The following is a 121,021-nucleotide window of genomic DNA, read 5'->3' on the forward strand; positions in this document are numbered from 1 at the left end:
GAGCAATTACACAGAACCTAAAAAAATATAAAGCACAGTATTAATAACTAAGAATTGCACTAAATTACTTCATAAGTGAATTATCTTCCTTACATTACCTGCTGAGAGGAGCATCCCTGCCTTCTCTGCAGAGAGAAAGGATGGATGGATGGATGGATGGATGGATGGATGGATGGATGGATGGATGGATAAGAGAATGGCTTTCTGAACTTCAGCCCTCCAGCACTGCAGGTCTGTGTGCTGTGCAGAATTGCTGGTGAGTGCTGCTCACATGGTCAAGGGCTCACTTTGTTCAGTGGCCACTTGGGAAATGAAGTGCAGCAGCTGTTCATCTTTGCACAGAGATCCTGCACAGCAGCCAAGAGAGTGGATCTGGCTGCATGGCAGGAAGAACTGGGCAGATTGCTGTCACCTTTGCTGTCCCATATCCTCCTGCTGAGGCCAGGGCTTCTCCAGGAGCCACATGCCACTGGATGAAGGAGGATCTGGGATGACTTGGGAGGCAGCACCCTACAGCCAGCTCAGAGTGGCAGCAGCCCCAGGGTATGTAGAGGGCTGGAGTGTCCTCAGGTCCCATTGTTGCAGCATCCCTGGCCCCACAGAGTCCAGGGGGAGTGTGCAGCCCATGGCTGAGCAGGACATGGTGATACCAGGGAGTCACCAGCTGGCACTGCTGAGCCCTGGCATTCTCTCAGGTGGAGGATGTGACAGAGCTCATTCCCTTCCCAGGGTCGCATCTCCAAAAAAGAAAAGGAAAAACTATCCTGGCAGCTCTGCACGCTGGATTTGCTCAGGCAGGCAGAGCCCCAGGGGAGGCTAATGTGCCTGCAATGTTTGCAGAACCAAAGATGTTTTAACTCCAAAGACGTTTGCTCATCCCAGCTGAGCAAAACTCAGTGCTCATCAGACAAGGCTGCTGCAGGTCCTCAAGGAAGGGCCTGGTGCTGGGGAGCCAAGGGAAGGTGCGACCAGGCAGGAGGCAGCTGCTGGGATGCTGCAGAGAGTCAGCAACATTCATCAGCCTCTTGAGAGCATCATCTAGCACTGAGCTATTTCTAGGCCAGGGCTGTTAGAGGGAGGCATTACGGGACTGTCAGGTACAGCGTGTCTCTCAGCTGGAGCTGTGCTTCTTGTCTTGGGAACAGCCACACAGCATCCTCTGGGGGCTCGCTGGCTTTTGGCTTCACTCCACATCAAAGCCCAGCTCCCTGTGTGCATTTTAACGAGGTTCACACATTCCAGGTTTCTAGGCCAAGCGAGGGCTTTCATCCCATGCTGTACTCAGCAGCTCTGCGTGGAGGCAGCCTGTGGTTCAGTAAGGTGAGAGGCTGAAAGTGGTTCAATTTTGCAACAAGAGCTAAGAACAAAGCACAGATTGTACCATTTAAAACTGGGACAAAACAGAGATGGAAGATTTTAGTGGGATTTTTTTTGTTTGTTTTCTTCCTAGCACCCGGTACACTTCTGTGAGTTGAATTAAATGTAAAGTGTCAGAGGCCTTTGCCTCACACTGGAGCATTCCCATTTGCATCTGAATGACAAAGCCAGGATGAGGCAGCAACCCTGGGGAGGGAAGAAATCAGAAGAGGGGAAAGAGAGTTACCTCAGATTGGGCTTGTTCTCCTGACCTGTGCTATTTCTGGTGTCTGCTGCTGGTTCCTCTCAGCACTACCTATTTTTGTCTTCTGTTTTTTTGTCCCGCACCTAGCACATCCAGCTCATGTCTGGGCCTGGGGTACATAGGGATGACAGCAGGACAAGTAATTAATCCTAGCTGACTTCTCCTAGTGACTTTTCTTCTCTTTCCACCTTGGGTTGACTTGCAGAGCATCTCTTCACCTTGACAAAGACCATTTTTATGTTACAGGGCTCAAAGTCATCATCACTATAATCGTTCTTAAAACAACCCAGCAAAACGAGCTCATAAAAGCTCCTCTTGCTTAATGCATCAGTGGGCCTTTTAGCTCACTTCACCCTGGGAACAAGGCACCCTCAGGCAAGCCCTGAGGCTGAGCCGGGTCCTCTCTGAGCTGGCCCCCATACAGGAGAGGAGACCTCACCCATGCCCAGGTAGGGCACCTGAGTAGGAAACCAAACACAATCACCCAATGCCACATTCCTTATGGATACCACACAGTCCATAGCAGGTTCAGAATAATTTCCATACTCACAGTGTGGATTTTAAATCACCCCACAACCTCCTCCTGAAAACCTGCGGAGCTGAAGCCACTGCAGGTCAGGTTGTGCAATTTGTTGTTGCAAGACAAAGAAAACAAGTTCTTCTTTTTCACAATTACCAAACTACTTCATCGAGCAATTTCCTTGCCTCTGTGCTTTGGTTTCAGTTAACAGCATTCCTCAGGGAGGGAAGGTCTAACTGCCCCTCTGATCAGTAAGTGCCTCACTGATGGTTCTGCCATTAAAGACAATTGTGAAAAGTTGCTGAATTACTGTGACTTCTTCAGGCCAGCAGCGACTGTGCCTTGGTCTAGAGCTGAACCTGGTCAAGGCTCACAGGGATTGCAGGCAGGGGCTGCCTCTTCCCCAGGGACAAACCACATCTGCCTGTCCCAGCGTGGCTCTTGCCAGGGGCTTTGTCCCCGCAGGTGATAACCCTGGTCCCGATAAAACAGCTCCTGCTGGGGTCCCCGCAGCCCCAGCTGTGGGGGTTACTTGGTGAGGCTTGGCACCTGCCTGGGAGAGAGAATGTCACCTTGGCTTTGGGAAGAGGGCAGGGAGTGCTGTCCCCACAGCACACAGGTGTGACAGGGGAACCTCAGGCCCCCATATGAAGCAATTTACTGTGGCAGCAGCCCAGGACTGTAGTGTCCCTGTCACCCCATGCATGGCACAGCGGGAGCAGCAGGGCTCCCCACACCGCAGCAGGCACTGGTGCCAGCGGCACAGCTCGGCTGCACCCGGCCAGGGACACCAGTTTCCCTCCCATCACACCAAGGCAGGCACTGGCACCAGGGCTGTTCTGGCTGCCAGCGGCTCCCAGGGCTGTGCTGTGCCAGGGCCAGACAAGCCAGCCCATCACCAGCAGCTTTTAGGATTGACTTGGATGGGCTGTGGAGTCTGTGTCTCTCCTTCAGGGCTGCCCTGCTGGTGCTTTCCTGGGGAGGGGGAAGCACTAGGACCAGACATGGGGACTGAGGGCCAGGACCTCCCACATCAGCTCTTTTGCAGTGCAAGGGCAGCAGCCCCTGTTTCATGAGGGCAAGACTCTGGGTCTTGGCTCACTTCAGCTCAGCTGCCAGAACTGTGAAGCCCCCGTGGCCCCAAGAAACCCATGGGGGTGCCCAGGCTCCTGTCTAGCCACAGTTCCAACCCCTTCAAACTTCCTGCATTTGTTTCACTCAAGCTATCTGGGGGAAGTAGGGTGTTGTTATGTCTTCAGCTCAGCATCTATTTAGAGAAGGATAATACCATTGTGGGGGAGGACAATGAGAATATGAAATGCCTAAAATTCTCTGTCTCTCGCTATTTTGACTAATTATTTGTTTCCTCCAAATGGGGAGAAAAAATTTCCCTCCTTGGAAAATGACACTGAGATTTAATGGCCTGGCTGAGTGGGATAAAGCATGAACAAATCCCACCAAGATGAGCTCAGAGTGATCTCAGCTATGGCCCTAGTGCAGGAGCTGTGCTCTGCACAGGGCCAGAGCAAGGGAAGGTCAGGGCACAAAAGAGAAGGGATGGCCCACGCAGAAGATGACTGTCCTAGGAGACCTCAGGGCAGAGGACAGCCAACACCCCCTCCTGTCACTTTCCCAGGGCTATGTTTAGCTCCTGGTTTGCTTGGGGAACCCAGATGAGCACCTGGAACATCTTAATGTCATTGTCCCACCAGAGCTGGCTTTAGTAGACTTTTTTTTCCTTTGCAGGATATAACTAATTGGTCCTGACATCAGAGAGAGTTATGTTGGGTCCTGAAATAGCCTTCTGCAGAGCTTTACTTTCAGAGGTGCCATGGGGCAGCGTGAGTGCAAGTATACATGAAACTGCTTTCACAGGGAGTGCACCTGAGTTCAGGTCACGTCCCAAGTCCTGGAAGCCCAGACTGCGGAGCAGAAATAATGAAAATTGCTGGCTTGACTGATAAACCTCACCTCTAGCTTAGCCCAGAGGTGAAATAAGGACTCTCACTCTTACAATTGCTACACACCAGGCCCTTGCAATACCCTTTGCTTGTAGTGGTCCTTGCCCCTCTGCCTGTCTGGTGGCAGCCTGGAGGATCTGATTTCCTTGGTGTTTCTCTCTTTGGTAACAGCAGTGAGAGCTGTGAAGAGGCAGGGGTTCAGCTTACCTCAAAGCAGCAGTTACCAAAAGGTTTGAGAGAGAGCAGAACTTAGAGTAAGTGGCTACCAGCCCCAGCAGACCCTGGTGGACTTGAGGTCTCCTGCACAGCTGCACCATGCTGTATGCTCTGCTGGAAATTTGTTGAGCCAGCGCTGCAGCCAGAGGGTTTTAGCAACACAGTCATGCATGGGGAATAAGTGCTGTGCTGGTGTGGGGGTAACTGCTGTACTGGTGTGGGTATAACTCTGTACTGGTCTGGGATAACTGCTGTACTGGTGAGGGGATAACTGTACTGGTGTGGAGTGACTGCTGTACCAGTACATGTGGGATAGCTGCTGTATTAGTGCAGGGACTCCCCTCCTTGCCATGCAGAGCTTTTGCATTACAAAACACTCTCTAAAGCCTGGACATTGCTTAAGAAAGTAAAATTAGATCAGAGCAGCACTAAAGATAAGCGGCTCAGTTCCCAACCCACAACTTGCCGGAGCTCTGTGGCAGGACAGGAGCAGTGTCACCAAAGGATGACAAGGAGAGTGGCAGATTGCCCTGAGGGAGCATGAAGTCGTGCAGCTGCCCTGGTCCTGCTCTGATCAGAGCTGGATGTGTGGAGGTATTGGGGATGCCTGGGGGGACACTGGGACACGGGGTGGAGTTGTTGCTGCTGAGCCAAGAGCAGTGCTCTGTGCATTGTGTGCTACATCTCAAATGAAGGCAGATGCTGGGAGGGAGAAGGACTTCCCATGGCCCTGGGTGCTCCTCAGGTGTCTGCACAATGGAGACAGCACATGCTCAGCTCTCTGTGGCTGCATCCCTTTGTTCATTTGCCTCCTGGCCATGGTGCCTGTTGCTGCCGGGGCCCTGGCAAGACACCTTCTGGTCAGGCTCTCCTGGGACCCCCAGAGAAGGCAGTGGGCAGGGCACAGACCCCAGGACCTGCCTCTGCTGCTGAGAAGCATCCATTTCTTCCCAGGTGAGAAAAGGCAGGAGCAGGCTGCAGGGCAGACATGGTCTTGGCCACGTTCAGAAGTCATCACTAACACTCAGCTTTGATGAGCTGCTGTAAATGAACATTCCTGCCAGCAGCTGCCTAGGCCTGGCTCTCCACTTGCATTGGTCTTATCTCCTGGGCCACCACAAGCATGGATTGAGCTGCCTCTGGGGGTCATCAACCACAGATTAGGCAGAGAAAGTGTGGGTCTCCCTGCTCAGAAGGAGATATTTCCAGACTATTTTTCTCCACTTGCATCAGAAGAGATGATGTTTTTACACCAAAGTGGGCTAGTTTCAAACAGTCATATTGCTGCTTCTGAAGCTGAAGTTAAAATCCTGTGCCAGGCAGAGGGGAATGAGGCTTCCCAATGCCCAAAACAAGGTGCTGGGGAAATACCATATCCTTACCTGCTGTCTCTGCTGCCTGATCCAATGTCCCCGTGGACTTGTTTTAAGCAGCACAATGAGAAGTCACTGGTAGGAAATGCAGGCAGCTGCTTTCACACTTGACTCTATTGTTTCATAAGTATTAGCAGAGAGATTGAAAATGTAATTATGATAATTAAGTTAAATTGCAATTTTCCTACAGGAGCTACCAAATTATTTATATCAACTTTTCATCCTAAATCCCTTAACTGTTCCCTGCCCAGTGGAGGAGGAACCCTTACTGCTGCCTGCACTGTGTTCCAGTGCAAACAATGCTCAATGGCATTTGTGAAACAGCAGCAAGTGGCAATTCTTACTCAGCAGGAAATTGGGATGGGAAAAGAGATTGTGAGAAACAGTGGTGCTGAGGGCAGAGCACTTGGGGGACAAAGAGCCACAATAAGAGGAGAGAGCCAGAGAGAAGTGTGCAGGACTGGGAAAGGCAGTGCCCAGCTGCAGTTAGGGCTGGCTGGAAGGAGCAGAGCAATGCTGGGCAGATGGTCAGTGGGGCTGGATTCAGGCACTGCCTCTCCTGCCAATGGGGCTGAGGGTGTACCTCCCCCCGTGATTTCTGGAGCTGAAGTGAGCACAGACCCCAGTGTGGCAAGATTCAAGGGCCATGTCACAGCCAGGCCAGCCTGGTGTAGAGCCTGGCTCTGCACACAGAGCCAGCAGCAGCAGCTTTGGTGCTGCTGCTCTGCCACTCCTGCCAGGAACACTGTCAGCCCTAATCAGTGTCACAGTTCAGCTTGTTCATGCATCCGAGCAGACCTCGTGCAACTTCACCGTACCGCGGGAGGAGTGATGAATCCCATCCCAGAGCCTTTTCCTTGTGTCCCCCCTGCTTGCCTGGGCCAGGGCAGCATGTGACACCGAGCATGTCACCCTTCCTTGTGGGGTGGCAGCAGGACCAGCTGCAGGAGGCAGGCTGCCGAGCTGCCCTCCGTTGCGGAGCAGCAGAGTAAGGGAGGAGGCAAAGCTCTTTACTGTGATCAGTTCTCCAGGGTCCTTCCCACAGAGCAGAGAATATATGTTTGAGGACATATGCCCCTATTTTGGGGCATAGCAGCAGATGATGTAGACCATGATGTGCCACACTGGATCCAAGATATCTGGGCAGTGGCATGAAAGCTGAGATGCCTGCAGCTAGCAGACCCTGACCTTCATCAGTCCTGGGCTGTCCTGTCCCAGATCTTGTCCAGTTCCTACCATCAAAGGGGTTTGATTTAAGCCCACATATGGAGCTGTGCTCTGGCTTACCGAGTCTGAGCATGCAGAACATTTCCCAGCTTGGGAAAAAGCATTCTGCAGCCTTTCTTCCCCCTCCATCCCTCAGCAGCAGCATGGACCGCAGTGACCATGGTTGGATCTTGGAGGTGCTGAGCAGCTGCAGCCTGGAGCTCAGCTCCTTGCAGAGCCACCTTGTCAAGCCAAGAGCTGGATTGAGACCTTGTCCTTCATTATATAACTGTTTCTCTGAGTGTTTTCATAGAGCTCAGCCTCCCACCAGGCAGAGCCCCCACCGGCAAGGGGGAATGTCATGGTTTTCTGAATGCATGGCTTTGATTTCCTGCTGGGCTGTAGCAGCGGACAGTTCTGTTCCCCCCCAGTTCATGCACTTTTCCAGGCATTAACCAAGATTCAGGCCCCTATACAAGGCACCAGGCAGCAGGCTGGAGGTGTCACCTTATCTGGGGTGGGTGATGGAGATGTGGAGAGAAGCAGAACCTCAGAGGCCAGGTCAGCTCAGTTCCTCCGTGGGGTTCTTTGAGCCCCACAGATGAACTGACCTGGCCTGGCCTCTGGGACCCCACGCTGTCCCTGCACTGCCCTGGCTGCCTGCCCTCGCATTCCTGTCCTTGCACATCATCTCCTTCCAGCTGCTGAGGAAAACAGCCCCTGCTGCTACCAGGGGCTGGGGTGAGGAGGGGGAGACGCCTTCACAGCACATGAGCTCTGCAGGAGTGGGGCTGCTGCTGACCTTGGAAATGAAGGGTTTTTTTCTTCCCAGCTCCAGAAGAAGCAGGAGGTGGGTTATAGCTGGCTGGCACTGCACCCTCCTTGCAGCACACCAGTTTTTTGCATTATCAGCGGGACCCTGCCCACCCTCACCCAAGAAAAACAGGGGCTGTGCAGTGCTGTCACCCACAACCCCTTGGACAGTCTGACAGCAGGTTGTCTGCCCTGTGCCTTCCCTGCAGGCTGAAACTGGGGAGCTTTTCCCCACTGAATAATAGAGGGTTTGGTGTGATGGCCAATAATTAGGCAATGGGACGGCTGTGATGCCTTGGGAATGACTAACAGCAGTGGGACAGGTCAGCAGCTCTTCTCCGACACACTGCCAAGGAGGAAATCCTGACGCCTTCCTGCTTCTCTGAGAGTCACAGTGTGTGTGCTGAAGGTGACTTGGAACTGTCCCAGGGTTGTATTTGATAACTGAGTACTGCCTGTAGCCCCCAAAAAAGGAAGAGGTTTTTACCACTGACCTGGTGCCACTCAACAAGATTTCACATGCAGGAGTCCAAAGCAGCCCCTCAGCCAGCAGTTCCCACATCATCTCCCCTGTTCAGGCAAACTGGATGTGCCCCATGCAAGGCACATCTCCAAACTAAACTGCAAATAATTCTGGATCTACATCAGTAGTACAGTCTGGGCTAAAAGTCATTTTATGACTTGGTTCATTCCACTTGACCAATGGCTAATTTTTCTGGTTGCACATGATATTTTTTCCTGTTGTGGATGAGGAAGACCTAAAGATGGGAGAAGGGCATGCTAAGGGCAGAGATAAACAAGAAGTTGTACATGGGATCCTGCCAACACATTTGTATGGTCTCCCCTCAGCCTCATTTTTCAGGAGAAAATCTGTAGTACACCAGCAAATACGTAATCAATAAATAGTATTAGCAAAAAGGGCTCTTTTCCACTTAATTTATTCATATTCTGGAGGCATCATTGTTGCCTGAAATAATAATATGTTCTATTTAGCCATAACAGACTTGGGGAACCTCAGGCACTTGGTGAAGCACCTAAGCTGACTTGCCAAAGCGTTGATTCTGTGCATCAGGCTCAGAGCAGAATCATTGCCTTTCCTAGTGCTGTTATAGGTATTTTCTGGCCAATTTATCACATGCTGCCTGCTAGGTCAGAGATGTGTGAAGCTCAGTGTTCAACCTTGCTGTGCTGGAAACCACCGAGCCTGGGCAGGGCAGTGATTTGCACCAGGGGCAGATAGCAATGCATGCAATTCTGCAAGCACTTGTTCCCACATTTGACTTCTTCCCCCACAATTCAAACCGACTGTCAGAGCTATCAGGCTGCCTTTGCTCTCCCTTTGCCTGCCTGTCCCTAGGAAAGCAGTGGTGGGAAGGGGGTGCTGGCTGTTGGGGAGCAGTTGCAGAGTCTGCGCTGCTCTTGGCGCAGCCCTCCCGCCTCCGCTGCGTCAGGGGCTGATTCACCATCCCCAGCTGCAAGGCTGACTTAGTGCTGATGGATGGAGCCGATCGACAGGGAACGTGCCTCTGCTGACAGCCCGAGCAGGGGCACTGCCATGACTGGTGGGACACTGTCAGTGGGCAGCAGCCCTGGCACGGGGACTGGCATCAGCCCTGTCACCCAGCAGAGACTATAAAGCAATTTGTCCTCTATATATGGGTACAGGCCTTTCCCAAAGCCCTGCTACACCTCCCCACACCAGCCCATCTTTCAGCAGTAGGCTTTTCAGTTTAGCAAGCAGCTACTTGTTTAAAAGGAAAAAGCAGCAGCAGCTCAGCCTTTTACTCAAATCTACTAGAGAGAAGGTCTCGCTCTCTCCTCCTCTCCTTTTTCTAGGAAGATGTTCCTTCAAACTTGCTGTGTGAAAAATAAAATGACCTTTTTCTCCTCACATGCACTTGCTCTCATTTGCAGGCCCAGGCATGCTGCTATGGGGAGGGAGGGCAGCTAAGCACACATGAATAACCTCATACCAGCACTGCAGACATACATATGACATTTCTTTCTATGGTTCTAGTACCAAAATATCCCAGGCACAAAGGGATTTGGAGTCTACAACTAACGATCTGTGCAGGCCTCTAAGGAAACCGCACAGTAGCCCTGCTAATGGCTTCAAGGGGAAATGCTTCAGGCCCTGGCTGCTGCTACTGCTGCTCAGGGAATTGTGCTTTTAGCTCTGGCATGCGATAAAAACCTTTTCTCACTGTTGCAGACATGATGGCTCTTCTGGAGAGAGGAAAGGCATTGACTAAGCTCAGGCCATTAACCACCTTTAAGCACACACGGAGGATGTAAAGCAAACACCACCCTGTCATTCAGCACCCAGGGTTAGTTAACAAACCCCCCTGACTCCCCCTCTGCCCTCTCTGCTCCCCAGGTGCGTATTGCTTCCTGCCCCAAGCACTGCCTGCTCCCTCTGCCCCGGGAGAGAGCAGGCAGTGACAGAGAGCTCTGGGCACAGACCTGGGGCGCTCAGCTCAGCCCAGGGCACTTTTGGCAAACCCCATCTTGGGAAAGCACTTTGGGATAAGCTCTCCATGGTGTTTTGTGCCCCTTCCCTCCCTAGGAAAGGAGAAAGGAGCTTTGTCTGAGAAAAAGCAGCAAGACAGTATTTCTTTAGCAAGGTGTGTCTCTGCAGTGCCGGCCTGAGCACACACTGCTCAAATCTCACACCTGCTGCACCTCACTGCCCATCACAAGGCAAGAAGGTGCCTGGGCAAGAAGGTGCCCACTCTGAGAGGATTCCCCCTCTCCCCATTACCCCTTCCCATGAAAGCCACACCACAGCGCCTTCCTCCTCTGACTGACTCATACTGAGACAATGGTCTCGCTGGTGCGGTGGCAGATTTTGCAATAGATTTTAATGAGGTATTTACAAGTTCCGAGGCGAGCTCCTTACACAAGGAGTGTGGCCTGGCCCTGGCAGCTGCTTGGGCTTTTCATTGACATTCCTGCAACTCCAGCGATTGCAGCACAGGCACAGTGGAAAACATTTAGACATAAAAAATGCCGGATTAATTATCTCTTAATTGATACCTCCACTTGGGGACAAATGAAACCGGAACATCTCTCCTGCCCTGGGAGCCTGCCACTTACAAACAGATTTACAGCTAAAAATACCGTGGCAGTCCCGTGGCCAATCAACTTCACTGCTTACCCTGAGTGAGGTTAAAAATTGTTGCAGGCTTGCACGGTGAGCAGCGAGGGACCAGCGGCAGCACCTGGATGCAGAGGCATTAACACTGTGCAGTATCCCCGGTGCCCAGGCGAGGGGCACCGTGCCTCAGGGCAGTCTCAGGGCCCTGCAGTTGTGTTTTCCAGACTAGGATCCAGCCACAGCGCCCTGACGAGAGATTTCTCGTACTTTCCTGCCCATTGTTAGAGGATGCAGAGAGGAAACCTCATCCCTGTGTCTTTTTAGAGTCCTGAAGTGCCCAGTGTGTTTCCCTGTAGTGTAGCATTTCCAGCGAGCATGGGAATCATGCTTGATGCTTGTAACAGCTTTTTCGTGCAGTGCTCTTCCGCACCTACACTTCCCAAGGGATCTCTCCACCCCCAGCTCCTTACAGGAATACACACACAACCAAATTGCCACAGTGACCCCATTTAAGTTACCATCATCTTTATTTTCTTCACATATGTGCAAACAGAGGAGATCGCAATGGTGGTGTTCTTAAAAATAACAAAATGTATTTGCATACATTTCCCTATGTACAGGTGAACAGCCACAAGTAGTCTTCTTTTGCACAGCAAAAGATCTAGAGCATTGAGACCGGGGACAGGACCGGGGCCGAAAAAAAAAAGGGTCAACTTAAAAACAATAAAAAACCCCGAACTTCACAACAGTGCAAACCTCTTGGACACGACAGCACGATGGAGTGACTTTAATGGAGAAAACGGCGGGGGGGGGGGGCCTCTCGATATGAGATTTCTGACTGTAAACAAGGCGCAACACCTCCCTCCCGCCGCCCTCCCCGGGGAAAGCTATTCCAGGAATTTGGCAGATCTTCAAGGGCTGAGCCGGAGGTAAACAGCCCGCGGCCGCCTCCCCTCCTCGGGCCGCAGCGAGTTGGGGTCCGGCTCCGGCGACCACCGGCACCGGCACGGGAGGGGCGGCCGCTCCCCGGGATGCTGCGGGACGCGGGGGCACCGCGGGGAACCGGCGGGACCGCGAATTTCCCGAGGGGCCTTGGCGGGGCCGGAGGGGTCCGGTGCGCCCCGGTGGGGCCGTGCACGCCCGGAAGGGACCGTGCATTCCAGCAGAGGCCGGAAGGAACCCGGTGCGCCCCGGCGGGGCCGCGCATTCCCGGAGGGAACCCGGTGCGCCCCTGCGGCGCCGCTCAGCCCGGAAGGGACCGTGCACTCCCGGAGGGAAGCCGGTGCGCCCCGCTGGGGCCGTGCACTCCCGGCAGGGACCGGGAATTCCCAGAGGGGTCATAAGGAACTGGTGCACCCCGGCGGGGCCGTGCATTCCCGGAGGGAACCCGGTGCGCCCCGGCGGCACCGCGCACGCCCGTATGGGCTCGAGTGCTCAGCCGGTCTCGGGGTCGCCGGGGGGCGGCTGCTCGGCGTCGCTGCCGGGCGGGGCGGCCCCGTCCGTGCCGCCGCTCTCCAGGGAGGACTCGCTGCCCGTGCTTTCCCCAGAAAGCAGGCGGCGGACGCGCAGGTCGGCGCGCAGCGAGCGCAGATCGTTGCCCAGGCTGAGCTCGCCCAGGTCGCGGAGGAGCTGGCCCAGCTCTGGGCTCTCGCCGCGGCCGGTGCTGGGGCGCAGCAGCTCGCCCTCGGGCTCGCCCAGCGCTTCCAGGATGTCTTCGCAGTCGCAGTGCATGGCCCGCTCTTCCTGCTCCTCGCCCAGTAGGTCCTCCGTGATGGAGCCCAGCTTGGGCGCGCTGCGGCTCCGCTCTACCGGCGGCTTGTAGCAGCACTGCCCGTTGAGCAGCTTGCGCAGCGGCACCAGCGGGATGCTCTGCTCGCCCACCAGCTGCTGCTGCTGGTGCCGCGCGTCGTCCCGCTTCTTCAGCCGGCGGAATTCGGCCAGTGCCGTGGCCGAAGTCTGGTAGAGCAGCAGGGCCATGGCCTTCGCCTTCTCGGGCTTGGAGACCAGCACGGCGTGGCAGCGCAGCATCACCGCCTTGTGCTTCAGCTCGTGGCGGTAGATCCAGGCGAAGACACGGGGCAGGCGCGGGTCCGCCACGCAGTAGGTGACCCGGTGCAGCAGGTAGAGGTGGCCGGGCCGGCGCAGCCCCTTGTCCTCGGCGTGGGCCATGCGGATGCCCTGCGCGCTGATGGTCAGCTTCATCTTGGTGCCCTGCCGGCCCGCCTCGCTCTTGCTCCAAATCTTGCAGACGGCCAGGTCGGTGCAGCCCTCACCCTTGGACTGGATGGTGGTGGCGTTGCCCAGGTAGAGCACAGTATACGTGGGATCTTCGCTGGTAACGCGAAATTTCCGCCGCTTGGAGCGGAACATGCTGCCCACGCGGTGCAGGGCGCTCTCGGGGCAGGCGCGGGCCAGCGAGGTGAGGGCCGAGTAATGCACGCTCACCGCGTACCCCTTGGGCTTGCTCTGCCGCCGCGCCTCGCCCGCCGCCAGCTCCACCTTGCTCCGCTTCCAGGGCAGCATGGCCCCGCGGAGCCGCGGCTAGGCGCCGCGCCGACGGCTCCGGGCGCGGGGGGGCATGCCACGGCGGCGGCGGCTGGGCTGCCCGCCCGCCTCACATCCTTGCGGGCGCCGGGCCGCCGCGGCCGTAGATATAGGCGGGCGCCGCGCTCCGCGGGCGCGGAGAGGGGAGGCCCCGCGCACCGAGGGCGGAGCGCCCGCTGCCCGGGCCCGCCGAGCCGGCGGCGCGCTGCTCGCCGCCCGCCCGCCGCCGCCGCTCTGCGCCGCCCGCCGCGGCGCCCCGGCCCCGGCCCCAGCCCCGGCCCCGCCGCGCCGCGGGGCGGGCACGGGGCGGTGCCAGCCCGGCCGGACGGCCCCTATCCCCTCCCGCTCGCAGCGGAGCGCGGCCTCCAGCGGGGAGCGCTCGCCGGTGCTGCCGCGGGCGCGGAAGAGGGGGACCCCCGTGCGCCCCGTCCCGCCCCGGCTCGCTCGCCACGGAGGGTGGGTGGGTGCCACAGCGCTCTCCTGCAGCTTCGTCAGCACCGGCGGGGAGAATGGAGAGGGCACCGCAGGGCATCCGTCTGCCCCAAATCCCCTTAAACTGATAAAAATCCCAGGGCTACTGCTGGACCCCCACGCTCTGAGAGATCCCAGGGCCGGCAGAGCCCCAGCCTCAGCCGCCTGCACGGCCAGGGTGTGCCGTGGACAAATCCCGCTCTTGCAACACGATCTTTCCTTCGGTTTGGTTAGTCCAGCTCTGAGACCTGAAGCGCCTGCAGCAAACACTAGTTATTATGTATGAGTAATCCTTTGCTCTTTATTTGTATGCAGCAGCCGAGAAACAAGAAGCTGTCTTGTAATTTCTTGTTGGGGTTGCTGAGTACACTCACAGACAGAATGAGAAACTTGGTTTCTGTGTTGTTAGTAGAGCTTCTTGTGTCATGTGTCAGATCCTTGCCAAAAAAGAATAGAAATTCTAGCATTGCAGATAATGCCACTTCATCAGGGTTTGGATAAATACAAAAGGTGGGCAGTACGTACTCGTGCAGTAAAATATGTAAACACCTGCCTAAATAATTTCTAGAGCTTGGATCAATTAAACCAGTATGTAATTATCGTTGTTGTTGTTACTATTATTATTATTACTATTATTACATAATGCCATCTAGCAGATTATTTGGGAATTGCAAGTAACCACAAACCATTGCAAGTAACTGCAGCATCAAACTATTAAGCCCATTTGCTTGTATTTCCAAAATCTCCCTCACTGGAGGGCAGCGTGGTCAGCACCATCCCTTGAGACTGCTCAGCCACAGCTGGTCCCAGGGGACGCCTGGCTTCAGCCATGGTTTCCAGAGGCCAGTGGTAGGTGTGGGTCGGTAACATGCTGCAGTTCCTGTCTTCAGCAGCTCCAGCATAGTAGTTTGATAGTGTTAAGAAGGTTGCTGCTTGCCTTGAGAAGTGAATGTGTTATTGCTCCTATTTTCCAGTGAGAAAACTTCAGTTTGAGAGCTGCATGGGCTGGGTGTGCACCCATCAGTGCTGTTGAACTGCCAGGCCCCTCGACGTGAAGCCCAGCACCCACTGAGATGCACATCTGGGCTCAGCACTGTGCTGAACCAAACCCTCTGCCTCTTCAACAAAATCACACTGGGACCTCACAGGAGGGCAGGTGAGGAGCTGAGGTCTGCCCTGACTGCAGAGCCCAGCAGCAGCCCGCCCAGCTGGGGGATCTCTGCTCTGAGCCCTGATGCAGGCTGGGTGTCAGGCACCCACTGGGAGCCCTCATGGTGTTGTTGGTGTGGGGGGCAGGAGGGGCTGTGTGCTATGCTGCAGCCTGTGGCAAACAGCTCCTGCCAGCCTGCAAGACCATCCCAGGGAGAGAAAGACTGATTCAGCTGATTCCAATGCTACTCCAAGTAGCATTCAATGTATTTTTCTTTTGTCTTCTTTGTCTTGCAAGGTGAAAACAGAAGATGCTCCTGTGCGCATAAAATAAATCCGATGGCTTGAGGTAACATCTGATACCCATGCATGGTGTGGCACTCCCAAAGTGCCCAAATATCTGCCTCCTTCCTCAAGGTGTCCTGCAGAACCACAGCTCCTTGGACCAACATTGGACCAACACCTGCCCCATGCTCACCTGCCTGAGCAGTGCCTGTGAGCTGCAGGGCTGAGAGCAGCCCCGTCTTCTCCTCGGAGATGTGTGGGCATGGCAGTCTCTCCATACGAGGGAGTTGCTTTGCCAAAACCTGCCTGCCTCCAGCTGTGGGCAGGGAAACCTGTTCTGAGCCTTTGGCTGGTGGCTCAGCAGGCAGGTGTTTGCTCCAGGTGGGAGGGAGCAAGCAAGGAGACCCACATATCTTCCTGCAGTGCTGCCTCTGGAGGGAGATTAGAGTTAGGGGGGCTGGTGCTGGCACACATACACTTCTGGTAATGATGCCCACAGAGCTGTTTGCAGAGTCATGCTGGGCTCTGCCATCCTGATTGAAGTGATCTATGTTCAGGAATGTAGACTTCAAGTTTTCACAGCATGGCTTGTGCAGGTTGCTGAGCCCCATAGCTTTCCAGCAGCCCTTGGGCTTATTTGTCTGCAAACCCCAGTGGTAAGGTGAGGAGGAGATCTGACCCTTTTGCCCTCCTCACAGCCTCCCCAGATGCAAGGCAGCAGCATTGCCATTTCTATATTGCATTCTCAGGTTCTGGAGTTTTCCTTATCAGGATCTCAGAGACTCACTGGGGGTTCCAGATTGTGGCTGGGGAGCAGCAGCACCCCAGAATACCTGCTTCTGCACCACTTGAAGTGCAGCAGCAAGGAAGGTATCTTGTGGTCGCGTGCCAGCTCGAGAATGGAATCTCTCTTGGCTCAGTTCCTCGCCATGCTTGCTCACCAGTCTGTGTGCCAGACCATTGTAGCTTTCTTTGCTTCACTAATGGGCCCAGTTAATTCAGGACCATCTCTTTCCTGCTACGTGGCAACTGCTTCAGTTCTGGGCACAGATGACTGCCACATGCTTCAGCAGCTGAAGAGCACATTATAAATCATGGTGATCTGTGACACCAATTCCCACACAAAAAGCTCTGAGTTCTGTGCTGGGCTGAGGAGCTGTGCCACAGCCTTTGGGTGAAGTCTGGAAGCAGGGAGCAGCCCAGTTAAGTTTGGGGCACCTGCTCCAGGCTTGAGGCTGTTCCTGTGGTGTTGGATGTCTGTATTTCATTGCCAGGGGGAGAAGCTGAAGCACAGTAAGAGGGGAGCGTGCCCTGTGTGGCCAGGGCGTGCTGCCTGCTTCCCAGTGAGCACAAGGCTCCCACCTGGCCTGCAAGGCCGGCAGCACCCATGATGTGTAGGACTTGCATGCTGGGGGTTATCTGCATGGTGCTGTAGCCCCAGGGGAGTGCAGCAGCCTGCTCTCTATTTATGCAATATTCTAGCAGCTACCAAGCATCACCTGCCTTCGTGCATGCATGGAAATCCAGAGCAAGGCGTGAGAAAATCTGTGAGATACCATCTCTGCCCTGCGGCCCAGAGCCGGCAGCACAGTGAGTGCTGCACTTGGCCCTCGGCAGACCCCACTCCCTGCCACACTCCATCCCTCTGCCCTGGCCACTCCAGCCTGCACTGGAGCCCGTGGTTACACCCCACCACGAGCCCGTAGGTTCAGGGGTGTGCGGTGTCTCTGACGTGCAGACAGGCAGGCAGCTGTCCAATACCTCTGCTGGAGGGAGCTGCCAGGCTGCCCGTGCTGGCTGCCCTGAGCAGTGTAGAGGGATGGAAGGGTCTCTCTGATGGGAGAGAGTGAAACTCTGCAGGGAGCAGCCCCACTTCAGGGATGGCTTTTGTGCCCAGCAGCTTGAATTGGAGCTGATGTGGATCTCTGGTTGGGGAGAGTGGTGCGAAAAGGTGCTGGGGAAAGTTGATATGACAGGACCAAAATAATTCATGGGAATGTACTGATTTTGTCAGTGTATGAACACGTCAGGTTTTCTCCCCCTAGATAGCAATAGAACTTCTTGTGTTGCAGCAGCTGAAGTGACACAAAGTGAAACACTGCAAACCAGCATTTCAGTATCTTCCAAAACAAAGTATTTCAGAGTCTCTATAACTACGCTACATGTCAAAGTGTTGACTCTTTGTTCCAAACCAGGACAGAGGAAATGCTGAACTGTCAGGTTTTTCCATGTAGCGGAAAGATTGAGCAGCTCCTGAGCCTCACGGGCCATCAGTGTGGCAGGCAGGGTGCCCTGGCCCCCAGCCCCAGCAGCCATCAGCCAGGTCTGGCCAGCAGCAAGTGTGGATGGCTGCCTCTTGCCAAGAGCAGGGACAGCCTGAGACAAGTTGGCAGAGCAGGGGACAGCATGACCTGCTCAGGAAGAAGGGTCCTTACCACCCTTTAATGGAAACCACATGCCACCCGTGCTGTCCTCCTGCCTCTCTGAAGGGGAGCAGCACCCCATCCTGCAGTGGGTGTGCCCTGGCAGGGCTCGGGGCTGGGAGCACAGGTGATGCCAGGGCCGTGTGAATACTGGGGAAGGTCCACGCATAGGCAGGGCTGGATTCCCTTGGGGCACCGAGGGTGATGCCCGTGCTGCTCAGGGTGCCGAAGCCCGGGAGCACCCCTGGAGCAGGGGCTGTGGTGCTGCGGGCACAGCTCTGCCGCGGTTGTTTTTCAGTCACCGAGAGAGGCACACCCCGCTTCCTGCGGCCCCGGCGCTTCCTGCGCCCGCTGCTATGATTAGAAGAGCAGCCGGTGTCCAGTGGAGCAGAGCCCTCCCTTGGGTGTCACGGCACCCTCGGGGGCGCTTGCTGGGTGGGCTGGTGCTGGACATCCGTCCTCGTAGCGTGCTGCCAGTCAAGGGGCACAGAGGTGGTGCTGGGGCAGCATCCTCCGCTCACGCTCCATGCTGGGGGCTGCCACCACAGGGCCATGCTGAGGGGCAGCAGTGGGAAGCACGAGTGAGGCTTCCCGGGCAGTGCTGACACAATGGGAGCTGGAGAAATCCCATCAGTTTCCCATCCAGTGCCTTGTGCCTTCAAAGAGGCAGACAGTTCTCTCTAATTAACTTGCCCCCACCCTGCCAGGCAAGGAGGTGATTTTATCTTCATATGGCTGGTGGAAGAAACTGGTGTCTAAAAAAACTCACACGAGGGCCCCAGCGGGATTGGTGCCTTCTCAGGGCTCAGCTTTGGCCAGGCAGCTTTGGCCAGGCAGCTTCAGAGTTTCCTCAGCATGCTTCTCTTTCTAAAGAGGAGCAAGGCCTTCACAAAGTGATGAGCAAGCTCCCACTCTTCCTACAGTGCCAGTCCACTTCTGAGTACAGCTGGAAAGAAGGGGGTTCAAGCAGCTGCAGTTGTGCACAGAGCAAAATTGTCTTGGTTTTCTTTCAGGGCTGTTGTGGGGAGAGCTTCTTAATGGGTCTGCTTGTCAGGCTGAGGCTGGCAGTACCGCTGAATTGAGCATTGTGAATATGAATAATGAATAGCCATCACATGAATATTTTAGAGACACAGCCCTGAGATCTCCCAGTGCTGCCTTAAAGGAACATGGAGGAAAAATTGTCCAGAAAGAACGATGTTTCCTTTAGGCAAAAACTCACTGTTATCACTGGCTTTTGAAAAAGAGCTGCTGCTGCTAAATAATAATTCTCAGGATATGCATCAAAAACTGGAGCAGTGGTTTGGCTCCAAGGCAGAAGTTGTTGGGAGAGAAGCCCAAGTCAATTATTACAATGCTGGAAGGACAGCAGATTTTACTTTGCCTATGCAATGGTTTTGTGAGAATTCCCAAAGCTGTGACCACTTTCCAAAGACCCAGCAGTGCTGGGCACTCAGTGCTTTTCAAAGAAGTGGTGAGAAGTTTTGTGATGCACAGGGGTGCTTTCTCTCCCAGGACAACACCTCAGTCCAGCCCATCTCTGTCAAAGAGACGAGTTGTACAAACAAAGCCCAGCAGCAAAAATTGTGTTCATTTTGCATGCAATAGTAACTACTGCATCATATGGGAATGGGCTGTAAATCAACAGGTTTATCACACTTCACAGCAGCGTGCCCCTCTCCTTCAAGCTCTCCTTGCCTGCCTGTGCTCTTGGCACCCACACTCTGGTGCCAGGCTGCCTCTGTGCAGCTCTTGTGACAGCATCTGTTCCTCAGTTTCCCTTTCAACTATGTCTGATTAATCCATGCATAAATGTCTTCTAGGAGCAGCATGCTGTTGTGTTCAGATAAGACCAGCAGCAGCCTGTCTTGCTCAGGTAGGCACAGCAGAGCAATGGGAGAGGGATGAGAAACATGGCAATTAGAAATATGCAATTACTACTCCAGCTGTGGTAGTTTTGTCACTTGGATGACCCAGTCTGTATCTCCTTCAGCACTACTCTGCTCAAAGTGATCTTCGCAGTGCTGCTGGCATCATCAGACAGAAATAATTCCTTGGTGTTTATGAAATGCCCAGAGACATATCTGTTGCAACAATGAGGGCAATTTGGACATTGCTTAAGTAGGTCCCACAAAGGTGGTAGAAAATACCTGCAGTTAACTGTTCCCTGAAGCACTTCAGTCTAGAAATGGGGAAAGGTGGGGGGGTGGGGAGGGGGGAGGGGCAGAAGGACAACATGTGGGAAAAACATCCCAATCTAAATACAGAGATCTTTGTTCTTCAGGTTACCCTCGAACCTCCCTGCCCCAGGATGGGTTGCAGCTGGCAGAGCAAGCGTCCTTTTCCCACTGCACCAGCCCTTCTGCCCATCGTCAAGTTTCTGTTTCATGCAACTGAACACAGCTGTAAGTGTCCCATGGAGGTCCATTGAGCTCTGCACTCTGTACTGACAGTCTCCAGACCCCGGTGGTGCCGAGGCTGTTCTGCCAGGGCTGTGCCAATGGGATTATTAGAGCATTTTTCCTGTGGTTGGGCAGCCTGGAATGGCACTGCACGTGCCTCAGCTGTGGGGTTAGAAGTGCTGCCAGACCCGAGGCGTGGGGATCAGCCAGGCTGGCTGCCTGCTCTGGCTGGTGATTATGCATTGTAGAGGGAAGGTAACTTTTAACTGAAGTACAAAAGAAAGACAATAATGAGCACTTATATTACTGCTTCAGTGCCCACATAAAGACTTGAGACGGTTTTATTTAAGATTACTTGATTAGAAATTATTTTACTAAATGTCTGCCTGCTGTCTGCAGCCCACCAGCCTTCCATTGAAGCACCTCACCTAAATGAAAAGGTGACTGCTGAGTCCCCTTTCATCTCTCTTATTTGCCTTTAGGAAGCAAAGGAGGGGCCAGACCAGGCTGGTGGTGGCGGCAGAGCCTGGGATGAGCATGGCAAAGGATCAGACGTCCTTGGGAAATTTATGCCATGCAGTTACTGGCTTTTGAAAAGAAGAAGAAAAGAAAGCTGTGTCTTCCTAATGGGCGTTTATCATGGAGCAAAAGAAAAGAGACAAGAAAGAAAAAAGAAGAGAGAAAAGACTGTTCCCACCCAGGGGGTTGTGCATGCTGCCATGCTGTTGGTGGCCAGCTCCTGAAGTTAAGCTTTGTCTGCTTCTGTTTTTCAGGGATTAGACAAGTTATTCTCCAGTTACAACTGATACACATTACAGAGTTGTAGTGAAAACAATCTGGCCTTGACCCAACACCCATAAAGGACAAATCCTTCATAAATCAGTTCAGTGAGCAAGTACAGGTCAAGTTGTTTATTAATTTAACCTGCTCTCCCATCTTGACCCGGACCAGTCACAATGGCTGGTGCTGAAATCCATTCAGTGGTTCCCTGGCTGGTCATGCAATGTCCATCTGGCAAAGATGCCCAGACTCTGGCTAGAATCTGCCAGCAACCTCACAGTGTGCCTCCCACAGCTGCATCCAGGATCCCACTTTGCCACCATCATTCCTCGCATGCACTGTTTGCTGTACTGGGATGGTGGACACTAGGGAAGGGGAACCTGCACTGGCCTGGCTGTGTTACAGGGCACAACCTTGGCTACAGGAGCTGATGGCTTTCCCCGGAGGGAGACAAAAAGTCCTGCCCCCATGGCTTGCTGCCCAGCAGGGTTTTGTACAATGTGGTTTAATAGAATCTACACCAGGACAAACCAGCAAAAGAAAGTGGCCCCAGTGCTGCCGGCACTGCCACGGGCTGGGCTGGGGCTGGCAGCCCTTTGTGCCACCCCGCTGCCAGGGCCTCCAGCTGCAGCACCAACCTTGGGGTGGGAGTGAACCGTGCCCCCAGGCTCATTACTGGTGGGCTGGTGGCTGCTATGGGAGGAAAGGGGTTAGAGCTGAGCCTGAGGAGGGGAGACCCAGAGAGATGTGTGTCCATACTGAGCACCATAGGGTGGGATGGATGGATGGATGGATGGATGGATGGATGGATGGATGGATGGATGGATGGATGGATGGATGGATGGATGGATGGATGGTCACAGAACCAACTGGGTTAGAAAAGACCTCTGATACAGAGTCCAACACCGTATCAACTAGACCATGGCATTAAGTACCACATTCTTAAACAGCTCCAGGGATGGTGACTCCACCAACTCCCTGCGCAGTCCAGTCCAACGTCTAATCACCCTTTCAGTTAAGAAATTCTCCTTCATGTCCCACCTAAGCCTCGCCTTGTGCGGCTCCAGCTGTGTCCGAGCGTCATGGCTGGCGCGGGCCGGGGCCGGTGCGGTGGCGCCGCCTGGTGGCAGCCGCCGGGACAACGCGGGCCGGGCGCGGCGGAGGCGGCGGAAGGGGCCGGGCCGGGCCGGGCCGGGCTGGGGAAGGGGCCGGGCCGGGGAAGGGGCCGGGCCGGGGAAGGGGCCGGGCCGGGCTGCGGAAGGGGCCGGGCCGGGCCGGGGAAGGGGCGGTGCAACGCGGTGGCCGGGCCGCCCCTTCCGTCGGCGGCGCGGCGCGGCAGCACATGGGCAAGAAGCGGGGCTCGGGGCTCGGGCGCTGCCTGCAGCGGCAGCGCGGGCTGGAGCGGCGCGGCGCCTCCTCATGGGTGAGCCGGGGGCCGGGGCGCGGGGCAGAGGCCGGGCGGCCCGGGCTGACGCTGGTGTCCTGTCCTGTCCCCGCAGCTGCACGCCAGCGAGCTGGTCGCCGAGCGCGGCCCGGAGCTGCGGTCGGCGCCCGAGCAGAGCCCGCTGGAGGAGTTCCTGGCCACGGCCGAGCTGGCCGGCACCCGCTTCATGGCCGGTGAGCAGCTGGGCCGGGCCGGGGCGAGGAGCGGACCCCGGGGCGGGACCGGGATGAGTGGGTGCGAGTGGGGGCTGGCAGCGGGTCTGGCTGGCGGGAGCCGGGGCAGGTGGCCGGCCCCGAGCCAGGGCTGGGGTCAGCAGGGACACAGGCTGGGGTGGCAGCGCTGGGGACGGGCGGCTTTGGGTGACTGTCTCTCCTTTCAGAGCGCCTGAACGCCCAGATCGTGTCTGCCCAGAGCTGCACGGGCCTGCTCACAGCGCAGGAGGCCCAGCGCGTTCGGCAGCTGCACCAGGAGAATCAGGAGCTCCTGCGCATCCCACGGAGGTGAGTTCTGCAGGGCTGCCTGGGCGCCCCTTGGCTGTCTGGAGCTCTGTGGCTGCAGCCCTCCGGCTGGCAATGCTCTCCTTTTGGAGAAGCCACTCGCTAACCCACAGGAGCAGGCTGTGACCCACAGCACAGCTGCCTGTGTCCCATGTGAGTGCTGCCAGAGCCAGCCTCTCTGGCCTCATGGTGTGGGTTTCTTGCCCAAAGCTTGGCACTGCTGTAGCAGGTGCATCCAGGCTGCCTGGTGAGACTTTTCAGAGCTCTGTGAGTGGTGAACAGAGAGATTAATCCACATTTTAAGGACCCTGTAAAACTTAGCTCAAGAAAACAGCTCTGTGGTATATAGTCTACATGTCCTATGCTAATGGAGTTTGGAAAGATCAAGCAAAGAAGGTGTACTTAAAACAGCTGAAAATAGATGCATGCACATCGGAAACATTACTTTAGCATAGCTGAATGTATGGTGTTTATGTTCTTTATGTTTACTGAAGTAATGGAGCTGGACTGACTGCTGTTTCTGACCAACCCAAAATGTGCTTGTTATAGGCCACACTGGGATAGGACAACCAGTGCAGAGGACTTGAAGCAAGCGGAGAGAGAGAGCTTTCTCGAGTGGAGGCGACAGCTTGCCCAGTGAGTATGCAGCTTGTGGCTGGGTAAGTAGCTGGTGGCATTTAGTGACACGAGAAGCAGCAGGTTGTACTTATCCTGGTTGGACCAATAAAACTGATGTCTACTCGGTAGCTCTCTATACTTGTCCTGGAAGGTTGGACATTCCAGCCACAGTCCAGCATGCCTTTGTGGTCAGCTCTGCAAAGCTGTCTTGTGTGTGCATGTTCTTTAAAAATAATTCAGGATGGCATGTGATGTTCTTCATTTGCCTGTGAAGTAGAGGGTTACTGGATGTGTCTTTTAAGAGCAGTAGTGCTGCTGTGAATAGAAGGCAGTGCTGCCAGCCTGCTGCATCCAGCAGCTTGTGCTGGTCTGGTGCTGCATCTGCTGCCTTGGAGAATTGGGTGGTATCTGCTCACATTATGCAGACCCATCCTTACCCTGAGTAAAGTTGTTCAGGGGGTGGTAACACCAAGTTAAAGGTTGTATAGAGGTATTTGAGGTAATATCCCCAGATTTTGTTATTTTTTCCAAGTGGTACTCAATTAAGAAAAAAACTACTGGCACTTGGGATAACGTCTCTCATTTATTATCATGGCTCTCAAATTTCACAGGGAGACTCCTGATGAGTTCTTGTTCTTTCCATCTTTTACCACTTCTCCATTGACAAGATCCGAAGCCATTGTGTCACCACTAAACCAGTGCCACTGACAGCAGTGTACCTGAGCACTTAATCTGTTTGAAAAAAATTTAGAAATAGTACCTCTATATGAGTTTGGTTTGATTACTCTGCAAAACTAAGGCCTCCTGATCTAGGGAAGAATTGATAGTGAGCTTACAGCCTGCCATAGACTAAATGTGACATTGTTTTTTCTGTTTTGCCTTAGCCTCGAGGAAGAGAAAAAGTTAATTCTAACCCCATTTGAAAGAAACTTGGAATTTTGGCGTCAGCTTTGGAGAGTCATTGAAAGAAGGTAAAGTATTTTGCTATCCACTTTTTAAAAAGGGATGTTGAATGTATTTTTATGAATTGCAGCTTTTGAGACAAGCTTCAAGTGTCTCAGCACAGGAAAAATTATTAAGTTAGTAATGTTTTATTATCAGCACTGCAGTGGTTTTGTTTTTGTGGTGCCTGCTAGCTCTCAACACTGCGATGTGCAGTGGTTCACTGTGAGTCTCTTGGCCTTCCCCAGTAACTCTGTGCTGGAGGCTTCCTTTGAGAAAGTGCCTCTGAGGTCTCTTGCCAGGATTAACCCCTTCCTCTCCTTCCCAACCAAACTGCAGCAGCTAATATCCAGGAGCAGGAGGCAAGGAGTAAGTAATGTTGGGAAAAAAGGAACCCCTTGTCTCTTTGCCACACAGAGAGGTTGCAGCAGTGTGCAGAAGACAACGGGCTGTCATACCACAGGAATAGCTTTGTTTACTCTGCTGAGCAGTAATACAATAAGAGTGCTATCTGCTACATTAATCTAACAGGGGCATTTAATTTCACTAGTAATTAGGTTTAAGATCATCTCATCTAATTTTCCTAAAATTGAAAAATACTTCACCAGTGAGGTCATGGTGAGCTGGTCCTTTCACAGAAAGGGCTTTGTACTGAGTGCTGCTGGGCCTTTGGCTGGGAGAGTGCTGGTCAGGAGCATCCATTGTAGGGTATCATGATGTGCACTGTGAGTGTGCAGGATGTTTTGAGGTGACTGGAATGTGTCATTAATGCCTTTCTGCTGCTGTTAAAACTTTATTTCATGTAGAGGGAGGATGCTGTCTCAGAAGTGAATGGAAAAGTCACTCAGTTCTTTAACCTTTCCAGAAAATTTGAACTGTTATCAGCCTTTTCCATGTATTTGCTTCAAACTAGTTCCCAGCAGTGTGGTTCAGTAACTTCTCTGTATCCCATCCCAGTACGATGGTGTCATCTTTCCCTTGTATTGATGTTTGAATGTCTGTAACTGTGCAGTCCTCTTTGTACCCATGGGGCTTATTAAATTATTCCCTTGGGGGGATTATTGATTTTTTTTTTAACATACATAACGAACTGCTAGTGAAGCTTGAAATTCTTCCATTCGACCTGTGGTGTTCTGAAGTTGTCCTAACTTAACAGAAATCCCTGTCAAACAAATCAAATTAGCATGTGATAATACATGGCATTTAAATTATTTTTAAATTACTTGCCTGGAGAAGTTCTAGTGGAAGAGGCTGTGGTTAAATTTTCCCCTCCTTTTGACAAAAGAAGCACAAATGCTTTTGGGATCTGAAGCCATTGACTTTAGTTCCTGTGTGGAACTAATGAGTCCTGCTCGTGTATGTGGTGGCAACCTGGTCTCTGGGTTTGGAAAGTGTTTCCTAAAAGTGTGTTGCAAGGCCTTGCTTGCATGGGGGAGCAACATGTTTTACTGAAGTCCAATGTTACTTTTTCATTGTTTTATGCTTTTTGTGACAAAAAGAGCATAGAGGAACTTTTGAAAATACCCAGTATCAAAGACTTAGAATCTGTATGTGGGAGGCTTTGCACATCTTGTTTCATGCAAGGAGGACAACAATGTTCCAGAATATCTCGCTTTGTAGGAAAACTACCTTTTCTTTCTCTCCATAACCACTCTGCCACAGTTGAGAATGAAAATAGACAGAAACAAAGTTGTGTTATCACAGTTTTTAGTACTGTTCTAAAAGATGGAGTACCATTATGTGGTTCTTGCCTGCTGAGCATTTCTGAAGGGTAGATGGGTTGGCAAAACTGGCATGTTTTCTCCCCCTTGCTGTACAGTTGTGCAGGAGAATGAGCCAAGTGAGGAGGAAACACTGTATGGCAGTACTGGCTTGTAGCACAAGCATGGCTCTGTTGTGCAGGTGGGTTGCTGAGATGCTCTGTTCTTCAGTAAAGATATTTAGTGGGATAATATAGTTGAAGCTATTAAAATTCCAAGGAAAACCTAGAAGTCAATAATTGCTGTGTCTTACTGCTTTCTTTGAGGCAAGGTAAGGAGGAGTACTTTATTTGGCTTCCCTTTACTTTTGCAGTGATATTGTAGTCCAGATAGTAGATGCCAGAAACCCCCTCCTGTTTAGATGTCAAGACCTGGTAAGTAAACTACTTGCTTGAATGTTGTCTTCATTTTATATCTTAATGTTTATGTTGTATATTTTTTGCTCAATGCATTCAGCTGCCTTAAAGCTGTTTTGCTGTTGTGCCTGAGTGGATATCTTACTAATTGATGCAAGTATTCTGGTATGAAATTTATTTTTCTTTGTCTGTTGGTATTTCACACAGAATGTTGTGAGTTTAGAGGCTCTTCTTCAGAAGCTACATTGCAGATATTATTTTATTCCTCATTATCCATTAGAAGTGTCCTTACATGAAGGAATTGTTTTATGTAAAAGCATAGTGGAATAAAAGTGGGTGAGGATTACAAAGGATGAAGAATTACTGAAATGACAAATTTGTAATGATAGGCTATAGAACACTGCATTGGGGGACATGAAATTGCCTAAATAGTTATCTTAGGAGCTCCTGCTGCAGGGTGCTGATTAATATCTTGTCCCAGCTCTAAGTAGACAAGGTGTTTGCACGCATGGCCAGCAACAAGCTGTGTTGTGGTAGTTGTATCCTCCAGTCTGTTCTTGTAGCTGCTGCTTAACAGTACTTCCACTAACCTAGGGATGGTAAGCTTGGCTACACTTGTGTGGAGCTGCATGGAGTAATTTGTCTTGCTGCTCTTGTATTGTCTTGGGGTGGAAGGAGTTGAAACCAGAGTACAAACTGATCCTTGTCTTGTTTTCTTTAGGAAAGTTACGTTAAGGAAGTCAGCAATGACAAGGAGAACATGATCCTGATCAACAAAGCAGATTTGCTGAGTGAGGAGCAACGTGCTGCTTGGGCACAGTTCTTTGAGAATGAGGGTGTCAAGGTGGTGTTCTGGTCAGCTTTGGCAGAGTGTGAACGGCTGTGCGGAGAATCAAAGGTACTGCAGGTGACCAGTTCAAACCAGGTCTGTGCTGGCTGCAGCTGGTAATTGCTTTGCAGCTATTCTTGTGATATACCTGAGCACAAAAGCATTATTTTAAAGACCTGTGCAGCTGTAAAACAGCATTTGAAGGCTCAATTCAGAGGCAAAAGTGAGGAGAGTAAAATGGTGAACAAAGTGCAGAAGACAGAAACAGCCCTTGTAGACCTTCTTGCAAACTCTTAACTCATTGAAAGAATTGGAAACCTTTCTGAGATGGATGGGGTGAGGGATGGGGTTATCTGTACAGAGTTTTTTTTTCTTTCCTAGGGAGGGGAGGTGTTTCTTGGAGAATACAAAGTACCTGAAGGCCATTTACCCAGTGGAATAAAATGAGCTGGTGCTGCAAATTACATGTTATCAGTAAATACTGCTTCCTTTTGTATGGCCATTCAGCTATGGAATATCCCATATATCCTTCCAAAACTACCTACTCTGTTCATCGGGTTTACATTCCTTAAAATGTTTTTACGGACTGGTTTAAAAGTGAGACTGAAGGTGTTAGCGCTCTTCGCTTTTTTGGGAAGAGAGGTCAAAATAGTATTTTTGTGAAAATATCTTCATATTTGAATGTAAACTCTTTGCAGGGAAGAAATGTAGAGTTGACTGAAAACAAAAGCTTGAAATTATTTTAATGAAATATTTAGACGTGAAACAAAAGGGCTTTGTGTTCTGTACATTTTGAAAAAACAACGTTCATTCCTTTTACTCTGAGCACTTAATAATGTAAAATAACTAGTGTGGGTGTGCACTTTCATTATTGAGAGGAACTTCTTAATGACTTCACAGAGGAGCTGTGAACAGTCCCTCTTGGAATACTTTTGTCATTCTCTTGAAATGATAGTTTTTCCTACATCCTACTGAAGACCTCTAAAAAACCCCAGTTGATGTAAACAGAGTTGTCAGCTCTTGGGATCTGGCTGATGACAGCTCACTGAGCCAGCAGCAAGGCTTGGGGTTGCCTTTGCATTTCAGCTCTGAACTGCTGTTCCCACAGGAACTGGGCGCTGAGGGGGGAGCAGAGCACCTGGGCAGTTCTGAGGATGAAGGCTCCAGTAAGGAAGACGATAACACAGCACAAGGTAGTGCAGAAGGAGTGTCCACAGGCAGCACTTGGCAAAGTGCAAACCAGGTTCTGGTGAGTGATGATAACAGCAGTGATGAATATGAAGACTGTGAAGACGATGAAGAGGAGGACTGGCAAACCTGTTCTGAAGATGAAGCTGGTGACAACATAAATGCAGTTGGTCCGAGGAGGATGGAAAACAGGACTGATGGTGCTGCAGTGCAGCACAGAGTGCAGGAGCGGAACAGGAACATCAGGAACTTCAGCCATCTGGTACAGAGAAATGAGCTGCTGGAGATATTCAAAACTATGCACAATGGACCAAGGGTGAAGGATGGGGAAGTAAATGTTGGGCTGGTGAGTTGGACTTTGTGCTTAAATGGAACTTACTTAATGTAAATTCTAATTCCATGTGCCCTCTGTGAGAAAAATTCATCCTGCAGTCTCGCCACTGTGGATTTTGTGCAAAGATTAATACTGAAGTTCCTAGAGTTCAGTGTGCCCCTTTGCTTGCCCTAGTTTTTTTTTTTGTTTGTTTGTTTGTTTGTTTTTTTATACATTTTATTGAGGAACTTTTGTGTCAGAGCTTTGTCAGTCTTTTGGCATCACCCTGCCTAGTAACATTTCATTTCTTTGTCATCTAGGTGGGTTACCCTAATGTTGGCAAAAGTTCAACCATCAACACAATCCTTGGAAATAAAAAGGTGTCAGTGTCTGCTACACCAGGCCGTACAAAACACTTCCAGGTATTGCTAACAAATAACATCAGTCTTTTTTATAATTTCTTCTCCCTAGTGGAAGAGACCTTCATTATGACCTAGTTGCAACCACATGCACTTACTGAGAACGCTGCCAGCCTGAACTGTGGCCAGTTCAGTGTAGGTTGAGAGGGGTGGTCTGCATGTATGTAATTTTGGAACTTTAATTCTTGTTTCTAAACTTGTGCTTGATTTTGAGTCACTCATGACAGCTGCTGTGCAATGGAGCGTGTTTTCCATCTCCTGATTTTATTTAGTTACTTTGTCCCTTTTTTTCCTGATACCAGTCATGAAGAGAGAAGCTTTTTAAAGTGAGTGTTCCTCCAAGTAGCTCAAGGTCAAGGCTTCAAACTATCCTCATCAACATCATTGCTGTGAATAAATAGTTTTGCTGATAGTTTCATATTGATCAAGCTTTGATTTTGAGGTAGCAACTCCAGTGCTATAGTGTGGGACCATTGTGGGATTTGTACTTTTCAAACTCCTAGCTGTTTCAGAAGGTCCAATACACTTAAAGGCTTCTGGAGTGCTTTCTCCTCTCCCATCAGACTGGCAAGCTGAAGATCTTGCTGCCCCTATCTGGACACCTTATTTAGGAACTTCGAAAAATGGTGCTGTCTTCTACATCTGATCTCCTTAATTCATTGACTGGGATGAGCAGGGCAGGTGTCTCTGTTCGTAGTATTTCTGCTTATTGTTATTTGTATCCATGTTTCATCTATGCATTTGATTTTTGGATTTTTTGTTCCTTTTTTCTCTGTGGACACTGACTTGCCATAGTGAACTAATGGGTTATTTATCATGTAGACCCTGTACGTGGAGCCTGGCCTGTGCCTTTGTGATTGCCCTGGTCTGGTGATGCCATCTTTCGTCTCTACCAAGGCAGAAATGATTTGTTCTGGAATTCTGCCTATAGATCAAATGAGGGACCATGTTCCACCTGTCTCTCTAATATCCTTTGCATGGGGTTTGTGAGAGTGCATGCAAGGGTTGGATCTGGAGTATGCCAAGTAGCATGATGTTCCAGCCCTGCTAGCAGCACAGGTGCTCATGCTTTGAGGGAGGTGGGACATACTGGATAACACAGTCCTGCTGTGTTGGTCTTTTCCTGTCCCATTTCAACTGAGTTGTTGTCAGACTTGTGCTATTTTTCTGGTTTGCAACAAAATCCAAAAGTCATGCTTTTGTGTGTGCTCTTAGAGTGACAAGGGCAAGATTACTTGTGTAGCTGTAAATCACAAAGTGGTTTCCTTCACTAGCTTATGTTTGCCAGCATATCCCACGAAATATTTTGGAAGCAACCTATGGAATAAATATCATAAGGCCAAGGGAAGATGAGGACCCAGATCGAAAACCAACAGCTGAAGAGCTGCTAACAGCATATGGATGTGAGTGATGATCCTTATAAAACTTGTTACCTTTACTGTGTGCATGGTCCTGAACGTGGTCTTAGCATAACATAGTAAAATTAGGCCCATCTTGGGTTTGTTGTGCATTGGGCCTCTTTGATAGGACTTGCCCTCCTCAGGAACGGTCATTGTTAATGGCTCATCTCCTGTGTGGGTTGGAGTAGTGCTTTGCCAGACTCATCTGACAGAGGTAGTGGTAGTGTGGAAGATACTGGTGAAATGCCCTGCCAGTCTATCGTGTGGTGCTCTTATCCTTTGATACCTCCCACCATCTGTGTCTGAATTAGACTTTGAAGAATACCATGAATTCTCATTCTCTGCCTTTAGAACAAAAAGTTTTGTGCTAGTAGGGAGATGTCAGCTCTCACAATTTCTTTCATGTCAGGATGCCTCTGCAGTACCTTCGCAGTCACCAAAGTTCTTCCCTTTTTTTTCCCCTGCTTTCCCCAAGAGAAGCCTCTTTCTAAGGGAGTATTTTTGAGAAAGAACACAAATGGTGGTTAGGCAGCAGAGATGAGCATATTAACATTCTCTTGTACTTACAAAGAATATACTTTGGATTTCTCTTCCAGATATGAGAGGCTTTATGACAGCTCATGGACAGCCAGACCAGCCGAGATCGGCTCGATATGTGTTAAAAGATTATGTCAGTGTAAGTGCTTCCTTTGTCTGGGTTTTCTTCTCAGAGGTGAATTAGAGGTTGTACTGGAGTAAATAAAATCAACTCTATTTCTCTGGATAAAATCACCATGTATCAAAATATTATTGAAATTGGGCTGCTTTTCTGTTTTAAAAGAATAAATTGAATTTCTCAAGCTGCCTTATCTTAGAAAGGTGATTGCTTAAAAATATGGTAGCAGCTAAATAAATAATCATGTCTCCAAAATAGCTAGCAGATACTCAAGAAATGAGCCCATAATGTACAGCTGGACCAATATTTGGCACTAACGACTTTTGCTCTGAGTGTTGTAATACTGCATGCTTCTTTAGCACCTCTTGACAACTTATTGTTGATAATTTAATAGAATCCTCTGGTGCTCCTGAGAGTTTTGCTCTGTGTTGTTTGCAGCTGGGCATTGCAGCTGCAAATGCTGCTTTGATGTAGAGGTGGAACAGTACTTTAACCTAGGAGTCAAGCCAGTTGTTGCCTGGGAAAAGAAATAAATTGTACTGATAGTCTGCCAGTGTGAGCCCCTAAACTTATGGACCTTCTTAGGGCTGGAGTTGTTTTCTTTCCTCTCCGAGTTTCTTTTGTAATAACTGAGTCCCATTGCTTTCACAGGGGAAGCTGTTATATTGCCACCCACCTCCTGGTATTGACCCAAATGATTTTCAGCACCAACATCAAAGATGCCCTGACAGTACAACTGTGCAGGCCACTGGACAGGTGAAGCCTGAGAAAAATACCAAAGCAAAACAAATTGAAAATGTGGTGGACAAAACTTTTTTCCATCAGGTAAATTCTGGAAAAGATGTGTCCTAGGAATTTTTGCTGCAGCACTCATCTGTAGTTAGTGGGGGAAAGCTGGGTTGAGTTAACGGTGTTTAATGCTGTGGGATCTGTATGTAATTTCTACCCAAGAGCTCACTGTTCTTTTTACCATCTCCTAAATCACTGGAAATGTCCTAGGTGACAGAAAGATTGCTAATGAGGTGTGCACAGATGATTTTTCAGAAGTCAGCAGGGTGAACCTTGTCATTAGGAATCAGACATCAGTCTTGAGCAACCAGGAAGGTGACTGGGAAGAAAGACAAGGAGGAATGACTTGGCAACTGACCCAGAACATGGTTTTAAGCTAACAGGTCCTTCAAACTGGCATTCCTTTTCTGAGCTGATGTATTTAGAGGATGTGATAAGCTTTTTTAACACAATTGATTTAGTACTACCTCGAGGTTTTGACTCGGAACCTGAAATCAGATGAAAAGAATAAAAACTGATTTAAAATCCGGTCAAGAAATCTCACAATTAAGTGGAAAATGGGAATTTTTCTTAACCTGTATGATTCTTGTTAGATCCCACAGGCATCTGGGTCATAGATAGAATGTTCCATTCTGTGTGGTTAGCTGGATGTGAGCACCATTTGTTTAGCACAGCTAATTACGCATTTTAAAAACAAGAACTCAGGCTCTTTAAAAAAAAAAGTGAGCTATTTCAGAAAACTGTGACCTGAAAAGAATTTTTGGGATTACCAGACTGTTGCTCTGTCTGCCCAAAGCACTGGCACAAGCTGCAAGCCCCGTCAGTGCTGCCCACGCTCCAGACTTGAGCAACTTATTTTGGTCTGTGGCTTTCCTGGGCGCCAGATTTATTTGTGAAGACAATTTGTTGTGCACAGAGCAGAGGCTGTGAGGATCCATCCTGGTGCTGGAGCTGATGCTGGCTGGGACATGGTGTCACGTCAGTGGCAGACGCCGGGGACCCGGCACAGCTTGGCAGGACTGGAGCTGCTGGCAGGCTTTGGCTCCTGCTGCGACCTTCCTGCAGCTCTGGAGCAGGGGCTGAGTGGGCCCTGCTGCCTTTGAGCTTGCCTGTGTCTGGTTTTACTGACAAACTGCAGTGCCTGAGTATCTTCTCCTTGGTTGTGTCTCCTTTTCCAGGAGAACGTTCGTGCCCTGATGAAAGGGGTCCGGGCTGCCATGGGCTACCGGCCTGGCAGCGGCCTCGTGCCTGTGACTGCATCCAATCCTGCCAATGTGGTAGGAAAGCCCTGGAAAAAACATGGAAACAGGAACAGGAAGGAGAAAATCCGCAGGATCACAAAGCACCTGGAGGCTTAGCTGTGGCACCAGTATCTTGCCTTTTCAGGGCAGGGACTGCACTGTCTTACAGGCCTTAATTGAGGGGGAAAAAGCAGATAATAAGTGGGCATCACTAGTTCACCTGGGAGCTCTCTGCAGTGGATTGGCCTGGCAGGGGATGAGTGTGCTCTGGTGACTGGAATTCATCCCTTCTGAGAACAAAAGAGACCTGGCTGTTCGAGTTATCTGGAAGCCAGCCCAGACATTTGACTGCTGCTGAAACATCCTTTCAATTGGAGCAGATGGAGCTGTGCAGGAATGTTTTTTCCTTCCATAAAGGATGTATTTTATAGCTGTTGCAATCAAAGCAAGCCCTGTAAAACTGACTAAAATCTTTAAACAGTTGAATTTCAATGAGTGATGTTTGTTACATTTTGAGACACTATTGCTCTTTTTTTTTTTTTTTTTCTGGTCTTTAAGGCTTGTTTGTTGATTTGACAAAATACTTCAGTGTGTTGACAAATGAGGTAGAATGATCTTTATTGCCCTCTTTCTTCTCTGCTATTCTCAGTCCTATTTTGTAGAATCTGTAACCACTCCCTATTTCCCAGCTTGAGCAGAGCACAGCACACCATGCAAGGAAAATGTTGCTTTTTTATCCTTTACACTGAGCTGGTATCAGTTGTTTTTGTGTGACTTCCCACTGGTATTTTAAAACACTGGCTCCATATGACTGGCTAAAAATCTGGTGCTAATTTGTCCTTAAATATACCTGAGATTTTACTTCCTGTATGTGTGTCATGTTCTGTCTCATTCTATTAGCAGATTTTAATTGAGGACATGAGTATTTAGTGCCAAAAAGACTTTACTTACCTGTGTCAGATTAGTGAGATTTACTTCTCAGCTGCCCTACTGAGAAAACGTTTATGCACCTGGTCAGAGCTCTTCATTCCTTGTTCAGCACAGGGAGTAATGATAGGACTGGAAAAGCTCACAAAGACAAGTCATACTTTGTTTTTAGGTAGTGGAAGAAATAACACATGATGTCAGTCTCTTGATACTATAAAAAGGGATTGCTGTCTTGTAATTCTGTACTTTCCAGGCTTTCAATGTGGATGGAGAGATGAAAGCAATTGGTGGGCAAAGCCACAGCAAATGTGGGGTGTGCAACCAAGCCAGTTTTGGCTTTGTGATCCTTTGTGTGTGTCCTGTACAGCCAGTCTGCACTGTGTATGCAGAGGGTCCCCTGACAGCAGAGCTCTCATCTCAGCTCCTGCTTACCCTGGAGTGCCTGCTCTCGAGTTCCTAATTACCTCACTGGAGGGAAGATAGTTCCCTGCTGTCTGTAAAGTTAAAATATAATTACAGTGAGTTAATATGGTCAATGGTATTTTAAGTCAGTGTACCGTAGCAGAAAGTAAATTCTCAGGAGAGACTGGGTAATCTAGCTCTCCTGGAGAAGGTGATCTTTGCCTTTGTTTCCTGAAAAGGTTGTGGCATGACCAAATCACTCTGATCTGACTTCTCCACCCTCCTTGCAGGAAAGGTATCTGCTTTTGTCCCTTAAAATGCTTTAAGGACTTGATTGCTCAGAAGCATTCCTTTATTTTTGTCCTGTTTTGTGTGAAGCTACTACCTGTGAAACTGGAAAATGTTTTATTGAAGATGTAAAACATTTTCTTCTATTCTGTTTTTCTCCTTTTGAAGCATTTTGAATTGTTAGCCCATGTTGCGTGTACCCAAGTTCTCTTCTTTTGCATTGTCTGCCCTTTCCTGTTAGCTCCATGGGCCACCTTGCTGGACAGGCTTTGTCCTTCTGTAGACCCTTCCAAATCTACTGAGTGACAGAAATCCCCAGGGCCTGAGACTTGGGATGACTGCTTGTTGTTTGCAGAAACCTTTTGCCCTGAGACCTGCCGAGCAACTTGCAGTGTTTGCATGAGTGAATGGAGGATAATGTAAATATGACCAAGCAAGTACTGTGTGCCCAGGTGTTAAATGCAAACTGCTCTTTGCTGTGCTAAAGTACTCTTGCCTCAACAGGGGAAGGACTTAAAGACCTGTTAATATTTCATGCTGTTACTGAGCAGTGGGCAAAATAGGTAAGACGCAAATTAATGCTTTCCTGTGGTGGTTTGGTGTCTTGCTGAACCACATCCCTCACTGGGCAGTGCCAGCTGGGCCTTGCTGACAGCTCAGCACAGCACATGGCAGCAGCTGGCAGGCGTGAGGCCATGCAGGCGCTGCTCACTTGTTAGAGCCAGCACAAAGGACAATGTGCTCTGCCCTGGCCACCTGTGAATGAGCTTCTGCTGCTCCACTGCTGTCTGGAGAAGGCCAGTTTCCATTTTGGAGTGCTGTTTTCTTCAAGTGCCTTGTGTGTATAGAGGGAGTGTGCAGGCTGCAACTGGCTCCAGTCTCTTTGCAATTCACAGCACTTCCAGCACCCCTGTGCTGTTTCCCCTTTGCTTTGTAATGCAAGCAGCTTTGCTTTGTAATGCCAGCAGCTTGTTTTCCTGGCTGATGTTGTTACCTCCTGCACTAATACCTGCAGCAGAAATGCAGAATTGGTTTGGGAATATGTTTTGGAGCTGAACTAGCCTTTTATGGTAAGTTGTACTTGCACTGAGAACTAAAGTTCTCCCTGCAGGTCTCTGCTGCCTGGTCTGGAGAGTCTCACACCAGCCTGCAGTCTCTCCCACAGCTCATGGTGTCCCAGGAGATCATGGGTGGGTCTGTGCTGTGTGTGGCACTGGGTGTCACACCTGCACAGCAGTGTGGCTCTGACCAAGGCAGTGGTGGAATCACCAGCTCTGCCCTGGATGTCCAGAGAACTGGGGCTCTGCTTCACACACAGGACTTGTCATTGCATGTCTGAGCTGCCATCTAGGCCATCTAGCTACTACAAAAAAGTGTTTTGCAGTCTTTTTTTGAGAAAGAGCAACATTTTTTACTCTGTTCCTGAAACCTGCAGCATCATGGGTGTGCAGTTTGAGGGGTGGGGGATGCCAGGATGTAAATCCCTAAGCCACTCTGGTGTGGCTGCTGTGGCTCTTCTAACTGTAGTTGGTGGCAGATGATGGAGGAGCTTCAGTCCCCTCGGCTTGGCAGAGCCAGCACTACACAAACAAGTCCTCTGCCCATCACCCACTGCAGATGTGGGGCTGTCAGAGTCAGGTGTCTGATCTTTACCCAACGTCTCAGGTCAGGGATCAGCGGGATGATGGCTTTTTGCACCAGGGAGTCTGCAGCAAGGGACTGCCATGTGGGGTCTTGCTGGTTTTCTGCTGTCACCGCCTGGACCAAAACTCCTCCCTGGTGTCTCAGGAGGCTGAACTCCCGCTCTCCTGCCGTTAGGGGCCGGCCTTGCCCAGGCAGAGGAGCAGCCCTGTTGCCCCCAGCAGCAGTGCTGGGTCCTGTTCCAGTTCAGGATCCCAGCAGAGGTGTGGGTCCCCGGGGACTCCCACCCCACCGCACCCCTGCAGAGTGGCTCACGAGCTGCTCTTGTCAGCTGCCCTGGCAAGGAGGTGGCCAAGAGGACCACAATGGAAAGTGTGGCTCTGGCCATGGCAGGGCAAGCAGCTGAGTCCAGGGCCTTTAAAGATGTTTCTACAAAAGTTAAGCAACTCTTTTCTAACTGCCCTGGGACGCTTGTTTTAAAGTAAGAATCAATCTTTCTTTTTTCCTCTCTGGTCACAGCTCCTTCCCATCTGTGAGGAGCTTCATGCCATTGCCAGGCCCCTGCAGGATCCTTTACCCAATTTGTCTGTGATGAGTGGTATTGTGCTGTCCCCCTTCCCTGTGTGGTGGTTCTAATCCAGCTTTTTTACTGAGTTTTTTCTTTTTTTTTCTGCAGAAATAAAAAAAATATTGGGGAAAAATACCCTGGGGCAGCTGGGAGAGAGGCAGGCATCGGATCTCCAATATACCTCAGAAAATCTCTCCAAGCTAAATGCCTGAGGTGCCCAAGACATCTTGAGACACAAAGAGAGGTCATGGTGAGGACAAGAGGAAAAGAAACCACTACTGAGTCAGAGGAACTCTGCCCCAGTGTTCTTTCTTGCTGTGGTTGTGGGAAAAGGGTCTGTCCCATGGGTGGTGTCAGGGCAAGAGGACTGCATGTGCTGGGTGGAGCAGGCTTGAGTTTACCCTTCTGGAAATGTCACCAGCCCTTCGTCACTTGGGAGCTGAGGCAAAGAAACAGAAACATCGTCCATGAGGGAAGGTCCTGCAGTCCAGCCAGGCTTTTTCTGCCTGCCCAGAGCAAAGGGAAGCTGGAAGCATTTACAGAGCCCCTTTGTTTTGGTCAGCATTGATAGACCAGTGCAGGCTCATCTGGGATTTCACAGGGTTTTCAGCAAGAGTGTGTCTGCTTGGAGCTTCTCAGAACTGGATGTGCTCAGGGCAGTGCAGGGGGATGCTCAGGAACCGCTGCTGTGTGCTCTCAGGGAAAAGGGATTTTCTTACTCTTGACACCACATCTTGGCCACTCAGTGTGCTCCTGAGCCCTCTCCTCATTGGGCAGCAAGGGAAGTGCGTGAGAAAAATGGAAACCAGCACTATTCTGCTTTGCCATGGAGAAAGGGAAAACCAAAAATGTAATAGTTTCAAATGCAGCCAGTTCTCATTTCTGGAAGGAGGCAGTGCAGATCCTGTGCTGCCCTGGCACCCACCTGGGGCTCCCTGGCACCTGCCTGCTCCTTTCTCTTCACAGTTGGGGCTTGGAGGATGTGATGGTGCCGTGGAGCCAGCCCAGCCCTGCTGCTCAGCCTTACTCTGTGCTGTTCCCAGGCACCTTCAGACAAGCTGCAACCCTTCCAGGATCTCCAAGCACCTCAATCAAACAAGTAATAAGCAGCAGAAGGTGCTTCTTTGGGGCTCTCTGGAGGAAGGTGAGAAGCTCTGGGGTGCTACCACAGTCTGCCATGCCATGTTTTGCCTGAAGCACTGTCTGGTGGAGCAGGGACAGTTCTCAGGGTCCATATCTCACTCTACTGCTGAGATATGGCATAGGGGTCCCCTTTTGTCACCACTGACAGCTTCCTTCTCTGGAACTGGGGCTTTGGGAGAGGTGCAGCCTCACAGATGGATTCAAACCCACCAATCTCCTCTTGTGATTGTGCTGCTGTTTCCTCCTGCATTTAGGCTTACAAGCCATGCCCAGTGGAATTGAAGCCAGCTGATGCACTCAGCAAAGCAGGAGAAAGGGACAGTCTGTGGCTCACTGCTGGTGGCCACCTATTGTAAATGCAAGCCAACCTGGTGAGGAGAAATTATGATGTCTGACTCTAGTTCAGAGGGCTGAATGATTTCTTTATTATAACTATGCTATAATACATTAATATACCCTTTAAAGGAGATGCTAAAACTACATACCTACTTTTTCTAACTACCCTAACTCATAACTTGTGACCCTCCTCTCGAGAGTCCAGACACAGGTGGATTGGATTGTCCATCAGACTCAATCAATCCTCACCAGAATCAAATCAAGCACTCACCCCAGGTAAACATTTATCCAAACACATTCCACATGGGAAAACAAGGAGCAGAAATAGAAATTGTTTTCTCTTTCTTTCCTCTGTGAAAAAATCCTGAGAGAGGAGAATGTGCCTGCCACAGCCACCACATTTCCTGGTGATCCCTGCCTGCTAGCTTTAGCACCATGAAACATGGACCAGTGAGATGGAAACCCATCCAGCAGGTTGAATATGTTTTCAGTGTTGTGTGTGGGGGGCTGACCCATTGCTCATGCTCTGCCATGGAAGAAAGAAATGGAAAACTCTGGTGTTTCAGTGCCTTGGTAATTCTCATCAAGCTCTGCTGCCTGGCACTGCCATCCCTCTGAATGAACTGCAGAGCTGGCACCTGACTTGGGTAGTGGAAAATGCACAGCTCATGAATGGGGTGAGGATGGGGCCTGGGGCCACCAGACCCTGCCTGGTTTGCCTGCAGCAGCAAAAAGAGCGTTTGCAGAGCTCCTGCTGATAAGAAGGGCTCGCATTCATTTCCAGAGGCCTGAGCATTTTGGTGAGTGGCAAGGCTCAGAAATCCAGATGCCAGACAATGGAAAGGCTGGAAACATAAAGGAAAGGAAATTCTTCTGCTGTATTGCCTTTCCTATGGCGATAAGATAACCTCAAGTGAAACAAAAGTCTCTGCTGCAGACGCTGGGGTGGGCACCTCGGCTGCTTTCGAAAGCTCAGGAGGATGTCCGTGTGAGCCGGGATCTCCCAAGCCGCCGGCCTGGCTGTCACAGGGGTGTGCAGCAGGCACATGGCGTTCTCAGAGCTTCTCAGTGAGCCTTGGACCAACAGCCTTGGCCTCGTCTGCTCCTGCTCCATCCCATGGGACCATCTGTGTCCTTCATTTACACTCCTCCAAGAGAAATCATAGAATAGTTTGGGTTGAAAAGGACCTTCAACAACCCTCTAGTCCAACACTCCTGCAAGGAACAGGGACATCTTCAACTAGATCAGGTTGTTCAGAGCTCCATCTAACCCTGCATTGAATGTTTCTTGAGATGAGGCAACTCCCACCTCTCTGAGCAACCTGTTCCAGTGTTTCCCCTCACTGTAAAGAATTTCTACCTTATACCTAACCTAAATTAATCCTCCTTCACCTTAAATCCATTACCCCTTGTCATATCACAACAGGCCTTACTAAAATGTTTGTCCTCATCTTTCAAGTACTGCAAGGCAAGTCTAAGGTCTGCCCCAAGCCTTCTTCTCTCCAGGCTGAACAGCCACAACTTTTTCAATATTTCCTTATAGGAGAGGTGCTCAGACTCTGATAGTCTTTATGGCCTCCCATGACTCCCACTGGTCTATGTCCTTCTTATGCTGGGGACCCCATGTCTGGGTGCAGTACTGCAGGTGGGTCTCACCAGAGCAGAGGGGCAGAATCTCCTCCCTCATTTGTTACCATGCTGTTTTGCACGCAGCCCAGGACACGTTTGGCTTTCTGAGCTGCCAGTGCCCATTGTTGGCTCATATCCAGCCTCCCATCCACCAGCACCCCCAAGTCCCTGGCAGGGCTGCTCTCAATCTGTTCTGGGTTGAAATCAGGGCTTGCCTCAACTCAGGTGCAGGACCTTGAACTTGCCTTTGTTCAACCTCATGAAGCTCCCATGGACCCAATTCTTGGGCTTGTACAGCTCCCTCTGGATGGCATCACATCCTTCAAGGGTGTCAGTTGCATCACGTAGCTTGGTGTCTTGCTTTAAATATTATTTTAAACATTTTGGAAGAGCTGAGAAAAATGAGGCGACAACATTTGCTAGTGATATGTTGGAAGCATTGCTGAGTGGCTGAGGGATAGAGTGACATGTTCTATATGTTAGAGGTTATGTTTCAGAGTGGAGGGGTCAGGGACAGTGATGTCCATGTGGGCAGGACTGGGAGCAGGATTAGGTGCTGCCAGAGAAGAGGCTGGTCATGGGAGCAGTGCTGAATGGGAGCTGGTTGGGAAAGGGCTGGAAGATGATCTGATGTGTGTACAGCACCAAGCACCCCCCAGTGCCCTGAGCTAAACAGGCCACAAGAAGAGACACAAGGGGGACAGGTGGCATCTCAGTAAGGGAAGAGGTGAGCCCCTGCAGCACTGTCCTGTCCCAAAGACGAGATGTGATGGGGTGGGTGCCATTGGGACAGAAGAGTAAAGGAAAGAGGAGTGCCTCTGCTGTGTCTCAGAGTAAGGGGACAGGGAAGTCTAAAATGAAGTTGGCTAGAGCCAAATTCAGATTACAGCCTGCAGGCTCAGAGCAGGCCCAGTTTAACTGCGGAAATCATTGTAGGCTATTTTGGGCAGCAAGACTGGGATGAATGATGAGAGGAGTTCAGGGAGGCAGGCCAGGGCTGGCTCTTTGGCTCAGGAAGGCCCCAGGCTGTGGCACTGGGAGCGGCAGGGTGGGCTGCAGGTCACCCTGTGCTGACCTGCTCTGCACTGCCCTGGAGGCGTGTCCCGAGAGCTGCCTTGGTGTTCCGTCATGGACAGCTGCACTTCAGAAAGCAGAGGGATGGGTGCTGTGCCCAGCAAGCAGTGCCTGCTCCCTTCTCATGGGGCTCCTGGGGTGGGAGCCACGAAGGTGCACACTGGTGTTTGGTCAGGGTGAGGGAAGGGACATTTCAGGGATCCGGCAAAGGGAGGAGCCATGCAGGAGGGGCTGGAGCACATCACACGTTCCTGTGGTTTGCAATTCTCCATCAGCTGTGCTTGTCCTCTACCCTGAGGTGCAGCAAGTGGACATCCATGGCCTCAGCCCTTTCAGATCTTGTATTCAGTCCACCTGGAGTTTTCCCATTTGGTTTCACTCAGACAACCCAGCTCTAGACAGCAGAGAGCTGAGCTGTAGGCAGAGGGAGACATGCAGCATCTCTGCTAGGATGGCTGTGACACTTGCAACACCTGTCAATCTCTCCCTTCATCCAGCCCTGGGAAGAAGGAGCCAGCAGCAGAGCAACAAAGAGCACAAAGCTCCAAAACACCAGGTAGGTGTTGTACAGCTGTGCAACATGGTTTGCTGTAACTTCTGCCTGCTCCCAGTAGCTCTCACTGGCTGCTTCTGCTGGGGTATTTGGGGAGATAGCACTGGCACCAGCACTTCTGTTGGAGATCACCCCACCAGCAACCACAGTTGTGCTTAGGGGGATGAAGAGCTTCCCAGTGCATTGCACAAGCAGTGAGGTTGGCTGCAGGTATCCATGGTCCCAGTGCTGTTCCCCTCTCAGGTAAGCTCAGCGGGTCAGGCAGGGGTCCCCTGTGGAACATCATTGCAGGGTCATGCTGGCTGTCCCACTAGCCATCAGTCACCCTGTGCTCTTCTCCTGCCCTGTAGCTCACAGCTCTCTGCTCTGCCTGGAAATGTGGGTTGTGGACCCATTGAACAGGCTTTTGGTCCTCATGACCCTGCTGGGGAGGGTCCCCAGATGGCCTTGCAGCAGCAAGGAGCAGAGAGGTCACAGAATGCCCTGCTCTCCTCCCCTGCCTGGGTGGTTTGCAGGCAGAGATGGGTTCATGGGTGGATCTTGGGCTTCCTGGTGAGATGACATAAGCTCTCCAGGTGATGAGCCTCTGCCCTGGGACTGGGAACAATGTGTCTCCTGTCAAAACCTGTATATCATGGGCCAAGCTGTCCCTGGGGTCAGGCTGAGCATCCCAGGGCAGGAGAGCCACGCTGGATCCCCTGTGTGGTGACAGCACTAGGCTGAGTGCCTGTGAGGTGCCCTGCTGTGCTCCACTGTTGGACAGGATCTGAGCAGCCATTGTGCAAAGCAAAACAAACCCTTCCTATCTGTCCCAGGCTCAGCGCTCAGCTCTGCTTCCAGCTGTGAGGCTGCAGAGCCAGCACAGCCCTGCCAGAGACTGCTGATAACCATCTCCCCTTGCAAAAGAGTTCAAGTCCCTGCTCCAGTCAGGCGATGTCACCTTATCAGCACTTGAAGGCTGCTGATAAAGGGATCAATCTAACTTCAGCCCATGCCCACCTGCAAACACAATGTACTGGGTGCAGCCAAGGTGAGGGTGGCCAGGGCCCACTGCTCTCTTGCCTTCGGGAGGGTCATAGCTGCCCAGACTCCTCAGGGCACAGCCAGGGCTGGGAACAATAGTGGCCCCCGGCGACCACAGGGTGGGCGATTACCGAGAACCATGTGCTCACCCCGGCCGCTGCAGAGGCAATTTGTCAAAGTCCCGTTTCTCTTTCCCTGATAAGATAGGGCTTGAGGAATACAATAATGCTTTTCTGAGACACAATCGTGGCTCTTCTAGCCGGCACACACGCAGGGGAAGCTAATTTTGGCCGTGCTGGGCTGGCAAGGGCCGAGACGAGGCTTCTGTCTGCCGGGGCTGCAGTCCAAGGGACAGGGCAACTCTCTAAGCGCCGAGGACTAGGACAGCCCTGGGGACAGCAGGGTCACTGTCCCTGTGGGCTGGCACACCCCCGGCTCTCTGGGGCACTCCTGCAAGCTTCAATAGCTGCAGAGGGAGCTGTTGCTGGTGGCTTCATGATAGGGAGCTGATATGATGTGGCCCAGTGCTGCAGCTCTGCCAACACCTACTAAGCCCTGTCAGAGTCTGGGGCAGCCGTGGGCAGCAGGGCTTCCCTTGCAGGCACCCAGCACATGTAGCTGCGCCCTCACACCCTCTTCCCTCTGCCCCATGCTTTGAACATTATCCCACCCTAAAGGCAGCACCAGGATGCCAGGCTGGTGTTCATTCCCTGGCCAAGGGAAGCTGCCCACTCCCAGCTGTCTGCTCCATGGCAAGCTGGCCGAGCAGGGGGGAAAAGTGTTCTTGGCTGCCTGTGGCAAACCAGTCCCTCCACAGGCTGCTCCTGTGCCACCACAGTCTCAAGGGGAAAGGAGTAAAAGGCACCATTGACAAAAGCAGACCTTACACAATTCCCAGCCTCCCTGGGAACCAGACCCTTTCAATAACATATACAGTATTTGTAGGTGGTGGATCTGGCTTTCCTCGGGAGGATAATGAGAAGCACACCCATCTGGCAGAGCTGACGTTTCCATTTTGGCATGTTGCTTGGGATGCACTTTCTGCACAGTTTGAAATCTGAGCATAATCCTATCTTCATGAACCACATTCACTAGTCTGATAATGTGACCCCACAAAAGGTCAATGGAAAAGTTAATATAATTTATTGGCTGATTTAAAAAAATCTAATCATCTCTTTTTCCTTTTTCCTGACCCCCCACCCGCACCCAGTGCCCTGCTGACATTTTCCAGTCGTTCCCAAAACAATGGCCAGGGTGGGAATGCTCTGAGCGGGTGCAGCTTTAGAGGAGGCTTTTCCTGAGGTGCTGCAGATGCATCTGCCTGCTCAGCCCCCCATCTCCAAGAGGTGTGTCAGAGGTGATGTGCTCAGCCAAAGTCACCAGCCTGGCCAGGGACAGGGCTGGCACCAGGTCAGGTTTGGGTAGATCTTGTAGTTTCAGTGGTTGCTGGGTATCCTCTGCTCTGTGGGGTGACTGGAGTTCAGGTCCTTTGGACAGTGAGGAGACACCTCTGTTGTTGATCATCTCTTGCCAGTTTTATAGCCGTGGAGAGTAGGGAAGGAGGATTTAGCCAGATTCCTGGGAGGCAGGCAGTCTTGGATGAAGCCATCAAAGGCCCCAAGAACCCTTTTTAGGGACACAGTGCCCTGGGAAGTGCTCTGCTGCTTCTGGAGAAGGCTGCAAGAAGCTGCAGTGCACACGGGTGAGTTCCTTTGCACAGCTGCGTGAAAGGGGACGTGCACTCATCTTCCTTGCACTGTCCTCCCTTTGGGTTTCCCAGCCACCAAGAGCACCCACAGCATGCTCAGCCCGGTGTGTCTGCAGAGCCCCAAGCACTGTTTGGAGAAATTAAGCAGCCAGGTGTTTGTCAGGGCATGACCTGTTCTGGGGAAGCAGACGAGCTTGCTTCTTAGGGTGGAGCTGCAAATGTAGTAATTACAAGCTGTAGAAGTAATTAGACCTTTCTCACTCTAAAACCTCAGGGATAGAGGAGAAAGGACCCCAGAGGGCAAGGAATGGTGGAAAGGATCCAGCAGTTTCTCTTTCACCATTAGCTGCTACTTTGAAGTCGTGGCTTTGGAGCTGCCACACTACAAAAATCATCTTCTGGCAAGAGCAGGGGAAGGAGAAAGCCCAGAGCTGTCCATTACTGTCAGGCTGCAGCCCTGCACGGTCTGTCAGGGTGCTGCCACCGCTGCACATGCAAACCCTGGCTCCTGTCAGCAGCTGTCCTTCCTGGCTTCTTCACAGCACTGCCCCAGGCCTGGTGCTTGCCGAGGAAAGACTGGAGAGATGGAGGGAACCTGAGCAGTATGGCTTGGAAAGCAGAGGGCAAAGGAAACACAGGTAACTTCTAAAGTCAATAGTTTCAGAAAAGCAAAATGATGTTCTAATGTGGTCTCACCTTGTGCTTTGTAAGGCTGGTTTGTGCACAGGGCTGGCCATAGCCTGGGGGCTCCCTGGTTGTGCAACTGCCTGCTGCCCACCCTGCCTGGCACTGTGGGTGCTGCTGCCCACCAGCAAACCCAGCCTCCCTGATGTGGGGAAACTGGGCTTCCTACTGTGAATGCTCCCCTGCCTTGCTTCTCAGTGTCTTGAAGGTGAGCCAACCTTCTCCAGCCCTTGCCTAAGATGTTCTTTGTCCATCAGCACATTTGGCTCCTCCTCTGCTCCAGCTGGTGCCGGGCCATGTGGGCAGGTAACGCCAGTCCTGATGGCAGCAATGCCGCCAGTCTGCAGGGCAGATGGGGAGCCACCGGGGCATCAGAGGGCATTGCAGAAGCACAGTGTCTCAGGTCATAATAAACTCATGGACTTTGCCCATTTAGTTGAAATAACAGAGATGAAAAAGTTATTGAGGATGACTGATGGTGGGTCAAATGACCAGACAGCATAACCTCTTCATTCTCTGAGGCGCCATGCCAGGGAGAAGAGCTGCACACAGGCTTTGGTTTCTGTCCTCTCTGAAAGCAGAGCCTTTGGAGAGCACAAAGCAGAAGAAAGGCTTCCCAGCCCTCTGCTTTGTTGTGACAGCACCGACTGCCAGTCTACCAAGTGCTTTCCCAGGAGGTGCTGTGAGAACAAGGTTGCAGAAATCACTTCAGCAATAATTGCTTCATCTGCCCTGGACCATGCTAAAATTGTGTTGTTTCCAGGTACAAGAGTTGCTCCTTAACCTGGAAGGATGGGGGCATCTTGGTTTGGTGTCTCCTCAGTCTGGAGTTTAGAGCACTTCAGCTCCTTACTGCCATCAGAGATACTGGGACAATGGCCTGTGTGGACCTCCAGTCTGGCCCAGAACAGCTGCAAGACCTGCTGCTTCTCTGCAAATGATGTTGAAGGACAGAAGATGAAATCAAGGGTTTCATATAATATAAAATCAAGTCCAGTTTTTGTTTTTGTTTTGTTGTTGTTGTTGTTGGTTTTGGTTTTTTTGGGTTTTTTTTCTGTTTAGTAGAGTAACTTTGGTGGAATAAATATGTCTTAGAAATTGGGAACTCAAACAAATAGTTCAAAGACATTTTTCCAGTGCTACACATCTAAAGCTGCTCATCACAGCATAGCTTTGTTGGGTGAAGTGTAACAGGGATCCAGTGTCCTCTTTTCCTGCCAATGGTATAAGAGCAAGGCACCAATTCGCAGATCTTGAAGAATGTGACAGTGGTATTTCAGCAGCTCTAATGCTCTGCAGCCTGTGAAGGCTGCACAGTAACTGAAAGGAAATGTCTTTGGTTTTATTCACTTGGCTTTATTCCTAATTCACTCTTTGATGCCATCAGCCTGGGATAATAAGTTTTCAGAGATATGCTTGAAATTAAGGAAATGAGTCTGATTAAGTCCTTTAAACATACTTTGAGAGAGAAATGTACAACAATAGAGATATTAAAGGTCCTATTTTCAGGCAATTCTAATGTGAAATCAAAACATTGAACTGTTAGATGGCAAGATACATTAGCATTGTGTGTGCATTCTTCAGCTGGAGAGGGTATCACCTTCTTCAGCTAGGAGGGTTGCCAGAGAGCTTGAATCTGTCCTCTGTGCTGGGTGGGCAGTACTCAGCAGATTCATTTCACAGGAAAATATTTGCAGCTCAATAATAAAAACACAGACACCTTGCCCTTTGCCTGTTGTATTTTGCTGGGTAGAAGCAATGGTTTCTCAAGAATCTCATGTTCAAGGTATGTATGTGGGGGTCTTTTAGCTCTATTTAGCTAGTTGCTTTATTTTTCTTAGCAGTCCTGGGGTAATTTAGCTGTAAGTAGGTTACCTAGTATGGGGTTTGTGCTGTCCATTGGTCAGGGTGGAACTCCCCCCCATTTACTGGAATATTTCCCAGCAGCTACCTGCAGTGTTGCAGGTACCTACTGGGTCCCCTTGGCAACTTTTTCCTGTGGCTGGGACAACTGCTTCCAAACTCAACCCTCTGTTGTTACGATCACCAGTGCTGATGTGGTGCCCCAGGATTTCAGCCCAGTCTGCAGGTTGGATGGGACAAACCCTGTGCAAGCCATCAGGAAACTGGTGTCCTTGGTGGAGACAATCCCTCAGGGAGCTTTTGTGTGTGTGCTGCACAGCAGCTTTATGAAATACTGTGGTGGAGGTGTGAAAGCATGTAACGGCACTCAGATCCCACTTTTCCTTAAGTATGACGTGAGCTAGGCAAAGGCTGGCAGTCCTACTGACTGAAAGACTTCTGCCTTTTTTAAAAATAGAAGGGAGAGGGAAAGGGACAAGTACCAACAAAAAGGATGCACCAAGTAGCTACACAGTGATTCTATTACAGCTTTGTGGCAGCAGGGAACCAGAAGAGGAGAGTGGAAGGTAAATTCTGTGGAGGGAATAGTCTTCAAAGGACCTGAGAAGTAATGTGGAGACAGGAGTGACCTCCTTTACTGCTTCCCATGGCATGGGGTTAGCGAGAGGAATAGGAAAGCACAGTATTATTTTTTTCATCTACTATAAAAAGTGACTTTTTAAGATCTTATTCAAGTAAATGGAGCAATTAATTTTCCTTTGCCTCTGACTGCTGTTGAAGACATGCAACTTATTAGATAGGCTGTTGTTTTAATGGAAACAGCAGCTAACTAGCCAGGCTATTTTAAACCATGAAGAACTGGATGTCTGGGAAATGGGGGAAAAAGGATTGGGCGGCACAAGAGAAAAGAATCTTCATCTGTGACAATCTTGGGCACTTTGTACAATTTCCTCTTAAAGCGGTTTCACAAGCTCATCTGGCAGAGAAGTGATAAATTGTTCAACAACTCAGGCTTGCCAAAGTAGTTTAAGGAGCTTTCAAAGGAAACTTTTAAAGACTTGTGGCTTTCCCCTGCATGTGAATCATCTTGAAGAGTGAAACTATAATTGCTAACCTCCATTTAATGAGTTACCATATACTTACCTGTGTTCATGAGCTCTGGCACTCAGTTCAAGAGTCATGTTCCCATGCAGATCCCATGCCTGTGTCCAAGAGCCCAGAGGGATGCCACTGCTGTTGCCAACCTACTGAACTTGAAAATCTAAGCTGGCAGAGCCTGCAGGCAACTGAGGTCAGAGAAAACACAAAGGTAGTAAGAGGAATGTCATGTCCACATACACAGCCAAGGCATGGACCTGTGTCCTTTCTCAGTCCCTTTTCTTATGAGCCTCTTTTTGTTTGCCTAAGGATATATGGGGATTAGAGAACATGGGCTATGGGGATTTTATCCCCTATGTAACACACTTGCCAGGAAAATCAAACAAGCAGGGCCAGAGGTGTCCCACAGGAGGCCCCACAGCTGTCCTCAGGGCGGGCTTGTTGGTACAGGGCTAGCAGAGGTGTGCTTGCAGCATCTGGGACCAGATGTGGCCAGCTGGCTGCTGGTGCACGGCAGAGGTGGGTCCCATAAACTCCTCTGAGCTAAGGCACATATTTATACAGCCCTACAGAAAAGGCAGGGTGGAACACGCTAATATATACACATTAAAGAGACTGAATAAATAAACAGTAGGTTCTGATTTATTTTCTCTGCTACTTGGATATCTTAGTTTTGGCACAAGATAGATTTCATACACAAATCTGATCCCCAGATAGGTTTTTGTCCTGCCTGATTTAGAAAACATGTGCAAAGGAGAAAAACTTCACAAATGTTCTTAAAACATAATGATATTTATGCTGTTTATTGCCAAAACACATAAAATCCTTGGCCCCTTTCAGCTAGGTAATATACAACAGGTAACAATGCTGATCTCTGCCCTGGAGGATTTACAGTTACAGATGAGAGATAACAGTGGGTACAGTCAGACTGGGAAAGCACATAAAATGTGATTAGTCAGTCTGAGACTCACTAAATGCTGTACACTTAATAAGCATTGTTTAGCTTATTTGTGCCTCACCTGGGAGAGAGCGCAGGGTTGGTGGGGCAAAACCAGACATGGAAAACAGCAAACGCCCTCGACACTGGGGAAAAGGTGATGGGAGGGAGCAATTGAGAAATGTCACGTGTGAGAAATGTTCTGGTCACAGAAAGATGTAAAGGACTTTTAAGTTTTATTATTGTGACTTGTACCCAGTTAAGGTTTCAGGTGGAATATAGGTAACTACACAATCAAAATCATAATGGGAAGCCCGTTAAGAAAGGCTGCAGGCCTTACCACTCCTCCTGTCCTCAAGCCCCAAACTGCTTACCTCCTCCCACTGAGCAAAGTCTGGAGGAACTACACTGTCTGTGAATGGCCATAACATTTCCAGAAGCACTGACAATGCTGGATTGTATTCTCTGGCTCATTTCCTCCTGCTAACCAATCCCTCTAGGGTGAACAGAATGGAGAAAATTGTTGTTTTTCTTGTAATTTCTCTTGTAATTTATTTTATTTTTTCTACCAGGTTAAACACCTGATGTTTTAAAAGCACTGAATGCTGTGATTTCTAGGTGTACACCTAGAAATAACTTGTGATGCCCTGTGAGCCGTCCCTTCCCTAGGGAAGCTGCAGCCAGGAATGCTGCAGGAGAGCTGAGGTTGCCAGGCACTTCCAGCAGTACAAACCAGAGTGATGCCAAGAGAGCTGGAAAGCAGGGACTTTGCCAACCACAAAATTAATCTCTGAGTTAATAAAAGCCTGCATGGTTTGAGGTTTGTGAAGCAATAAATGAGTTCAAATTTGCCAGTGACTGAAGAAGAAAAGCAATTAGGTGTTAAGGGAAACCTTCTAATGGGTATAAAGATAATACATTAGAATATACAATGTGTTGAAAAACATGATGAGAAATTAATCTTTAATTGAAAATTACTAAAGGAATTTTGACGAAGAACGTAGAAATATATATATATCAAAGCAAACCTTTTAACTCCTTATACTAAAAGGGAATGATAGAGTAAGAGCTTCTGTTTAACAGCACTAATAATTTAATAATATTTTTCCTCTGAGTCATATGATAGGCTCTTTTTACCACTCAGTACTTCATCCAAAAAAAAAAACCAAAACCAACTACTTGGCTTCTCATCATAGTAGTTTCTAAGTCTGTATGACCTAGAAAGCTGTTTTTTACTAATGTGTTTTACCTCTGTTTTTCCAACACCCAGGCAGAAGGGTACCCATTTTAATCTCCCCACATTCCTATGACTCTTCTGGGGACACTGCTAGCAAGTTTGCAAGGCTAAAAGAGGTTATGTGAAAAAGTGAGCCTGAGGAAATACCTCAGTGTGATCCAAATGGAACCTGGGAGAGTCCTCAATCAGTGTGTTGTTAGGTGACTCAAATGTGCACAATTTCAGTGGCTTCAAATGAGGCTTTTCTGGTTTTAAAACAAAACATCTTGCTCAAAAGGGAAGAATAGGCAATAATAAAGACATATATAAATGGGAATTTTGCAGACTGATAGCAATGGGTAGTTTGGCAGTTTGTAAAAGGGGTAACTAGCTAGGGAAATTCAATGAAAATATATTGGCCAGTACCACTGATCACCAGTGGCATTTCCTTGAGGCACAAATTAAATCTTAGTAGTGATTTAGGTTGGATATTGGACAATAAAATTTACAATTAATTGAAAAAAAAACCCTGAAATTATTAATTAATTTTTCTGTTCTTTGTTTAAAAAATTGTCACGTTAGTGTCACTGTATTGGAGGTATTTCACATGGCCTTTCACACGTAACCAGAGTGAATGAAAACCACTGCTTTATACCCATCTTTAAAACTGTCACGCAAAAGTATTTTAAGAATTGCCTGAGAACATCACCAAACTCTTAGTACTGATTTTTTTTACAGTAAATACTGTACCACTGAATTTCCAGAGAATCAGGGGAAGTAACTGTTGAGTCATTACATAAAACCCAGTAACTGGTGTGGCCCGGGTAAGCAGGGACAGAAGCTTGGCCAGGCTGACACCAGCTTTGACAAGAGCGGTGAGGTGTGCAGTCAACAGAGAATCAAACGGTGACAGCAGAGTTAGCACATTAACAGAAAATAGATGGTTTTAGGGTTTTTTCGGGTAGAGGAAGGCGTCCATCTGATTTGAGTCAGAGCAGCTCAGTGTTATGTGTGGGTGGCAGTTTTCTCATTTTGTTTTCCTCTCATTCCCTTAAACAGTGGTCACATAAGTAAATCAACTCACCAGGCCAACAAAAAACTATGTCTTTTCTTTCTACCACTGTCAGAATTTCCTGCTGGATTCCCATGCTGGGCTGACTCACCCCAGAGCTGTGGGGTCACTGGAGCTGTCACAGGAAGCCCAGAGTGGTGCTGGGGTGATGTGCTGTTCTGCCAGATGGATGTAACCCCTGTTCAATCACTGCTGGGGTTACATGCAATGAGATGTAACAGTCAATGGCTGCCTTCATCTGCAATGGAGAACTACTGGAAAAAGTAGTATCTGAAAATAAATATAGATCCTATTGTGGCTTACAAATCCTCCAAATGGTTTGCAGTGCTCTTCAAAATTGAGCAGACAGTTGACAGAAGCAGGGATGGGTTATTAAAAGCAGGTGTAGACAGGACAATAGGAAACATCTCTTGTCACTTCTGTCAGGCTGAGAGGAAGAGCTGAGTGACCCACTGTGGGGCTGGGGTTGTGTCCAGCACCTGGGCTGGGGTCTTTGATGGAGCCCTCAGCAGAGCCCCAGGGCACTCGTGCCTTACAGGGATTGCCCTGAGGTGATCCCCAGCCTCTCTCACCTCTGCCTAACTTACCCAGTGGTCACACTGAGATGTGCAGGGCGGCTCATCTGGCGCCTCGCTTGCCTGGCAATGTTCACCAGGGCTGGGAGCCAAATCCCCCACAAAGCTCTTGGTCCAGTGTTGTTCCCCATCCTGTGACAATGAAGGACTGGAGGTAACACTGGACCTGACTCCACAGAGATGTCTGCTGTAGCTTTTAGGGGCTACACCCAGCCTCCAGTGCCTGCAGGACACCCCACGGCCAGCACACAAGGCCTGGGGACCCTGGCTCCCACCCTGAGGTGGGGTCCTGCAGCCCAACACCCACTGCCAGCCCTGTCCCAAGGGGACGCCTTGTCCTGCCCCGCAGAGCCCCGTGTAGCCATGTCCCCACACAGCCATGTACCCCATATCCATGTCCCCCACATCCATGTCCCGCCACAGACAATGCCCCATATCCACCTCCCGACATCCACGTCCTCCACAGCCATGTCCCCCACATCCATATCCCCACATCCACATCCCCATATCTATATCCCCATATCCATGTCCCCCCATCCATATCCCCACATCCATATCCCCACATCCATGTCCCCCATCCATGTCCCCACATCCGTGTTCCCCATCCATATCCCCACAGCCGTGGCCCTGCAGCCATGTCCCCCATCCATATCCCCACAGCCATGTCTCACAGCCATGTCCACTATCCATATCCCCTTATCCATGTCCCCCATCCATATCCCCACATCCATGTCCTCAGATCCATATCCCCACATCCATATCCCCCCATCCATATCCCCCCATCCATGTCCCCCATCCATGTCCCCCATCTGTATCCCCCCATCCATATCCCCCCATCCATGTTCCCCATCCATATCCCCATATCCATATCCCTCCATCCATGTCCCCCATCCATGTCTCACAGCCATGTCCACTATCCATATCCCCCCATCCATGTTCCCCATCCATATCCCTCCATCCATGTCCCCCATCCATGTCCCCATATCCATATCCCTCCATCCATGTCCACTATCCATATCCCCCCATCCATGTCCCCCCATCCATATCACCCATCCATATCCCCACAGCCATGTCTCACAGCCATGTCCACTATCCATATCCCTCCATCCATGTCCCCCATCCATATCCCCATATCCATATCCCTCCATCCATGTCCCCCATCCATGTCTCACAGCCATGTCCACTATCCATGTCCCCCCATCCATGTCCCCCAGCCATGTCCACTATCCATGTCCCCCCATCCATGTCCCCCATCCATGTCCCCCATCCATGTCCCCCATCCATATCCCCCCATCCATATCCCCATATCCATATCCCCCCATCCATGTCCCCCCCACCCCCCGTCTCCCCAGGTGCCGCCCCGCCCCTCCCCCGAGGCCCCGCCCCTCCGGCCCCGCCCCCGGCCCCGCGCGACCCCCGCTCTTCCGGCGCGGGGCGGGGCGGGCGCGTGCCGCGCCTCCGTCACTTCCGCGGCCGCCCCGCCCCGCCCCGCCCAGCGCGGCCGGCGCGTGCAGCCGGTTGGCGGCCGACCCGCTCGCGCCTCGCGAGGCAGCCGCGCGCGGCGGGCGGGGTGGGGGGGGAGCGCCGGTCCCGCGCCGGTCCCGCGCCCGCCCCGCCGGCGATGGGGCTGCGCTGAGGCCGCCGGTGAGTGGGGCCGCGGGCACGGCACGGCACGGCCCGGCAGGTGAGGGAGGGTCCGCGGGCCTCCAGCGGCGCCCGCGGTCTCCGCCGCGCCGGGCGCGGCACGGCCGCCCGCAGCGCCCTCCAGCCGTGCCGGCCGCTCCTCCGGCCGCGGCAGCCCCCGCGGGGCGGCCCGGCCCGGCGCGGGCGCTCTGGCGGGGCCGGTGCCGCGGAGCGGGTCCGGGGCCGGGCGCGCGGCCGGGAGCGCGGGCGTGCGGCGGCCGCCGGTGTCCGGACACGTGCGGCGCCGGCCCGCGGGCCCGGCCGCCCCCCGCCCGCCCAGGGCCACCCCGGGCTGGCGGGGCAGCTCGGGCGGCTCTCCCGTGCGGCTCCCTCCGTCCTCCGAGCCCGGCCCCAGTTCTGCCCGCGGTCCCGGTTACCGAACAGCGCGCGTTCCGCCGCCTGGGCACACGTCAGCGTGCTCTGCAGTGGCGGGGTCGGTGGGGAATGCTGGTGATCGTGTACCGAGGAGAAACTTTGGCAGTCCAGGCTGAGGACTCCGTGCGGCTCATCCCTTTTTCAGCACATGAGTCAGTGCGTTCTCCTGCTGACAAAGGCTGTGGAGCACTTTTCCAGCAGCTGAGCTGCTGAGCCGGGGATCTCGCTCTGCGAGCGCCTCTGACAGCCACTGCGTCATCCCTAAGAGGAGGCCCGCTATGCCTGTTCAGGGATAAACAGCTACTAGGTGAATTAAACACTGAGACCCTTGGCAGAATTGATACCGAAGGTGAAGATTAACTTGCGTATCTACAGTATTGGCTCTTAAAGCTTGCTGCTACCGTCAGTGCTCTGGCTTGCCTGCTGGGATTAGCGTATCCCTGCAGGTGCTGTAGTTGGAAGAGACTTTTGGAGTCTTCAGGAAGCTGAGGTAGCATAGCCTCCAGCAGTGGGAGATGGTTTACTCTAAACTGTTTTAACGTGAGTGCTGATAGTTGTCTGGCCACGCTGGCTGACTGCTTCCTTCTCTGAGCTTGCTGAGTTAAAATTCGTTAATGTGTTTTCTTTGCAGTATGCACTCACTGCAATTGTATGGTGTTTTCTTAGCAAGGGCAATCAAGATTATGTTTCATTTAGCCTATTCATTACGCTGACTTTTTTTTTTTGTTGTTCTTGTAGGTGACTCAGCTGTTGTATGTATGAGATTTGTCCACACACTGGCTCTTCAGACAGGTTAGCAATATTTTTCAGCCATCAGTCCATCATGTTTGAAAGAATTGCTACTTTTGCCTTTTCTTAAAATTTTGTACAATGTTGTCACATCCTTTAGAATATTGATTTTCTTGATCTTGTGAGAAACAGCTTTTTTGACATTATTTAAAATTTATGGTGTAGTGTGGTCCTCATAAACTTAATGTTCCTGTATCAGTGTCATGAGTGACAGCAGTTTATCTTTATTACACATATACTGAGGAAATGTTTGTCTTGGTGTTTGGCATGACACTGACGGCTATGTACTGCTGCTTTTGTTAGCTGCTTTTTACTTGTTGGCTCATTACAAGTACAGTTTCACAAAGTTTAAAGAAAATATGCTGTGTAAACTTTGAACTGTACAATTGACTTGGAAATTGATTAGTACTGATCTAACCCTTCTAAGAAGTGTATGATTAGCATGACTTAGTGGAACAAAAATGTCATCTATTGTTGGTGTAGTCACGTGTGGGAAAGAACTGTGGCTTCTGGCTACATTGAGTGTTCCAGTGTGAGCACCTAGGCCAGCTGTGAAAAACTGATGTGCTCTAAGGTTATCAGTTTTTAAAGTGCTTTAAAAATGAGTAAGAGAGATCTTTTTGTTAACTGGTTTTGGCTAAGGCTTACTGTCGGTGACACAAGGAGGTGTAAGCAGTGAAAGGGGTCTGAGCAGTTCTGCAGACTCCAGCAGAGCTGCTGGACAGCAGCTGCTGCCTTCCCAAATACCTCCCAGGAGCAGTGGGGCTGTTCCAAGCTCTGCTTGGTGTCTTCCTGTAGTGCTGTCTAGACTTTGAGCATGTTTTGCTCTCCCCACTTAAATTTTTTGTTTGTTGTTTTCTAGGATCAGGCATCTGTTCCTGTATTTATTTTTCATTTCTTCCTAGTCTGTGGAGGACACCTCATGGCATTGGTAGGCACTAATTCATCCCTAACCTGGAGAGAGGGGGGTGAAAGGTCCCAGCTGCCTGGTCAGGAAGCTCACAGTGCCTGCAAGGGAGCGTGGGGGCTGCCTAGCAGGAAGGGAAGTTGCATCATGATGCCTGAGTGATTGAGAAACTTTGTGATTCAGTCCTCTTCTGCTTCTGTGCCATGTGACAGGCATGGCGCATCAGACAAACTATTTTGCTAATAAATGATTTAAAAAGAAGGAAATTAATTTATGTGTTGACATGGAACCCTCAGATTATATTTTATCATTTGCCTTGAGGAGGTACTGTCCTACTGTTTTCTGTGTGGAGTATAAAACAGCTGCCAAGATGTTGATTTTCTGTGGGATGAAGATAAATTCCATTTATTCTGTGGAAGTGAAATACCTTTATATTGTTAAACCCAGGTGCAAGTTGAGTGTCCAGGTCATAGAGGAAATCAGTAGTAGAACTGGGAACTGACTGGAAGGGTCAGGTTTTCATCAAGCATTTTGATCATTGCATCCTTGTTCCTTTTTCTGGAAACCTTCACATAGTGTTTGCTTTATTTCTGTAAACAAATGAAATCTGCAGCAGGGGATTACTTTGACTTAGCTTGTCCAGGGTCTGTTGTAGAAATTATTACTTCTGTTGTGGTAAATGTCTCTATTGAGTGCTGTGCTCAAGCATCTTCAACTGCAGACCAGGGAGTATGGTTGTAACACCTTCCTTATTTATTGTCTGTGTGGTAGACAGATGATGGATACCAGCATCATAAAGTCACTCCAGGACAGAGCCTGATGGTAGCTGGCATGGAGAGAAGATGTGTAATTCTTTATTGCCTTGTGAAACAAAGTCCTTTAGTTATATCTTCTAAAACTCTTATCAATGTAATGTGAACATAGGTGGTTCTTCCATTTGTGTTCAGGCTCATCTTTTCAATGTGCAAGAATTGCCTTGGAGAACAGAGCTTGTATTTAAGTTCAGGTTTTTTTTGGGCAGGAATTATTGGTCTCCACAGCATGACATCTGCTATGGTCAAACCTGCTTTGGGTCTGGAGTCATGTTGTTATACAGATAAATAGTTTTTGTGGACTTGCAGTGGTGAAAAACCTCCCAGCATTCTGACTGGTGCTTGGATATGGTTATGATTAGCATGAGAAAGTGCATACAAGAGAAATCCTAGTTCAAAAATCCTAATTTCACAATTAAACATTGAAAAAAATGTTTTAAATAACAGTAATGCTAAAGTGTTGCCCTTTCACTCTTACACAATGAGCTAAAAATAGTTTTCATTCATAAAAAAGCTGCTTCCTTTGTTAAATAATCTGCATAGCAGAGAACAAAAGTTCATTTTATAGTAAACTGTGGCTGTATTATAGCTTCAAGTCTGACACCTTTATTCCTGATTGAAATAAGACTGTAAACTTTAATTTTTAGTAGCTGAAAAGCAGGCTTGAATAAAAAAGGATGGGTGATTTACAATTTCTGTTCAGGAGCTATGGATGTGATCTGCACAAAAAGCTGAAGTTCTCTGTTTTGCTGCCCCTTTTCTAAAATGTTTAATTTCTTCATGCAGTGTTGTGGGGGGTTGGGATTGGGAAGGGGTCTCCGTGGCTGTGGAATCTTGCTGATTCCTCTGAAGTGGTGCAGCGTCAATCAGTTTCATAATCCTATCAAACTTAGTAGAATTAGCTGCATTTGCATTCATTCTGTGTTTTCATTTTTTCATTGTGTGGTTTTCATTTGAACAAATTTAGCCCTTTTTTTTATGGTTCTGCTTTATTAGAATTGTGACATTACATTGTTCATCTTAAAACGGCCCTTTGGATGTGGTAGTAGAACTGGTAGCAAGTCCGTTACTTTTTAGTTGGATTGGGATTTTTTATGTGGTATTTAAGACTAAAAGATCATCCTTCAAAATCAAAATACACAACTCTTTTTTTTTGACCTTTAGCAAAGTTATATGACAGTGATATTTTCAGTTTAGAGGGTATATGCAGTAACAAAAATGGCAGCTCCTTCAGATTTTATTCTAGCTAGAAGATGTCAAAATGAAAGGTGATAAATGGCAATGGCTGAACATTGTAATGAGAAGGCTTTTGAGAAACAGTAGTAAGAGCAGCTTAACTGACTTGGGATGCAAGAAGAAAATCTATGTAGAATGTGAAATTGAGTCACATTGTGAATAACATGTGAGAAAGACTAGTAGAGGCAGATATCACCAAGGCTGCAGTGCAAATGGAATGGCAAGTAGCAAGAGACATAAAAGTCAGCTACCTGCAAAAGCAGTAGGAAGATTGGGAAATGTAGTAGGGAAGCAGTAGATTGGGAAGTAGTAGGAAGATTGGGAAGTGCCTCACTTGATTTGGTGGGGAGCGCATGTGTCTGCAGGAGATGCAGAACATTTGAAGGGCTCAGTGCCTGTTCTGCTTGTCTTTCACATAGCGTCATGCAGGTGCTTAATTTTAGGGATATTTTTGACAAGGTAGTATTTTACACTACAGTGTACTTCTGCTAGATGTTTCTGTGCCAGCTGCCCCTGATAAGTTTCACTGTACAATTCTCAAAACAGCTAAAAAATATTACCTAGAGCTACTCAGAAGTACTAGAAGATGACAAAGGATGAGTCTTCAGACAGCTACAAAGGAGAAGAGCCAAGAAAGACAAGTGACAGTCTGACAGTTCAGTTTGTCCCAGTTTTTTCTATCAGTTGAGATTAATAAGCAAACATTCTATTTTCAAGTACTTGGAAGATACAGAACCATGAACTGATTTGTGGGAAAAGTAATTGTGTCTGAAATCTTGATACCTTTTTACTGCAGAGCAGAAGGCTCAGTAGCTATAGCAGAAGCCATGGAGGTTTAGTCTCCTGAATTGATTGATTTAGAAAGGTTTTCCTCATTTTAATGGCCTCATAAGTAAATGGAGGTATGACCTGGGAGTAGATGATCCTATCTGGAGAGCTGTAATTAACAATTCGGTGTTAAAATGAGAAGTTGTGTTGAAGGATTCTGTCCTGGGTCCTGGCCTTTAATGAAAATATTAGTCAGCTGGCTGATTAAATTCTCAGGGACTGTTTTGGAGGACATGATGGGAGTTCAAAATAACCTGAAAAAATAGCTCAACATTCAGTAGGGTCAAATGCAGGTACTGCACTTAGGCAGGAAGTGCAGCTGTTGAAATGCAGGGTGAAGATTAACTGGTTAGCTACTAGAAAAAGGACCTGGGGGTGTACTGGATCACAAGTTGAACATGAGTCAGTGTCATGCTGTTTTGCAGAAAAGGCAAATATCTTACTGGGATGTTTAAACAGCAGTATTGTCTGAGAGATGTAAAGTTTAAATCCATTGGCTTTATTTGCTGTTGATGTACAGCCTGTGCAGACAGCATCTGTTTTGGGTGCCAAGATTCAAGAAGAATTTGGACCACTTGGAAGGAGTTCAGAGTAGAGAAATGAGAGTAATCAGAGTTCGAGGAAACAACTTCATAAATGTGGAAGAAAATCCAAGTTATTTTGGCAAGAGATGAGGAGTTTAGTGGGAATGTAAGAGATTTCAAGTATTTAAAAGATTTGTAAGAAGGAGATGCTATTTTCGGTGGCCATGATGGGCAGTTTGAAGTGGGATTAACTTTCATCACAGAAAACGCCTATTAAGTTTTTAACATTTCTCAGAGTTAACATAGAACTTTAAGAAGTCTTTACTTGTGGCCATGAAGAACAAGTTTGAGTGTTTAGAAAGAATGGAATATGGTTTAGGTTGGAGAACAGACTAAACTCACTATTACTGTCCCTTTCATCTCATTTTATTTTGAGCCAGTGAGGAGAAACAGACAGGATTCTTTTTGTCAATCTCTTGGTTGTGTCATGTGAGTGTAGATCTTGTACAGGTTCAGATGGTTAGAGCTGTGGTGCTTGTATTGGTCTGGAAACATAACGTGTTTTGGATTACTTTCTTCTTCTGCGTGCTGCCTCGTGCAAATGGAGCGAGGTTTCTTGTGCTGTCAGGATGCTTAAACATCCTTAGTGGAGGTACTGCATGTTAGCAATTTCTGTGCGAGTTAAACCTAGCAGAGCACTGATGAATTTCCATTAATTTTAGTAGTCTTCGTAGCTTTCAGATTACTGCTTTAGCTTCAGGTAATAATCTTACAATGTTTCTCATCCATAGTTACAAAGTCACCTTTGGCTTTGAGGATCTCTCTGCAGTTCCCTGGTGTGTTATATTCACCACTACAGGGAGCCTAGGTGAGGATGGGCCCCTTGCAAAGTGGAAAGTCCAGTTGCAAGTATATCCATGCTATTTTATATATAAATGTTTTTATGCACTGTTATTATCACTTTTGATTGTCTGCAGTAGACTGCATGGCAAAACAAAGGATCCAGCTAATCCTTGTATTTCAGCAATTGATTTGTAATGTAACTGTGAAAACTGTGTGAAAACATTCCATATAATCCTATACATTTTGCTGCCACATCATGTCTCCAAATCATAGAAGAAAAGTACAGTTCCCCTCATGAACTCTGCCCTTAAGATCTGCTATGGTGTTTCACATCAACAATAGCAAGAGCTTATTTTCTGGAGGCTGCATTTAGTAGAGAGCAGTAGCTGAAAGGTCAATGACAGGGATAATGGTTGGCCTCCAGTGGGGAGATTGTTCAATTGAGTTGCATTACCTGCCTGACTTCACCTTTACCCTGTAATAATATTTATTGAACTGTTTAACTTTTGGGTGCAGGTTTGTTTCCTGAAAAGTCCTATTACTGTTGGCTAGAGATTTTTTTCTCTGAGCAGAGGGGTAATTTTTGTTACCTCTGTTTCTCAAACAGGGGATCTATTTTTGTCATACAGGCATGGAGGGTTCTTAACATATCTGCTGTTGTCAGTAAGTTGTGAAGGCTTGATCCAACGTCCAGTGAATTCAAAGGGTTGTTCCACTGGCTTGAGTGGTCTTTGGCTGAGGATACTGCTGTCTGAAAGTGGTGCTTCTGTCACTAGAGCAGTACTCCAGATCTGACAAGCCAGCAAAAAGTTCTTTTCAGACCAACTGGTAATTCAAACAGAAACATAAAAGAGCTGTCAAATGTGCAGTCTTGCAGACTGCATTCTTTAGATTAACCCTGTCTTCAGTTCATCCATTTAGTGAGGACCTCAAAACTTTAAGTAGTGCTTTGAGAGAGAGTCCTGACATTACTTTCCTGCATTGTCGCCATGCTTTATTGCTAGAGGCAGCCTACTGAGCCTTAATACTGGCAATATTGAAGACCTGTGTTGTGGTGGGGGGTAATGGTGTTGAGTCCTGTTCAGACAGCCAGACTTCAAATGCCAGCAGTGTATGGATGAAACACAGCTTCTGCTGTGTTACAGTTGTGCTGTTGTGATGGCTTTCTACTGCTTGGGTAAAATCAACCTGTGATGAAAGGCATGTGTCTGGAGCAGAGGCAGATGTAATGTGTCTAAGTGAACTGGAGCACTTGGAAAACCATTGTTGTGCAGTCTAAGTTAGTTGAAAGTCTTGTGCTCCTAACTTCTTAATTTTTCTTAGTTCATCTACAAATCTTAATTTTTGATACCAATATAATCTGTGCTTTTTTTATGAATTTGTCTTCTCCAGCAGAAATAACTTTAGTAATGAACAGGCAAAAATAAGAACACACAAATTGCATACCTTTTGTAGGGTGAGAGCACAATGGAAAATAACTTATGGTCTTGTCAGCCTGACAGTGCATACTCAGTAGCGTGCAGATGGAGTTGTCCTCATAGCACTCTTCCTTCTGCCACCTTTTCCATTACCCAGCAAAATCCCTTCCCCAGAGTGGTACAGGTTTTTTAAGTAGGGAGACTGTTGGCATAATTGCATACTGAGCACGTATTAGGAGGACTTTTATGCCTTTAGCTGGTACTGGTATGCTGGTAGCATTTGTAACCCCAGTTCTTATCCCGTGGTCATTTCAGTAGTGACTGTCTGGTGTGTTAAATAGCAGCTGTCTCTGCTGGAGATGCTGCTCCACATAAGTCCATTGCTAGAGCAGGTCATAAAAATCTTTGGCTCTGGTTTCAGAGCAGAGTATTTTGAATTAGTGTAGTCTGCACCTTGCATTTGGAACAAATGTGTAGTCTCAGTTTCCTGCTTCCTGTCATCCTCTGCTGGCATAAATGTCCGTGAAGAAATAGTATCTTAAATGCCAGAATTGTCTGTGTAGCTGAAGTCTGATAACACTTGTATGTACGTACCATTGATGGGTGTGGTAGCAGAACTCATGCAACCTTATAGTCAAGACAGTAGTGCTGGTTGATGAGGTACTGTCAACAGAAGAATGTTTTGGGTTGAGAAAATTTTGGTGTGCACTCTCAGAAAATACTTTCTGTTGGCCTAGCTTAATGGAAGTAGTTCACCTTTTGTAAAGCTCATTTGCTTTGGAGACTAATTTTTGGTAGTACAGACATTATGCTATACCCAGACAGTTTGCTAAGTTTGTGGGGCCGTATTTTATGGTGAATCATCTGTGTGGTGTTTTGCTCTATCCTCCCATCTTACTTTTGCTGGATTCTTGAAAAGTGTGTTTTATATCTATCTGTCACTCTATCAGAGAACATCCTCGTTCTTTGGTTATTAATTTGATTTTATCTAGGTTAGTGTTTTTCAATTTTGAAAGTGTGCTAGATACATATAACATTAGCCAAAAGATAGTAACTGGTGGTTGATTCCTTTCTTAACATCCCATAGAAATGAGGTATGTCCAGAGCTTCAGTCTTTCTCAAAACATTTTTGATTATTTTGCTTATATTCAGATGAAGTAGTTGTTTGGCAGTTTGCTTTTCTGATTGCCATAGGCAAAGAGAAACTAAAGTATGTTCATAAAGCTAATAGAGTGAGGGTCAAAATAAGGGCAGAATGAATCCTCTGTGAATTTAGCAGTTCTTTGCGGGACGTTGGCAAGCTTAAAATATGCCCCAAAATAATCTTTATAACCCCAGGAAAAATCCACCTAGTAATAAATAAGATGACAGAGTATTTGGCTCATGAAACTCTTCAACTATAAGTCCCTGGGACTGGAGATTGTGCATTGGGGATCATCGTTATGTGACTCCCTCTGCTGTCTCCTTGACTGCAGGGGAAATGCACATTTCATCTGACCTTTCTGGCCCATTGTTTTTTTGCTCTATTAGCCTTCACCCCTGCTCTCTGTTCTTCCCTGGCACTGACAAAAAGAGTATGGAATTAAAGCTACTTGGGCATTTAATGTAAGTGAAATTTTGGCAGTCCTCAGTGGTGCTTTAGGAAGGTGACCTCTGTTTTCACCTAACATTTATGAAAAAGCAAGGCTGAAGCTGGGTCAAGCATCTGGACTAGAGCTATCTGGGAAGAGGCTACTTCTGAATATTTGGCTAGATGGTGGTGATATTTCAGTTAGTGAGGTCAATGCTTGAGGAAAAAGCACTCCTTGATACACTTCACTTACTTGAAACATTTCAATCTTGTTTTTAAGGAAACTTTACTCCTCCCAGCTCAGAAGATGGATACAGTTTCACCTGTTAATACTGTTATAAAAATTTTTATAGCTAGGAAACAAAGAAAAGTTCTAAAGGTATTTCAAACAGAGAGAAAAACTCTAGACAAGATATGTTAAGGCAGAATTTCTCCTTTAAGGTAAGCATGCAGGATAAAAGTTGGCTATAAATGGATTGATAAGCAAAAGTTATTACTCATGGGAGAAGCAAGATTCAAGAACTTTGCTGATGGTCGTTAGGACTGAGATTACAGCAGTTGAAGGGATATCCCTTGTCAGAGTTTTGCAGTCTGTTTCCATTATACAGTGGAGATATCTTCCACTGGATGATGTGGAAGTCATTCCCAAGGAGCACAGAAGCACTGAATAGTGTAATTTAAACAGAGCTATTTAAGGCAATGATGAAACGTATTGTAGTAGGATGTGGGGAGTTAATTTAATTTCATGGATTGTAGAAGTCCTTCTCTGAAATACAACTGTTTACTAAATCTCTGAAGCTCTTCGGGGTTTAGGACTGTTCTGAATGACTGGGACATAGTAACTAGATGGATGTGGGCCAAGGTTTACATTACAGGCATGGAGGCATGGAGTTAAATGTTACATGTTAAATGTCCTGTATGTCTGTTCTCTTGTCTTTGTCAAACCTCTTTTCATGGAAATGGAGAGTGCAACTTTTCCCCCTTGATTTTTTTATCTTGCCTCATATGGTAGTTCTGAGGGTAAATTAATAATTTTCAGGAGTTAAGCTGTCAGGTTCTATAAATTCCTGTGCATTAAAAAATTGTCCTGTACAGCAGTTCAATCTTGGAATGGAACTTGTTTGCAGATTTTTCTCTTAATTATTTCAGTTACTGTAATTTGAGATCAAAATAAATAAATTGTCATATGTGACATCTTAAGTTAAACTTAATTCTTTTATACAGTCTTTAACATTAATACTTAGTGTTGTTATGATAGTTTTAACAGTTTCTGTAATGCACAGTATTTCTATTGATTGACAAGTTGTTTGCACACAAGAGCTTTTTCCTTGATGTGTTTCAGATCTAAGTTAAGTGAATGTGCCACATATTTCAGACTTTGTCTCAATTTTTTATGACTATTTTAAAAAAATTGTACTTTTAGTAAACAGAACCCCCTGGTTTAATGTATAGATTTTCTTATAGAATACATTTTTAGAAATTAGTTACAATTAATACAGTCTGTTATTCTGGAATATACTCTTGTGTACTTTTAGTAGTTACGTAGTTGAACTTTGGAATTTTTTTGCATTTTGACTTTAGGAAACTGAGGAAATACTGCTGGTTTGTCTGAGAAGGCTTTGCTGAAAGCAGTGAAAGTTAGTAAGTCATAATTAGGATGGGAAAGGAGTGAAAATCAATTGCTTGCTTATGATGAGCATGACAGCTGTAATCATCGCATGCCACTATATGTGCTTCTGAGGAAACAAAAGTTAAATGTCTAAACTTTAGAGGAAAGTTCATCTCTTGTGATTAGTCTAGTTGTGCTTGATGATCTCCTTGCAGACGAAGAGAAATTTGATTCAAATGTTCTTATGCTAACCTCAAAAATATTTTCCAAGAATTTAAGAGGAAGAGGAAAAAAAGTCATTGCCTCCTTTTATTGAGCATCCATACTACAAAAGCAAATATATCCCAGGAAGCAGATACTCTACATTGCACAATAAGGCGGCAGCCACACAGGAAAGGTTGGGCTCTTGGCACAGCCCCTGAGGGGAAATGCTTCCTTGAAAGGACCCATTGTTGCTGGGTCTGGGTCTTCAGACTCCCAGTTCTCCACTGGAATGGCTGCAGGTCTCTTGGTGCTGGCATGGGGCATCTTTGCCATCCCCATTATCTAACCAGAATAGTCTTGGTTAGTTAATCACATAGAAGGGCTGAGTAAAGTTCACACCTCATGTGAGAAAGAAACTTTGGAAGCTGCCCCAGTGCTCAGCTATTGAGAACTCATGCTGGGTGTAATGGCGCCATGCCTTACCCAAGATATTTGGAACCTTTGGTTTAAGATATTTAGTTTAACTTTCTCTTCCGAGAACAAACAAAACATAGTCTGTGAATTCTAACCCAAATGTCTGGTATACTCTTCCAAGAGATAAAAGAGCTAATAAGCATCCAAAAGAAATGTATCCTTTGTTGGATTCCCTGGCTGTGGGGCAGGTCTTCTTTCTCTCATGGCAGTTAGGTAAGAGACCCAGAAATCTGAAAGGAAATGGGTAAAAACTCTGTTTCTGTGAGCCTGAGAGTAGGAACGAGCTTTGGCTGATTGTGATTTTTGGTGCTTGGTTTCCAGTTTGAAAATTTCATTAATGTGAATAGCTGCTGCTTGAAGTAAGATAAATGAGATGCTGGGAAGGTTAGGTGGTACAACGCTTGACTAATTGTCCTTGAGATGACCAACAGCTTTCCTAAATTCTCTTCCAACATATCTTCAACTTCTTCATTGTTGCTATAGTAATAACAAATTTCTAAATGGTCTGAAAATAATGATCTGATGACCAGTTAGAAAGTGAGTTTTGAGTGTAGTATGGGCTATAGTACTTTGTTATCATGATGAATTGACATACTGAGTTTATTGTTAGATGTAGAATTATCTTTCCTTAATGCAGCCTGTACTCTACTATAAACATTGCAATTGCTCTTACAGCCAGCAAAAAGTATACTTTACAAAGAATACACTCTACAAATGTAAATACAGTTTTAGTTTGGTGATTGTTGGATACAATGGTCTTCCTTAAGCCTAAACACAGAAACAAAAGCTTGTATTCTAACAGAAAGCCTAAGATGGGAAGTGATAAAATAGGTATTGAGTGGAGGGCTTTGTTAAAATTTAGCTCGTGTACTTGTAAAATTTCCATGTATTCATTAAACTATTATGTCATTCTTATTGTTAGAGCTTGGTTAGTTGACTAAAGTGTTAAGCTTTGTTTGTAGTACAAACTATAACCTTAACTCCTTTCAAAATGCAGTTGAAGGATTTTTGATCTCTCATAGTTATTTTAGTTTGTATGTCTTACCCGAGCATCTGTTGTACATTATGTGGATAAGTTAGTATTTAAGGGTTCAGCTGCAAGTTACTGGAGAGCTGTAAACTGCATCAGCTCCCATTTCTGTAAGGTGCATTTCTTAGGATGAGGCTGCCTCTCAAGTAGAGTATCTCTTGTGTTTGTAAACCACATGCTTGTAAAAATACAAATATGTTCAAATAATACTGAAAGCTTTACAAGAGCATTATGTGTATAAGGTCATGGTAATACATATTGAAGTAAAGGCATAACCTTTTGGTTTTTACAGTCACAAAAGTGTGATAGCCCCAGGCCTTGGCTAAGTCATGTATCCTCTGTAACCTGCTTGAGTTTCAGGGTGGTCTTTGCATGGCATGGATTTTATGTTTTGGGGACTGGCAAAGAGGCTCTCTCAGATGGTGTCAGGATTGCCAGGTGGTGTGAGATGTCTCATTGTGCTGCTGCTCAGACATGGATCCTTCCAAGTCCAGGGTGTAGCAAAATCCATCCGGCACACACCATGGTCTGGACCTGGGTACCTACAACAGTGAAGCAGAATCAGAGAAGCAAAAATGTAGAGTGCAGGCATACCTGTGTACAGAAGCTCCTTGGAGACTGAGAATCCAAAAAGAACAACTCAAACTCTTTCCTTAAAGGAAGTAGAGGCCAATGATCAATCCTGATTACAGACTGTTTGGTGATAAGTTGTCATAACATGCATTTTAGCAGGACTTTGAAGCCGTTTGAATATATTTCAGGATTTTTAATTGCAAGTGTATTAAAACAATCCTTCTTTCATTCTCAGTGGCTGCAGTTTCTCTACCTGTCCTGTTTCAAAAGCTGACAGGGAAACATTTTAGGAAATAATAAATTATTTTTATAGACACTTATATCTTAGGTAAAAGAGAAAGACTGGGAAGTAAATACAGGACTTATGTCCAAGACACTGTTGGCAGAAATTTTGATTCCTTCCCTTACAAGCTGGAAATGTTGTGTCTGAATTTGCTTTTTTGCTGATTGATTTTTAGCATGTGCAGCATATTATGAAATATGTTTTGAGAAGAATGTGCTTGTAAGTATTTTATAATCTTTTTTTTCCCTAATCCTTACATTTTCTTAGCCTTGTGTCAAGGAAAATATTTATTTCCTCATATAAAGGAAAATGAAGTGCCATCCCTTTCTCCTAATGGTCAACTGATGCCCAGGTTGAGTTTTCATCTTTCCTAAGAATTCAGATGTATTTTCTTATGGAATATTTTCTTAGAAGATAACATTCATTCCTCTTCCTGGCCCGTTACAGCTCTTCCAGTTTGAGTGTTTCTTCAGTTTTAATTTCATTACTGCCAGTATGGCAGAGATTGAGCTGGTGTTTTGTGTATGTGTAGCAATTCTATATACCTCCATTTTAGTCCCATTGCATGAATCCCAAAAACTTTTTCTATAATGTTTGGAAAAAATGGACCGTTTGGTAACTGATCTCAGTGTGTGGGAATCTCATGGTACTGTAACAAGAATAAACCCTAGTGGTAAATGTTGCTGTTTTATGTCTGTTCCCTTGTAAGGTTGATTTCTTCTTGGTGTTGAAAATATGGCTCTAAAGTGCAGAAATTTTGAATTTCTGAGTGACTAAGTAATGTTTGGCTTTCAAATTGCAAAAAAGCCCCATTTTTTTCCTGTGTTTTGGCAGGTAGTTGGAATACAGTTGAAGATGATGACTTTCAAGGTGTTTTTTATTCAGAAATATGAAAGGCTTTTCATGACATCAGGCTATTTAGAAACTTAATTTTTTATAACAGTGGTGTTAGGTGGTTCTTAGTGGAGGATGTACTTGTTGTAAATAAATTCTGAAAGGGTAGTTTTAGCCCTTTAGTAGCCTATTTGGACCCAGGAGAGTCAGGCAAGTCACTTGCTAGGACAATAGCTCAGATGTCTGGAATAGAAATTGAGTTTGATTGTTTTCTAGACAGGTCAGTCCAGGTTTTTTTTATTCTTAATTTTCTTCCTGTATTAGTTTACTTTGATTTATTTATTGAGAGTAATTACATAGGATGGTGAGGAAGATTTACTTGTATTAATCTCTGCACAGAGGTGAATTTGAAGTTTGGCCTCTTACATGTCTCTTGCTTTTTCTGTCTGCCTTGCTAGATCTTTTTTTTGTATTCTTACCAAAGCAAAGCTGGTTGAGCCTTGCCTTGACAGAAAAGTACCTAGTTTCTGTGATGTTCAGGTAGTGACAAAGTTCACTTTCTTAGCTTTGCTGCACTCAGTCTCTAAAGGTCATCTGCTCAGGTGTGATTGCTTCACTATGCTCTGTGATAAACTGCAAAATGCCGAGAGTGAGAAATGCGTGCATTTCTGACCTGCTGCCTTTAGCTCCTCAAAATGAATGTTGTTGTCTTCACTCACAAGCGCTGTAAATACAAGGAAGGGTTTGGTCAGAAGCATAGATGCTTTTAGCTGGGCAGATAGTATCAGGGCTTGTGCATAGCCCTGCGAGTGTCTGCAGGCTCCTGGGGAGGCATTTGTTGTTTGAATAGAAGGAGCTGGACCGGGCGGCTGATGCCTGGAAGCGCAGCCTCCGCGCCAGCCCGGCCACAGTCTTGCAATTGTTCAGCCACACTGGAGGGAAGAGGGAAAAAAAAAAAGCATTCCAAGCAGTGCCAAATTTTCTTTGATATGTTAATCTTTTGATAACAGTTTGAAAAGCCCTTGGAGACTTTTTTTAGATTTTAGACAAAATAGTTCATTTGTCAGGACTTCCCTTGTAGATAGGGTCCCCGTTATTAAGAACTGCCTCGCTAACTCATGGTAACAAAAGCAAGTGCAGAAGACAGCTGCTGGACTGCTCGTTGGTAAGAGAAACTATTAGTTATCACAGACTTTTTATAAAAATCTGAAAAGAATAAAGTAGGGAGCATTTAAGATACAAATGTGGAAGTTTACTCATCTATTTTAAGCAGACAGATGATAAGAGCATAAGCAAAATTAATAACTTGATCATTTGTTATATGTATCCATACCTGGATTTTATTAAAGACATCAGCTTTAAAAATTATATTTTAATCTGAGAAATTGGTTTAAATTACCCAGTGGTTGCAGGAGATATCAGAAGTTTCTTCTTTGGAGCTGTAATTTAAAAAATTTCTCTTGAAGCTATGAAACTTCCATTTATATTGAAAAACTGGAAGAATAAACAGATGGCAACAACATGTATATTATTTAGTTTTTAAGGATTGTGAAATTGGGACAAATGTTGAGGGCAACAGAGAGAAGATTGTCTTCCCACCCCAAAAATCAAACTCTAGGAGTAAAATTTGCACTGAAGTAGTTTACTAATTATGCCAGCTGTTAGAAAACTGACTTGAGGTAAGCCAGTAGTCCTTTGAAAGTGTGGCTTGCAGAAGTCTTCAGGTGTACTGATGGAGACTAGCTGTGGTACTTTTAGAACAATTTCTGTAATAAATATGCCATGACTTCACTTGCACCCCTTATACTGTTGCTACAAATGTTTGTTACTTACAAATATTTTAGTACAATTGCTTGGTATCCTGGTTGTTTAGTCAGGATAGATGAACAAATACGGAGTGGTATAGTAATTGAGAAAAAGTGCAGCATTTTCTTCATTATGAGAGATTCATGTAGTTTTAAGCTCTGTACACTGCTGTAATTTATTCAGTGATCCAATCTGTGGTTTATTTTAGCTCCAAAATAATATCAGTTTAAGTCTGAAGTTGCAGGTGCTGTCCTGTTCACAGCTGCACACTCTTCAGGACAGTAACAAATTGGAAATGCTGTTCAACTTACTTTTTATATACTGTGTTTTGCAGAGTTGCAGATTTACTGTTAAAGCTTGTGACTCAAAGTTATGCTCCTAGCAGTACTTACAGTGCAGAGGCTCTTCAGCTGATCTCTAGACCATTTGTTGAATCTATACCCACATTGTTACAAAATGTTGCAAGAGGTTTCATTCTCTTAATCTCAGTGGCAAACTGCCTTTTCTTTTACAGACCTTTTTGGTATTTCCTACTACTCTGACTAGAATATGCTTAGCTATACAATAGCAACTCAATAAGTAAAATTTTGAGTGATAGTAAAAGTTATGAAAGTGATAGTAACTTTCAGCATCTCTATTGGTTGTAAGTCTTCTTTCTTTAAAAGATTGCTATTTTCAATTTGTTAAAAGGGGCAGAGTATTTCTCGGGCTAGTCACTCCAGGACCAGAGAGAGAGAAGCTGAGTGGCAGCCTGTGATTTGCATTAGAGGCACATTATATTTGGATATTCCCATGTTCATACTGGTTATTGCAAGTGGATTTCCACCTCACTTCGAGTACTAGTAAAATGTCATGCTCTCTCACTTGGTCTGAAAAGACCAAGGTTTATATTTAAATCTTTAATTAAAGGTTTAAAGTAGTGAAATGTTTAATTCCCCATCATATTATAGAAGGAAAGAAGTAAAACTCAAATGCAGATTGCTAAAGTCTCTTCTGAATCGGTAAGGTTTTTTCAGTCTGACCCAGCAGCCTGAAGTCACCCAAGGAGGCAGTCCTGGGGAGTCCATGTGGTGGTGTTCAACCCCAGCTTTCAGCAGGGCAGTGGGAGACAAACCAAACAACTTATCCATTTGAACTCATGGTGCCATGCTTGGGCTGATGGTGTGCCAGAAGAGATATGATAGAAGGGACAGTGCAGTTCTTTGTTGTGGCATAGGAATAATTTTCATGACCCATCAAGGAAGAAAATATTTCTATAATGCTTTTTAAGTTTAGAGATTTGAATTGGAGTTTTAATATGGAAAATTACCAGCAGTATGAGCCATGTTGAGAATGTGTGTTGAAGGTTGTTCAGTAAATGAGTCTGTATAAAATAATGCAGATGGAGCTAATGATGTGAGTCAGAAATAGCCTCCTAATTCTCCTCATGTATTCCCTGTCTGATTCTACCCAGCTGTTCAAAGAGCTCACTGAAACACAGGAATTACTGCTGGTGCTGAGATTTTCTTTCATACTTCTTCAGTCCCACAACTTGACATTCATTCCCATTGCCTAAATGAAGGCAATTGCACTTCTCTCTCATACTGCCATGGTGTCCCATAAGGTCCCTGTGCTGACATATTGGCCAAATGGAAATCTCAGTTGAGATCCATTGATCTGGAAGCTGTTAGCATTTATTTTTCTGCCTGGTGCTTTCCTGTCTCAAGTTCCTACTTGGTAAGTCCATCAAGGTTGGAGAGCTGCCTGCAGGACCCTTCTTGATATTACTGTACATCAGAGCAGGGAAGTGTGTGCTTGTTTAAGAGCAGCTCAGGTATGATTAACCTGATAATTCTTTCCTGGACCTGTGAACTCTATTAGGAGTATAATTCTGTAAATACCCGGAACATTTTTCTGGCTGCTTGCCTTCTTGATTGAAAATGTGATTTGTAGGGTGTACATAAAGTTGTTTGAAGTAATTAATTCTAAAATTGTCCTTGGGGGCTTTCTTAGCAGTCCTGTGTAGATTTAGGACAGATTTTTAACTGATTCTGTGTATTATCGATGTCTTTCACAGGATAGAAAGCTCCTTAGTTAGGAAAAGTGGCAGTTTAAATGAAAGTGTGGTTTAGAACTTTAATGACTTATGTGGCTTGATATCCAAATAAATCTTCAGTGAAATTATAGTATAGCAATAGAAAACTTTCAGCTTAACAAGGGGAGAAAAATGTGAGCTGTTGTTCCAATCAAAGGAGGCAGTTGTTGCCAAGTTAGATTCCTTCCATTCAGAACAAAATGCCAACTGTATCAAGCACTCAGTTTATAAAATACTGAGCTTCTCACCTGAGACTCAGCTTTGTGCTGTGATGCAGTTGTCTCCTTTGAGTGTGTGTTTTTTCTACTAGAACCTTATTCAGCAGTGGGAATGGATCTCTGAGGACATCCAGTTTTGGTTAGCAAAAGAAACCTTTCCTGTTAGGTTCCTGCTTAATTTATTGGGTTAAGTGGGAAGGAGATTGTGGGTGGCAGAAAACACGTGTGGATGTGATGCTGTAGATAAGCTGCAGGAGATGGGAGGAGGGACCCTTAGAAGCTGGCATTGCTGGTGAATGTAAGTGCATGGATCCAGGGGCTGACTTTGAGAGGATCTGACTTGTAGTCTGGTGATTTGGTTTGTGAAAATGTTGGGGAGTTAATGACAGAGAAGTTGGTAGTATTGTACTTAATGTGCTATCTAATACTAATAACAGCCTGAAAAAGGACAATTAGAGTAGCTGCTTGTGCTGTGACTTAATACTTGAGCACTGGTTATAAGGTGTGGTAGTAACTGCTGTCTTCTGAGAGATTTATGTATATGCAGTAAATAAAATTAAAGGCTGTACCATGTCAGTGCCGAGAATTGCAGTTAATCTATGTCTTGGCAGGTGAGCACTGGCTGTTTAGTGATTTTAATTGTGGTAGTTGTTTGTTCCTGTGCATTAATTATAAACTGTATACAATTAACATGTATGGGGATGCCCAAATGAAGATTAGATACAGTTTTAATTTCAAAAATTTGGCTTTTTGACATGGTACTTCAGATTTTTCTTGCTTATGTGATGAAGATTCTGATAAGCCTCACTGTATTTAGCTTTTGTTTGTAGCTCTCCCCTTTTGGAGTAGGGATCTGTGTGCACTGCATTCATCTCATAGACAGTGCCGTATTTTTTCCATGCCTTTTCTTATTCATGGAAGTTGTGATCATAATCTGTCCTCAAAGCACCTCTCAAGATCAGCAACTGTGAGAGATTTTGATGCAAATTGAATAGTAGCGGAGTTGGTAAGAAGGGGAAAGTCTAACCAAAAAGCATGTCTTGATTTAGAAATAATGAACTGGGGACTAAATGTTTTTGAGCAAGTATTTGTTCTGCTCAGATAAGAAGTGTAGATCTCAGGAGTACTGTGCCTTTCCTCTTGAAGGATAGCCTGAATTCTGAAAGCATCTGATTGGGCCCATTACATATAGAGTGATACAAATGTGTAATATTAACCTACTTTTAAACTTTTTTTTTTTTTAACAGGTTTAATTTACACTTCCTGCTGCATGTAGAATGTAGCCAAGTTAAACTGTACAAGCTTCTTCTTCCTTCTCTTTTAAAGCCTGATGCTTCTGCAGTATTTAATTGTAGACCTCCTTGGATAGTTACTTCTAGAAACTAGTAACAGTGCAAATTGAAGATAAATATTAATACTTTGTCAGTGTTGTGTTTTATATATACACTTACTGAAAGTAACTTGGAACAACCTAAAACTTAGGTGTAAAATCAGTAATGTTGCTTCCATTTTTAATTCTTGTCTTGTTGAAGGTCTTCCATATCTCAAGTCAAGAAGTTCCATATCATTCTAAACATGGAGAAAGAAGAAAAGAAATATGTCAATAAAGCAGAGGAAGATGAGATGGTAATGAATTCTGTTAATCTTTTTTTATACAATGAAAGAAACATTTGCAGGGTTTTCTGCTTAAAGGGGGCATATTACATCGGGAAGTGCATTGTCTCAGTTTAAATCAATTCAGCCATTTTATGAGATTATCCTGGCAATATTTTTTGGTATTAAGAAATTTGTCTTGGGATAGGAAAGGTTTTTGTAGTCCAATAGATAATACATTTTTGTGCTTAATATTTCTACTTTTACACATGAAAATGGAAACAAAGTGAGCTGTGTTTTGGTTTTTTTTATTATTACCATTATTTTATTGTTCTTTGGTTAGTTGGAGTTTCTTCCCTCCAAATTCTGGAGACTTTTTGTTGTATTTTAAAACAGGTTAATGCTTCATAATGCAATTCAAGGCTGTAAGCTTTGACAGGAAAGTACTAGCAGCTAATCTTTCGATTTCTAACCCACTTGGGGCTCAAAGGGATTTTTCTAGTCCATTTGGTATATACAGGGATTTTTGTTTGCAAAAATGATAGGCTTCTGTGAACTGAAGTTCTTGTTTTGTCCTTGTCCACACTGCTAGGAAAAGTAGTTCTTCACTAGACAGCTACAATACAGAAAGTAAACAAATGCATTGTAGAACAGGAGATGCTTATGGCCTGATCACTAAAACTAATATTTTTTTGAGGAAATAATTTTATTTTCTCCTAAAAATAAGCATTTGGTTTTCTCACCATCTTAAACTCTTCTATTTTTATTGCTGAAGAGTGTTTTGGGGGTAATAGAGAATAGGCTTTATTTCTGCTTTTTGTCATCAGAGAAGGTGGCAAACTAAACTTTTGAAAAGCCTTTTCTTAGGAAAGGAGTTTAAACAATTTCTAACACTGTTGAATGAAAAGTAAAAAAAAAAAATCCAAGAAGTTTATGTCAGTATGAACAATGGGTGGGACTCAATGGGAAACTTCATTTTTCAGCAGGAAATATAATCTAATGATGTAATGTGAAACTCAGGAATGTAGCACAGTGTCCAGTAAATCACTAAGTTATTTTCTGTTCCTGGCTGTCATCAAGTTAACTTAGTGCTTGCACACTGAATACTTGGGGTTTTTTTCGTGGGAAAATGTTTTTTCTAACTGGTACAAGTTACATAACCTTTGAGTGTAGCTTGGAGTTTATAAAGTAGCATTTCTTGTTAAATGGCAGGCAAAATAAGCAAAATTCTCTACTAGAAAGTGATGTTTGATATATTTAGGGGCTTTTTTAGAATGTATAAAATTCAGCCTACAGTAGTAATTCAAAACTGTGAATGCTAGCTAATCAAACGATACGTTATAAAATCAGCATTTGACAAAACCATATGCCTTTACTCTTTTAAGTGTTCAACTGACTTGTGCATTGCCATGGTCAAAAATGTAGTTGTTCACTGAGAGTTAAGGCAGGTTGTGTTGCAACCTCTCCTTAGGGAGCACTGCAGAGAGGAGACAGTCTTGCAATAGAATGTTTTACACAGTGTGGATGATCTGCCTCTGACTTTTACTGATGTTTATATTTCTGACGAAGCAAAACAGCGTTCCTTTTTGCTTCCACTCCATCATGTATTAAGTATTCCAAATGTTTCCTTCCCCCAGAAAAAAAAAAAAAAGAGGAAATGGCTTTGAAAATTGATTTGCTTTAAATACTCCACGTTATGAAAAATGAATGTTGGCATCCCGAGCCACAGTAATTAAGAGAGTCATCATTACTTGTTTTACTGCCATGCAGGAGATCTATGGCTATGATCTGTGTCGCTGGAAGTTGGTGCTAGTTGCTGTGGGAGTGATCTGTTCTGGTGGCTTTCTTCTCCTCCTCCTCTACTGGATGCCCCAGTGGCGTGTGAAAGCAACGTGCAAAAGGACGGCGCTGAAGGACTGTGAGGTGGTTCTGCTGAGGACGACTGTAAGTGTGCAGGGGATGTGCTTCTCCCTGCTGGCAGTTCCTTCTGCTTGCTGCAGTACACCAATCCTTGCCTTGCTGTGTAGACATGATTGTGTTTTACAGCACTGCAGAATGGTGCTCCTGTGTGTAACTTTGTGCCTCTGTGGGAAGACTGACAGCTGTTTGAAGTGGGCATAGCGAGTAGTCTGAATTTCAGTTTTAAGAATCAAATACATTAATGCTGTAGTCACCAACAGCCACAGAACAAATACGTTGTTCCTATAAGCTGAAACATGGTTTCCCCTCCCTTATTCAGCAAAGAGACATTTGTGGAAGTGAGGTGTACTGCTGACCCAAGTGCAAAATATGCTTTTAGAATTGTGGAAAGAAAATTATTCTTAAGGTAGCTGATGTTAACATGGAGATATGTTCTCTAATTCTATATGGGCTCTGCTAATCTATGATCTGTGATTTTGCTGCAGCTGTTGTAGTAAAATGCTGTTTAAATGCTCTTTAAGCTAACTCATTTCCCCCCTCTTTCTAAGGATGAATTCAAGATATGGTTCTGTGCAAAGGTTCGCATTATGCCTTCCTTGGGAGCCAGTCCTTTACAGAATCCAAATCCTATTGTGCACAAGGTTTCAAATGGCCATGCTGTTCATTTCTCTGAATCTGCTGCAGAAGAGAATAAAAACGATCCGAGAAAACATTTGCCTGTAAGTAAACTTGCAATACTATGCTGGCTAAATTCACAAGTACTATTGAGAATAAACACACATGGAGCTGCTATTTTGTTTGAAAGGCTAACTCATTCTTGAGTGGAACAGAAATCTCCTCAATAACCTGTTTCTGGAAATTATGGAAAGCTTGAAAGATTAATGTCGAAAGAAAAGTATTCATTTTTTACTGAAGCTTTTCTAAATTCAGTTTCTGTCACCTCTCAGAATGAAGTCAGTCAGAAGAGAGGTGTTAAGTGGTACCAGTTTGACGTCTATGTTTTGTTGCCCTTACAGATTCGTTACTTCACGCATCACAGTGTGAAGTATTTTTGGAATGATTCAGTTCAAAGTTTTGATGTTGTACGGTAAGAATACATTTTTCTTACATGTTGTGCCTCAAACTGCGTTTTACAAAAATAAAATAGGTTGCCAAAGAACATGCTGAAAATCGGTGTTATTTTCAGACAGCTGCTTTAGGGCATTGAGTCTTTGTTTGAACTATAGTGAGGACAAGGAGATTTTAATTCTGTGAATTTGGAAGGAAGGTGTTTGTTTAATCTGCCTTTATCAAGTGTGATCTGTGTAGGGTGACAGGCTGCATGCTTCTGCAGGCTTTTATGCCTATTCTTGGAGTGTTACTTGAGAATCAGAGCACATGTTCATAGACAGTAGTACTTCTATAAACACTCAAAAACTTTGCTTATGATGGAACAACTTACGTTTTTTTGTTGCTGAGCTAGAACCAAAAGGTGTATCTAGGAAGAAGGGGAATTCACCAAATATCGTTTTTGCTCATCTTTGTGTAGGTCTGTTTCTAGGTTTTAGTGCAGTTGAGCTGGATCTGATCTGTCTTTTGTTACTGTTTAGTAACAAAAACAGGTCTATTGCACTGATAAAAAAAGTCTTTTAGTGGGTAGCAGTAGCTTGTGATGCACTGTATTTTCTTTTATCTAGCAACACTGTTGCATGATGTTGAAGAAGAAAGCTTTTCTTTCTGTGACAAGGCATTCTCATAGTGCCACAAGTTAAATGAGCGCTGACTTCTCCGTTTTTGGCAACTGCCCATTAAAACAATAAATTCAGACCACAAATAAAATCTATTTTAAACTTAAATCAGTGTTCACTGTATTGGACTATCCTGTGGAGATGTTTTTTTTTTTCCCAAAAAAGTGTGTGCAAATAATATGGAAAGTTATCAGCAATGAAAACAACTTTAGGAAATTACTATAATACAAGCAACTACAAAACGGAGCAGTCCTCATCTGGGAGGGTGGAAATGTCTCAGTTCTCAGGAGTAAGTAATTAAAAGCTTTGTATGCATTTTTTGTGTTAAGCCTCCCATGAAATACAGTTGTGCAGGTAGTGACACTCGTCATTTTGCATTGTAGACTCCTGTTTTCATGCCTATAGTGCTCCTAATTTAAACTGTTCAAAGGGAATAGTTCCCACAGATGAGATTAAGAAACTACTTGTATGTTAAGAACAGGTATTGGAAAAAAATCATGTGACTCCATGTGTTTAGAAAAAAATGTTGTTCCTTAGCATTAAAGCAGTGACTTGAAACTTGGCATTTGTAGCTATTTGACTGTGCCTTTTGATGTTCTTGTGATAACTTAGCCAATTTATAAGCCCTGGAAAAATCTCAGATATGCCTGTGAAGTTATGTGAGCATTTATTCAATCACATTCTTGCTGATAAGCCAAACTTTCATTTGTTTGATGTATTAGCCACGACTGAGCTTGGCCACTTGTTTAGTCAGGTACAGTAGCTGAGCTGGACATGATTATTTAGCTATTGAATAAGAAAGAGGAGAAAGAGGTGGAACTGAGGCATACTGGATACTAAGTCACTTTTCCACAAGGTCAGATAAAAATGGCCAGTTTGTTAAAACTTTCCTCTAAAGTGTATGGTTGTATAGTGAAATAGTAGATACCATGTGCAAAATAATCTCTGAGCTTGTGAATGATAATTACTCTGAAAAGAAGTATTGGAAACTTTGTCCTTCTCTACGATACATCTTATTCTACTCTTCAGTTTATATGTATAAACCAAAAATTGATATTACCTAATAACATGGTAGATATTCAAGTTAATATTTTCAAAGAGACAGTCTGTGAGACAGAATTATTTATAGTAAAACCATTAAAGCAGTCAGCATGCTTGTAGTTGTGATCTAAGCACAGCACTGCATCGTGGAGAGCATTCGCTTTTGGGCTGCTGCTTACCAAGTACTCAGAGACAGAGCAGTTTGATCACATCATGGAAGGCTTAGCACAACACAAATGGGGGGCAAATTAAGATTTCTTGGGTGACAAATTCAGTCATGAGAGTTTGAGTTTCATATCATTGTTCTTTTTATATTACCATAATATTAAGATCACTGTTTTAAACACAGGAAATGCAAGTGTAATTGTTCTTGGACTAAGTCAGACTTGGTCACATAGCCAAAGAGGATGCAACTCTGACCTTGGATGTCTGTTTTGTTTTAGCTACTGTCAGCCGAATATCTGAGTGGGTTGATGAGTGCTTTATATAATAAACTCTGCACACAGGGATTTTAATGCCCTGGGAATTCAGTCTGTAGCAGTAGTGTAAAAAGCAGAGAACATTGTGCTAGAAGCTCTGTCTTTGCATGGACATTGCACACATAGGTATGCATATTTGCATATAGAGCACCTATATTTAGGCACCCTCTTTAAATCCACTTTTTCCTACAGTAAAAAAAAACTTGTTCATGGTAGAGTGGGGGGAAAGACACAGCTATTAACAGAGTTTTATGTATTGTTTAATTTAAAATAGTATTTTTTAAATCCTTGAGCCAGGTTTAGAGAAACCTTGTAAACCTAGGGCCAAGTCTGTTCTTGTACAAGCAGTTGGTGGAAATGTGATCCTAGGCATTGCAGTAGTGAGGATATTTAAAGCTTTCCCTGTGTTCCAGAGAATGGAAGTAATTGTTATGAAAAATGCACAATAAAGAGTTGGGTTTTTTCTCTTTTTCTGCTGGGACAACTCTGAATCCTTTTTAACAGATAACTTAATAGATATAAAAAACATTAGTATGGAATAATGCTGGTTTTGTCATGATGTCTGAGAAAGACTTTTGGAAGGTGATGATATTTTCCTGTGCATCCAAAGTATATCCACGAAAAATGCTTGGATATTGGGCAGCATACATCTGATTTACTGAGTTTGATAGTTAACACAATCCAATAGCTGTAAATGTAACAATGTTTTAGGTGTTTCTGCATATCTGTAGATTTCCTAAAGCACAGCATTAACTTTCACAGCATGTGGAGAAGTCCTGTGAAAATGAATCTTCTGGTGATAAGGAAGAACTGAAAATGTAGGGTGCTTTTTTCCTAGTAATGGATAACACTGTGATAGTAAGATGCTGTAAAGTAGCTGTGGTATGGTTTTACTTAATAATTTGATTAATATTTTTTTCTAAAAAACTTCCATTACTACTTAGAGTCAAACAAAGGTAATCTGAAGAAATGTTAATCCACATTGATTTCATATAATGCTTTATAAAACTTGCTCACTTTTTAGAAGCCTTTGAATATTAGTTATCCTAGTATTCTACTTCATTTTTAAGTTGTCTCCATTTGGATTGGAATAGGTATAACTATCTTACAGAGTAAGATATATCAACAAGACGACTGCTTTTAATGTGTCACTGGTATCTGAAGCTGTGACAAAACCAGCTAAGAACACATTAGGCCATAGATTTTGTTTTATAAAATGGTGTATACCTCTTGACAAAGACCTAGCTCTTTTGAGTCACTGAAGACTTAATTTTAAATATCAGATTTCTTAAATAACTCATTGACTTTTCCTTTATTTAGAGGTCTAGATGAATCTACCTTCTGCTCTGCAATTCATAATGAACACAGCACAGGACTGACAAAGGGAATGCATGATTACAGGTAATATTGCAGTAGTGTTTGAGGGAAGAATTGTTGATGTTTCATTACCTGTGCTCAGAGTGTTAAAAAACCCAGAAGACAATTGAGTGATCAGTGTCTGATTTTTTTTGAAAATGAGACCTTCATACAGGCTAAAATATGGGAGCATCTGCTTGCTTATCAATTCATCTTCTGGCAGTTTGTATCTTTTTCTGAAATAAAAGCCTTTCCCCTCAGATAATTTTAAGGGCTTTTTCATGTCTCAGTCATTTAACCAGCTCTGATCCCATCAGAGCTTGGTTTCTTGCTCCCTCTTTCATGATTTGCCTTTCTTCATGCTGAGGATAAAACTAAGATACAGGAACTTGAAAACATTATCTTACTGCAGGGTAAGCATTAACACTGGTTTAAGCTTAAGCTAATGAGAATCACGTACTGGCTTTCAGAATGACATATTTAATAACATGGAACCCATACACAGTTTACAGAGAAATCTTGTTATGAAAGAATCTATAAAATAAGGTACAACTTAAATTGAAGTATAAAATAATTATTTTTGTATTGGAACATCTCACTAGGTAAGCATTTTCTGAAAAGCACTTTCTGAAACTGTGATAAATAGGGAGTCACAGATTTAGGGACATGTTATACTTTAGCAGATTAGTGAAATTACTTTGATGTCAATAAGACTCCTAAAAAAACTTAACTTTTTTTTTATTTATTTTTTTTTAATGCAGAAAAGCATTCTATGGAGTAAATGAAATTGCTGTGAAAGTGCCTTCCATTTTTAAGCTTCTGGTTAAGGAGGTAAAATCTTTTCTTCAACAAATTAAAGTAAAGAGGTATATAATTGAAAGTTGTTTCAAGTGCAATGACTACTGGTTGGAAACTTTCCCTAGAGCCCCACATTGGAAAACAAAATCATATGGACAATTTTTTTAAGCTCTCCAGGTCTCCTTAGAGCTAAAGATCAAAGAGGCCTCAACTATAAACCCTTCAGAGTCCTTAGGGAGGACATTAGAAAATACATCAGAATTCTTTGAATGGGTCAGCATCTTACTTATTTTTTGTATTTAATTTCAAACATAAAATTACTTGTGTTCTTCATGAGGAGGCCAGGGATTATATATTACAATATATGCAGCAAATAAAATGTCGTGTTGTTGGATTTGTTCTGTTTGCCTTGTATCAGGTGGATTTGAATAACTGGTTTGTTATCTTGTGCTGTAATAATGCACAGTAGAACTTCTGAACAAAGAAACTCTCCAACCTGATCTAAAGGAGTAAGAACAAATAGAAAATAACACCCAAATTGGTTTAAGAATTATAACTTAAGGTACATCAAATATTCCCATTACTTTATTTTGAGGTGTAGGGGAAAATGCAAGGAGTCTTGAAAGTCTGTGTATTATTTGAGTGAGAACTGTGCTTTTGAGGGGCTGAGGAGGTAGTGAAAAAATTTTGGCAAATCAAACAAGAATTATGTATAAAGAACTGAAATTGTCTTCTCCCTGGAGGAGGATAATTTCAGCTTTGTTCTAATGGAGAACTCATGTAACCTTTTGGTGTAACTTGAATGTTCTGTCACTCTTCTAGGTTCTCAACCCTTTTTACATTTTCCAGTTGTTCAGTGTGATATTGTGGATCACTGATGAGTATCACTACTATGCATTAGCAATTGTGATTATGTCTGTAATATCCATTGTTAGCTCACTCTACACCATTAGAAAGGTAAGTTCAAAGAAAACTGATGCATCTTTTTGGCTTTTTACTGATTGCCTTATTTTGTTGTGAAATTGTCTACAAATCTTTAAGAACTTTTCAAATTATACAGATAGAATATTGTTATGCATTTTCCCTCTTTGAGCTGAAAAATTTTGGATTTATAGTTTTTTTTTGAGACCTTTGCAGACTTTCCACACTAATGAATCAATAGGTTGGCCTCAGATAGCAGAAACACTACCTTGCTTAAATAAAACCCAGACAAAAGTTTGTGTACCAAGTTTTATTGACTGTAGTGATTCCATCTTGCATTGTTTCCTTGTTTGAAAAAGCCCTACAAAACTGAGCAGCAGTGAAGCATATAGATTGTTAAACTGGTGATTCAGTTTGCTCTGTAGACTTAGCTGATGGAAATCAAAGTAGTAATTATCTTTAAATTGCAATCTCTGAATTCATACCAGAGACAAAAAAAAAAAAACAACAAAAAAAAAAACTTCAACCTTAATTCAAGTTCTTACAACTACTGCAGCTTTTACTTTTGTATGTTAATGCCAAATTATTTTTTAATATTTTGCTTGACAGTATATATTTGCTTCCAAAATGCTATTAAAATAAGAGCCTGTACAGGTTGATGCACTCAAACTTTACTTGCCCATAAGTTTTCTAAACTATATTCAAGAGAATATTTTGAGTAGCATTTTGTTGTTAAAGAATGTTAGTAGAGAATCTCATCACTTCTACTGTAGAATGTGCATTTAGAAGAAGACAAGCTGTGCTTTTGAATAATCAATTTTTTTTCCCCTTTGCAGCAATATGTTATGTTACATGACATGGTAGCAGCTCACAGCATTGTAAGGGTTTCTGTCTGCAGAGGAAACCAAGGTAAATTTTACAGTTGGCCTGAAAAGTTGAATTTAAATTGCTCATGAAGTGTGAATGTAAAGTGGGTCTGCATCTGTTATTTTTTTAATCAGCTTGAAATGCTTGCATTCCTTAGCAAAATTGCATGAGAAAAGGAGTTCAAAGTGGAATTTAGATAGTGTAATATGTTCAGGGTTAACCTTCTAGATGGTATTTTCAGAACCTTCTAGATGGTATTTTCAGTGAGTATCAGGTTTGTTCTAGATTAGGTACTTGTCCTATTGCCGTTTCACTTATGTAATTGCCATTCTAATTTTTTTCCTGACTTAAAGATGTGCCTGTGTTGGGTCTCCATTACAATTTGTTACCCATCAAGGGCTGCGAGATGATTTCTGAATTTCCCCTCATTTGAATACCACAGCAGTTAAAGGTGTGGTATCCAAAAAGTTGTGATGCATAATATTGTTTTTAAGACATACATTTGTGTTGTGCTCTTGTCTTTATACTGAAGTTACACTGTAGCTAATAATTTGTAATATCTTTTGTACAAACTTGATTCTTTTCATTGGTCATGATGTATTCTATCCATGTGCTCTGGAGTTTAATCTGTGGTGGAATTGGAGTTTATCAATGGCTTTTTCTGTATATTTTTAAAATCTCTTCATGTCATTAATTTAATGAAGTTATACTTCATTTTATTAGTAGTCGTATTTCACCTAGATCTTGAATGTGAGGCTCTTTATCAGGTTTTATAGATGATGGCTATTTTCAAGTAAACTTGTTTGTGTTCTAATATACAGAAATAGAAGAAATCCTTTCCACTGACCTCGTGCCTGGAGATACCATGTTGATTCCATCCAATGGAACAATTATGCCGTGTGATGCAGTACTGCTCAGTGGTACTTGCATTGTAAATGAAAGTATGCTAACAGGTAAACTAAATTTGATACACAGTGCTGCATGGCTAAAACTATTAGTTTATACCTGTGTGCATGCTCACTTGCAGTATGCTTTAGCAGAACTGGATATGTTTACTTTGTTTGAAATGTGTATGTTCTTACAGTTAGACATGTTCTAAAGTACTTAGGTACTTGTCCTGCTTATCTGCAACAGCTACCTAATACTGCTTAGAAACTCCAAAAATGAGTGTTTCTTGTTAAAAACTTTCTTCTTGATAGTTTGTCTTCCTGCCTCTTAACTTGGTGTTCTCAGTGCAGATGGAGCTCTGAAGCCTGCTTCTTCAGAAAATTTTTGCTAAAACTTTTTAGCTTCTTCCAAAAATGAAGGTAGTGAGTAGAATGTCATACTTTATTTAAAACCACAAATTATTATCTCAAGTTATGCCTGCATACGCTAAAATCAGGGACCTAATGTATTTAAAGGACAGCTTCAATGACTAGGATGGACTTTTTGTTATTCCTAGGATAATTGATCAAATTGACAACCTCTAGAAAATTTTAGTTCAGAGATTCTGTATTCTATCATGTTCAGTTTTTCTCAATTGAAACAAAACTTGATTTTGTTGCTGCTAGCAACTGATAAAAATTGATTGTAACCCTATCTTGAGTGCACCCGGTCACCAAAGGAGCTGAGAATAATTTTCTTCAGCTTCTAGTTTTTTTGAGTAAAGATGGGGGTGATGCTTTTCAGCAAGAGAAGGAAGCTTGTCCTGTTTTTTTGTTTTTTTTAATGAACTGTGTTTTATATCACAAACTGTGATTTGAAGTAAGGGACATAAAAGCTCTATAAGGAATAGAGTTAAATAGCATTTGGGTAAAGAATCTGCTGGGCTGAGGCTAGCAGGTGAGAGACCACCTAATTACATGCTGAAAGGAAGATAACTTCCATAAGTCTGTCTGTGCTGGTGAAATGAGATTATATTATATTTCTTGTAGTTGGGAATGAAAAGAGTCCGTTCTTCTGTGATCTTGCTTAGAGACTTCCTTTCCTTTAAGGTGAAAGTGTTCCTGTCACAAAGATTAATCTGCCAAATCCTTCGGAGTATCCAAAAGCTGTGGGAGATGAGATCTACAGTCCCGAGGTGCACAAGCGGCACACGCTGTTCTGTGGAACCAATGTCATTCAGACCCGGTTCTACACTGGAGAGTTGGTCAAAGCTCTGGTAGTGAGAACAGGTATTGATTCTTAAATTTATCCTTGTTAATGTACTACTCCTATTTGTAGGTATGTGTCAGCTGGCTGATGCTGCTAAGCTTGGGTAAAGGAATATACCCCAAATAGCATGATTAAAATCTTAAAACAGTAATAAAACTAGATGATGATCTGAAGATTAACAGTTGGCAAGCACAAAAGTGAATCAGCCTTCAGCATCAATTTAAAACTTATTTGAATGTGTTTTCTTGTCCTTTAGAGGTTTTTTGGTAGTGTCTTGCTTGAACTGCGTGTGCCTCTTGGAAAAGGTTCAGGTGGATAGTGGAGAACAGCAGATTGGGTGGGTAGTGAGGAACAGCTGCTTTTAGCAGAGTCACTCACAATGCCAAATGTTTTTCTTTACCTATAGTTATTTCAAAGTACATAACATTTACTGAAAAAATAAGTTTCATCTATCTACAGAAATGCTAATTCATATGTTAGAGATCTGGCATTAAATAATAGTCTGTGAAACCAATTACACAAGCAAGTACAATTGTGGGATTTTGCTTTACAAAGATCATTTTAAGAAAATTGCCACAAAATAAATGAATGCAAGCTATAATCCAAGGTACAATAGAATTAGGTAGAAGCAATTGGACTGCATTGACTAGACTGCTGCTTAAAGCAAGTTTTCCAACAAATAACTTCATCCTAATTAGCTGCTTCTTACTCTGATGTATTCTTTTCACCTTCTGTTAGTCTGCTTTAGCAGTAACAGTTCTGATTTTGTTTTATTCTCTATCTTGAGGCTTTTATTAGTCTTTTTTTTCAAATATATATTTTCCTTTCCTTTAACACATCAGCCCTTTAATAATACGCATCTGAACTTGTATTGTTTCTTAAATGAATTTCAAGTGCCAGCCAGTGTGCATGTAGAGTAAGGTGAGCCCAAACAGCAACAGAAATTAACTGCTGAAGGCATGTTGCTTCTGCTTTGCAGGAAGAATAGTACTTTTTGTTTTGAAGTGTATGATACTATGGTCTGTAATTCTTTCAAGGAACATCACCATTGTTCCCAACACTCTGAGTCTTACTGCCCTGACATCAGAAATTGTGTTTGTAAAATGTTCTTTGCCAATGGCAGGTCCAAGTTAGCTCCTGTTGTAAGCAGGATTAATTCAACTGGGCTTTATTCAGGTTTTTTCTATGGACAAATGTGGTTTTTCTGCTGTGGCTTTGTATAGAGAAAAGCAAAGTGATAGAAAATTCTCTGTTCTCCTCTCTGGTTCACAGGAACAGTTTTTGGGCAAGAGGGAATTTCCCTCTCCACAGAACAGGATAGATGTCACAGCACTTGCAGCTTCTTGCTCCTAAAATGTCTGATAGTAAGATCTAAAGTAATTCTCACACAGTGAGATACAAATAAGAATCCCTTTATATAAGTGAGGGAAATGCCACAAACTTGAAAATACTTTAAAAATCTAGTCTTCAAAAGATCTAGAAGAACAGAACTAAATATGTGTGCAAAGACATGTAGTCCTAATCTTGTCATAAATCAGGATATAAGACTGATCTGCTGGAGCTATACTCACAGTACTCTTCAAGTTAAGCCTTTAACATATTTGATATTACAGCTGAAATACAGATAAATTGTATTGATTTCTTTCCTCCTAAAACTCAGTTGATGGATGTCATTGTGGCTCCTATTTGTAATTGAAAAGAATTCAAAACTGGTTATTTTGCTTTAGAAAACACAATTGTGCACTAAAGTTATCTGTATATCCAGTGTGTTCTAAAGACACCCCATGAGGTTTTCATTTATTGCTTTACCCTGATGTCCTCTATCCTGTGTAGCTACAGAACCTTCTGCAAAACATAGGGAAAAGTAGAAAGTAGTTCTGGCTTTTTGAATTCTGTGTAATTCTGTGTTGAATTACCAAGCATTCATTGCTAAATACTCAAATACATACAGACATGGTGAACTTCTCTGAACAGGCCCATGGTTCATATTCTGCAGTAGCAAATTCAAAGCCTGGAGGTTTCATGGCTTTTCATCTGGTGATGAGCTCATCCATTTCAAGAGTGATACCATAATTGCTCTGTTTTGGTAGAATCCTCTGTGCCAAATGTCAGGGTGGAGGGCTCAGCCTTTGCTGTGGTGGCTTGCAGACTGAGAAGCTGTCAGGGAGCTGTCACTAATGCCAGAAGACCTGGCATTGACATAGAAGTTGTAGTAATAGACTTTGAAGTCTAAGCAGATGACAGATGTTTTGGGCAAACAAAATCAGGCATTAATGTTGGCCTCTTTAAACATCGAGGCAAAAGTTCAAGTACGACCTTGGGATATCTGTTGGTTGTTTAACTGTAAGACCTTTAGAAGGACAGTCTCCTTGTTTAGCTGTCAAAATGCCATCAGGAGATGCCCTTCTCAGAAGATGACTCCCTGCACTGCACTTTATTCTGAATCTTTCGTTCTGGCTCTCAAGGGACCTCTTAAGTAGACCTGACATTCAGGTATTTCATGTTGGACTCTGAATAGCTTAATTTTCTTTTTTGTAAGGATTGGCTTAATTAGACAATAAATATACCCACTAGCTCTGCACTGTGAGGGACAAAATGCAGTACAACAAGCTCTGCCAGGCCAAACCATGTGAGGATTTGCTGCTGCTGCAGAGGAGGGGTTTGTTTGCATCAGCTGCATGTCCTTGCCATAGGAGAGAAGCCCTTAGTATGATGTGCATATATAAGCACCTTAATTACAGTATTGCAAAACATCTGCTATGGATATTGTGAAACAGTTGTAATGAAATTAGTAGCTTAAGGGTTTCATTGAGGTTTTTAATATATTTTAATAGCTTTGCTGTTGTTTGTATTTTTAATAACTTTTTTTATTTCTAGGCTTTAGTACTGCTAAAGGACAGCTTGTTCGTTCCATACTGTATCCAAAGCCAACTGATTTTAAGCTCTACAGAGATGCCTATTTGTTTCTCCTGTCTCTGGTGGTGGTGGCAGGCTTTGGGTTTCTATACACAATTGTCAATAGCATCTTAAATGAGGTATGTTTTCATTTCTGGTCCAGAACTGCCTTATTTTAGAAAAGGGGTGACCATGACTTCCACCACGCTTTAGATGATGAGAAACTATTTGCTTTAAAGTGAAATTTTTTTTGCTCTGTTTTATATCATTTCACTATATTTTATAGTGAAATGAGACAAGGCTACTGAGGATAAAATTCAGCACAGAAGCAGAATTTTAATATCTTACAGAGAAATTTGAGTTTACCTTGGTTTCTCTTGACCCAGTTACTAGATTTTTATCTTTGTTATATGTTAGGTTACCATCTGACTTATATACAGTGGAAGAAATAGGATACAGCACATCTAAAACATGCTGCAGGCAAAAAAAATCCTTATCAAGGAATAACCTGATAGCTGTTAAGTTTTTTGGGTGGTTTTTTTTTTTTTCTCTCAAAGATTTTTACATTATTCAGCTAATGTTTTAAAGTAATATATTTCCAGGGAGAAAAGTGCAAATTTGAAGTTAAGGGTTTTGCATAATTTAGGACTGGATTATTGTGGTTGCTGATGGTGGGTGAAGATTGTGCTAAATTTCTGGGCAATCCAGAACACACTGTACTGGGGAAAACAACGTGTGGGTTTTGCTCTTGGTAACACGTCAGTGGGATAGTGAATCTGTAAGCAGTGAGTTCTTGTTCATTAACTCTGACCTCTGTTGCAGGTTCCAGCTCCTACCATCATCATCGAGTCTCTTGACATTATCACTATCACGGTGCCTCCGGCACTCCCTGCTGCTATGACTGCTGGCATCGTTTATGCACAAAGGAGGTTGAAAAAAATTGGCATCTTCTGCATCAGCCCACAAAGGATAAATATTTGTGGCCAGCTGAATCTTGTGTGTTTTGATAAGGTTAGGTGAATTTTGAAACCTTGCTGCCTGGAGGGGTATTGTCTTAGAAAAGGGAGTTTGTATAGACAAAAAGGGAAAACTCATTATTTTTCATGTAAGTTAGATGATTTGTGATATGTTAGCTTCTGGGTATTTGGTATTTATCATCTGTTAATTCTCTAATTTAATCTTCTCTAAAAAGTTGTTGTAATTGAGCTGCTTTCTTATCTCAAGACTCCCAAGTCCCAACTTACTAGCTGCACCTCAGAAATGTGAGTGTTGAGGCTTATTAAGAACTTTTTTTAGCACACAAGCTTCTGAAAAACTCAAGCGTGAAGTCAGACTTTCTCTCACTTTCATTCATTTCAATAAAAAGCTGAGAAGTGTATTTTGTTATTATTTGTTAACCAAACATGAGTAAAAGACAGTCATGCTGCTAGCCAGAATTCTTTCCTTTTGGCTATTTCCTAGATAAAATTTATTTTCCTCCTTAGATTTTATATCAAATATAAGTGTAATGCTAACCATATTATTTCAGCTGTATGTACATTTCAGTTGCTGTTTTAACTATGTAAGATAGTACTAATGGTTTAATACCATTTAGTACCATTTCCATTGTCCCCAGGCCCTGTATGTTGAGATGAAGTGCTGTCATCTTTGGATTTTAAGGGTCTGTTTCATTTGTCCTGTCTCCAGTGAGGAGCGTGACTGCTTTGAATGTTTTTGAAAGTTATTTAACAGGTTTGGAATTTAATTACTAGCAAAAACCAAGGGTGATCTATTTTCTGTCACAAAGTCTTGATTTGTATGTGAAAACAAAAGAAAATATATTGTTCATATTAATTTGCTTAAATAGCTGTTAATTTTTGCTTTGCTGGAAGATAATTTGTTTCCAAAGGCTTTTTCTTCATGCTGTGCTGTTGGTCTCTTTTGCAGACTGGCACACTTACTGAGGATGGCTTGGATCTTTGGGGAATTCAGCGGGTGGAAAATGCTCGGTAAGGATGAACTCAGGGCTATATGTTTACATTTCTGTAATGTGCTGTAGTAATGCCACTTAAACTGTGGTTTAGGTGTAGTGGAAGTTACAACTCCACAGCAAAGCTGAAATAGAATTTTATTAGAGTCTGAGACCTCATCATGGTCATACTGCAAAACTGTTGCAGATACTGTTGCATGCTTCTTTAATCCTCTCCTCCTAAGTGATGACTTTTCGGGCTGCTAACATGAATTAGCTTAGCTAATTAAGTTAAGTATTAAGTGATAAGAGGGCTTTGTAGGAGAGATCAAGCTAGACATGGAAGAAATGAACACTGAGTGTTTGAAGGAGGAAGAAGTTGTGATAGCTTCTGAAGATTCCAGCCCAGAGACTTAATTTATTTTCTGCGATGTGTGAAAATACAAGTGAAGGGACTTGTGCAGTCAATTTTCTTCTGTTAATCTAAACAAACCTTTTGAAGTGGCTCATAATAAATAATTATAGTGCTAAGTATGTTATTACTTCATTGTTTCAGTTTCCTTTTGCCGGAAGAGAGGGCTTGCAGTGAGAGCTTGCTGAAGTCAGAGTTTGTTGCTTGCATGGCAACTTGTCATTCCCTTACAAAAATTGAAGGGGTGCTTTCTGGGGATCCACTTGATTTGAAGATGTTTGAAGCAATAGGATGGGTAAGTGCCTTTTTTTCCTTGAATATTGCATTACGTGCAAGTCAAAGTTAATGAATGTATAAATTAGTTGATTTTTTTTAATACAGATTTTAGAAGAAGCAACTGAAGAGGAAACAGCCCTTCATAATCGAATCATGCCAACAGTGGTTCGACCTTCAAAACAACTTTCCCCAGAATCCAAGCAAGCAACAGATCAAGAAATGGTATAAAAACTCAAAACAATTGATATGAGTTAAAGAAACACATTTTACTGTATGCTGAGTTTCTGGCTGATAAAATTAAAATGGGATCAGAACTGTGAGAGTTTTGATGGTAAAGTTATAACAAACATGTTTAAACCATGTTGTTGAAGGTAGTGATTCAGTGTATGCTCCTTCCAAGGTGAGCAAACTGAGTGTCAGCATTATTGCCTTTACAGATTGGTTATGAAGTACAGTAATGCTTTTTGAGCTTATGCCTTTTAATATTGGTATGATACCAAATTCTTAGGGTTTAATGAAATGCTTAGGTGTGCTCACCTTGCAGTTTCAGTTAAAACAATAATTTGTTAATGTCACTGTGAAGCGTGAAATTCTTGCCACTCTTGTACTTTAGAGATAATATTAAATGCTGAGTAAAAATAACAAAATGTACTTAGCAAATTAAAAGTTTCTTCTAGCTATATTTTGAAGTATTTAAAAATATTTCACAAAGGGAAATTTTAAGCATGTGAGTATCTGTATTATCACAGAGTAGGGTAGTGGGAGGGTATAACAAGTCAGGACATTTGTATGAGTTGTGTTTTATAGTAGGTAGAACTGTCTTTCTTTTGTTCAGAGCTCAGTGTACGTGCACAACAGTAATTTCTGTGCAGTAGTTGACATCTGAACATTCTTGAAACTTAGTACATTATTTTTTGGAGGGATATACTTAATAATCATGTCCTCATTCTCAAACAGCATAGTACTTAGCCATTTACAAAAGCTAAACAAACAGTTTGGACTGTGAAAGGTCTTGGAAATTCTAATTGAGAAATCAAGAAATCTACTGTGTCTCACTTAAAGTAAAGGATACTAAACAGATGCAGTGTATTTACAGTCAGCTTTTATGAAATCCATTGAAAATAAAATATGTCTTGATACAAAGAATGCTGTACAGGTTAGTTTACTGATTCATGTTGAAATAGTTTGTAGCTGAAGAAATATTTTAAATTGATATTTAGAGTGGCTGTATCTTTTTTTTTTTTCAGGAATTGTTTGAGCTGTCGGTAAGTATACATTTTCATTTGGCACATACCTATTTTTCTTAAGATGCATGTGGATGTAACCCTTTTTTTCCTTCCTTTCTTCCTTCCTGTATGACACAGACTGGGTATGAAATTGGAATAGTGCGCCAGTTTCCATTTTCCTCAGTGTTGCAGCGCATGTGTGTAATAGCAAGGGTTCTAGGGGAAAAGAGAATGGATGCTTACATGAAAGGTGCCCCAGAAGTGATTGCCAGCTTGTGTAAGCAGGAAACAGGTAAAGGAGCAAATTGTTTTTATTTCGTCTATAGCTGAGCTGAAATATGAATATTTTAGTAACTGAAAACTTGATCTTTTTAAAGTTCCTGTTGACTTTGAGCATGTCCTGGAAGAATACACTAAGCAGGGTTTCCGAGTTATTGCTCTTGCTCACAGAAAACTGGAGTCTAAGCTTACGTGGCACAAAGTCCAGACTATTAGCAGGTAAGAATGACTTCACTTTTTTATTAAGAAACAGACTTTAAAAGCTGCATGTTTTGAATTAATATATAATTTGTATTTTTGTTTAAATCAATTACTGTTCTTCTTTAGCTTTTTTTCTGTCTTGGCATACATAGTTCTCTACATCCTTTAGTTGTGCCCTGGACACACAAGACAAGGAAGTTTTTTTCTGCAGTGAAGTGAATTCAGAGGATGTGCTTTAAGCTGTAAATTAACTGGAATATTATTTTCATGATGTCTAATTGACATTATTGTGGTGGAAAACCTCGTTTGATTTCTTTACTTGCACATCCTTATATCATCTGTTTTTATTAAGGATAATGGCAAGTAGTGGAAATCCTCCTAAGCATGTTTGATGCAGTTTCTTTGTCTCCTAAAGGCAGCATGTCTATTCTCATTGCAGAGGTTTGAAAGGTAGAAAGGTTTTTTCCTTCAAAGAGTAGTAACCCCTGTGAATTATTTTGCAGCTGAGCCTAGTTTTGTGGATAGTGTCATCTTTCCCACAGTGCTTGAATGTGTAGCACAGCTATGAAAGTGCCAGCTTTGACTGTGTTCTTTTGTATCAGCCCTGTGTGCAAGGTGAACATTTGGCATAGCAGAGAAATGAGTTTTCCAGTTTCAGGTGTGAAAGTCTACAACAGCAGTGGAATACCCAAGACCTGTAAATACACTAACTTTTTAATGGAAACCAAAGGGAATTTGTTTCTCCGCCTAATTAGCTAGCGCCTGTTAATCTTACATGCCTTTGTAACAATGTGGTAGCATTTATGTTAAGGTTCAGCTAATCTGGAAAATAGAGATGTGCACTCTAAACATATCTTAATACTTGGCCTGTGAATGCAGTTAGTTCCAGAGCAGGTTTTCTAACCATAACCTATTTGAGACTATAATTTCTTTTAGAAAGCATTCTGGTGGGAGAAACTGAAAATTGTGCTTGAGAGGAAACAATATTTTCTCACACTGATTTTGAGTTTAAAAAAGGGAAATAAATATAAATTATTGTGATATCTTTCACATCACTTTTTTTATAAAGCAAATTACTTCATGGTTAAAAATACACATTCCTCTTTACTTTGATAAGTAGAAAATCAGGCTTTTAAAGCTACATCTAATAATTGTAAATCTTAAAATCTTCTCTTCCTTGTCTCTTTTTCATCATAGAGATACTATTGAAAGCAACATGGATTTTATGGGGTTAATTATAATGCAAAACAAGTTAAAGCAAGAAACCCCTGCTGTACTTGAAGATTTGCATAAAGCCAACATTCGCACTGTCATGGTTACAGGTTAGCATGTAAACATTGATACTCCAAGATACATCTCCTTCTGGTCTTGTTTTAATTATGTGTATGAAGTCAAATTTTAGTGTTGGCGGGTTTACACTGTGTTTATAGCAACAGGGGAGTTTAGAAACTTGTGAAAATATTCAGACTCCAATTCTTTTTCTTTTTGGGTGCACGTTGCTTTGGTAAGTTGGAGAAACCAGCAGAGGTTTTAATTCCGCTTCATAGTTTTTAGTCCCTAGCTCCAAGTATAAGCTACTTGATACTGAATTGGAGGATGAAAACACTTAGAAGTCTTCCAAATGAGGCTAAGTGGAAGTCCTAGTCTAATTTTGTAACTGAACTTGCAATATGTGTTTGCTTTTTAAATCACAGGTGTTGTGATTTTGGAATGTTTTGCTAGGCTAACAATACAGCTCTGTGTTTGCATGTTCTGTGACTGTAAAAAGTAGTATTTTAAATGGCTGCCTATTTTCTGCCTGATTTTCCATATACACGAAGATTTGGTCAATAAGATATCTTTATAGCTCCAATATAGCTGAAATTTCTAGAGGAGGGGGTTTACCTGGTAGGCTTTGAATGTTGTCTGTAGGCTTGGTTTGCTCTGAGGCTGGCACTGGTATGTGGGCAGTCCTCCTCATAGTTCTCTACAGGCTTGTTAGCTTTTCTCTTACAGGGACTATCAACGTATGATCTTAATGTTTTTCTGACTGAAACCCTCTTAAATGCAATTGTTTAACAGGGGACAACATGTTAACTGCTATCTCTGTGGCCAGAGACTGTGGAATGATTCTACCTCAGGATAAGGTCATTATTGCTGAAGCACTACCTCCAAAGGATGGGCAGGCTGCCAGGATCAACTGGCATTATGCAGATACCCTCGCAAAATGCACTAGTTCATCACCAGCCATAAACTCAGAGGTAATATGACCATATTATGTATATATATTAGAATGTGAGCTGTTAGTTTTACTGTTCTTTTTATGTTATTCCATTAAATAGTAAATCTTCAGTTAAGTGTCAGTTCAGAATTGATATACTGCTTAACTTTCAGATCTTCAAATCCCAAAGACTAGTAAAGCAGCTGGAGGAGGTAGTTTTTCAGCTGTGATATGACATTGGACATTTTACTTGACAGGGTTTTTTCCCCAACATTTCAATCTGTCAGAATTTCTCTATCTGCTTGTAGTTGAAACATTAAACTACATTTTCCTAGTAATATGTGTTTTTATTGTATGAGGTTTTTTTTTTTCAAGTGATCTTCATATAAATGTAGTCTTGTGTAGGATCCCTAGGATTACTCCTCTGAGTATTAGCTTGAAATGGCAAGGTATCTGTGTAAATCCATTACAGCTAGAGCATTAAACTACTTTTGATAGGATATTCCAGTTAAATTGGTCCATGAAAGCCTTGAGGATCTCCAGATGACAAAATACCATTTTGCAATGAATGGGAAGTCATTTGCAGTGATTTTGGAGCATTTTCAGGACCTGGTACCCAAGGTGAGCATTTTACTTGAGTATAGGCACTTTCAAAGGTGAAGAGACTTTGCCCTGTGAGCATTAAGAACTCTTCTGTCTTGCAGCTCGTGCTACACGGCACTGTGTTTGCTCGCATGGCACCTGATCAGAAAACTCAGCTGGTGGAAGCTTTACAAAATGTAGAGTAAGTATTTGCTTAAGCGTAGAAAGTGAGAGGGTTGAATGTCTTTGGTGGGATAGGAGACAAAAATTCTGTATGCTGCTAGCTGTTTTGTCTAAAGAAAAATGCTGGGCTGAGAGAACTCCTTGTGTTGGTAGGTCAGCCTGTTAGCTAATCTACTAGAATGAGAATAGTACCATCTGCTGGCGAGTTCAGAAAGGTTCAGACTTTTCATGAAGTTTTAAGTAAGGAATATGTGCATAAACTGACTAACATGTTTTATAAATGCAGTTGCTTGGCTTACAAAGCAAACCCATCAGATGTCTTCTGTGTATTACAGAAGTATTATCAGGATGACTTCTGTTTACATTGGTCAGTATGTGACTGTTGGTGTTAGGCCTTGCAGCTTTAAAAATACTACAGAAGTGTCATTGCCTAGAGCAAAGATTCTTTAGACCACATTGGGATGATAGAGAGCAATTAACCATTATTGCTTTGATTGACCTGTTACTGTTGTGTTACTTTTCTGTCTACTTCCCTATATGTATAACAGCAACAGTAATTTATTTCAGCATTAATGATCACCCATTGTTATGCAAACCCTGAATAATTCAAAGTAATATAGAAGTAATTAATGAAATAAGCTAAATGGACCATGGTTGGAGAATGGTACAGAATGCTGATATCTGTTTGCTTTTTATAGTTACTATGTGGGCATGTGTGGAGATGGAGCAAATGACTGTGGGGTAAGTATATTTTTATTTTCCATACAGAACCATTCAGTTAAATTGTACAGCTGTAGGAAAGTTCTAAAATGATTTCTATTTCAATGTTATTTGGCAGGCACTAAAGAGGGCACATGGTGGTATATCTCTGTCTGAACTTGAGGCTTCTGTGGCATCACCATTTACTTCCAGGACACCCAGTATTTCCTGTGTGCCAAAGCTGATCAGGTAATGCCACTGACTGTGGATTTAAATGTGTCTGTGTAACTTATTTTGCATGCTTCCTTTTAGTATATATTTGATGCTGCAGGAAACCGGTGTAAATTACAGAACAATGCATACACTTCAGTGGTTCTGTTTCTTTACTGTAGATACTCTGAGTAAAACCCTGCCATACCATGATTTACTATTTTATTGTAAAATCTTTTGTCCATTTAAAGTTAATTTTTCAAAGCATGACTAAGCTTCTACACATTAGTCTCTAATTTTGTCTTAGTCACTGGTAGCTTCCATAAAGGCTGTGTGTAATTGAAAGCAGTAAAAATCTTCAGATAATGGCTCAGCACTATAAAAAGTAGAAGACAAATTCTCTAAATAGCATTTGACCCTATTTTTTGACTCTAGAACTGGGACTTAGGTAATGATTTTGGATAAAGTTCAGCCAAAGAAGAATCAAGGGGTCTGTGGGGAGCTAATGAAGTAATGCATTATCAGAAACATTTCTGAGGTCAGCAGCTCTGTGGCTGTGTGTTTATTCCGTCCATGCAGTAAACTAATGCTTCATAGATGCTTGTGTAAAAAGACTTTAATTTTAAAACCTCTGTTGAAAAACCACATGAAGTCCAAAGAGGACTGAAGTTAGGTGGTGGCTGAGTTCAGAAGACATGCCCACAACTTTGATGTTGAGGGTAGTGTACCATTCTGACTCGTTTCTCTCATGTCTGTAGCCTAATGTCCCTCAAATTAGGTGTGTTTAATTGCAGCAAACATTTTGGTAGGCAGAACTTAACTGCTTGCACAGAAAGCTTTGTAGTTACATGATTGCATCTGTTTTGACAGGGAAGGCCGTGCTGCTTTAGTAACTTCCTTCTGTGTGTTTAAATTCATGGCATTATACAGCATCATCCAGTACATCACTGTTACTTTGCTGTATTCTGTAAGTATTCTGTAAATACCTATGCAGTGTCAACACAATTCAGAGATTTGAAAGTTGATATTTAATACAAATTATTGCAAGTCCCTTTGAGTACAACATATTCATTCAAAAATATGTTTAGACTGAAAGTGTTGCTAGTATTTTGGGGTTTTTTTTCATATTAACTGTACAAAATACATGGTAATATCTTTTTAGAAAAGGCAATAACCAGTGGCTGTGAAAAGAAAAGTCTCTACAGTGAGAAGACCAAATAAGCATGCATACAAAGCAAAAATACAGGTTTCAATTATTTAAAAACTTTCAGCATTTTGAAATAGCCTAACTTATTTTGAAGAGCAATGCATTCCTTTTATGTTAGAATTGAAAGAAACTGGAATTACTGATTTGGGGAGGAAGCAAAATGGAATATTTCCTGTTAATATGATTGGTTTTATAATAGTGGCATGTAATAGAAATCCTGTATTTTAATTTGTATTCTGAGCAAGTTAAAGGTGCCAAATATTAAAGGACCTTTGAGGTGGAAATTTTGACAGCTTTATGAGTACATAGTAAGGCTATGGTGTTTAAAGAACTGTAGGCCTAAGATGTTACTGCATTGGTATGTAAAATTCAATAATATAATTTTGATTACAAACAAATTTGAACTACAAATAGCTTGTCCATCTTGAAAAGGAAATTGTTTCACACTGTGATACTTCAGGAATTGTTTTGTGAATTGTAGAGTATTCAGAACCCCAGCAGGTAAAAAAGGCCAGTTTGACACGACACTGTCTTGTTTATAGAAGGAAATTCAAATAATTAATTCTGTAAAAGTGTCAGTATAAATTTTTTGTGGTGTGAAGAAATTACCAATGTTTCATTTGTTGTTTCTCTCCAGATCCTGAGCAATTTGGGAGACTTCCAGTTTCTCTTCATTGATTTGGCAATCATTTTGGTGGTTGTCTTCACTAGTGAGTACTGAACTGAATTACCATTGTGGCTTCTGTGAACTACTTTTTGCTTGGTCAGATTTTCTTTAATATCTAATTACATGTGGTTTTAAGAAAACACTGTGACATACAGTGAAGATGTTATGACAATTACATCTGTGCATTCAGAAACCCAAACCACCACCGAGTACTGAATTAGATTAATCTGAAATTTGTGGAATGTCGTCAAGCAAGAAGCAGGTTGTGAGCTTGATCTTGGGGAACTAAGTCTTCACAGTACAGGAAGCCAATTTTGCAATCAAAACAGGAGTTACTGCAATATCATCTTGCTCAAATGTTTTGATTCCTTGCATTCTTACTTTGAACTTCTGTCCACAAAATGTTACACTCAAAGTATTGCCTAGTGTAACATTCAATTTCACATACAAGCCTAGCATTTAATTCATTAGCTAACAGTAGAATTCAGTTTTCAAATTTAATAAAAACATCTTAATTGAAGCAATGGCAGTCCAAAAGTGAGGAGGCAAGCTGTAAGTCCTTGTGCCAGACAAAGGGAATTTGGCCAGACACTACTAATTCCTTAAGTCTGATGGCTGCTACTGTCCCCTGCTGTGCTGTGCTGCTGGGGAACCAGCCTGTAGAAGGCACTGTGGCATTGTTCTAGGGCTCTGTGCTCTTTTCAAAGTGGTTTCACATTTGCAGTTCTGGACTGAATTTTAAAGTGATGTCATGAGCAAGCCATTCATCCCACAGAATGTGAACAGGGTAACTCTTGAAAACCGTAATGATGCAATGTGTCATTTGTTTTTTGTTCTCTCTGCAGTGAGTCTGAACCCTGCTTGGACAGAGCTTGTTGCACGAAGGCCTCCATCAGGTCTTATCTCAGGTCCACTTCTGTGTTCCGTGTTGTCCCAGATCATCATCTGCCTTGCTTTCCAAACCTTGGGGTTCTTTTGGGTCAAACAGCAGTCCTGGTACAAGCCTTGGACACCAGACTCTGAGTAAGTGTTTCAGTGGCTCTCTGCAGGATACAGTAGTGATTGGAAAGTTATAGCAATAATGCTGTCTTCTTTTTTGAAGACTTTGAAAATAAAGCTTCTGTATTGCAGCTTATTAGCAATAGTCTGCTGATTTTTTGTGAAAAGCCTAATAATATATGGGAGCTACCCATGGCTGAAAAGCAAAATTGGGTCAGAGTCAGATGGCTTGGTCTAATGACTCTTCAGCTTTGGGACAGCTGAGGTAGAAATTGGAAATTATTCAGATTTATTCTATTTCTTTTATATTATAAAGTTTTGCTTTCCTGTTAGAGTTACAGTAAATCAAATTCATATTTTTGAAAATGAAGAAGTGTTTTAATTTTTTTTTAGATTGCAGTATTTCCGTACCTGTCTCTGAAGTCTGTCTACAATGATTTACAACTGTTTTTAAACAGTTTATGTAGAAAATTTACTAACTGGCGGCATAAAAGAATTTGAAGCTCTGAATTCAAAAAAATTGCTACCTCCCTGCCACAGTTTTGAGTTATTTCTTGCTACCTGTAATATGTTCTCAAGTTTAAGCTTTTTTACTGCTGTAGCAATTTGTTCTGTCATTATTTCTGTAAATAAGTGGACCCTATTTGCTTCTTCTCCATAACTCAGTGTTCGATTTTTTTGTGTTGTAGTGCATGTAATGTGTTGGATGCCTGGAACACCAGCTCTGCACACCATGGGAATGAGACTATTCATGATGAACATTACATTAAAAATTATGAAAACACAACTTTGTTTTTTATATCCAGCTTTCAGTACCTCATAGTGGCAATTGTCTTTTCTAAAGGAAAGCCCTTTAGACAACCATGCTACAAAAATTGTAAGTCCTTTCTTAGTAGATACAGTTCCAAATAAAACTCCTAAGTGACTGTGCACTTGTTGACAATTCTGTTGTGCCACTTCAGAAGCAATAGTGTTGCTAGGATATCATAGTGGAGTTATTCTCTCATAATCACAGCTAGAAATAAGGAAATACTAAACCGTGTGGAGAATTTTGTGTTAATAGTTGTTTAATTTGTAGACGTACACGTGTATGTATATTTCAGCTCCACAAGTGAGCTTGTGAGGAGTCAGGCCCTCTCTCTATGGCTATAAGCACAAGTAATATTGCCCCCATTTTCCTGGAAGGGATTTAGGGGGAGACAGGCAGTAATGAACTCATGATACGTATTACAACTGTCTAAAACTCTTGATTGTGAGATGGTCCAATTAAAATATTTTTTTCTTCTTTTACAGTTCTGTTTGTTTTATCTGTTATAGTTCTTTATGTCTTCATATTTTTCATCATGTTGCATCCTGTTGAACCTATCGACGCATTTCTTGAGGTGAGAGTGAGCAGATCTGTGAGCGTGTCAGCCTCAGGCAGCTGATGGGCTGCCTTTGGGGCAAGTGGGAGCCCTGTAGATCTTTAGCTTCACATCACTGGGTGGGGAAGGGAGACTTTATCCTGCTGAGTCTGTTTTGGATGTGTGTTTACTTCACACGTGTGTTTCTAACCTCTGGCAACTTGTTTCCACAGCTTGTGTGTGTGCCACAGGAGTGGCGCCTAAGAATTGTCATCATTGTTGTTCTAAATGCAGTTGTATCTGTGCTGACAGAGGTAGGAAGATGCTTCTCTTTTAAGTGTTTCTTTTTGCATGGTGCATGTTTGTCTTTTATTTAGGTCACTCTTCACAGCATGCCAGTATGAGTGGCTGCTGTTTTCTTGTTAAGTGTGTATTTCTACAAATGTCCTCGTAAGTGAGATTTAAGGTGTCAAGATTTTATGTGTCTAAAGTTTAATTTAAAAATCTTTTTTATTAAAAGATGGGGGCTGGGAGGAAGTGAAAAGACTTAATAATTCAACTATTTCATATTAAAAGACTCCATTTTTATTTTCTGTGCTGCTTCAGAATAACAACATAGAGAACTATCTAAAATCCTTGGGGGGAGCCCCCCTTCCTTCATTTGGATCATACACATAGCTTATTGTTCAGCGTTATGCAGATCTGTCTGATATCATCAAAGTCCAGAAGTAGAGCTGTTCACACAAATCTGCTTTTTCCATCACTGAGCTTGTCTGAAGTCAATCACTCTGGATGTTGACCTCTTCTGCTGTAATTCCAGAGTTAATATGTGCAGAAACATGCCCTGCCTTTCATCCAGGTTCTTTGTTTTGTTTCCGAGAATCAAAGCTGGACAGATAAATCTTCCAGAAGAAGTCTGGATTCACAGTCAGTTATTTATTTCTGTGGTTAGTTTTTCTCCTTGTTAACTGACGTGTGATTTCCAACCTGAATATGTTTGGGTTTTGGTTGCAGTCATGAGTCACTTTTTTCCTGCAAGATGAAAAGGTCTTCCAACATTATCTAGTGCACACTACAATTATCTGTTTTTACTGTGTAGTATTTTCTACAGCTTCTAATCAGTATTTCCATTACAATGTGAGGGATTGCAGTCAATGTAACCAGCATAATACTTGCTTGGATCATATAATTTTGGTCTTCAAAGAGAACTGCAGCATTAATATTCTGTCCAATTGACATGTTTTTTCCCTTTATTTGTGATCTAGAAAAATTAACTCAAACAAAGGTTGTTTTTTCAGATATTTGAATCAAAATTATCAAGGTTTTGCTTAAAATGTTGTTCCAAATAGAATTTATAAAATACGGTCTTATGTTGCTGCCTATTGGAACATGTTTTTATGTTTTCATGTAGTAGGCAACAACTTGTTTTTCCCAAAATGTGTCAGTAGATACTAATTTTCTTGGCCTCTTGTCGTTGTTGTCAACAAGTTTATCCACTATTTAAGCTCCTGTGCCTTTCTTATGTTGTCCTCTTGCTCTTCCTGTGATGTTTTTCCTTTATGGCCTTGAATTCTTCCGGTTTTGTGGTGTGGTTTTTTTTTTTTTTTTTTTTCATTAGTGAATGCTTAATAGTTTAGGGTTTTTTGACATTTTTTTATTTCTGAAAAGTCAAATTTTATGTATTTTGCCATCTTTACCACTGAAACAAAACAGTTCTTCTGAAGCTTCAGAATTACAGCTTTTTTTGTCTTCTGATAAGATTAAAACAAGCCTAGACAGAAATATTTTCTTTAATTTCAATTTTCAGTCCATTGATAAAGGTTACTGAGAAAAATAAATTTACCATCTGCTTGAAAATTCCTTTGTTCTGCAGGTGATCTTTAACTTTTATAGAATCCGGTGTTGTTTCTGTTCTGGATGTGTAAGGGCTCCAGTAGGAATCTGTACAGGGTGCCATACCATGTATCAGCATGTGGCTCTGGGACAAATGATTCTCCTCTGGTTTAAATACCTGTTCATTAAGTTCCACTTCTGGGCTTTGTTGGTTGTCACATCAGCCTGAAAACTTGTGAATTTCTACTAAACATCACCTAATTAATATAATTACCTGCAGACTGTGTTCTTTCACCCAATGTTTCAAACCTCACCCCACTCTTTCCTGTGGAGATTTGAGTTAGCATCTTGTTTGTACACTTCAGTCATTTAACTTCCATTGCCAAAACTGCAGGGGTGATTTGACACATTTCTTCTAAACAGCATTCCAAATTTGTCTTGTTGCCTGTACTTTGGTAATAAAATAGAAGTATCTACTTCTTTGCACTAATTCTGTAGGCCGTTATGCGTTGTCTTAAACCAAGTTTCTCCCAGTTTGTAAGTGCAAGTTGAATGCTTTGTTATGGCAGACAAGCAGGTGTCCCAACAGAACTGTTGTGTAGCCATCCTCAAATCCCAAACCTTGTTTTACAGTACACACTTCACCTTCCATACCTTGAGCCCACCTCTTGAACTGCATTTGCTCAATTCCAGCTGTGTTACTCTACACTGTCAAGCTTTGGCATGTGGTGCCAGCTCCTTGGGTGCAGTGTGTAGAAATCCCAGGGTATTTCTTTCCTTCACTTCAAGTATAGCTCATTGTCTTTCTATCCTTATGTGCCTGGCTGGATTTTCTGCTCCTTCCACTACAGACCTGTGCCACAGGTCACATTCTGAATATTTGTGAGAGGACACTGGTGGCAGCTCCTTCCATCTTTTAACAAGGTACCCTGTATTTCACCTAGAGTTTGTTCTGCTGAGAGCTATCCCTCAGGAACTGCCACTTTAAGTGTCTCATAATTACAAGATACGTGAGGAATTGGATCTTCCTTACTCACACTTGCCAGTGTGACACTTTTGTGTCACGTTATGATCATATGTAGTTTTGTCATTGCTTCTACAACAGGAGTAGTTTCTGACTGTGGTTGTTTTCTGTTTTCTGAAATGCCCTGAAAAGCTTTTGCTCTTTCCATGTGGGTGCCAGACTAAGTTCTTTCTACCATATGATAGAAAATACTGCACAACAAAGGCAGATCCTAGCAGCTGTTCCTCCTCACCCCTGATGCCTGGTATAGACATGCTTAAACCAGAATGGCTTCAAAAACAAACATCTAACAAGCTGAAGATTTGTTGGCCGATGCTTTATAAAAGCACTATCAAATTCCGTTATTTTATAAAATCATAAGCGTTACAAAAGTCTGACTAATCAGCTCCCCATTTTCAATGGCAGCAGTTAGTCAGATGTTAGAAATGGAATCTGTCCAAGGACCAGAGCTGTAGACTCAAAGTCATGGAAGGTATAGGTTCACACCTGTGTTGTCAGATTTGCTCAAAGCTCCTGAGTCTGCCCATGCATTTGTATGAGAATAACCAGATGTGCTCAACATACTGTTCAAGTTCTGCCCTCTTTTAAAAACCTGGAATTATACATACTACATTTCTTCATTCTTGCTGGTGGCTCAGCTTTGCCACCCCACTGCTACTTTTCTGAGAATGTCCCAGATTTAAAAAAGACTATATAAAAAGCATAGCTCCAAGATGGTTTATGGGGAAGCTGCTCTAAGCACTCATGTCTTCATGTGGTGCTGCATGGGTTTTTAGAATATTGAAACTCATGTATATTTATGTTTTTACCCATATCAATGGATGCGGTTTTAGTCATTGTTTGCTGTTAATTTTAGAGTACATGTTCATATCCCTAAATTTTGTGTGAGCACATTAGAAATGAAAATGTTTATCGCAAAAGTATCGACAAGTAGCATAAACTCTCCGTGTTGCTTGCCACTGGATTAGTTCTGGCTAACACACTGTTTCAGATTTTATTTGTAATGTGCACACTAACAACAAATGATCATTAGTTTCTTTAACTCTTCCCACTCACTGTAATGTCTCACAGAATGTCCTCCTTGATATGATCCTTTGGAAGGTTGTGTTCAATCGAGACAAACAAGGAGACTCTCGACTCACCATACCCCAGCCGCCTCAGGTTGGAGACGAGTATTTTGCTGTCATAATTTGAGTGCATGTGGATTAATTTGGTTTTCTCTCTTATCTATAAGTGTCTGTTGCTTTATCTTTAGCTTAAGTCTGCTTAAATTAGATTTCTGTAATTGGAATATTAAAAGTAAAGGCTTCTGGGTTTATATTTTTTTCTGTATTGACATTAAAGAATTTAGTGTGTGTGCAAGAACTGTGAAGCAAACCTAGAGTATTGCTTTAAGACTTTTCTCACTTCATCTTTAGTTTCCATATTAGTAAATTTTATTTGTGATGCCACAAGTTATTATGCTAGGACTGGGAACATCTTGATTTACTTAGAAGCAATTAAAATAAATTAATTTGGTTTAGAGTTCTAGGTCCTTGTCTGAGAGTAGTAATGTTCAGCATGTACAAATGAAACAAAACAAGATGGCAAATGAAAATACTCTATTACTTCTAAAAGGTTTTTTAGGTGACCATGAATTTTGGTGTGGTCTGCCCCTCTGCTGTTAATGCATGAAGGGAATCTACGTGACTCACATAAAAAACAGCTTTACTTTAAGCCTGTTCACTTATTACTTTTGGCTGATTGTACATTCTTGCTTGCTACAATTATAGTGGTTTGTTTCTCAGCACTAAATTTTATTAAATATATTCACTTCAGATTTACATTTGTCCTTTTGAGGCTGTTGTAGAACAAATTGTTTTGTGGTCACTGAAGAATGGAAACTGTGCTCAAGGCTCACATTTGCTTCAGTTCACCAATTGATAGACATTTAGAGCATGATGAAAACTACGGAATATATTGCCATTAAAATGCCAGCCCTGCAGACTACAGGTGCTCTCTGAGACATGAGAGGGATTCAGTCTCAAGAATAAGGAATGGTGTTTCTCCTCCCCAGCTAATTAAATTACATGCATTTAAGACTGAGAGAGGAAGCATGGGGAGGAAGTCTTAAGTTTAGTAGTTTGTCTTTTTTAATAGCTATTAATACCTGCACTATATAGATTTCACAAGCCAAGAAGTTAATTCTGTTACTTTTGTCTGACTGGCTGCCTTCAGTTTAACAATTCATGACTTTAAAAGTGTTTTGGGAATTTAGGAATTTGCTTTTTCTAGACCAGACTTTTATTCTCTAACAGTATAATAATTTATTGTTTTCTGTTCTATCTGTGATTACTGAAATGACTATAAAATAGGAATTAAAACTGTTGGTGGTCTTAAATGTTACAACAGTGTGAAATATTTGGTTTTTTCATAATGTTTTTTGGATGTCATTGCTACCATAGTATAGGAGAGATGGCCCAGGAGAAGAGTTTCTGTACCACAGGTTCAATCCAATGTGATAATGAACTAGTAAATTGAAGACTGAAATAATAGATTTTTTTTACTGTATTGTTACTGACTTTTTTGTTATGGTAATCCAGTTTTCAAATCTGTTCACTTGTGCAGGAGGCTGGGGACCGCTGTGGAGTCTGTTTCCTTTCTTCCCTGTTTGGTTGTAGAGAGAAGACACCAAAAGCCAAGTATATGCACCTAGCTCAGGAACTGCTGGTAGATCCAGAATGGCCACCAAAACCCAGGACAACAACAGAAGCAAAAGTACCATCCCAAGAAAATGGTTCATATCAAATCATCTCTGTAACGTAGCAGTGGATCTTGGTGGCATGTCTCTTTAGTAGTATTCAGAAGAATGTAATTTTAAGGCTTTATTTGAAACTGCAGTGTGCTAAATGTCAAATTCTAATGCAGATATTTCCAACTGTTTTGTCTCTCTGAATACAAAATTCAGAGCCAGGCATCTTAATGGCTATACATTTTAAAAATGTAAGTTACCTTAGGCAGAACAAAAATTGTGTTTCCTTCCACCTTCTTTCAGATTTCATTGTTCCTAAATGAGATGCATTTGAAGGTTTAAACTGCAGGGCAGTTAAAATAGGTTCACATTATATGCCTGGAATATCTTAATAGTTGTTCTAACCTGCTTATCTGGGCATGTGTTCATGTAAACCCTATGATGTGATGGTTTAATGGCTGTACTAGAGGTGCATAATAACCTTGTCATGGTTTGGGGTTTTTTTGTGTTTGTCTTTTTGATTGGTTGGGGTAATTTTGTTTGTTTAGTTGGTTTTTATTTGACTGATGAAAAGTTTTGTGCCTCAGAACGGTTCTAAAGTTTGTGTGTGTGTACCTCTAAGTTTGTCTCTATTAGTAAGGAGTGTTTCCAGGTGTAATGTTTGAGTTCTAAGTTCAATTCTTTAGTCTGCCACAGCAGGAATTGGGAATGCTGTAGAAGCAATATGCTCTGTCCTTAAGAAATAAGCACATTGCTTTCATGTGGATTCTTGACTTCTCTTCTAGCTAACCACAGGGAAGGCTTAGGTGGCCTCCAGGGGAGGAGCCATTTGGCTACACTCTAAAGTTTTTGGAGAAAGAAGGATGGAGAATCTAAACACTTTCTTCTATGTCATGTTTTATTGCATTTAGCTATGCATTTCTCCACAGACCTTGCTTTTTCCAGCAGAAGGGTTGGATTATCCCTTTGTGGACCATGTTTTATTTGTAAATCTAAAGATAATTTTCCTATATACCTTCAAGTAGTAAGGCCAGAGTTACTGCTGCAAGGGATGTGGGAGGGGAGGTATTGTCACATGCCCACATGTGGGATTTGTGCACATTAAGAGCACAGGCATTTCAAAGAGTCTGCCAGTGTCTTAGGTGCTACATGTAGCTGTATGAAACAAAATTAAGAGAAAATTGAGCTAAAGTCTGTCTTGCTGCAGAACTATAAGGCTTATGCAGATTTTATTTATTTTAAAAAAATTAAAAATAAAAGCTTGTATCACCACTAATGCTGCTTAAGCACTAGGGGTAGCCATACATCATTTTGCCATGAGGCAGTATCAGAACACAAGACCACTAGAAAAATAGGTCTACAAAGAAGTAGAAGCAGACAGCACTTTGACTTGCAAGGCTTAAAACTTTTTTGTTGGGTTTGTTGTTTTTTTTTTTTAACTATAAATTACTTATCTTGAAACCATTGTAAACTTTGTAAAGGTTTGGAAAAGTCTTCCTTAGTATCTTTGGGAAGAAGATAAATATTGAGTCTTGATCAGTCTATTTTTTAACAAGGGCAACTAACTGGTCCAGACACCTCCAAGCTTTAGGAGATCTGGAGTCTGAAGAAGTCATGATTCTGTAGAGATCCTTTAGAGAAGGAAGTGGGGTCCTTTAGAGTAGTTGTGGAATGAGGGCCCCAGACTCACTGGCTGGCTGGGATTGTTTTGAAGTGTGTACATTCTGATGATGGATTTTGAGGTTTTGATGTTAGGGATTTTTTTTCTTTCTTTTTTTCCTTTGTCTTTTTTTTTTTTTTTTTTTTTTTTTCTGGGTTGTCTTGTTTTGTTCTTTTAAATTCCTGTGGAGACAATTCCATTCCAGCCTTGTTTTAATAAGCACAGTTTTTCAGATCAGGCCCAATTCCCTTGTGCTGTTCCATAAAACAGGATGGACAGTGTGCCCTGCTGCTCATAGAATCATTAAGGTTGGAAAAGACCTTCAAAATCATCAACCATTAACCATGTTAATGTCAATCATGTTGTGGTTTCTGCAGTGTTGAATATACTGTGCCAACAGGGAATTTAAAAGTGGTGCTAAATGGTTTGGAAGACCTTTTCCTAGAACTTGGTTGTTGAAGTTATTGCTCCTCCTAAATAGTATGCATATGGGTGTACTATCTTCCAGTCCAGCTGTCAACTCTTTTCCTGATTTCTCTTGTTGTTGTTTGTTTTTGAGGAGTGGAGCAGGGGGAAAGGGGGAAGTGGTTTTCTTAGCATTCATTCAACAGAGCAAGGTTCTTATTATCCTGGCTTCATAAGGTCATAAATATTGAACAACAGTGGTGGCTTTTAAAGGGTCTGCAAACATTGGGTACATTAATTAGTCGTGAACCTGAGTCAGTTGGCTAATTTCTGCCAATGTTGATTTTACAAAATCTTTGTAGGATGGAATAACTGATGAAGAATAATTCTTAGCTGCGTAAGTAGTATTCAAATCTAAACAAAAATAATATTTTAGTTGAAAAATATTGTGAAGCTATGCATCTTGGACCTGGGAGCTGTGACTTATCCTTAAGCGCATAAGCTTCTTCTTTCCATTTCACTGACCATTTTAGATTTGCTGTTTCATGAGAACTGAAAGGAAATATTTGTCTGTCCCTTTTATATGCTTTTGCTTAATACTTTCCTAGATACTGATAATTTTTCTTGGCTTATTTGGTTTCTGAAGCTAGTTTTTCAGTCTTATTCTAGTTTATTAGACTTACCTATAAAGTGAGGAGGAAAACAGCTCATTAAGGTGGGCTTGTCTTTGGAGAACATTTTAGGGAACTCTTCCTAAAACAGAAATTGTCAAGTGTCTCCACTTAACTGAGTGACTAATGGCTCATGAGCACAGTAAACTTGAGTGTTTTGCAAATGGGAGCTTGTTTCCTCCAGGTCTGAGTTCAGGGTTGGTAAATGATCCTGGGTTGCATGCTTGAGCTCTGACGCTTAGTTGAGAATAATAAATCAGCTTTTCTGAGAATCTGTCTTGTTATTGCAAGTTCAGCCACAAAATAAGCTTTTGCATTTTCTGCAATTATTGGGATTTATGCCTTCCTGCCCAAGAGCTGAATTTGACCACCTATCATTTTTCTCATTTTGAGCAGTTTAGTTTTTCTGGTTTTCAGAAATGCAGCAAACTAGATCTGGACTAACGCATTCAGTTTCTGTTTTGAAGTAAGATGAAATTAATTTTGTAGTGAAAAATCTCTTTCAGTGTTCATCTTGGAAATCTAAATTCAGGTGAACAGACCAAGTTAGTGAGCTCCACTAGATACTGGGTAGACATTTTCTTCCTGCTGTATATTTTGGCCTTATGTTGAGGAGTTTGATTTATTCTTAAATTATTTGTGTATGCAGACTTCAATCTGTACGTATTTTATTTTGATGTATTAGGATTTGTAAATATTACTGATTTTTAAATATTATTTATGCACATACTTAAAGGACTGGTCTATCCAGAAAAGCAGTTGCTAAATAATAAATATTACTTTTTAGAAGTAAATTACAAGATCATGAAATTGTATATCCCTCAGGGTTATTTTTAAAGATTTTTTTTCCTTCCTTTCCCTTCAGATTCAATTAGCAGTAACTCTAGTTTCATGTACTATAGAGCTAAATCTACTGTAAAAAGAAAATGCTGCAAATTATGCTTGAATAGAAGCGGCTGAAAAAACCCACAGAACTGACTGTCCGTATTCATCATAACTTTAAATTGGAAACTCTTACTCTTGCACTTTTTAAACAGTTGTTGGATTTTTAATTCTATTTATTTTCTTCTTTCTTCATGAAGGTTGTGCTGAACAGTCATCCCAAATTGGGTAAATAATCCTGTACTGTATATGTGTATATGCAGTATAATACTAAGCAGATGTGGAGTCCTTTTTATGCTGCAAATTTTTAATGCTTATGTTGGTCATCACAAAATGAGAGAGCTCAAGTCCTAGGATTTCTCCCATGAAATTCTGAACTGTAAACTTAGGGTTTTGTATGTCTAAGGGAAAGCTGTGGGTTTTTGACAATTTTTAGAGTCTTGAATATGTTGATTTTATATACAGCAAAGCTTCAGGTTTTTAAAACTATTTTCAACAAACTGCAGCTTGTTTAATAATTATGTGAACCAGAAACTACTCAGTTTGTCATTAATTCCTCAAGCCTAACACAGATTAAAATGTTCATCATTACAGCACTCTCTAGAAGCTCAGCTTCCTTTTATTTTTAAATCTGAAATGATACTACATCTTTGTATTTAAAATATGTATTGCTGCTCTAGAATGGTACCCTGTTGTCAAAAGGCATACATAAATAACTGTACAATAGAATTGTAAATAAACCTGTAAATCATTTTTGTGACTGAAGCTCTTTGAAAATAAAATTAAAATGAACGGATATTTTAACTCTTCTCATTAGTTTCATGGAATTGTTTTAATTATTCTTTATAGAATTAGGTGCAAATCTTGTTGAAGAACACAGACTTACTCCCTCTGATGTCATGGATATGTTGTTCAGTGCCTCTGTGTTTCTGCAGATGGGGGTGGGGAGGGTGCCTGCTGTGTTAGTGTTCTGCAGGGGATCACGCTGAGCAGCTCTTCCTGGTGGCTTATGAGAGCCATTCTAAAGCCTTGTACAAGTGATAGCAGCTTGTTTCCACCTTTGGTTATTCAGATGTTCCTTCTCTTTGGACATGTGGGAGGCATGATCTGAGCTGTCACCATTGTCACAGTCATCTTCAGAAAAATCATGAGGAAATGAAGACACCTTTTCTGTCCTGGGCTCACCTTCTGTTGAAACAGTCATTGGCAGAGCATATTATTTTACATTTGAAGACAGGATACTTAAAATACCTTTTTACTTAACAAAAACGTAATCTTTCAATTTCAAGCTTCTATTTTTACAACTTAGCTTTTCTCTTTCAGAATCTTACAGGTTTTAGGTTTTACTGGCCTGCCACTCCAGAGGACTTTGAGGCAAAACAGAAACTAAATATGTCAACCTTGGAATGCTTAGCCAAAGCATTAAGTAAAAAGCCCCTTCATTCCTTACTGAAATTGCTTTGACTCCAATCCTGCAAGAAATTAAAAGTCAGAGCAGCTTTATGAATGTAGGAGCACTTGGTTTAAAGTGGATGTTTCCATTCCTTCAAACTCTATTTAGCAGACCAGTGACAAATTTGACCTTTCTGATCACATCTCACATTGAAATGTAGATTTCGGACTTCACTCAGATTTGCTTTGGGTTGGCTGAAACACATACGCCAATATCACTGCCAAAGAACCTGCAAGTGGGTTTTCTGCTGTCAGGTGTGTGACTTAAAACTTTCTCCTGTTACCTGAGTGGCTTCAAGCCCTACTTTTGGAGTTACATACAACCTGTGGAAGTTGGTTGCTTGAACAATTGTAGGCAAAAATCTGCTCAGAAGCTTTAAATATTGTTTGGCCTTTGGCCTGGCTCAGTAACTGGGCAAACACGGGTGACAGTGTTATCTAGAGGATGCGTTTTGCTGTTTTACTTCCCATTTAAAGTGCAGTGTCATGGTGAAGCCTGATTGCCTGCTCTGCTCCTAGTAAGTTCCTTTAAAAAGCAGATAAGTTTCTAAGGTACAGCTCAAAATTCCCTTTTCATGCTTGTATGAGTTTAGGAACTTGCAAGACACTAAAAGAGGTAAGCACCACTATAAGCAATACATGTGCTCAGTGTTCTGTATGTTCAAAACTGATTTGAGACTTCTGAGACAATAACAGAATTAATGTATTAATGCTTCTGGCATCCTTTTGTAGTCTTGAGAAATATTACTGCGGGAGAGGGGGCTGAAAGGGAACGAGGCTGTAGACCAGACCTTGGTATATGACCAGCCAGGCTTTTTTGGAATGCCAGGTGTCACAGGAGGGTTTGAGAGAATTTTAATGCATGGGAACATATAATTATGATCTTTATTGTGGGTATTACTGTAATCTGTACTGTTAAAATCTTTAAATGTTTTTTCAGAAAAGACTGTTAGCAGCTCTAGATGTTGGAGACTGGTAGGCTTGTCCAGTTCTTGTGGCAGCACTTAAAACCTTAATATCTTGCAAAGAATTTCTACCATTTTGCTGTTTGTTTGTCAAAACTAGTGCTTTCTAGCATTTCTGAGCATCTCATTGTCTTCTTGTATACTCTCTTATCTTTTGCTAAAAGACCAGGAAAGCAGTCATCACAAACCTACAGGCTAGTGTTAGTCTGTTTCTGATTTTACAGAGTGGCCTGTAGTCACACCTTCCAAGGGACCTGCATTTGCAGTTTCTAGCATAACAAATGGGGGGGTTTTCTATCCATTTGGTTCTCTAGATCCTTGCTTCTCTCGTCTAACTACATCCTGTAGTTCTGTGGTCTTGAGTTGTTGGTGTAGGTTAAGATGTCAGTCAGGGCTTGAAAGAAATTTTTTAATGTGTTTCTGGATGGAGGGTTCTGCTTGGGATAGGTAGAATCAGGGACAGGCTGAGTTAGAAATTTATTGAGGTTAAAGCATCACTGGCTTATGACAGAGAGTTTTGGGGTAGGGAGGATTACTAGGAGGGTGAGATTCTCTGAAAGGTTCTTGTTTGACATGTGAAAGACTTAGGAGGAGTGAAATCTCTTGCTATTTTTTGGTGATGCCTCTGTCTCATTCAATGAGTTGTGAAAAACCCACTGAAATCTTGCTTTGTGGCACCATGTTGCTGGTCATTGAGAACCCTAAATGCTGTGTCCTTCCCTTCTTGAGGGAGAATTAGAGATTTTACCAGACTTCAGTACTCTGCTGAAGCTGAATAATTTTTATTTTTTAAATAACTCCCTTTTGCTCTCTCTCTCTCTCTTTTTTTTTTTTTTTTTTTTTTTTTTATGTAGTAGCTAGTTTGGACATGCAGCTGTTTTGGGTCCATTGTGGTATGTCAGCAGTTCAGGTACCTGAGAAGTTCTCCTGTTCTTCCTGACTTCTCTTGAAGTGAAGGAGGTTGTACCCAAGTCTGTCTATGGGATTGGTATGGGAGAGCTTCATTCTTGCCCCTGAAAAAGAGAATCTGGGGATGGAGCCTTCCTCTCCCCCCATGTTCCTAGTGCAGAGGACTGACATTGTGTCAGCTATCCCAGTTACATCTGTGGAAGTTGTGTATCTATTCCAGTGGTCCCAGCTGCTGCTTATTCTGCTGTTCAGCCAGTGCTTGACATCCAGGTTCTGATACACTTGGGCTTGTTGATTTCATTGAGGAAATATTTCTAGACTGTGGGTTTCTGTTTGCTTTGCTCTTTTAAATATTATTTATACCTACAATGATTGCTTTCCTGTTTGTTTGGGAATGTATGCAGCTTTCCAACTTTGTTGTGTGTTTCATGCAGATGTACCTTTATTGCTACAACTTCCCATCTAATTTTGTGCACGTCTTTCCTCTCATTTCATTGTACTTCTGATACCACTGCTGATAGCTTGTCATTGTGTTAAGCTGTTGAAATGAGGCTTGTTGGTTATCAGAGGCTCACTACTGTCCTGTGCCATATGGGGTCTTCTGTGTTATTTCAGGCTGTGTCAGAAATAGCCTGTTCCTTCTTGTGTGTTCCTGGGTTGTTCCAAGAAGCCATCACTTGAAAATGCTGAGACAGGATTTAATTGGACGGTGCTGTTTTGCTTTTCACCACTTAAAGTACAGGGCAACCTTTTTACCTCCATTGTCTATTTTTGCAGGCTAAACTTTATTTTTAAACCTCAGATAACTTACAATGGAAAAACACAGTGAGTGCAGGACCTTTTGATAATTTTTGAGAATATTTTTGGCATGTAATTTAGTATAATATACTAAACCTTGTCTAGTGGAAGATGTCCCTGTCAGATGGAAAGAGATGATCCTTAAGGTCCCTTCTGACCCAAACCTTTCTGAGATTCTGTAATGCTTTTCTGTTCAAATAAATGCATGTCTTTTGACTACTTAAGGGTTTCATCCTGATTTTTGTCTGCTTTTATTATAGTTAATTGGTACAGATAGACAAGGAATACTTGATTTACAAAAGTTAATTTACCTGTACTTCTCCGTGTAAGCTGAGCATGTCAGAAATAGTCGACAATAAAAGATTTTGAAGTTTGCTTTCAAGGCAAAGGAAATGTTGTACACATTTGCAGGTTTATGATACAATCACACATCTTTGTGAGCTGCTAAGTTACCTATGATCAAATCCTGATTCTCTCTTATCTCTTGTAACAGCTAATGTTTCTGGCACTTCAACAAGGATGTTGGTGTTCCGTTTGTCAGTGATGATCAAGCTTTTCTTCCAGTTGGATGCATCTATTTGTCCTGAGAAGTGTGACTGCTCTTCAAAAAATGCAATTTATTGCTCTGGCCCCCACATAAAAGACCTGGAATTATTAAATCTGCCTTGCAACATGACAGAAATTCACATAACAAATGCTAACATATCATACTTACAGGATGTTTTTGCTAGGATGGCAGAACTGCAGCATCTCATCCTGTCTTCAAACAACATCGCTCTGGTTTCACCAATGGCTTTTAAAGGCTTGGGAAGGCTAAAAGTTCTCAAACTGCTAGATAATAAGCTGGTTGAACTTCCCCCAGAAGCATTTGATGACATGGTGCAGCTTCAGCAATTGATCATTGAAAGTAACAGGCTGAAATCTGTTGTGGAAAATCTGTTTGACAAACTGGCTGGTTTGCAGGAACTTTATTTGAACAAAAACCAACTAACAGCACTTCCCAGTGGTGTGATGAAGAACCTCACCAAACTCAGAGTACTGAACTTGTCAAGAAATTACTTAGCAGCATTGCCTAGAAATATATTTAGTGCATTAGCCAGGCTTGAGAGGCTGATGCTGTATATTAATAGGCTGTCTTCAATAGAGTCTGGTATATTTGATAGCCTGAAGGAGCTGCAGGAGCTTTTCCTGCATTCCAATAATATCCATTCCATTGCTCCTGATGCATTTAATTGTCTTTGCAAACTGAGAACCCTGACACTCTCCAGAAACAGACTTCAGGTTTTGCCTTCTGGCCTTTTTTTGCACTTACATGACCTGTCTAAACTGACCTTGTACAGGAACCCACTGAAGACTCTTCCAGAAGTGCTGTTTGGGGAGATGAGGCATCTTGGTAGCCTTTGGCTATATCACACAAAGCTCTCCACAATACCAGATTTTGTGTTCAGTAACTTGACAAATTTAGAGCTTCTTGTGCTGAGTTTTAACCCAGAGCTTACGGTTCTTCCTAGGAATGTATTCAGTGGCCTGACTGAGCTGCGGGGCCTTTCTCTCCACACAAGTAATATTTCCATTTTGCCAGAGGGAATCTTTTTGAGCCTTCAGAAACTGCAGAACATTTCCCTCTTTGATACAAAGCTTGAGGTTCTTCCTAGAAACCTCTTTCATAATCTCAAGCACCTCCAGAAAGTTTACCTGAATAGTACTAACCTGCAGTCTCTCCCTGCAGACTTCTTTACTGCTTTACCTGAGCTGGAAGAAGTTGTCCTCGATGACAACCCTTGGAAATGCGATTGCCAAATTCTTGGCTTCCGAGAATGGCTGCAAAAGAGCACAGCAATAGTTAAAAATGTGCCATCTCTGATGTGCCACAGCCCAGTGGCACTGCAGAATACTTCTCTTGTGTCTCTAAGCATCGATGACCCAGAGTGCCTGCCAACCACAGCTATGACCTATCAGACATTCAGCTCAACTTATTCCCAGACTTTGACATCTCCTGTGGCAGAGCACTTCACATCATCTCGGGAGACTGCTGTAACAGTGCTGTCTGACATGGAAATCACCAGCACACCCACATCAATTCTTTCTGCAGCTCCAGGTTTTACCTACTCCCATGTTGAAGATGTTGGACAACCTGGGTTACATTTCTCAGATGTTCCTGTCCAAGCTTCTCCCAGCATTATAGCACGAACCAACAGTGTCAGAGGGACAGATTTAACTACTCTTGTCTGGTGGGATGAGTTTCCAGCCCACAGCAGTGCCAAACCCTATTTTAATACCAGAGTTACTTATTGCCAGCTATTCTTGTGTGTTCACTGTTTGATTTTAACACTCCAGTCTGTAGTCATTGTGCTCAGTCTGTATGTGATAGGTAACACCAGGCAACTCTTGCACTCCAGAAATAATCCTGCTCAGCCTGTAGTTTTGATAAGAATATTAAGAAGATAGAGAAATCTAGCCCAATAAAGAACTGGAAGTGTTGCTTTGGATGCTTTTTGAACATTTGAGCAGTTAATACTCGATTCAGATCTGGATTACAGCTCTTCATAGCAAAGACCATGAGGACCTTGTCTTTATAGCATAATGAAAATTAACTTTATGCATCTTGCAGCATTTGCTGAGAACGGCTCTAGTCACTGTAAATTGCTACAGCACTTAATGCACAAACCCAGAGGGCAAGGTGGAAGTACTGTGGTCACCTCTGCACCTGTGCCATGGGTTTCCTTGGAGTGCTGCCCTGTCCCCTGCCAGAGGCTGCTGCCTGCTGAGTGTTCACTGCTCAGGTGGAGTGCCATCAATGGAGGAACAACAAAGGAACATGGCTTCAACTGTGCTTTAGAGATCACCCAAAGCACTTCAATAATATTATTTCCTCTACTGCCTGCAATCTTTTGTCTCCTTACTGAAAAGACAAATGGTGGTTTTGGGAGAAGATGCTGGGAAGGACCTTTAAACAATGGGGATGTTTGCAGAATGGTGTGGTGCAAGTGTCTTAACTTTTGCTTTCCTTCCTCAGCCCCTTTCTAGGACATGGCATGAAGAAGGGGTACCAATTGAAGCTAACAGCAGAGAAAGATGCTGAGCTAGGAAGTATAATCTTGATGTATTTTATTGTTTGATTGGAGATTTCCTGGAAACTGTAAAGTTCCTACAACTCTGGATTTTAAGTAAACACTTTCATCCTTAAAGTTTGGCCAGTGGTCTGCAAAAACAGCCAGTTCCTGGCTGTGTGATGCAGGGAATATTGAAACCAATGTACCAGGTGGATGCCTAGGACTGAGAAGGGGCTCCACAGGGGTGAATTGGTTTGAGAGCTGATCTCGACTGAGCTGGGAGAGAAAAGAATGGTCTCTCCTGGGCTTGGCTGGCAAAACAGCAGCATGCAGCTGAGGGGCAGGAAGCCTGCCTGAACTGAGGGCCATGAAGTGTCACCTCCATTTTGAAGCTGGCTGGGGAATGTACACAGCTTCATCAACTTGGAGTGTTCAGACACATTTTCAGTCTCATTATTTTTTACTTTACATACTGCTGTTCCCTGTCTTCCAGTCCTTCCAGGTGTTGATATGCAAAGGCAATTACTAGGCAGTAGTGTGGGTTTTGGTCATTATACTAACATTTTATTAATACTTTGAATTGTGTGAATATTTTAGTTCATAGGTAGACTGGTGGCTGTCAGACTGCCTGTGCTTTAGCTCTTGGATTTAACTATCAGCTTTTATCTATATTATGGGACTTAGTTTGCTCTTAAAAATGCTGATGTGCTTAAAAACCTCTGGGTGTGGATCCCTGACTCCTTGTGCCAGAGAGCCTCTACTCCATTTTGTAACCTTAGTGACTTTCTCACTACTAGGGAGTTTCCTGGATGGCCTTTAAATGTGTAACAGACTTGAGGTGAAGAAAACTTGAATTTCCTGCAGGTTGGTTATGGTTGGTTCCCTGCCGTGTGTTACTCTAGGTAGTGAGAATAAACTCTGACTGCTTTGTTTCAGGGTACTCTGCTGCTGGGCCTAAATATCTCTTCCAGACTTTGAAAAGAGAGAATGTGCTTCTGTAGTGTTAAATGGTCATTGTCTTGCTGGTGAAGTTTAACAAAATTTAGCAAACCTGGCTAAATGGGAGTTAGAGCTATCTCTAAAGAAGCAGAAATGCAAGTCACTGCAAGTGATGCAAAGCAAGCTGTGACTGGAATCATAAACAGATGCTCAAGAATATTTGCTGCAATATAATTGAGAGAAGCACAAACCCAACAGTGAGCTTTCTCAGTGGTGGTTCTGGGTGGTTGCATGTAGTGTTTAGGAAGAGAGAGTTGTTGCAAATTTAGGTTCTTGGTTGGACAGCTGTAATGACCACTTAGTGCTGTGCCACTCCAGCGCTGTTGCATGGTGCCACGCAGGCGTCTGCTGACAGCAGACAGGGCAGTATAATCAGGACTAGTGAGGAAATTCTGGTTTTGAGTTCTACAAACCATGCTGGTGATCGTTGCCTCAGTGAAGGAAGTGTGCTCCGGGCGCTTGGATGCAGTGTCTGATTTCTAAGGAAAAGCAGTGTGTGCCCATGGCATGGCTACGACACCTTGCTGTCCAACGCAAGGGCAGCAGGGCAGCAGCAGCTGCTGCCTTTTGAACCCTCCTCTGGCTGCCCTGGCCCTGCAGGGGAGCCAGCTGGGCCCCCACGCTGCTCCTTGGCTCCCGATGCTGAGCTGAGCTCCAGCTCTGGCACGTGGGGGCTCTGGCACAGAGCTGTGAACAGTCAAGTGCTAGGAGAGGATGATTCCTCTTCACATGCTGTCATCGGGCTTTCCCCACGCTTGAGCCAGACCAGACGGGGAAGTGAAGTCATCAGACAACAAAAGGCTGGAGCAATGAGTGCCTGGGGTGGTTTACTAACTTTCCTCTGAGGTGTACTGTTTTGAGCTGCCTCTGATTCATTGTTTCTTGCCCAGTTGAGCTCAGCCCTTCCTGTAAAACTCCCTGCCTGGGAAATCCAAGGATATCCTCGTGCATACCCCACTCCTGTTTTTCCTGGAGAAGGGATAGTTGTCCAGGTCAGCATGATGCAGCTGTGGCAGGCAGGAAGGCAGCAGGCTGGTCCCCAGACCCTCTCTGGGCAGCCCTGCCTCACTGCTGCCTCAAAACACCATTCCTTTGTGTGCAAGGATTTTCTCACTCCCTGCAGCCCACACTTGCATCATCTACTGCCCAGCCTTTGCCACCAGGCTAGAAGGGAACACAGTAGGCTGGAGGTAAGAAACTGGAGGTACCTAATCCCTGATCCAGTGAGTCTCTGATATTAGAGAAGAGGTGAATGCAAAGCACATCTGCATACAGTGGCTGAAGGGTTTGGTTCCACTTTCTTGGCTCCTGATGGAGGTGCAGAGTCATGGTTAACAGCCCTGCATGTTATCGAGACCTCCAAGTCAAGGACCTGCTTCCTGGCTGGGAGTGCTTGGGTATCTCACCACCAGGCCAGCTGGGCCAGCCCAGTCATAGCTCGCTCTGTCCCTTCAAATGCTGCTGTAGCAGTTGCTCCTCTTCTCTCTGTTTAGGAAATCCTGGAGCAGTGGGAGCTCTGACCTGCCCTGTACCAAGCCATGGGACTATTCATCATGTTTCTACCTTGATGTCACTACAAATGCCATTCTCCTTTGCTTGTTGGGATTTGAAGCCAGAGTCCCAAAAGCACAGAATTGAATGAACTGCTGCCACAAACAGTGGCAGCTCTGCCTGTTTCACAGCCACTGCAGCAAACACTTCCAAGCCACAAGCACACATATCCTTTCCTTGTGTCCCTAGTGTCCTGGTCCTTTCCATCCCACCACCTCTGCCCCATGAGACCAGGAACTGCAGAAGGGCCCTTGTCACTGCTTGCAGAGGGCAGTGAGCTTGGGCAGCTGCCTGTGAAATGCAGTTCAGTCCTCCAATGCACAGCAGCAAGATCACAGCCTGCACCTCAAATCTTCCCTGTCCTGATGTCAAAGGGAAGTAGGGTGATGGCAGATGTGCTTGGACAAGGCCCCCAGCAGTGCTCTGTGGGTCAGGAGTGCATGCAGCTGCTGGCTGCAAGGCAGGAGCTCTGGGAGCCTCTGCCTGATGTTATGGAGCATTGGCTGTGTCTTCGCTAGGCCTCCAACCAGCACAGCTTGCCTAGGGCTGCTGATTTGGCAGCCCTGATAATATCAGAGCATTTCCTAGGGATGTCAGAAGAGCTGGGAGGAGACGCAGCCCAAGGCATGTTCCCACCAGACAAGGGCTGAAGCTCCTGCTTTGTCCCAGCCAGGGACAAACTAGGGAGGTGTTATGCCTCCATTTTTATAGCCAAAATCTGGGTTTATACTCACCTGTGGGTATCTGTGGGTGGATAAGCCCTGGTAAAGTCTCTTACTTGGGCCAAGGGGGGTGAGTCACTACATGGTGGGAATTTCTGTTCCAGCAGCACCTGGAGCCATCCACCACTGCCCTGAGCCCGTGGGCAATTGCTGCTGTAGGACTGGCATGCCAGACTTCCAGCTGTGCCTTTGTGTCTCTCTGCATCGAAAAAGCTCAGGGCAGAGAGCCAGTGATGGCTGGCAGCAGCTCTGCAGTCTGCTGTTCACTCCTCTGCTGGCTTCTCCTGGGAAGAAATGAGGCCCCCTTCTCCCTTCATGTGTTGGGAAGAGGTCTCTGGGACACTTCACGATGCCAGAGGTGGCTTTACAGAGAGGGAGCTGATCCAGGAAGCATTTCTCAGGGTATGAGCCCCATGCCATCACCTCCCGCTCCAGCTGGTCCTTCACTTTCACGGGCAGTCGGACAAGCTCCTTCCGCTTCGGATTATCTCTGCAGGCGGACTTGGCCGCGGCCCCGCATTCCTTCCAGCCTAGCGCTGCCCTGAGCCTGGGCCAAGCCCTGTGTGCTGCTGCAATCGCTGGGGCCAGGGCTGAGCCTGGAGGAGACGGTTCTGCTGGTGGGGTGAGCCCCACTGGAGCTTGGATGCCATTTCCCGGAGCTGCAGGAGGCCTGCGGTGGGCCCGGGGCTGCTGCCTGCACGGGGGTTCAGCCCCATGGCCGTCCCTGCTGACCGTCCTCGACGGACCAAAGCTGCTGCTGCCCCCCCCCGGGTTCCCATTTTGCAAAAGCACTTTCCCAGGGAAGGCAGGGCATATCCCCTTCCCTTGGGACAGATGATGGCATGAGCAGTGAGGCAGCCCGGGCCCTGCATTCCGCAAGCAGCGAGGGAAATGTCGCTATGGCTGAATCACTGGCCCTATGGAGGAATTCTTTCATTTGGGCTCCTCAAAGGATTCGGGTGGGCCCGTGGTGAGGCAGGGGCTGCCGGTGCTTCTCTGAGGGTGGAGGTGGCCCCAGCAGCACTCCCTGAGGGACTAATGCCCCTTCCTTCACCCCTCAGC

The 121,021-nt window shown here is 44.0% G+C and overlaps 4 protein-coding genes and 2 long non-coding RNA genes across 17 annotated transcripts; 4 read left to right on the forward strand and 2 right to left on the reverse strand.

Moving 5' to 3' along the window:
* Positions 1 to 11,310: 11,310 nt before the first annotated feature.
* FAM43A (family with sequence similarity 43 member A) lies at positions 11,311 to 13,570 on the reverse strand. Its single transcript, XM_021536790.3, has one exon. It carries the CDS (start codon positions 13,328 to 13,330, stop codon positions 12,242 to 12,244), a length of 1,089 nt encoding a protein of 362 aa, XP_021392465.1. The 5' UTR covers positions 13,331 to 13,570; the 3' UTR covers positions 11,311 to 12,241.
* Positions 13,571 to 13,722: 152 nt separating this feature from the next.
* Positions 13,723 to 20,976, forward strand: LOC144246804 (uncharacterized). The gene is made up of 5 exons (XR_013340524.2): positions 13,723 to 14,978; positions 15,270 to 15,320; positions 19,503 to 19,555; positions 19,964 to 20,084; positions 20,564 to 20,976. It is a non-coding gene; the product is annotated as an uncharacterized LOC144246804 (long non-coding RNA).
* A 1,157-nt stretch (positions 20,977 to 22,133) lies between these two features.
* LSG1 (large 60S subunit nuclear export GTPase 1) lies at positions 22,134 to 34,180 on the forward strand. 3 transcript variants are annotated; one of them, XM_085587754.1, is made up of 14 exons: positions 22,134 to 22,284; positions 22,361 to 22,478; positions 22,685 to 22,805; positions 23,352 to 23,438; positions 24,305 to 24,391; positions 26,436 to 26,496; positions 27,200 to 27,403; positions 28,416 to 28,841; positions 29,129 to 29,230; positions 30,050 to 30,193; positions 30,507 to 30,630; positions 31,224 to 31,303; positions 31,934 to 32,107; positions 33,250 to 34,180. In XM_085587754.1, exons 1-14 carry the CDS (start codon positions 22,204 to 22,206, stop codon positions 33,427 to 33,429), a joined length of 1,989 nt encoding a protein of 662 aa, XP_085443880.1. In that variant the 5' UTR covers positions 22,134 to 22,203; the 3' UTR covers positions 33,430 to 34,180. The 3 variants fall into 3 exon arrangements, with proteins under 3 accessions (XP_085443880.1, XP_021392548.3, XP_085443882.1); XM_021536873.4 differs by having other exon boundaries at positions 27,200 to 27,376; XM_085587756.1 differs by having other exon boundaries at positions 22,180 to 22,284; positions 23,352 to 23,461.
* Positions 34,181 to 42,977: 8,797 nt separating this feature from the next.
* On the reverse strand, positions 42,978 to 52,853 carry LOC146766646 (uncharacterized). Its single transcript, XR_014957387.1, has 3 exons — positions 52,062 to 52,853; positions 48,295 to 51,744; positions 42,978 to 46,219 (listed from the first exon to the last, which is right to left on the reverse strand). It is a non-coding gene; the product is annotated as an uncharacterized LOC146766646 (long non-coding RNA).
* Positions 52,854 to 53,592: 739 nt separating this feature from the next.
* Positions 53,593 to 110,306, forward strand: ATP13A3 (ATPase 13A3). 8 transcript variants are annotated; one of them, XM_021536867.3, is made up of 35 exons: positions 53,612 to 53,693; positions 54,846 to 54,899; positions 55,759 to 55,827; positions 73,672 to 73,765; positions 75,503 to 75,676; positions 76,201 to 76,371; positions 76,669 to 76,739; positions 80,220 to 80,300; positions 81,017 to 81,086; positions 81,876 to 82,010; positions 82,811 to 82,883; positions 83,663 to 83,794; positions 84,818 to 84,997; positions 87,855 to 88,012; positions 88,695 to 88,883; positions 89,799 to 89,860; positions 90,377 to 90,527; positions 90,614 to 90,730; positions 91,756 to 91,773; positions 91,873 to 92,026; positions 92,112 to 92,232; positions 93,412 to 93,536; positions 94,276 to 94,454; positions 94,913 to 95,035; positions 95,119 to 95,198; positions 95,878 to 95,920; positions 96,018 to 96,127; positions 96,959 to 97,055; positions 97,933 to 98,005; positions 98,808 to 98,985; positions 99,651 to 99,838; positions 100,255 to 100,343; positions 100,538 to 100,618; positions 104,233 to 104,322; positions 105,769 to 110,306. In XM_021536867.3, exons 4-35 carry the CDS (start codon positions 73,715 to 73,717, stop codon positions 105,964 to 105,966), a joined length of 3,762 nt encoding a protein of 1,253 aa, XP_021392542.2. In that variant the 5' UTR covers positions 53,612 to 53,693; positions 54,846 to 54,899; positions 55,759 to 55,827; positions 73,672 to 73,714; the 3' UTR covers positions 105,967 to 110,306. The 8 variants fall into 8 exon arrangements, with proteins under 8 accessions (XP_021392539.2, XP_085443886.1, XP_021392542.2 ...); XM_021536868.4 differs by having other exon boundaries at positions 53,647 to 53,733; XM_021536864.3 differs by lacking the exon at positions 55,759 to 55,827 and having other exon boundaries at positions 53,593 to 53,693.
* On the forward strand, positions 108,216 to 118,256 carry LOC110473866 (uncharacterized). 3 transcript variants are annotated; one of them, XM_085587762.1, is made up of 2 exons: positions 108,216 to 108,354; positions 114,128 to 118,256. In XM_085587762.1, the coding sequence occupies exon 2, from the start codon at positions 114,154 to 114,156 to the stop codon at positions 116,080 to 116,082; it is 1,929 nt and encodes a 642-aa protein (XP_085443888.1). In that variant the 5' UTR covers positions 108,216 to 108,354; positions 114,128 to 114,153; the 3' UTR covers positions 116,083 to 118,256. The 3 variants fall into 3 exon arrangements, with proteins under 3 accessions (XP_085443888.1, XP_021392464.3, XP_085443887.1); XM_021536789.4 differs by lacking the exon at positions 108,216 to 108,354 and adding an exon at positions 110,451 to 111,480; XM_085587761.1 differs by lacking the exon at positions 108,216 to 108,354 and adding an exon at positions 110,451 to 111,578 and having other exon boundaries at positions 114,128 to 118,255.
* The last annotated feature ends 2,765 nt before the right edge of the window (positions 118,257 to 121,021 follow it).

Source organism: Lonchura striata, chromosome 9 (genome assembly GCF_050655825.1).
Source record: "Lonchura striata isolate lonStrDom1 chromosome 9, ASM5065582v1, whole genome shotgun sequence".
NCBI lineage: Eukaryota > Metazoa > Chordata > Aves > Passeriformes > Estrildidae > Lonchura > Lonchura striata.

Excerpts from the sequence above, each read along its gene's own strand:
- FAM43A (XM_021536790.3), bottom strand. The coding sequence starts at position 13,330 with ATGCTGCCCTGGAAGCGGAGCAAGGTGGAGCTGGCGGCGGGCGAGGCG.
- LSG1 (XM_085587754.1), top strand. The coding sequence starts at position 22,204 with ATGGGCAAGAAGCGGGGCTCGGGGCTCGGGCGCTGCCTGCAGCGGCAG. Across the intron at positions 26,497-27,199 it reads TGTTTAGATGTCAAGACCTG|GAAAGTTACGTTAAGGAAGT; the intron begins GTAAGTAAACTA and ends TGTTTTCTTTAG. Across the intron at positions 32,108-33,249 it reads ACAAAACTTTTTTCCATCAG|GAGAACGTTCGTGCCCTGAT; the intron begins GTAAATTCTGGA and ends CTCCTTTTCCAG.
- ATP13A3 (XM_021536864.3), top strand. The coding sequence starts at position 54,862 with ATGTATGAGATTTGTCCACACACTGGCTCTTCAGACAG. Across the intron at positions 76,740-80,219 it reads CAAAGTTTTGATGTTGTACG|AGGTCTAGATGAATCTACCT; the intron begins GTAAGAATACAT and ends TCCTTTATTTAG. Across the intron at positions 99,839-100,254 it reads ACAACCATGCTACAAAAATT|TTCTGTTTGTTTTATCTGTT; the intron begins GTAAGTCCTTTC and ends CTTCTTTTACAG.
- LOC110473866 (XM_085587762.1), top strand. The coding sequence starts at position 114,154 with ATGTTGGTGTTCCGTTTGTCAGTGATGATCAAGCTTTTCTTCCAGTTG.